The sequence below is a fragment of the Lepidochelys kempii genome, chromosome 6, assembly GCF_965140265.1.
Source record: "Lepidochelys kempii isolate rLepKem1 chromosome 6, rLepKem1.hap2, whole genome shotgun sequence".
NCBI lineage: Eukaryota > Metazoa > Chordata > Testudines > Cheloniidae > Lepidochelys > Lepidochelys kempii.
Genome location: NC_133261.1, coordinates 17,359,804 through 17,465,521, shown reverse-complemented (window position 1 = coordinate 17,465,521; position 105,718 = coordinate 17,359,804). Strand labels below are relative to the sequence as shown.

At 46.6% G+C, this 105,718-nt stretch overlaps 3 protein-coding genes and 1 long non-coding RNA gene across 8 annotated transcripts; 2 read left to right on the top strand and 2 right to left on the bottom strand.

The window, feature by feature from the left end:
* Nucleotides 1-2,519: 2,519 nt before the first annotated feature.
* LOC140913810 (uncharacterized) lies at nt 2,520-6,483 on the bottom strand. Its single transcript, XR_012159664.1, has 3 exons — nt 6,393-6,483; nt 3,272-3,459; nt 2,520-2,711 (listed from the first exon to the last, which is right to left on the bottom strand). It is a non-coding gene; the product is annotated as an uncharacterized lncRNA (long non-coding RNA).
* A 725-nt stretch (nt 6,484-7,208) lies between these two features.
* On the top strand, nt 7,209-68,686 carry LOC140912497 (inner centromere protein-like). Of its 4 annotated transcripts, XM_073346973.1 has the most exons (15): nt 7,209-7,297; nt 7,767-7,894; nt 49,689-49,958; nt 51,800-51,938; nt 52,678-52,791; nt 55,861-56,636; nt 57,660-57,711; nt 58,659-58,692; nt 60,080-60,197; nt 61,075-61,168; nt 62,317-62,455; nt 62,531-62,665; nt 65,315-65,424; nt 65,763-65,883; nt 68,400-68,686. In XM_073346973.1, exons 3-15 carry the CDS (start codon nt 49,832-49,834, stop codon nt 68,436-68,438), a joined length of 1,998 nt encoding a protein of 665 aa, XP_073203074.1. In that variant the 5' UTR covers nt 7,209-7,297; nt 7,767-7,894; nt 49,689-49,831; the 3' UTR covers nt 68,439-68,686. The 4 variants fall into 4 exon arrangements, with proteins under 4 accessions (XP_073203074.1, XP_073203076.1, XP_073203072.1 ...); XM_073346975.1 differs by lacking the exons at nt 7,209-7,297; nt 7,767-7,894 and adding an exon at nt 47,964-48,049; XM_073346971.1 differs by lacking the exons at nt 7,209-7,297; nt 7,767-7,894; nt 49,689-49,958 and adding an exon at nt 51,184-51,386.
* Nucleotides 21,573-51,351, bottom strand: INCENP (inner centromere protein). 2 transcript variants are annotated; one of them, XM_073346969.1, is made up of 18 exons: nt 50,645-51,351; nt 49,705-49,815; nt 44,484-45,244; nt 39,744-39,795; nt 37,680-37,713; nt 35,450-35,546; nt 34,705-34,756; nt 33,797-33,914; nt 33,574-33,708; nt 33,241-33,252; nt 29,462-29,571; nt 29,261-29,381; nt 28,154-28,276; nt 27,171-27,346; nt 26,751-26,862; nt 26,377-26,475; nt 24,821-24,980; nt 21,573-23,969 (listed from the first exon to the last, which is right to left on the bottom strand). In XM_073346969.1, exons 1-18 carry the CDS (start codon nt 50,779-50,781, stop codon nt 23,755-23,757), a joined length of 2,625 nt encoding a protein of 874 aa, XP_073203070.1. In that variant the 5' UTR covers nt 50,782-51,351; the 3' UTR covers nt 21,573-23,754. The 2 variants fall into 2 exon arrangements, with proteins under 2 accessions (XP_073203070.1, XP_073203071.1); XM_073346970.1 differs by lacking the exon at nt 33,241-33,252 and having other exon boundaries at nt 50,645-51,350.
* Nucleotides 68,685-73,925, top strand: LOC140912498 (inner centromere protein-like). Its single transcript, XM_073346976.1, has 6 exons — nt 68,685-68,768; nt 69,295-69,458; nt 69,666-69,753; nt 70,093-70,203; nt 72,765-72,924; nt 73,562-73,925. Exons 1-6 carry the CDS (start codon nt 68,703-68,705, stop codon nt 73,774-73,776), a joined length of 804 nt encoding a protein of 267 aa, XP_073203077.1. The 5' UTR covers nt 68,685-68,702; the 3' UTR covers nt 73,777-73,925.
* The last annotated feature ends 31,793 nt before the right edge of the window (nt 73,926-105,718 follow it).

Genomic DNA, 105,718 nt, shown 5'->3' with positions numbered 1-105,718 from the left:
CCTTGTGAGATTTTCAGAATTGCCTAATCAGGTTATATGCCTTATTCAAATAGATTTCAAAGGAAAAGTCAATGGATAAGTGCATGTGTCACCTTTGAAAATGGGACTTAGGCTCCTAGGCCACTTAAGTGCTTTTGAAAATTTTACCGTTAAGATGTAAAACCCAGTGAACTTGCTTTGGAAGTTACAAGAACAGAACAAATCATACAAAGCAGCCAGATTTGCTCCTTCCATAGGATTACATGACGGGTCCCGTGGCCTCAGCATTGAATCCAGGCCAGGTCTGTCCAGAGATAGACAGACGAAAAATGTGAATTACCTCGCTCCTTTTTCCTAATGATTTCAGTTGGAATGGTACAATGAAGCATTAAACTTCTATAGCAGTGGTGGGCAAACCACCGCTCGCGAGCTGTATGTGGCCCTTTTACAGTTAAAGTGCAGCTCGTGGAGCCCCCCAAGACACCCCCTCCCTCCATTCTCCATCTACCAGACAGGGGGAGCTCAGGGCTCCTGCCCTGCAGTGAGCTGGTGGGGCTGGGGTAGGGTTGCCAACTTTCTAATCACACACAAATGAACACCCCTGCCCTGCCCCTTCTCCAAGACCCTGCCCCCACTTGCTCCATCCCCCCCCTCCCTCCGTCACTCACTTTCCCCACCCTCACTCACTTTCACCAGGCTGGGGCAGGGGTTTGGGGTGCGGGAGGGGGGCAGGGCTCTGGGGTGGGGCTAGGGATGAGGGGTTTGGGGTATGGGAGTGGAGTCTGGGTTGGGGCTGGGGTAGTGGGCAAGGCTGGGGGGGGTTAGGGCTCCAGCGGAGGGGGTGCTGGGGATGAGGGGTTTGGGGTGTGGGAGAGGAGTCTGGGCTGGGGCAGGGAGTTGGGGTGCAGGGGGGGTGAGGCTTCGGCTGGGGGTAGGGCCAGGGGTGAGGAGTTTCATAGAATCATAGAATATCAGGGTTGGAAGGGACCCCAGAAGGTCATCTAGTCCAACCCCCTGCTCGAAGCAGGACCAATTCCCAGTTAAATCATCCCAGCCAGGGCTTTGTCAAGCCTGACCTTAAAAACCTCTAAGGAAGGAGATTCTACCACCTCCCTAGATAACGCATTCCAGTGTTTCACCACCCTCTTAGTGAAAAAGTTTTTCCTAATATCCAATCTAAACCTCCCCCACTGCAACTTGAGACCATTACTCCTCGTTCTGTCATCTGCTACCATTGAGAACAGTCTAGAGCCATCCTCTTTGGAACCCCCTTTCAGGTAGTTGAAAGCAGCTATCAAATCCCCCCTCACCCCTCAGTTTGGGGTGCAGGAGGGGGCTCGGGCAGCGACAAAAGCTTTACTGAAGTCAAGACCTGTCTTGAATGCTTCCCACCATCCACTAGGCTGGTTACCCCATCAAAGAAGGAAATTAGATTAGTTTGGTGTGATTTGTTCTTGGCAGGTCTATGTTGGCTATTAGTTATCCCCTTATTATCCTCTAGATATTTACAAACCGATTGTTTAATAATTTGTTCCAGGATCTTTCTGGGTATCAAAAGTTAGGCTACCTGGTCTATAGTTCCCCAGGTACTCATTTCCCCCCTTTTTAAAGATAGTTACTATGTTTGCCATTCTCCAGTACTCTGGGACCTCATCCATCTTCTGAGAGTTCTTGAAGATAATTGCTAATGTTCAGAGATTGCTTCACCTAGTTTCAAGATGTACAGAAACAGCAGGACAAATATGGATGCCAGCCAGTTCTAGGTTGAGTGTGTGCAGTATTCTTTTGTGAAATCTTTTGTCCCATTGCCATGATTCTCAGCTTTTCCCCCATTTTATTATGTTATGGGGACTATCCTCTGTTTAATTTGTGTGTGTGTGTGTGTGTGTGTGTGATTTGTGAAGTTTCATTTTTGAAATGGGAGAGAAGTTTGTGTGCAAAAAATCCACCAGTAGTGAGTATAGTGAGTAAATTGTGCTTGGAAACATGAAGGCCCTTTTAACCAGCCCCAGTGTTTGCTTTTATGAAAGTAATTAAACACTTTGGTGCATCTCTGCTGGAACTGTGGCTGCATCATTTCCAGGATACTGTCCGCAGGCATGTTCCAACCCTAGGGTTCAAAGTAACTATTTTGTATGATCTTTTTCAGGTTTAATGTATGTGGTTTAAAGGAAACTCTGAGGAACTTAGTAAATGTTGCCAGTTTGACATAGATTTGCCTCAGTTATTATCATAACAAAATCTGGCATTTTCCTTTCATACCTACTGTATGGTAGCGATACACGGACTTCTTCTTTGTAATATTGAATAATCAGTGTAAATGAATGATTTGTGCATTGATATAGCGGTTGTCATCCTGTGATCTCTAAGCAATTTACCATGTAACCTTAGTTATTTTTCAGTAATGTATCAATTATAAATTTCAATAGCTGATTAGATCCTTTTCCAAATCAAGCCCTCTGTCTCCTGCACTAATAAAACAGGACGTGAACAAAGACCTGAACTGCTTTTGGTTTATTGGAATAAAAAGTTTAAGTGAATCTAAAACATCATCTGTGGCTTATTTGTGCATTAGAAATTTAAAACTCTCTTGAGCAAAGAACCAGGAAGAAAAGAAAATAAGAGAGAGGGTATCAACAAGAAGCAATCAGCAGGTAGGATTATGATGAGTTCTTCATTGGTGCAGATCCCTGGAGTTATGGTTCCTCTTAACACTTTGCCAGGATATTTTTCTGAAACAGAGATTAACAACAGTGAATGGAGAGGGCTTGACTCTGCTAAGAAGATAATGCAGGTAAAGTGCCATACAACCAGCTAAATTGAATATTTTGGAGCATAAGAGCACGTTGACTGGCTGCACACTCACTTTTGTCATGGTAGTATTAAATCTGGGTGTTTTAAAACCATGAGATTTCATCTTTGTAACAGAAGGTTTTGACAAGCAAATTTGATTTTAAATATATCTAAGCAAAACTGAAAGGCATCTAAGCAATGACTTGTCATGATAAGCAAGACAGGAGCTATTTCTTACTCTAGAAAGAGCAGTAAAATCTCTTAAAGTGATTTTTTTCACCAGTGTAACCCTTTGGACCTGAATATGCTTCACAGTAGGGCCTGATACAAAACCCAGTGAAGTCAATGAGAGGCAACTGACTTCAGTTTGTTTTGGATTAGGCCCTTACATTGCTTTTACAGAGGGGTATTTATTTTGACTTCAGTGAAGTTATTCCTGATTTACACTGGTACCCTTTATTTAATTATAATAATAATAATAATTAATAAATGAAATTACCATCAATTCCCCTATGGCTTCTGAATGTTCCTGTGAAAGTTTAAGCACACTTTCCTTGAGCTCATAAGCAGCAGTCTTCATAACATCACTGGTTACAAAAGGAGCAATTGACTCCATGTATTTCGGACAAGAGCCAAAGAGGGACTTGTTAAGAATGTTAATGAGAACTGGACACGTATCAGCAGTAACTGGAATGCAAACATGAAATAGAGTTAAGCAGGATAATATCAAAATATTTTAAACTATTTATTGCTCAAATATTTAGTGCAATTTCTCTACTGTGTCTTAAAACTCATGGTGTTGATGCCATAGTGGAGGTTGTGATGGCTATTCCGTTCTAGATATCTGTGCTCTTGTGCTTATACCTCTATCACTGTGTTCGTAAGGCTAAAATTTTTCCTCGTTTTCGTTGAATGGGGAATACTTGTAGAATAAGGTACTCAATGAGAGTAAGGGTATTAGAATTTGTCCTGTTGTGGATGATTTCTTGCCTGGCAATTGTTAGAGGGCTTATTCCTTCACCCACTTACTTCCCTGGTCCTTCTCGCATGAACAGAGAGCAACAATACCCGAAGTCCAAAGGTGCAAACAATTTTGGGGGTGAACTTCCAGCAAGCATGATTCCAGTTTCCTTCCTTAGTGTCCCCCTTCCCAGCTCTGACACCACAGAGCCTTACACCTGTGTCCCTGTTCCCATTCCCCCCCGTAACAAAACATGATTCCAATTTCCCTGTTCCCATTTCCCTCCCCCTCCACTTCCTGATTGACTGCAGACTATATAATAAAACTTGAGTTCTGCTTAGCTATACCTTAACCAATCATTTTACTTAAATTTAACTAACCAATCCTAACATATTGTAACATGATTAGCCAATCAATTATATCCCACCACCTTAATTAGTTGACACCCAGCAAAATTAATTATCCAGCAGACAGAAACCATCACAGAATCAGACAGAGATTATACAGACAAACAATTGGGAAATGGGGACTATAGTGATAGAACAACACAGAAATGAGGAAAAAAGAAAAGGAGTACTAGTGGCACCTTAGAGACTAACCAATTTATTTGAGCATAAGCTTTCGTGAGCTACAGCTCACTTCATCGGATGCAACTCAGAAATGAGGATTTCACATCCCAGCTATTGATAAGTGAGTTCTTGCCAGATAGGATGCTATCAAACTAAGTTTCCTTTTATATCTTCTAGGCACTTCCCTTTCTCTGGAGGTGATAGGCATGATCAGGACAGGATTGTATTCCTAACAGCCCAATAGCACCTTCTTTCAATGTGACTAGTTTGGAATGTGAGGAGGTGACTGGTCGCTTCCCAGCTTATGGCTGCCTCTGCTGCTTCGCCAGAGGCCTTAGACTAAGCACAGGGCCTCAGACTGTCACAGTAAGAGAAGGCCGTTACACCGGCAGACAATGATTTTGATTCTTTTATACCTCTATAACTAGCTAAGTGATAAGAATACACCTAAATTCTTAAAGTACAGGCCTTTGCAGACAGGCCTGAATATCTATATCCTAACCGCGATAACTCCAAATCAGATTATATTTTGAAAATCAAACAGACCATGGAGGTATTTCTTTTCCTCAATAAGGCCAAGAGCCTTGGATATTTTTGAAGAAATTTGGTTGAGTACAGCACAGTGGGCATGTCTACTATATTACTGTTTTACGCAAGACATGGGTGTAGATGTCTCAAGGTACACAAGTGGGATATACACATTCAAATACCATAAAAATGGACATTACTTAAATGGTCAGCCTTTCCCCAGCCTCCCCACTTCTCGCGGAGGGGGAACAATGAAAAGATAGAATGACAATGAGTGAGCAGACAGACTGAAATGCAAATACAGAGAGAGAGACTGAAAAATGGAGATGAGATGGGGAATAAAAATTGTTCATAATTTCTTAGAATCAGTTAAACTATACTTAGGGCACCCACTCATCCCAACCAAACGTTTGAGAGCGTCTGCTCTCTCTAGGACCTGGGTTGGGGTCCTAGTACATAGTATAGGCTTTCTTCTACCAAATCACCCTGCCATTCAGTTTTTTAAAACTGAATCTCATTGGGAAAGTGGGGAAACCACCTTGGTTTTAGTTTGCAGAGCAAAATGTTTTGTATATTCAAACTAATTTTGTGAACCTCAAGAAACAAAACAAAGCAATGCATGAAAATCCCTTAACCTCTTAAATTCCCCCTAAGTTCACTGATCCCTATTTTAATCAAACTCTAATGAATAGCCCTTGCTAACCCAAATTCATAATATGTAAGGTAGTGTTACACGTTAGGCTACAATACCAAGTTGACACTAATGCCCATCTTTTTATCAACACTGCTTTGAATCCCATATATACTTAAGTCAGTGGACCTGATTCTGCTCCCTGTTTACCTGATGTAAATCAGGAGCAGCTCCAATGAAGTCAGTGGAGTTACATCAATCTAAAGCCAATGTTAGATCAGAATTATATCCTGCTGCTTCTTAATCAAAGGTGGTAGAACTTATGCACCGGTCAAAATGCAGGTGCATGTCAGATGGTCAGAATACAGGTGTAGGTAGATTAAATTGCACAGCTGTGTAGCTTCCACTATGTGACCTTCAGGGCCAGATTCCACCACTATCATTAGTGTTGAGTAGTAGCTTACTCCTTGAGTACCCTATTGATTTCATAGACTAAGGTGGCAGAATCTGGTCCTCAGTGAGTGCAAAATAAGTGGTTTCAGAGCAGCAGCCATGTTAGTCTGTATCCGTAAAAAGAAAAGAAGTACTTGTGGCACCTTAGAGACTAACAAATTTATTAGAGCATAAGCTTTCGTGAGCTACAGCTCTCTTCATCGGATGCAAAATAAGTGTAACTGACCTGAATTGTTTCTTTCCAGTCTAGAAACTGGAATGCATTTGCTGTGGGAACCTTATAAACTCCTTAATGTGAATTTCAAAGAGCTTGATGCTTGAGGCTTCAAGAATTTGAGGTTTCATATAAAGAGGGGCCAATTATGTAAGGCTCCATTGTGAAACCCCTACTCAAACTGGGGAGCACCTACTCATACAAATCATCCCATTGACTTCAGTCAGTAAATGTTCTACAGTCTGGCCTGTAAGTAATACTCACCAGAGTAGCAGCACAGTGTCAGGCTGATCAGCAGAAGAGCAACTGGCAGCTTCATGGTGAAGATGATGATTTATCGCGTATCACGCCTCAAACGGCAAGAGCCAATGAACTCGCTTAGGAGCTTTGCATGCAGAGATCCAATATATAAGCACAGCAGCGACACCTGTTCCTGCCAGCAGAGTCCGTGCCACACCACATGGCCTCATTAACACTGGAATCTATCCCATGTTTGCCAATGGAGTGGAAATAAGAAAAAAAATGTAAAAGTTACCCTTTTTCATTGTTCTCTTGGGAATGGAATGGTCTGAAGAGTTAAACGTCTCCAGTTCTTGTTATGTAAAGGTGCACTAGAGATCAAGAAAAGGGCAAGAAAGAGTCATATGTTACGTAAAGGACAGCATGTAAAGGACAGTTCTGATGGACGAGGTGACCCCACATAATTGGTCTCCTCCATCTGTAATTTCTACGAGTCTGCAGTATTTGTGTTTAATATTTGGTTTAATACAAATAAACATCCCCTTGAGTTACTTGTGCTGACCTCCCCTAACTTAGTCTGATGACAGAGCAAACAGCATGTGCAAACCGAATAGACTTTTACACTTTCAGAGAGACAGGTGGTCTCTTAAGATACCATCTGCCTAGATTCTCACTCTTGGATCTTAACTCCTTAGCAGGGGACCAGTGGAACTCCTACGGTTGTTAAAAAATGTTGGCCTCCTAAGCATAGCTGAAGCATGGTGAGCCGCTGCCCTCCACTCCCTAGAGGTATAAATGCTGCTCTGAACATTCCAAATAGTTCCTTCTTGTTGGTGGAGGAGTTCCCAGTTTGCTGTGCTTCTGCATTGCTCCAGCTCTTTCTACTTCTCTATCCTTTACATGATTTATGTATCCTTCCAGGCAGTTTGGTAGGTTGCATGACTTCTGATACCTTAGCCTCAGCAATCCTGTATATTTTTGTAGCACTTCAGTGCTTGTTTTGCCTGGTGCTCTGGATTCCACCCCAGAACACCCACTCCCACGCTTTCTTCTTCCTCTTAGAGCACTGCTTCCTTCTCTGCATTTTTGGTACGTGCCTCAGTCTCTCTTGGTGCTTGTACACTTTTACGATTGAGTTGCTAGTTGCCTTTCTATTTTCCTCACCAGGATTTGACTTCCAACTTGTAAAGGATACCTTTTTGTCTCTAACCACCTGTTTTACTCTGTTTAGCCACATTGGCATTTGTTTGGTCCTCTTACTGTTGGTTTTTTTTTTTTTTAATTTGGGGTATACATTTATTTTGAAACTCTATTATGGTGTTTATAGATAGTTTTCAGGCATTTAATCCTTGTGACTTGCTACAATGAGTTTTCTGTTTGTTTGGGTTTTTTTTACAGATTAGACCACTCATGTTCAGACTGGACTCACGACAGCCATGGAAGCAGATCTGTATCAGGAGAGGACAAATGCTGACAATCTCCGGTTGAAGTTCATGATGTTCTGATGGAGGTTTGAGCAGTTACTGGTAAGCTGGATCTGTGACTCTCCTGGCTGTTCAAATCGAGTGGATAGGTATTGTCAGCTGTTGACAATGCCTGCCTCAAGAAGAGTATGCTTCTAGCAACCCTCAAACAAGCCTTTGCTAGCCCCTTGCTCAAAAGGTGCATCTTGGGCTTGACACAAAGAGTGACTTGGTTGTGTTGGCAGATGGTGGTGGATAAAGACCAGGTGTCAGCCACCAGCTGCATTTGATACTCTTGATCATGAGGTGTTGGCTGTCATGTGGCCCCTGGAAGGATTAAATGGAGCTGTGTTAATGTAGCTCTGTTCTTCTTTTCTTGGAGAGTCATGTTGAGTAGTTGTTGGCAATTGCTCTGCTTTCCCAAGGGCCCTTAGATATGGGATGCTGCAGGCAGTCATTCTGTTTCCTATCTTATTTAATATGTAAATGGAGCTGTTAGGCTGGTTAATGACAAGGCATGGGCTTCAGTCTATATGGAGTATGCTGATGACACTCGGCTTTATGTGTCTCTTTAATCTGACCAGGACAGTGCAGTTAAGCTCCTTAGCAAATGTCTGGTTGAGATTTGGGCATGGAAAGGGGCAGGGTGACCAAGACTTAATCCAGATGAGTGTGAGGTGATAGTGGGAAAATGGGGGAAGCAGCTGAAGGACGAGGCAGAGGTAACACTGTCCCCATTGACTGTGGGTGTTCGTCCTCCACTGATCACCTGAGTTCACCGTTTTGAGGTGGTGTTAGATCCCCATGGGCATATTAAAGCAATGCCCAGGAATATGTATTTTCATCTACATCTGGCCAGCAGGCTGTGACCTTTTCTCTCTTCTTTCTATTGTTGTGCAAGCCTTTCTCACCCCAAGAAAAGACTAAACTTGCATGAGTTTTCAACCTGGGGGTTGCAAACCCTGAGAAGTTCGCAAACAGCTTACAGAAGACCATGACCACCTTCTCTTTCTTTATGGCATAACTCAAACTTGGGGGAAAAAAATAATGATACCCACCCATGGTCCTCCCCCAGGCCAGGCTCCACCCACTTGAGGTGCCAAAAATAGATTAAAGGCTTTATGAATCATGCAATATCACAAATATCGTATGTCACATTTCACATCACAATACTGCCCTTGCAGTGAAAAAGCTTCCATTGCCACCGGGAGAAGTGTTAATGACAGGCCCATGAGCTCTGTCTGAAAACTAAGCACCACCCTTCTCTACAGTAGCTCATGCTCACAGCTAACTCAGACAAATTCTGCTGCGCTTTCTCTCATTCAGCATGGTCTTACTCCACAAATAGTTCTATTTAAATCAGTACTCAGCATAAGGTGGCAGAATCTGGTCCTTGGTGAGGAAAAGACATGCAAGAGTGTGTTACTATGTCCACATCAAAGACAGTAAAATGTGAGATTTTCCTCTCTGCTTGTCTGAGAATGTGGTATACTTGATCGCTGAGCTTCCATACACATAAAACTTAGCTGTGGTAGAGAATTTCCTTCCTGAATGGAACTGTGTGACTCAGTAGGCCAACAAGCCTCTGGATGCCATTATCCTCCATAGTGCAGTATATGGCTGCAGGGATAGACAGGTGTTTCTGTTAATTTCCACCTCCTTGATGGTATTGGATGATGGGAGGACTATTTCCCTTCTCCTTTAAACCACATGTAAGATAAGTTGTCTTTTCCCATCTCATGATAAATCTTTCTTAGCGGTAAGGCTCTGGGTGGAGTCATGTCCATACTTGTTCCGATGCTTCATGCTAGCAACCTATTAGCAGAAGATTGCAAAGCAGGACTGGCTCCATCCTCAGTCTCCTCTTCTCTTGCAGCTCAAGCTCACCTGGGCTGCATTACAGCCATCCTGCGGGTGTAGAAGCAAGCTCAGTGTTTGGTCTGGATCACGTGGAGGGCCTTCAGCCTATGTACAATGAAAACAAACTACACAGCATGGATCTTCACCCTTGTGGTACCAGTGAGCCCACAGAGCTGAGGGCCTCCTTTGGGGAGAACTCCCTGATGCTGAGGAATACAATAGGGACACAGAACATGATTTAGTTCTTGTTCACATAGGTCAAATGGAACAAAGGTGTGCTCCTCAGTCCCCAAACACAGCATGACAGGTTTTTTGTTTGACTTGGATTCAGAACTGTTGGGACAGATCTTCTCTTGTCTACATAGTGTAAATCTGAAGTAACTTCATTAAAGACAGTGGCGTTCTCTGGTCTTGCATTGGTTTAGCAGAGCAGCATTTAGCCTACTGGAGTACTGGCTGTGTTTTTGGCCCTTTCCCTGCATGGTGCTAGCTTCTGAGTGATCTTTGCAGGTTTGGGGAGCACCATGGTGACACTGCTGAACCAAATTACTCCAGAGTTCCCAACAAAGGGGTAATATAGTCCTTCTTCAGTATGAGATTGTGCCAAAGTTACTTCAGTCCTGTGTTTTGGGGTATGATTCTTCTCTCATTTACATTGCTGTACATTCAGCTAAGTGCAATGGAGTTGATTCTGATTTACACTGGGTTACGTGAGAGGAGAATCAGGCCCTTTGCATTTTTTCTTGCTCTTTTTTTCTAGCTGGTTTATAGAGTTTACAGATGTCAGCAGCCTGTTACAGAGACAGGCCTGAGCAACTGTTTGGATCTGGATCCAGATTTGAATGTCTCCAGAGTTCCAGTGAGCTCTGGTGTTCTGGCTCAGGCTCATCTCTACCTTACAGCACTTGATAACTTACACCAATTGATAAATAAGAGGAAAGGATAGAATGTGTGACACTGACGAAGTGTGCTGCAGCAGCTGGAAAGGTACAGCGCTTGGCAGAGTTAATGTAGCTACAAAGGCCTGCCAGACCCTGCATTGAGCACAGGGTTACTGTTACAGATACAAATACCTGTGAAACACTTCATACATTATTCACTCCTGCTCTTTCTTGGCCTCCTTGGGAGCTTTAATCACACTCTATCAAGCTGCCAATGAGGTACGTGTTGGGTTGAACAATCTCAGTATAAAGTTGTTTGTTTTTCTCTGCTTGTCTCACAAAATCTGAATAACACCCTTTCCATGGGCCTGATCCAAAGCCTACTGAGTGTAAATCTTTCTATAAACTTCAGTGGGCTTTGGATCCGGTCTCAAGTCCTTGCTGCCTGGTTTAACGCTGATCAGAGTACGTAGAAAAGTCTCTCTGTCACAAATCAACTTTAGGATTCATTCATAGAATCATAGAATCATAGAATCATAGAATATCAGGGTTGGAAGGGACCTCAGGACATCATCTAGTCCAACCCCCTGCTCAAAGCAGGACCAATCCCCAATTAAATCATCCCATCCAGGGCTTTGTCAAGCCTGACCTTAGAAACTTCTAAGGAAGGAGATTCCACCACCTCCCTAGGTAACCCATTCCAGTGTTTCACCACCCTCCTAGTGAAAAAGTTTTTCCTAATATCCAACCTAAACCTCCCCCACTGCAACTTGAGACCATTACTCCTTGTCCTGTCATCTTCTACCACTGAGAATAGTCTAGAACCAACCTCTTTGGAACCACCTTTCAGGTAGTTGAAAGCAGCTATCAAATCCCCCCTCATTCTTCTCTTCTGCAGACTAAACAATCCCAGTTCCCTCAGCCTCTCCTCATAAGTCATGTGTTCCAGATCCCTAATAATTTTTGTTGCCCTCCGCTGGACTCTCTCCAATTTCATCCACATCCTGTAGTGTGGGGCCCAAAACTGGACACAGTACTCCAGATGAGGCCTCATCAATGTCGAATAGAGGGGGACAATCACGTCCCTCGATCTGCTTGCTATGCCCCTACTTATACATCCCAAAATGCCATTGGCCTTCTTGGCAACAAGGGCACACTGTTGACTCATATCCAGCTTCTCATCCACTGTCACCCCTAGGTCCTTTTCCGCAGAACTGCTGCCTAGCCATTCGGTCCCTAGTCTGTAGCGGTGCATTGGATTCTTCCGTCCTAAGTGCAGGACTCTGCACTTATCCTTGTTGAACCTCATCAGATTTCTTTTGGCCCAATCCTCCAATCTGTCTAGGTCCCTCTGTATCCTATCCCTACCTGCCACCGTATCTACCACTCCTCCTAGTTTAGTATCATCCGCAAATTTGCTGAGAGTGCAATCCACACCATCCTCCAGATCATTTACGAAGATATTGAACAAAACTGGCCCCAGGACCGACCCTTGGGGCACTCCACTTGATACCGGCTGCCAACTAGACATGGAACCATTGATCGCTACCCGTTGAGCCCGACAATCTAGCCAACTTTCTAACCACCTTATAGTGCATTCATCCAGCCCATACTTCTTTAACTTGCTGACAAGAATACTGTGGGAGATCGTGTCAAAAGCTTTGCTAAAGTCAAGAAACAATACATCCACTGCTTTCCCTTCATCCACAGAACCAGTAATCTCATCATAGAAGGCGATTAGATTAGTCAGGCATGACCTTCCCTTGGTGAATCCATGCTGACTGTTCCTGATCACTTTCCTCTCGTGTAAGTGCTTCAGGATTGATTCCTTGAGGACCTGCTCCATGATTTTTCCAGGGACTGAGGTGAGGCTGACTGGCCTGTAGTTCCCAGGATCCTCCTTCTTCCCTTTTTTAAAGATTGGCACTACATTAGCCTTTTTCCAGTCATCCGGGACTTCCCCCGTTCGCCACGAGTTTTCAGAGATAATGGCCAATGGCTGTGCAATCACATCCGCCAACTCCTTTAGCACTCTCGGATGCAACGCATCCGGCCCCATGGACTTGTGCACGTCCAGCTTTTCTAAATAGTCCCTAACCACCTCTATCTCCACAGAGGGCTGGCCTGCAAAAGAAAATCAAACATGGATTCTCCCCTCACTGAGTCCCTGTGCTGGGATGACAGAAAGGTACAATTCAGTACGTGAATGGGAATAGCCTGTGGCTGAATTTGCTTTGGATAAAACCCCAGAAGAAGTGAAAAATAAATGACACAAAACGTACAGGTTTCAGAGTAACAGCCGTGTTAGTCTGTATTCGCAAAAAGAAAAGGAGGACTTGTGGCACCTTAGAGACTAACCAATTTATTAGAGCATAAGCTTTCGTGAGCTACAGCTCACTTCATCGGATGCATATCGTGGAAACTGCAGCAGACTTTATATATACACAGAGAATATGGAACAATACCTCCTCCCACCCCACTGTCCTGCTGGTAATAGCTTATCTAAAGTGATCATCAGGTGGGCCATTTCCAGCACAAAACGTACAGCAAGGGAAATGTTTTAGAGACTGGAGGAAAACTGCTACCATAGAATGTGATAAAAATGTCTAACCCAAATCATTCAGGTTGTTTTAGGGCAAAGGGTGGAAAAGCCATTCAGAAAATACAAGAAAAGTCTGATTGAGGGCCTGATCCAAAGCCTGCTGAAGTCATTGGGAGTTTTTCCATTGACTTCAGTGGGGTTTGGATCCGGCTCTTAGCAAGTGCCTAACTCTGTCTTGCAAGAAACAGCTCAGGCACCTAGGCTGCTTCACTCCAGGAGAGGGATTCCTGGCTGTGGATTGCAACTAGAGAGCGTCGCCTCCCTGCAGCCCAACGCAGACACCTAACTCTGTAAGAAGAGCATGGCTCAGCACACCCCCCTGTCATCAGCATCTCCCATTGGCTAGCTTAGGCAGGGATCCATCTAGCCTTCTGCCGCTTATGGATCCTATTCTTAGGCACCTGTCTCTCCCCATTCATTGAACAGGGAGCCAGGTCACCTAACTCAGGCTTTGTGGAACCGTTCATTCTTCCAGTGAATTTCTAGGTGCCTAAAAGTTAGCCATTGCGATGCTCAGCATCGCAACACCTACGTTTCTTTGTGGACCCCGGCCAGAGAGACCTGCTCCTCTGTGAGGTTCTGTCGCAAGCTGTCTGGCCCTTTCAGGGCAGTCGGGCTCAGCCTTGCCTGTGATTTAGCAGTTCACCACCACCAGATCCAGGGACTGAATTATAACTGGTGATCCCTGCTGTAAAAGTGTCAGAGAGTCTGAATGGGGGAGAAAAGAAGTTGGAGGAGATGACCCAGGAAGCGAAAAGGGCCTGGTGAAGGCAGCCTAAAGAAGGCCTACAGGGAGCAGGATAGGCTGCTGTGGGGGCTCTGAAGTAGGGCCTGTTGGAAGCAGGGAGGTGCCTTGGAGAAGCTGCTGGAGTTCTCAGGGCATGGGAAGCAGTTGGGGAAACCTGCAGGGAAGAAGGGCCTCAAGTGAAAAAGCCCTGGGAGGCAGGACTCTGCTTAAAGAAGCAAAGAAGAACTCTGCAGGGCCCAGAAGGAGGGGTGAAGAGCAGATCTGAGATGACAGAATCAGGACCCAAGGATCTTTTATACAATTTCATGTCTTTTGACAAGTTGGAATTCCTCAGGGAACAAAAGGTCAATAGGATGACTTTGAAGGAGGTCCATCACCGGTACTTAGCTATACGAATTAACATAAGGCAATTTGCTTGTTCCTCCACCAGTCACAGTATATTTCAAGGAGAGATGAATACTGAGATATCCCGTGTTTACAATTAATTTAAATGCTAGGATGTTCTTTTGATCTCTGAACTATCAGAATACAGCATAGACAGGGACTGTTGATTACATTGTCGACTCTACGCATACCTATGTAAATACACACAAAACCACAAACATTATCTCCCCACACGTCTTTTGAGGGTTATTTATTTTGCAGGATTTTTTAACCCTTTCTGGCCATGCGTCACCTCTGGGAAAACCAGGGCAGGTGGCAACCCTAAGTGTTGCCTGGATCCTGCAGTTAGGCTGACCAGATAGCAAGTGTCAAACATCGGGACAGGAGGTGGGGGGTAATAGTTACCTATGTGAGAAAAAGACCCAAAAATCGGGACTGTCCCTATAAAATCGGGACATCTGGTCACCCTACCTGCAGTACTCACTCCCCAGCAACAAGAAAGAAGTCCTATGGCCACAGAGCGCTATTTCAGAAGTAGCCTCCAGGGAGCAGCTCTGCAACCACACCACAGTCTGGGTGGGAGGATTCCTTCACTTGACCTCAAGTATCTGCCCAGTGTCCGGCCCAGATCCTAGGTGGGCACAAATCTGAGAATTTGGCCCTGTGGAGCCAATTCTGTTCTTACTGAAATCAATGAGATTTGCCATTGACTTAACTGAGAAAAGGATCACTCCCTTTGAGCCTACTGGGCAGTTTATCTGTGCTGGTGATGAAGCCTGGATGAAGAATCCTGTTCTATAACTCAGATTTTGCTTATTTTTTCTGCTTTTATCTGATAAATATGTAACAATCACGTCCCTTCCATGTCCTGACGGTTTCAGTTCATCAAGGAACAGCTCAAACTGTAGGGTCTGGTCATGGAGTACAAAAAATAGTTCTCCTTCATAAAATAATTTCAGAAACATTTCCATTAAAAAACCGTCAGACTTATATTTGCGTTCCCCAGGACTGCATGCTACAAAAGTGCAATGGAATAATTAAATGCAATAGCCCCTCACTGAAGATGTCATGGCTAAAAAAAATCCCTGTCATATCCGTGAGTTACAAAGAAGAATAAGAGTTGAAAAAATTTAACCTGGAGGCAAATAGATATCTAGGGGTGGGGAAAAAAGCTCCAGAAATGCAGTGTGCTCTCTTGGCAAGAGGTACCAGGATTTGGTTTGGCAGGCTGCTTGTGGAGTTCTTCCTTTATGTGTTGTTCTAAGAGCTGGTGTTTTGTGTGACCCAAACAATCGTTTGGGTCACACAAAACAAACGTTTCCCAAACAAACAAACAAACAAACAAACGTTTCCCACACGTTTGGGAAACCCTAACTACTTCCATTGTCTGAGAAGATTTTCTGATTTCCAACAGATAATAAAGGAACACAAATCCATTAATAAAATTCAGACTAGAATTGTGTTAGTCAATCCACAACACAGAATTCAAATTGTCTTGATCTCAGTTCTCTATTCCTATACAAGCTCACAGTAGTCAGTGGGGCCAAATGCCTGAAACTGAGAAAAGAATTTGGCCTGCAGTCTAGAATTCCCTTGGATTCACTTGGTATAGAATTCAGAAATCTGGCTTGTATTCCTTGTTTAATCCAAACTCCTGTGGAAGTATGTGGTCATTACCACTGGGCAAATAAAGTAGGAATTGGCCCTCAGTCTAAAAAATTTCAGCCCCTTTGTTAAGATCCTGGGATTTGTGCCATATCTAAAGATAGCAATGATATGAAAAATCAGTGTACCCCACAGCAGATGCTTTTACATGCCTATATTCCCTGATTCATTTCTAGACCTGGCCTGACTTTCATTTAGCAGACATAACAACATTGTCCCAGCTGAGTTAAATTACTTCTGTCTTTTACCGTATTTGATGATTCACCAATTGGAATTTTGTGGATTTTGAAGCTTCCACAGCATCTTGTTCTGTGGCAATCAATCAGAACTATGCAGTACAAACATTCAAATTAACATCAAGTTGACTGAGCCCCTGTTAAAAAGAAATACTGTGTAGTTGGATTTTTTTTATTTACCTTCTTATCTTTAAGGCTTTAGGGTTCACATGGGGAGGGGGTGACACACACACCCCTATCCCCCCCATGGGGAGAGGTTACACACACACTCCAAGTGTGTTATCCAGCTGTACAGCACAGTTTTGCACTTCTCTTACCCTGCGGTCTGTGCTGTCGGTGGCCAGCAGCAGCTTGCGGGTGTTAGCTGCCTTTTGACACTGTGCGGGCAGGAAGGGACAAGCTGCTTCCATCCATGGGGGAGACGAGGAGAGATGAGCTCTGCAAAGACATGGGCCGTGTCATCCTCGCCCCCACACACTCCTCCCTGGTAGCTGGAAGCAGCTCCCGTCCCTTCCCTCCCACACAGCGCCAAAAGGCTGCTGCTGGCCACATTCTGGTGTGAACCCTGGCAGAAATTTGGGGAAGTGGGGCGTGTGACCCTGTCTCCCCCGCCCCCAACACACACGTGTTACCTGGCGCCATGTCTTCCCGAGGCACCAGGAAAGGCAGGTCCATCCCCAGGGGCCCAGCCAGGCATGGAGGGTGGAGAGCACTGGGTGGGGAGGTTCAGGTCGGTCAGACACCTCCCGCCCCCATGTGAGAGAGGGGTATGGGAGTGTGTGTGTGTAACCTCTCCCTGTGGGGGGGGATGGGGTGTGTGTGTCACCCCTCCCCATGTGAATCCTAAAGCCTTAACGGTAAGAAGATAAATAAAAAAAAATCCAACTACACAGTATTTCTTTTTAACAGGGGCTCAGTCAACTTGATGTTAATTTGAATGTTTGTACTGCATAATTCTGATTGATTGCCATTGAACTTGCTTGAATACAAGTAATTTTACCAGGTGTCCCATATTCAGCGTAGGGAAATGCTGAGAGGGGGTGAATTCACCATCCCCAGCGCCAGATAGGAAGACTGAGGGTTTGAAAGCTGCCGATCTCACTCCACATGGGAGCCGCCCAACTGGTCGTATCCCAGGGACATTGAGTGGATCACTGTAGCAGGTGAGGGACCCGACTCAGTGTCTCTGCTCAGTGTCTCAGCCCCACACCCAGCCAGACCGTCATGGTGGTCTCTGGGCAGATGAGACACTCCTTGGGGTGTCACTTAACCTGCCTGTGCCTCCATTTCCCCTTGTATAAATGGGGGATAATCATCCCTCCTGCACCTTATGTCTGGTTAGATAGTCAGGGCTTGGCTTTCGGGTGGGGGCTTTTTCTCACCATGTCTGTGCAGCACCCAGCACCTCTTATGCCCAGCCCTCTCCCAATCTAACCACTAGACCCCACCTCCTTCCCAGAGCCAGGGATAGAACCCAGAAGTCCTGGCTCCCAGGCTGTAGGGCCCCATTAAGTGGATAGACGGGTACAGGGGGGGGTGCTCTGGATTTTAGGCAGTTTTGGGCATAGCTCCCGGTAATCTCTGGGATCTCGCAGGGGCCCCATCTCTGGGACCATGTGGTGAGGACAGGGCGCAGTGACTGTGCCAGGGTCTGTCTCACAGCCTGTCTCCTTTTCACTGCGGACACCACTACCCCAAACCCTCCTCTCCCTGAGTCCCAGTTGGGGTGTTGCCCTGGGGGGAGCCATGACCATCCAGTGTTCGGGACCATACCGGAATGTGAGGTTCCTTCTGTACAAAGATGGAAACCCCAGCGTGTTGGGGACCTGGCTGAGTTTCCCATCCACAATGTGAGCCGGAGAGACACAGGGAGCAACACCTCCCCATCCCCACCATGACTCATCCCCACTTTCTATCCCTAGTCCTTCTGTGCAGTTCTGGAAAGTCAGACTTACTAATGTTTGGGAAGTGGGGTGCCTGGAAGGCTGGCATCCTCACTAGGGCTGAGCTAAAGCTGTGTGTGTGTTTTCTGTCTAGAAGGTATGTCCTGTCAAATACCTTAGCTTTTAATTTCCTTGCTTTTCTGCTAGGAATGTTGTGTATAGTGCAACCTGAACTGACCCACACAGCGCAGTGGTTGTGGATTCATGTCTCAGCGTTTCTAGGTTCAAAAAGGATCTTCGCCCAGCTGTTGTTACTTTCACAAAAAACAAGATCTTTGTGAAGCCCCCCAGATGGCAGAGGAGCTCGTCTTTCAGGGCTGGGCACTTTCACAAAGATACTGTTCTTCATGAGAGCAGACACTGTTTTGTCAAAGGCCTTCCTCTATGATGTAACACAAACGCTGCCCTTATGGAAGAACCTGTTCCCCTTCCCCAGGTGCTCCAGCAGGCACCTGTGACATTGTTCTGCTCTCATAAAGACTAGAAGACATTTGTGCACAAGGTAACTATTCTTAAGGTGTATGAACGTCCATGAAGGGGAAGAGACGCTAGGCAATCATATTCTGTCTTCTCTAGGTTGGACAGCTGCACTCTCACAGGGGCTTCTATCAGAAACTTATCACTTGCTTTTAGTATAAACCACTCCCTGGAAGAGCGGCACCTACAGTTTAACAACCTGCCCTTTCCTTTAGTTACTCATTATAAAGAGCTGAAAGGTCACAGGGGTAATCTAAAGATAAGGATGTAAAAGTCATGGTCTGATCCATTTGAGGACTGTGGGATGGCTATTCATTTAAGCAAATGCCGTTCTTAACATTTAGTGTCATGACTAACGGGCAGAGTGAATAAAATTGTTGACTTTATTTAAATCCATGTTTAGGAAAAATATATTTATAGTGAAATTTTAAACCATGCCAGCCTATGTTAAGGCCTAAACTGATTACTTAATTAAAACTGTTTGATGTACTGCTTGAATACTTCTTTGTTAGTGTTCTTCAATTAGCAGCCTGAGGGCCAGATCTATCTGGTCCATGAGAGCCTTCTGTTTGGCCCTCAGCTGTTGCATCCTGCTCCCTGGAGGGGCCTTGCTACCTGGCTCCAGGTCTGCTGGGGACCTCTGCTGCTTCCAGCTGCAGTGTCCCCATGTTGACTCTCCTCTGAACAACCCCCTTCCCTCTCTGCAGCTAGGGAGCAAAAGGGACCAGCTGGAGCCAGATACCTGGGCTGCCCTTATAATAGAGCCCCTAGCAGGGAGGGAACCAGCTGATGTCCAGCAGGCCCTCAGAGGCACCTCCAGCCTGTGTGCTCCCCTGCCAGGCAGCCCCATTCCCTCTTCGGCTGCAGAGCCTCCTGAGCCCGCTGCAGCTGGCCCTGGCAGCAGGGTGCAGCATGCAGAGATGCTGCAGCTGGGTCTGGTGGGGGGCACAGGAGTCAGAGCTGAGTAGCAGGACCATCCACATGCAAAGTCCCCAGCTGGGTGCAGGTGGGGATGGGCTCTGGAGAGAGTTGCCCCTTCTCCCCTCCCAGCTCCCCTCACTCAAGCAGTGCAAAGGCGGCTCCTGGCTCCTGTAGCGGCTCCCTCTCTCCACCCTTGGGACCAAAAATCTCAATTACCCATCTGAGCAGGGGGAGTACACTGCTCATTGGGATAATCAGGATTTTCCATTAATTGAAATTTGGATAAATAGGCTATTACCATCATGCCCTGTACAAAATGTGCCCAATTGAACTAGGAGTCTGTGTGCCATTCAGAAATCAACCAACATTGCATCTTTGATACACATTGTGACATGCCCTTGGCGTTATCTGGACCGGTGATCTGCTAGATCACTCCAATCTTACTTAACTTGACTCTAGGAGCCAGCCTTACCTTGCTTTGCTGTGAGAACCCCCACCCCTGGGCTGTTCATGCACAGCCTCTGGCATGTCAGCTACTCCTTGGATTGTGCAATCGAATGACTAGCCCATATCTCCGGTCCCAGACACAAGCCTAGGAACCTCCATCTTGCAGCATCCAGTTCTGCTCACTGGACGCCAGTCTCCTTTGTTCCTGTGAGGCTGGGCTGGGTTTGTCTCATACATGCCCTGATGAGGTGTGAACTGCCCCTCTGCTTCTGGAGAGTTTTTGCCTGGGCTTGCTTTAAGCCACAAGGACACATTTTCAGCCTCATAACTATATACATGAAATTACAACCTATAACATTACTGTAACAACGATTATTCTAACACTACCATAACAACAATGCTCAGTGCATCATGAGCCTTCCAAAGACACCCAACATGACAAACTTTGCATTAGGTACCACACAATCCTATTATAAGGATGAACATGGGGGTGCTCGGTGTTCCCCTGGGGTACAGAACGTCACAGAGTGAAAGCAGTGAAGTGATTGCAAAGTTGGAGTTTTCAGGCTGCAGGTTGCAGAAAAGGAGAGGGAGCACCAGAGATTATTGCAATTGAAAGAACTGGAGCTAAGGGAAAGAGAGAGAGAGAAGAGAGAGGCACAGCCAGGGAGGAGGCTGCCCACAGAAGGGCTATGGAGGCAGAAGCAGCACATAGAAGGGCAATAGAAGAGAAAGAGCAGGAAGAAAGAGGACACTGGACTACACAACAACAAAGGATCTGTTGGACTCTCAAGGGAGTCACCCCCATTCCTTTGGTCAGTTTGGGACTGCGATGAGGTAATGCTCACCTGACTCGGAACTGGGGGGGAGAAGGGGTAAAGTCAAGATAGAAGAAAGAAAGGGAGAGATGATTGCCATGCTCTTGCTCTCTCTTCCACCTCCATCTACAGACACCACCACCAAGCAACTGAAGCACTGATCAAAGGGGAGAGCCTGGCTGAAGAGCAACCAGGGGAACATTACATACTCATTTTCCTGGTTTCCTGTTCTTACTTCCCTTTCCTGAAATAACAAACAGAAAATAACAAAACTGTGACCTCCTCCTGACTGTTCTTAGTCATTGCACGACTCACTTAAAGTCACAAATATTAGTGCTTAAAGTGTAAACTCCACTTGGAGTAACAAGCTACACATACACCCTGCTTGCTGTGCCACTGTGACGTTCCCCTGGTGTTGTTATCTGGACCGGTGATCTGCTAGGCCACTCCAATCCTTGACTCTGGGAGCCAGCCTTACCCAGCTCTGTTGTGAGAACCCCCACTCCTGGGCTGTTCACACACAGCCTCTGGCATGTAAGCTGCTGCCAGCTACTCGCAACCGAATTACACTAGCCAATATCTCCAGTCCAGACACAATCCTAGGAACCTCAGTCTTGTAGTGTCCAGTTATGCCCGCTGGACACTGCAAGCTTATATGAGTTCATCACTTTAACAAAGTGATATGTACCAGGCTTGTTATCCTAAGGGGAGTCTCTGACACGCTTCAAACCAAACGCACTGCTTCAGGTAGAATAAACAGATTTATTAACTACGAAGATAGATTTTAAGTGATAAGTCAAAGCATAAGTCAGATTTAGTCAAATGAAATAAAAGCAAAACGCATTCTAAGCTGATCTTAACACTTTTGGTGCCCGTACAAACTTAGATGCTTCTAACAGGCTGGCTGGCTGCTCTTCAGCCAGGCTCTCCCCTTTGATCAGCGCTTCAGTTGCTTGGTGGAGATGTCTGTAGATGGAGGTAGAAGAGAGAGGAAGAGCATGGCAAACGTCTCTCCCTTTTATCATGTTCTTTCTTTCCTCTTGGCTTTGCCCCAGCCATTCATAGTCAGGTGAGCATTACCTCATTGCAGTCCCAAACTGACCAAAGGAAGGGGGGTGACTCACTTGAGAGTCCAACAGATCCTTTGTTGTTGCCTAGGTCAGTGTCCTTTGTTCCTGTGAGGCTGGGTTGGGTTTGTTCCATACATGCCCTGATGAGGTGTGAATTGCCCCTCTGCTCTTGGAGAGTTTTTGCCTGGGCTTGCTTTAAGCCATCAGGACACATTTTCAGCCTCATAACTATATACATGAAATTATAACCTATAACATTACTATAACAACGATTACTATAACATTACCATAACAACAATGCTCAGTACATCATGAGCCTTCCAAAGACACCCAACATGACAAACTTTGCATTACATACCAGACAATCATATTATGAGGATGAACATGGGGTGTTCACACGAAGTACAGAAAGTCACACATATGCCATAGGATGCCAATCCCTGCCAGTTAAGTGAAGAATTAACATACTTGCTCAAGAGAGCAAACACCTGAAGAGCCCTGCGGTGCACCAAGATTTGGACATTGCCTTATCCAGCCCCACCCCCCATATAACTGAATACCACTGCAGTACATGTTTGCAGCCAAAGTTTTAAAGTCAAACCGCTCAACTACTGGAATTCACTAGCTAATCATGTGGAACCAGTTTTAGGTGTTAAACCAGCTTTTGTCAGCAATAGCGTCTTCTGTGAGTGTAGAGAACTAAAAGTATTAATAAATCAATTTTAAAATGCAAAATGTTTTGATAAACTTTTGTGTGTTCATCCAGCATATCTAATGTAGTTTTGTTAAATGAATAAACGGTTTTAAAATTCCAGGTGCCATCTAAATGCAGTGCAAAATAAGTCATGATTAAAAAAGTAGTAAATAAATGCATAATTCATCACTTCAACATAAAATTAAGAATCTGAATATGTGTAGATATATAGTGTATCTTCCTGGTCTGTGAACATGTACTACCTAATTATACTACTCAATGTGCATCAGCCTCTCTTTACTAAAGATTAAGGCATATCAGTGCAAAACTCAAACCACCATGCCTGCAGGGTAGTCTGTCAAACTTGCTTTTCATGGGGGAAAAGTTTTTGGTAAGGAGCTATGCTTCCACTAAGAAAAGTGTCTAGCTCTTTAGGTTATTAAACTGGTGAATGTAAATTAGGTTTGTACACTACAGTATTTTTTTTTCCTGAAACACTGAAGAGGATCCTGGGATGTGGGAGTCACAGGTTAATAACTTCTGTTCTAGCCTATGACGAGGTGTGGAATTAGTTTTAGACACATTTATCGACTGCACAAAGCTGTGTTCATTTTCAGTTCCTGTCTTGTGGACCTTGTCTGTTGTCATCAGTTCATTCTGCTTAGAACTCTTTCAGGCTCTACTGTGAAATCTTGCATTTGGTTTAAAAAAAAGTGAATGTTTTATTAAAATTACAGTAGTCCTATGTTGAAGTATTTCTATAGAAGAGGGCCTGCTGGAAAGTGTGGAAGAGAATTAGCCTAACGCATATACCCGCATCTTTGCGAAATTCTATAAGGACAGAGCTAAATCAGTGGTGTTTCCTGCAGCTTAGTTAAGGATACACCTTGATCTCTCCAGTGACTGAACATCCAGTGAGTCAAAGGTGTGCAAAAGAGGCTAGTGTGCACCAGAGGGAATATCCCCTGTAGGTTTGGGTCTCTCCCCCATGTCCCCACTAGAGAAAATTCAACAAAAATCCCATGTGTGACAAACATGAAAAGCCCCAGTAACATCTGACCTTTATTAATCTACAAACATTAAGAGATTTACAGAGATTGGATATTATAAAATCCTTTTTCTTCCGTAGACAAAGACTAAAACCCCACTACTCCATAGGAGACACATTCCTCCATCCTCAGTATTTTTTCAGGCTGTAGGGCAGGCCTAGCACAGCTTTGGCACCTGGAAAAGGTGGGGAATTCCAGACAGCAGAGCTGGTGCGCTTAAAGTATCGCGGCTTGTTCTTGTAGAAAATGTTCTCCAGTTTAGGGCTTATGATGGCCCCAAAGAGTGTGGTGACATCAGGAGGGTTATAGTACTGGTGGATGACAGCTTGACTAAGCTGAGTCCCTGGAGAAGTAAGAGTGAACAGTTTATTAGACTGATTGAACTGGCCTTTAATTCCTTCAATGAAACTTAGGTGTGTTCAGACTGCTCTAGAAGCTGTACATCCCCATCCCCCTATTGCCTCCAAGGCTGTAGATCCCTGGAGAGGAGCACCTTCGCCATGGCCCACTAGGAAATCAGAACCCTGGCATGGACTTAGGGAGCACAGAGGGTGAATGTGCTAAGCATTGAACTGTGCTTATCAAAAGGATCTGCAGTAAATTGGGGAAGGTGGAGAGGAGACTTTGCCTCTCCCTCAGCAGAACCCTACCCCTTCTCCTCAGAGAAAATTAAGGTTTCTATCTATTTAGTCCTGCTCCCAAAGGGGGGTTAATAAGGTAACAGTGAGATAACAGAAGTGCAAGAACAGCACCCAGCATGGAGCTCAGCTGTAGCACTCAGCCTTAGAAAGCAGCACGCAGAGGGAACGGTGGCCTGGACACTGGTATTACCCCTACAAAGGAGCACAGGGTCTTTAACAACAGTCACCGGCAAGCAGGTTTTGGCCCAAAATGTAGGTTTCAAAAACTTACATTAAAATTCATCCTTTCGCTATGTGTTACTACCACCATAGCCAAGGCTGCTAGTTCAAAGGAAGTGATTTGTTATCTTGATGCTGTCCCAGAGAGGCTCAGTACATCTTGGTATAACATTCCATCGGCACAGCTCCAGGCTGGCATCTTTAACCGCACAATACCTCATCTCCCTATGCCATGGGCAGAGAAAGCTACCACCAAGTCTCATCAACAGTCCAAGGGACCCAGCAGGGGTTTCTGAATGGTCAGGGATAGATTTCACAGGGAGCTGGCACATACCATTGGCCCAGGCAGGGATGGGCTTGCGGGGCTGGCTCTCGTCGTCCGTAGAGTCGTCGCTGTTCAGATCCATCCCGTAATTATTGGGATTGATGGTGGGGGGTTTAGGCCCTTTTGGGCCTTGCGGGGTCATTTGATAGGAGTTACAGACAGGGGAATTCTAGAAACAGAAAGTCGATAAGCAACCTTACACTGTAAGAGCAGCACCACACTGAGCCCCAGGCACCCCTAACAGTGCATTTTGGGTGGTAGCTCAGTGATGTGTATTGAACTCATAACACCCTAAAGTGGGAGTGTTGGTACAAACAAGGTTTCATACTCCCCTCTCTAACTTAACTAAGCATCAGATTGGTCAGACAGACACACTAGCTTTCACAGATGGCTGCAGCAATTCTACACAGTAAATGGGGTTTAAATCACAGATGACTCCTCTGCTCTCAAAGTTGGGGGGGATTTTAGGGTGCAGACTATCTAAACTCAATATTCATTCTTCTCCCCCCAAAGCCTAAAGTTGAAGTCTTGTTTGATTATCTTTAACACTACACATACTTCATCACAAGCACATATGCCACATTTGTAGAACAGGATTTATATAATCCTGTAAAGACAGTTACTGGAATGTTGACCGGGACAACTTAAACTGGGGAAGGTGTCGCTAAAATGAAGGAGCCTTCATTTAACCTTGAAAAAAAAAAGGTACTAACCCAGAGACAAACATTCTTGTCAATCCTTTCCTAGGATGAGGATTAAAAGCTCCTGTTTTAGTCAAAATTCTTACCCCAAGCAACTGTGAAAAGAGCATTTATTCCTGATTTAAAGCCTCAAACTTGATTAACTTTTGTGCATTTAAAGTTTGTTTAAAAAGAGCCCCACTCCAGACAAAAATATCAAGTGTGTACATCATGTGCTCATTCTAATGTTTCAGCCACAATCATTCCCCTCCAGGATCAGCCCAGGAGGGAAGCACTTTAGGAAAGTTCAGCAACTGAAGAGAGTTTTCAGTAGCAGTTTCTGGGCCACATAGTTGCAGATGCTACACTATAGGACAGACCCCCAGCACCATCCTGTGGCTATTTCTCTTATTTAAAGCTTCACCCTCATTTGATGACATTCCTGCTCTCTGTGAGGCTCAGTCTCCTTCAAATGGAAGGATTCAGGGAAGAGTGAGAACATCAAGAGACTCCTCCCTCTCCACGTGCACTATGGGGCTGCCTGCTGAAGGTCAATGACAAACACTGATTTTTTCCTTGTAAGGCCTTTTCATTGAGAACCCCAAAGCCTTTTACAGAGGTGAGAAGGTGCTCGGGTACCATAGTCATGAGCATAGTCCACAGATCTAGCTCATCCCCATGTTAATGATGGGGAAAGAGAGATTAAATGACTTGCTCAAGGTCACATAGCAAGTCAGCGCTGGCATCAGGAACAGAAGCCAGATCCCCTGCTGTAACCACGACCAGCACCACCCCCCTAATGAAAACAAATGGAGACAGCAGGACAGCCTCATTTCTCCCTGAGTGCTGTGCTCAGGCTTGCATCTCACTGATGTTCCCCCTCACCTCCACGTCCACAGTTACATTCAGATGGTTACTGGCAGCAGCTGTGGCTTTCTTCTCTTGCTCCTGGCGTTCCAGCTCTGCTAGACGCTGCTCCTCCTGCTAAAGCAGAAATCACCAATGTGAAAGTAGTAAGATTTTAGGAGTAACCAACCCCCCACCCCCCATGGCATGGGTGGGCTGCCACCTGCTACAGGGAACAAGCACCACTGCCTGCAATGGACAGGATAGCTAGGACTCTCCCAGCGGTTAAACTCTATGACAATTTATTCCAGGAGCACCACAGCTCACCTGAGGCTGGTGGTCAAGTTGCTGCTCTTGGAGACAGCCATTGTTATAATGGCTGATGCAGCCAGATACATGTTGAGTCTCCTTACCCGTTTCTTCTCTTTTTCTTCCATCTCCTTTTGGAGCCGCTCCTTTTCTCTAGCTGCCATTAGCTCCCTCTGCAGGCGAGCCGCCTTCTCCTTCTCTTGCCGCTCACGTTCTCTGGGAACCAATGTAAGACACCAGGTCACGCTCAGAAAGAAGAAGAGTGCAGACTGCATCTCCCCCATGATGCCTATTGCACTTCCTCCTTCACCCCAGTGTCCAGGGCCTTCACCAGCTGCCCAGTGCATACCTCCCACTATGGGGCCCAGAACTTCTTCCTGGCTGCTCATCGCTCATCCCCCACTCCAGGGTTGTGCTGACAGAATATAGGGCTTTGCCAGGCCCTTTCACTGGGCCATTCAGCCCCCTGCTCTTCTCTGCAAGGTCACGGCGGAAGCTTCAGTACATGGAGGGTCATTTTTCACCTCTCTGCCTGAATCCTCTCCTGTTCCTTCTTCTTCTCAAGCTCTCTCTCTGCTGCCAGCTGCTTCTCCCTCTCTTGTTCCGCCTGTCTCTGCTCTGCAATTTTCTTCGCTCGCTCTTGCTCTTCTTCCTCCCTCTTCTTCTGCATTCGCTCCTTGTGTCGGCGCTCCTCCTCCTCCTGACAAGCAAAAGGAAGTAGTTACCTCCACCTCGCAAGGGAAGAGGGGGATATGCAGAAATGCACAAGGGTCAGCCTGCCTGATGCCTTTCCGCAGCTCATCACTACAGCATTGTCATGAAGGACTCTGAAATGCGATGGACTGAAGTTTTCAGTGTAGTTTCTGCTTCCCTTTCGGGATGCACAATCACTTGCTCAGCTCTTCCCATCCCACAGGCACCAGAGAGTGGTATCCCTACTAGGTCTCAGCTCTGTCACCCTGAATGTAGATGGCCCTCAGCCCCAGGATCACAGTGGTTCCTGAGTTCTGGTCCTCTGTTAATTGCAGTTGAGATTCTTTATAGATTACCGGATGTCTGAGATCTCCCCATCTACATCCTGCCTAGCCCCAGGAACTGGGGAAGATGGATTAACAAGCACTGACCTCCCCAAAACACTGACTTTTGAGGATGCGGAGAGGAATGAAGCAGCTCATGGATCATGTGGAAGAAATGGTTAGACACTCATGAAAAGCACAGAAACTGGTCTGTAGTGAAGGGAAGGATGGGGTGGCAACAAGGAGTCCCAAAGGGACCCAAGGGACTTTGGGGGATAGAAGACTGTACTTCTCCCTCCCGTAAGCTAATTCTCCCTCAGCTGCTCACTGTATAGTCCTGCCCTCCTCCCCATGTACAGGGACTGTGGCAGATCAGTGTTACTCTGGCTTCTCCCCTGCCGTGTGTCGGGCAGAGTGCAGCACTGTCATCACACCCATTCCCCCAGCCCAAACCCTTCCTTCCTGCAATACAGGACCCCAGCACAGCTCACCAGCTGCAGCGCTTTCTGTTTTCGAGCCTCCTCTTCTTGTCTGCGCCGGGCCTCAACATCTCCCATCTTCTTGGCAGCTACCTTCTTCTTTACCTTTTCCTCTGCCAGCCTCTCCTCCCGCACCTGAGACAGTCACACATACATCAGGTCTGGACCTTGCTGTTGCACATGGGACAACTCCCCTATATGTATTATGTCCTCTCTGATACATCAAGGTCATCAGGGAAATCTCTCCCCAAAGGGTAAAAGATGCCCTTCCCTGTACCAGAGAGTCTAGAGGCCCAGTGGGGTCTGTGCATATTTCTTGGAGCATAAGCTCTTTGGGGCAATGACCTTGTCTTCCCCTGGGTTTGCTCAATGGGATTCCGATCCCAATTGGAGCTTCTGGGTGCTACCTTATCTTAAAGGCTGGCAGCACCCAGTGCAGCGAGTCCAGCAGCACCTGGGATAGTTCACGTGAGAAGCTCTTCAGAACACACAGAGCATATCTGAAATAGAATGAGTGTCACTTAGCAGAGACTCTGGCAGCTGCAGGGCAAACCAAAGGCCAAGAGTAAGCCAATTTCCATCTGGTTCAAATTAAGCGTTTCCTAAGAGGAAACATGGCCCACGGTGGAAAAGGGGACAGAGGAGAGCGGGCTCCACAGACAAGGCTGCTCTGGCTCTTCACACCTATCTGAAAGGCCCTGCCCTATTTGTAAAAGCCCAAGACCCTCAGACACAGGAGGCTTACGGGGGAGATGGTTTATTTGGCACATTCTTTGGCTATTAACCAGACCGGGTACTAACTGACAATGGAGTCTCTGCTGACCTAAATGCACCTCCCCCCACGTTCTCCCTCATCATTCCAGCCAACAGAGACACCTATCAGAATTAGCTTTAATCCCAAAACGCAGCAGCAACTCGAACCCCCTTAGCCCCAAGGTTCAAGTCAGACCTTTAATGAAAGATTTCCCCATTGGTTCCCTGGGTCTTAGCAATGTCAGTCCCCTTTGCCACTATACAAGAGAGGTCATGACCCAAAGTGAGGGGACCCCTCCACCCTACCCACTCCCATAAGAAAACCATTGTCCCAAGAGGCTCCATGGTCAGATTGGGCCCTCTTACCTTCTCACTCTTCTCATCAAACTGTGCAAGTTTCTGCTCAATCCGCCTTTTCTTCTCCTCCTCTAGCTGCTCCACCCTCTCCCGAGCCTGCAGCACCTTGCGCAGACGCGCTTCCCGTTTCCTGTAGGATACACAGAGAGCCAGTGAGAAGCAATTCTGAGATGAGCCAGAGATGGAGCAGCTGGAGGGACAGCTACTCACAGTTTCATCTCCTCTAGGCGCTGTCTCTTTTCCTCCTCCAGTTTTTGTTTTCTCTGTTGCTCGGCCTCCTGTTTCTTCCTCAGGCTCTCCAGCCGCTGCCGCTCCTTCTCCTGCAATGGGTGGGAAGCCCAGATTATACCCAGCTGCTGGGGCTCGTTCCTGGCACAGTCTGGATGACCAGAAACGACACACGAGGGAACTTGCAGTTGCAACCACAGCTGATGCAAACCTCCCTGGAAGGGGGCACAAAGGCTCAGCGAGGTGGCCAGCCCAGCCCTAATAACCTGTAGAAGTAGCTGCAATGGGAAAAGACAAAGCAGCGGTGCTAATTCAGCCACCCCATTTTCCAGGAGCAGGAGAGGACCTGTGGGGCAGTTCTTGTGCGTCAGAAGCATTACCCCAAGATCAGTATGTTACTGCACAGGGTGCATTTGAGCAAGCAGCACTGTCCGTGATTTCTGTGCTGCATTCACTACAGAAGTTCAATTATCACTAGCCAGTGTCAGTGCTGGACTTCAGCACGAGACAAGGGCACAAATGTGATGTCCTAGGTAATCCTCTGCTCACATTACACCTCAAGATCCCCCATTGCTCCTACTTTCCACCCAAAGGTTCAAATTGTGGCCTCCATGCTTCCTGCTGAGGCAGACTAGAATAGACTCCCAATTACAGCAGTGAGCCCCCTATACCAACTGAATAAATCAACGCAGAGCACTCAGTTCCCCTTGCACACATCCCACGTGACCCATGCTGAACGTGCTGCTAGTCTGGAGGGCAAGAGAACCAGCCAACCCATCAGTCCCAGACTGCCAGGGCAGCGCACTAGGTCAGTGGGTTGGCCCCACTGCAGGGAAGAAGATGGAGGAAAGTAGAATTGAGGGTGTAGGCTTGGAAAATTGATCCTTCCCAGTACTGTAATGTTAGATTCCAAATAAGAGCCCATGAAACCAAAGCAACTGCCAGGATGAGGGAAATGGAGGCCACTAGCAAGGCCGTCCCTAGGGGGGTGTGGGGCCTGGGACAAATCAGCCTCCCCGCTAGTCTCCTCACAGCGCGCCTGCCCACCGCTCACCTCCTCACACACACCCCCCCTCCGCCTACCTGTCTCCTCGCTGTCCGTCCGGCGTGCCCCTGCCTGCCCGCTGCTCACCTCCCCACTAAGCCTCTTCACCATTCGTCCGGCGCTCTCCTCCTTGCCATCTGCCCACCCACCTGCCTCCTCATCCCCCTCCCGCCTGCTGGCCGCCCCGCTAGTCTCCTCGCCACCCGCCTCCTCCTCGCTGTCCACCCGCCCACCTGCCTCCTCGCCTCCCTGCAAGTCTCCTCACCGCCTGTCCGGCCCAACTGCCCCCGTCACTCTCCTCCTCACCGTCCGCCCACCACCTCAACCCCCTCTCACCTGCCACTCGCCTCCCCACCCCACTCACCCCCTCACCTTAATATCAGGAAAAATGGCATCCCAATCATATATCGGTTGGGATGCGGGACAAAGGGCTAAATATCGGGACAGTCCGATTTTATCAAAGCGTGGGGCCCAGGCCGGTTGCCCTGATTCGCCCTACTCAAGGGACAGCTCTGGCCACTACTTCCACAAGTCTCTTCTCATTGTATTAATGTCACAGTCCATCCCAGGATGCTTACATAACTCCTCTGGCCCCCTCCATCCCTTATCTTAACCAAACAAAAACCTATATTGTGCCAAAAGAGACCATCTGATAAAGGGAGGACTCTCTGGACAGGCAACTTGCCCTGTGGGGGCATTGTTTAGACTTGTGGAATCCTGCATCACCTTTGGCTGTGAATGGAGTGAAGCACAGAGTACCATAACCCATGCAGGGATGACAAAGCATTCACCAAGCAGGTGTGTCATAGATTCCCAAAAGGGACTATTGTGATCACAAGTCTGACTTTCTGTATAACACAGGCCAGACAATTTCCCAAAAATCATTCCTGCATCGGAAAAATGGGCAATCCACCATAACCTATGGTAAATGGTTCCAATGGTTAGTTACCCTCACTGTTAAAAGTTTACACCTTACTTCCTGTCTGAATTTGCGTATCTTCGATTTCAAGCCATTGGATCATGTTCTACCTTTCTCTGTTAGATAGGCGAACCCATTATTAAATATTAGTACCCCATAGAGGTACTTCTAGACTGTAATCAAGCCACCCTTTAACTTTCTCTTTGTTAAGTTAAATAGATTATAAATCACTGTCATGGCTTTTCTCTGAACCCTCTCCAATTTATCCTTCGCCAGAACCGGACAGTATTCCAGCAGTGGTCGCACAAGTGCCAAATACAAAGGAAAAATAATCTGTATTTTCCTACTAAAAAGTCCCTTTCATGCATCCAAGGATTGCATTAACCCTTTTGGCCAGTGTCACACTCGGAGCTCATGTTCAGCTGATTATCAGTCATAACCCCCAAATCTTTTTCAGAGCCACTGCTTTTCAGGACAGAATCCCCCAACCCTGCAAGTCTAACCTATATTCTCTGTTCCTAGATGCATATTGTTTGATAAATACTGAGTGATAAATTGTTCTCCCTAACCACTGAGGCCAGGACAAGAAACAATGGGCTTAAATTGCAGCAAGGGAGTTTCAGGATAGACATTAGGAAAAACTTCCTAACTAAAGGGTAGTTAAGCACTGAAACAAGTTACCTAGGGAGGTTGTGGAATCTAGTTAAATACTTCCAATAATGAACAAGTTAGACAAAACCCTGTCAGGGATGGTCAGAAAATACTTAATCCTGCCTCAGTGTAGGGGACTGGACTAGATAACCTATCTAAGTCCCTTCCAATCCTTTGTTTCTATGGTTCTGTTTGCCTGCCCCCAGTTTGCCAAACAATCCAGATCACTCTATATCATCGATCTGTCCTCTTCATTAGTTATCACTCCCCCAATTTTTGGGTCAGCTACAAACTTTATTAGTGATGATTTTGTGTTTTTTTTTATCAGTGTCCTGAAAGAAAATGATAACTACCATAGGGCCAAGAACAAATCTCTGCAGGATCCCACTGGACACACAACCGCTCAATGATGATTGCACATTTATAATTACATTTTGAGACCTACCAGTCAGCCAGCTTTTAATCCATTTAGTGTGCCCCATGTTAATTTTATATCATTCTAGTTTTTTAATCAAAACGTCAGGTGGCACCACCATCTGTAGAGTAAGCTTGTGTGAGTCATCAGCAGTACACCAGGGAGATTAAATCCTTCACTGCTTGTGTGGAGAAGAGAAGTCCACCTTCAGAGTACAGCAGAACCTACTAACTGGTGTAGGCCCAAAGATTCCCAGCAACGCACTAGCAGCTCTGCTATCTGTTACTGGAAACGGGCTGTAGATGACAGACAGGAGTCAGTGGTCTACATTTCTGGAAGCAAGACCTGATTTCATACAATTTAGATTTTTGTACTTTCAATTAAGTTTCAGACAATGGAACAAGAGACCATCCCAAGCAGATCTCATGTTTATTTTAAAGGCACCGTGTATTAGTGAGCATAAGCAAGAGGCATGCATCCATGGCACCCTTGCCTCTACTGGGCATTTCCGTGAACCTGATCCCTTTGTACTTTACTGATGTTCTAAACAACTGTCACTTTGGCTGGCTCCTGCTGCCCACTGAATGCTGACCTCTCTTCTCACTATTGTAAAGCAAAAATATTATGACTGTGTGCAGGTAGTGAGCAAATTAAAAAGCACCCACTGCCCGTTAGTGATGTGAGAAGTGCTCTATAAGCCCAATCTATGATTAAGGAAAGTCATTACTTACGACAAATTCACCCTGTGTAAACAGAACGTGGGGAAAAACAACAGTTACTCCCTTTGGAAATCACCACATAAACCTAGAACCAGACCTTCTTGGCTCATCTAGGTGGCTACAGGGGTCTGCCTCCCGAATGCCATTGACTTGGGAGGCGGTGGCGCAGTAAGTGGCACCACATGGATGCAACTATCCATTTGCATGGAGCAGCCTGCAGAAGGACCCTAGTCCCATCCTTGCCAGTAGCTGGTTACAGTTACACTTCATTGAGACCCACCCAGGCCTTTGCAGCCACTCTGGCTCTCTCCCTCCCATCCCACTAGCAGAGGGAAAGGGCTTTACCTTGGGATCGGTTCGGAGGGGAGTGTTGTGTTTGAGGAAGGATTTCTTTTTACTACTTTGCCCCACCGAACCTGGGGTCATCAGCAGCTGGTTCTTCTGCACAGTGTGTAAAAAGGTCTTAAATGGACGCACAACCTGTGAAGAGAGCACAGAGAGTACAGGTAGCTGAAGGAGAAGGGAAGAGTCCTAGAGGAAGTATGCTGGGGCTGGGACTCTGCCTCACTTTGCTGGCTGGACAGAGTGGTGAGGGAGTCTTTTTTCTTGGAGGGGAGAGCCCGCCTTCCTCTGCTTGCTGCCCATCATACAGCTCATCCACAGCTTTCTTGTAACTTGGCTTTCTCCTGCAAGAGTTAATACATATCTATTACACAGCGACCCAACAGAGGAAATTCTTCTCCTGATCTTAGCAGCACTCATGATTCACACTGTCACAGTTCCAGGGTTAACTGCACCTCAGTCTCCTTTGTGGTCTCAAGAGCACCCCCTTGAGGACTCAGACCTCTAGTCAGCTCCTCTCTCCAGAAGGGAACATGTATGTCTCTTCCTCCAGATCAGACTTTTAGGGCTGCAGTTCCCTTGCAATCCACTATGTTTATCCCACCAGGTCTGAATTTAATTTAGCACTTACAGTTCTCTCTCAGGAATAATGACACAGTTGATCAGCGACCAGACAGCTTTCCCAAAGCATAAAATGTTTATTAGGATAAAACAGGGGAGGGCAAACTACATTTTAAGCCAGCCTGAGAGCTCCAGCTGGGGAGTGGGGTCTGGCATTGACCTGCTCCAGCCAGGGCGCCGGGTTGGGGGCCGCACCACGCGCCTTGGACCCGCTTCAGCGCTCCAGCCTGGGTGCAGAGTTGGGGGCTGCACAACGCAGCTTGGCCCCGCTCTGGCGCTCCAGCCAGGGTGCCAGGTTGGAAGCCGCTCCACGCGGGGGGTGGGGGCAGGAATCAGTCAAGGGCCCTTCAAAGCAAATACCCAGCTAATTAAGTATTATAACACTGTGCTAGGAGGTGTGGGTTAAAACCCTTCTTCAGAGAGGCAGACAAGCTTTCATTGAAGCCATATAATGTTGAATTAAATCAGTCCAGCCATCCAGACTATTTCCCCTTCCCTCTGATGAGAATGTACCTGACACTCTGGGGTTGTTCCTGTGTCTCATCGCTCTTATCAGACTGGCTCTCTGCAGAGAAAGTGTTACAGTTAGTTCTGTCTAAAAGGTTCCCTTCAGGAGAGTCCAAAGCCAGAGTCACCAGGCCTAGCAGCTCAGCCCCCTCAGAACATTACTGGGAGCCTCTTCTGCTGTTGCCATGAACTGAATCTTCCTGCTTACGGCAGAAAGTGACTTAGCCACCTCCAAACCTCAGCACTCTGACCAATACAAAGGTGTTATCTTTATGAAACTCTGTAGGAAACAGCACATGAACGTTGTCTGTGGTACGCACTATGCTCTGGCCTTCTGCATGTAGACCCACTGAGATAGCAGCCTGCATCAGACCATAAGAGGTTTCTGATTCTCCTTCCCTACCCATGTAAGATATAACAGTCTTCCCACTGTCTAATGGGAGAGCACATTTACCACATTTTCTGAAGGAAAAACGGTAACAAAAGAGTCCAGCACAGCCATATGTCACTTGGTTTGAGACAGGGATAGTCAATTGGCAGAATGGACCACCAAACACTTTTGAACGGACCACCACATCTTTTTATTTATTTATCATCATTATTGTTATTGCAGTGTGAAAAATGTTTCTGACTACCCCCGGTTTCAGAGATCAGACCAGTTTCTTGCACAAGGAACCTGGTCAATAGAATGTGAGACAAATTAACTAACTCTTAAAGCAGTCTTGCCCTTTCCTGAAGGGAAGAGAGTTACCTGTACCACTCCCCTCCTGCTGCTCTGCCTGGACAAGGTTGCCAACGGCTGTCTTGGCATTCCTAGAACGAAGGGACATCCTGGGGCTTTGGGGACCCTGCAGAAAAGGCAACGGGATTTCAGTGTGATGCCCACAGAGAGAAATAAAAACTCAATCAGCATTTTGAAGTACTCCGTGTCCTGCTGGCACAAGGCAAAGCACTGGGAATACAACAGGTACAGACCCTTCGAGTGAAGTCCCAATCTGCAACTGTAAGAGCGAGAAAGCCCCACCTGAGTAACAAGCTGCAGCATGCTCTAGCACACAAGTAAATAGCAGCTGTTCGCATAGAACACAAGAGTGGCCACAATATGCAGGGATTTTTTTGCTCATATGGAGCTGGCTGAACACAGACCATCTGATAACCTAGACCAGGGGTTCTCAAACTGGGGGTCGGGCCCTCGGGGGTTGCAAGGTTATGACATGGGGGGTCGCGAGCTGTCAGCCTTCACTCCAAACCCTGCTTTACCTCCTGCATTTATAATGGTGTTAAATATATTTAGAAGTGTTTTTCATTTATAAGGGGGGGGGGTCGCACTCAGAGGCTTGCTACGTGGAAGGGGTCACCAGTACAAAAGTTTGAGAACCAATGACCTACACAGTCAAGGCTGGATAATTGTGCTGGTTGCAGCCTTTTCTCCCAGGCAATGGTAGATCAACATTCCACTTGGCGACTGTGTGCCTGTTACTTCAGACACCTAATTCCATGCTAAAAGGTTGGAGGAACATAGGAGATCTCTATTTTATTAATATGATGTGTGCCTCTATTTGATTAATATCTTGCTGTTGCTACATGAGTGTGTGTCACAGGGTGGACTGGGCCCTTTAAGCGGGAACTGGGTCAGTCCACCTGTGCCTCATTAACAGGCTCACAATGGAGCCTGACAGAGGGCAGCTGGTATCTATAAAGAGCCAGCAAGGAAACTGCAGAGTGTTAGCAGGCTCCTGCAGGAGAGTTTGAGACACCAGGGAACAAGACTCTAGCCAGGTAGAGCTGGGAGCAGCCTGCTAAAAGCAGGGAATTGAGTTGGCCTGGTAATTCTGTGAGCATCCAGTGGATAAGGGACTGCTTGGAGGAGTCTGGGATTATTATGTGCCTATAGCAAACCTGTACATAGAGAGTGAACCCTGGAAGATAGTCCTTATGCTGCCAGAGGCTGCTTGTTTCACGGAACTGATCCACAGCAGGCACAGATGAGACTTTCTCAGACTAAACTAAGCAGAGGTGGTGGTGGTGAGGTGACTCACAACCCTGGATAGCTCTGGGAAGTGTCCCAGGGAGGCAGGGTCTGCAGAGAAACAGACTAACCTGGTTCTCAGAAGAGCAGGGGCATGAGAGAGAAGTCAGACCTCCTTAACAGTTAGCATTTCCCTCAGGCTTTAGGTAAGACAATATGCCTGTAGGATTTTGTTGTTGTTGTTTTAACCCTTCTGATCCCTATGGCAATTGGAGAAAAATACTTTGCTTGGGAGAGGCTGTTGAGAGTCACTACATTTTCAAGCTGATCCCAGGGCCCCAAAGGAAAGTCTCTGACAGGCGCCAAACACTGTTGGTAAACAGGGATGCTGTGACCCCATGATCCAGTCTAAAAATGGGGTGAATCACAGGATTCTACCCTGAGAGAAGAGCTGGTGCTGGGCCAGGGATTTAAGGAATTGAGGACAGCTGGGGAAAGAGCAAGTGATTCTGAAACAAGTGCTCACACAATCTTGGGGCTTTTCCTCATGAGACCAACTGAAGGGAGCACAAATCAGTGAGGGGGTGGTTTCAGCCTACATGGTAGTTACAATATTCAGTAATTCTCTAATATGCAGAAATGGACAGGCCCTTCCATTAGACCTAAATATTATTTAAAGGTCAACAGGAAAGTTCTCAAAGTTGCATTCAGTTTAAGTTCCCAATTTAGTAACAGTGTATAGACTGAACAACAGTTCAGTCAAAACACTTTCCACTATCACGAAAAGTCATTTGTTTTCCCACCAAGTTTCTGATCACCATCAGCACATAAAACTGAACCAGGAAACAGGAGCCAAAAGTATATCTCCCACCCCAAATCCTTGCTGTGCTCTGGAACAGTGATGCCATCAACTTGCCCAGGACCAGTTGAACTAAGGAGGTGTTGGACAAAAAATATCTTTTCATAGCTCTCCCCCACTATTTACGCTGCATCAGCCCTACCCGGATCTTACCTCCTTACAGGGGATGGTAGATCCCAGCTCAGACCTGGAAGAAAGAGTTAGATGCTTAGTGGCAAAAACAGTATCAGCTCAGAGCTGTCTGCGGGCAATAATACATTTTATGCCAGGATAACCATTGAAGAAAGGTATCCTCCAACAGTGAAATTCAATGCATTTATTTTGCACCCTTCACCCATCACTTGCATTCTGCACAATAACTCCACCCCAAACAGACATTGCTTTTAAAAATAAATGACCACAGAAATCTTTCCTTTCCCAAACTCTGGAAGAATGAACCAGGTAAGAGCACAAATGAAGGAGTTACTCAATGCTCTGGAGCAGGGGTTCTCAACCTTTTTGTTGCTGAAGCCGCTCTCAACATGCTATAAACACACCAGGGCCCTGTAGGGGGGGCGGGGGCAGACAAACGGACGTACAACTCATGGCTGGGACCCTTGGGCATAGGCATAGTTTTACTTGGGGGTGGGGGGTCAAGAGCAGGCAGGGCTTGAGCCAGCTCTGCACAGCGAGGTCCAGGGAGGGAGCGCTACCTCCACCCCCTAACTCACTTAGGAACCTGTCTGGGCTGTGGGGGGACACAACCAAAAATATAACTCAAAGGGGGGACTCAGTTCAAAAAGTTTGAAAACCACTCAGGGTGCAGAGAGGGGGTAGCTAGGGGCTGTGTGAAGTGAAGGGGTAGCTCAGGGTGCAGGGAGGGGATACCTAGGGGCTGTGTGCAGGCAGGGGAGTAGCTTGGTACAAGCAGGGGCTAGCTAGGGGCTATGTATGGGGGGGGTGCTACGGCTCCCAGTGTGGCTCCCAACTTTGGGAAGGGGGGCACTGGGGCTCCCAGCTTCAGCCCCCCGCTGCTCCTGGCTTGGCAGGGTGGGGAGGGGAGGAGGAGGTTGGGCTTGGGGCATTGGGTTTCAGCCGCGGGACTCCGTGGCCCGCCTGAATGGGCTCGCGGACCTCAGGTTGAGAACCACTGCTCTGGAGAATCAGATATTTCTTCCTCTAGAGCAGAGATAATCAATTATTTTTGTCAAGGTCCAAATTCCTTGGTCAAGGCATAGTCAAGGTCCAGATTCCAGTGAAAATACAAAAACAATGATAATAAAATAAAATAAAAAATAATAATAATAAGTGAATAAAAAGATTTCACGGTCCATTCAAAAGCATCTGGCGGTCTGGATTTGGCCTGCCGTCCGCCTATTGACTACCCCTACTCTACAGCCTCCACAGGGTAAGGAATCCTAGCATTTTAGCCAGATGGGTCTGACAGGTGCCCTGATGCAGAGGACTGATCTGACTGGCCTGAGTCTGAAGAGGCCCCTATCCTTCTTGGGATCTTAAAATCCACAGAAGCCAAATGCAATGGGGGGATCCTTTGTCAGGGCACCTTTCTTGCCACCCACCCTCCTGTAACTGAGAGCTGCTTTTCTCGGCTGTGGTCAGACTTTGGGACTTTAGCTGGCAGAACCCATTTTATTAGTTCCTTATGGAGCACCTTTGCTAGAGAATGAACCCTTTTAGCCTGGGATTCTTCATCAGGCTTCAGCTCTAACACAGGCCTAGAGATCACCCTCCCTGTGTCGAGGCTCCCTTTCAGAACAGGATCTCCCAGAACCTCTTGGAGGAGCAGGCTCTGGAGCAGAGGGTTCTAGTTCTTTTGGGCCCTTTTAGAGAAGGCTTTACAAACATCACAGCCTTTAGCCAAATGCCTTTCTCCACTGCCTAAAAGGCACTTTTCAAGCCCACCTGAAACCGAGGAACACTGTGGAGCAAGAGGAACATCTGGTCAACCCTAATTTCTTACATGGGTTTGCAACCTTGGCCAAAACAGAAGGCAACAAAATGTGATGAAATGGTAAGAAATCCACTACATTAAAATTTAGATTTCATATCAGGTAGCTTAACTATTTACACTAGACTCTACAAGCTCAAACTTGAGAGAAAAGCCTGGTTCTGTAGTCGCTCTGGCCACTTGAGCAGCTCCTCAGGATGTGGCCTGGATAGCTGGATGGGCCTCAAGAATATTTGGGGAATGGAGAAATCTTGCATGAGTAGCCTTACCTGACTTTGACGTTTTTTTCTTCCTCCATAAGGCTCTCCACAGAGCTGTGACCTGAGGGAAAAAAGAGGGTGAAAAACAAAATGTAAATAAACAAATCCCAGCAAAGATTATTTCTGTCAATCAAGCTCAGAACCTGGGATCTGCACATCTATCAGGCAAGGGTATTTTGAGAAGGTTCCTGCTACAAGACAAATTGCTTTACAAATGGGCTGAACTAATTCTGGAAGTACAATGAGACTGGCTTCCCTTATTGCCCCAGAAATGGATACACTCCCGATATCACTCAGATTTAAATAGCAGACTCTCCTCAATCAAGACAACAACCTGATTTATACATAGGTCTATGAGTAAACTACTGAACAAAAACTTTTGTGCGCCCCAGCAACTGATGTATTTATTTTTGTTGTGATTGTGAAGCGCTGTGATGAGCATTCAATACTTGCTGACAGTTATATATCTGAATCAGATTCCCATAGTGCAGTTCTCTCTCTAGAATAGTACAAGCAATGTACATGAAGATAGATTGGCTCAGCAAAGCAAGATCTAGCTACTACCAACCTCCCATGCCCACATTGTGTATTTATATCAAAGTGTTTAGATTTGGACTCTTCCATTCATTGTGGAAGGCCCTGTCCAACCTACATGGATTTTTAAGCCATTTTACAGATGCATTAAGAGCATTAACCCCTGCAAGAGACTTACTCACGGTTTACTCTACCAAAGGCCAAATTGTCAGCAACGGATTCCAATTTATGACAACTGTTTAAGTCGGGGTGGGCAAACTACAGCCTGCGGGCCGAATCCGGCCCACAAGCCATTTTAATCCAGCCCTCAAGCACCCTCTAGGGAGCGGCGTCTGGGGCTTGCCTGGCACTCCAGCCAGGGTACAGGGTTGGAGCCCGCTTCACATGGCTCCCAGAAGCAGCAGCATGGCCCCTCTCCAGCTCCTATGCATGGGGGTAGCCAGGGGGCTCCGCTCTGCAAGCTGCTCCCACCCCAAGTGCCACCCCCGCAGCTCACATTGGCCAGGAACCGCAGCCAACGGGAGCTGCATGGGCAGTGCCTGCGGATGGGGCAGCATGCAGAGCCGCCTGGCCATGCCTCCGCATAGGAGCGGAAAAGGGACATGCTGCTGCTTCTGGGAACCGCTTGAGGTTAAGCGCTGCTCAGAGCCTGCATCTCTGAGCCTCACCTCAACACCCTGTTTCAGCCCTGATCCCCCTCCTGCCTCCAAACCCCTCGGTCCCAGCCCGGAGCCCCCTCATACACCCCAAACTTCTCATCCCCAGCCTCACCCCAGAGCCCGCACCCCCAGCCAGAGCCCTCACCCCCCTCCAGCCTGAAGCCCCCTTCCGCACCCCAAACTCCTCATTTCTGGCTCCAACCCAGAGCTCACCCCCTGAACCAGAGCCCTCACCCCCTCCCGCACCCCAATCCCAACTTTGTGAGCATTCATGGCCCGCCATACAATTTCTATTCCCAGATGTGGCCCTTGGGCCAAAAAGTTTGCCCACCCCTGGTTTAAGTGCTAGCATAAACTGGACAAAACTGTTTTCAAAACTGGCTCATGGGGATCCATGCTGAGAATATTGTCAGCACTGCTTCCATCTCCTTGTCTACAAAGTGCTTTGGGCAGAGTCTGTGCTGCAGAAATTTATACAGAATTCCCCAGATTCGGCTGAGCCGTTGTCAGGACACATGAGAACCACAGTGTAGACAAGGCCATAGCCTCTAGCATGATTCTAAAGACATGGTTTAATTGAAACAATTTAGCAGTTGTGTTAATGGTGCATGTTAAACTGTTTGTGAAAGCGCTTCTGTTTGTGCTACAGATCTATCTTTAAGAGTCATGGAAGTCCTCAGCTAGAAAACATAGATCAGTGGCTCCCAAACGGAGGGCCATCAGCTGTGACCCCTGTGCGGAGGACGCCATTTTGCTTCACACAGTGTGTTCTCGCACGCATGTTGCATGCAAGGTCATGATGCACAAGGGACACCATTTTGCACTACAAAACTGCATCCACCATGCTCTCTGGGATCCCCACAGGAAGTACTTCATTAAAATAGGGTTGTGATGGCAAAAAGTTTGGGAACCCCCTGAGGTAGAACAATAGAACTGAAAGAATGTTAGTGTAGCAACGTTCTTTCTTAGGGTTGGGTATTTGACCAGCTGAAAAATAATTGGTCAATTGACCAGTCTAATATTGTCAAATAATGTCAAAATATTCATATTTTAAAGCACTAATTTATTAGAACAGTAACTAAAGAGTAAGGACTTTAGTCTCCAACAAGCTTATAGCCTTAGATAGTTACGCCTAATTACAGTTTTTTTTTCTCCTGCTGATAATAGCCCACCTTAATCGACTGGTTACAGCTGGTATGGCAATCCCCATTTTTTCATGTTCTCTGTATATATATCTCTATATCTGTCTTCCTGCTGTATTTTCCACTACATGCATCTGATGAAGTAGGCTTTCGCCCACGAAAGCTTATGCTCAAATAAATTTGTTAATCTCTAAGCTGCCACAAGTACTCCTCGTTCTTTCTACAAAAAACAAGTTACTTAACTGAGTTGTTTTAACTCAAAAATGAAAAACACAATGAAGTGAAGTTATAAAAAGCGCAAGAATGGCACTGTGATGCAATCAAAAAAGGAGGTCAGCACCTAAATTAGAGCATTCTTGCTGGAATATCTGGCAATATTTGATCATGGTCAAATAACAGGCTGTAAACTGACAAGCCTGCCAAATCTATTCTTCCTATTTTCCACAATTAGTCTCATCACACAGCTTATTTCCAACCTTCTTTAGATGCAAGGGAAAGACTGTGGTGTTTACACTTCAAAAGTCTCTTACTCATTCATCTGGTGTTTACTTTTTGCATTTCACTCAGCTCCATAACAGAGGGAGATCTGTTTGAGCCAGAAAGTGAAACTCTTGCACTAAAACAATGTTTGCTTCTCAGCAAAACAAAAAAGGGATCTTTAAAATCCAATCATTCCCCCACAAACATCAGTTCCCATTGCAAGTTATAAATAAATAAATAAATAGAGTACATTTCTAGTCATACTAGGTCTTGAAAACCCCAGCCCCTCCTTGCCCTCCCAGAAAATGGGGGCTACAAAACCACCAGCCAGTTTCTGTTTAAGTCACTGGGTCACAAAAATTGCTACTTTGTTTCCAAGGGAAAGGCACAGGCCTTGATGAGAGCCCTCACCACCCGTTGGTCAGCTACTGGCAGCACCAGTTTAAAAAGGGGAATCATGTTCACTGGCTTTTTCTGCAACTTTACAATGGCAAGAGACTCAAGAGGAACAGATACCAGGACTATGGCTTCATAAATCACACTCTCACCATCTACACCAGGGGTGGGCAATAATTTCGCAGGGGGGGTCACTCCACGAATTCTGGTAAGTCATCATGGGCCACACATTTCTACTATATTAATGGAAGGGTGCGGGGTCTAGGAGGGAGTTTGGGTACAGGATGGGGTTCTGACCTGGTGCAGATTGTTGGGGTGCAGGAGGGGGGTGTGGGCTCTGGGAGGGAGTTTGGTGCATGACGGGGCTCCAGACTAGGGACTGGGGTGTAGGAGGGAGCGCAGGGTCTGGGAGGGAGTTTGGATACAGGAGGGGGTTCAGACCTGGGGCAGAGGGTTGGGGTGCGGGAGGGGGTGTGAGGTACAGACTCTGGCTGGGAGGTGCTTACCACAGGTGGCTCCCAGCAGCACAGCAGGTCTCAGGCAGGCTGCCTGCCTGCCGTAGCCCTACGCCGCTCCCAGAAGCGGCTGTGGCCGGCTGCTGCTGGGAGGTCTCTGCGCACCCCTTGAGGGAAGGGGGGAAGCGGGTCTCTGTGCACTGCCCTCGCCCGCAAGCACTGGTCCCGCAGCTCCCATTGGCTGGTTTCCAGCCAATGGGAGCTGTGAGGACAGTGCCTGGGGGTGGAATGGAGGGGGGTGGCACACGGAGCCGCCTCACCCCCGCCAGGGGTGTGCAGACACGTGCCAGCAGCAGCCGACCGCTTCCGGGAGAGGCTTGGGGCCATAGAAGGCAGGCAGCCTGCCTGAGTGCCCCGCTGCACTGTGGGACTTTTAGCGGCCCGGACTCAAAGATCGCGAGGAGGCAGAGGAGGCCGAACAGAAATATTAGTCATGGCAGGTTGGACAGAAATGTCAGACTGGCCGGATCCGGCCCGCAGGCCGTATTTTGCCCACCCCGATCTACACGGATACCGACTATTTAGGTGACCAGTTACTGGCTAGAAGTGCTGGCTTTTGTGAAGTGAACACTGCACTATAGGTGTCACACTCAGCTGAGTCTCTCTAGAACTTGTGCTTATTTTTAGCAAGCCAGTTTAAACACACTGACATTTAACTGAAATGTATCTAGCCCAAGGATAGTTCTTCAATGTGGATGCAGCAGGTAAGTCCATACTGGCAAAGAGTCCTGTGGCACCTTATAGACTAACAGACGTATTGGAGCATAAGCTTTCGTGGGTGAATACCCACTTTGTCGGATGCATCCGAAGAAGTGGGTATTCACCCACGAAAGCTTATGCTCCAATATGTCTGTTAGTCTATAAGGTGCCACAGGACTCTTCGCCGCTTTTACAGATCCAGACTAACACGGCTACCCCTCTGATACTTAATTCCATACTATAGCTTTCCAATGCTGAAAAAAACAGGCAGAGTGCCTGGGAATGGATCAAAGCAAAATTGCCTTGTAAACCTGAGAAACTTACGGATCACGCAGTTGGAGGCTAGAGATGATTGACGAGCTGCAATTCTCTTGGACCTCGTCCTGCTGACAGACTTCCGGATCATGCTTTCCCTTTTGCTGGCCAGTGAGTACTTCTCCGCCAATGAGGTACGGCAGCTCATGGAGGATCTGCACATTAGACTTCGACGAACAGAGTGACGGCTTGATTTGGAGCCTGTAGGGGTCCCCGTGCCATCCTTTAAATCCTGGAAAAGTTCCTTTACTGAGCCTTGGTTATCTTCCATCTCCTCAGCGGCAGGCTCCCTATTTACAGTGGCTTTCCTAGTGGCTGTATTTGCTATTTTTAATTTAGATGCACTCCGGCCTTCTCTTTCCCCTTTTGGCTTAGTAGTTTCAGGAATCAACAGCACAGAGACTGCAGACATAGGCTGCAGTTCTACCGTCCCAGCTTTCTTGGGAGAGTCATCATCTGAGCTCAGGACAATGACTTTGGAGACCTTGGCCTCTGTCTTGGGCAGACTTCTCTTCAGATGTAACTCAGCACTATTGCGATCATTGACATGGATATCTACTAAGGGGACCCTTCCTTCCACTGGCTGGATAGCTGACTTCTCAGGAAGTGCCACAGAGCGCATATCAGATACCACAGCCCGGGATCTTGTCACCCTTCGAGGCGGGGAGGCCTCTTCCACCACAGCCCTGATTATTTCCAGGTCCTCTTTGCTTCGGAGTCTTCTGGAACATCGCTTAGCAGATGCTCGCTTAATACTCCTCCTTGATAACCTAATAACAGAAACAGTGAAGCAAATTGGAGCCACATAAAAGCCAACACTTCATTTACAGGCTAGAATTGGAGATGACCGTTTTCTTTTTATCAAAAAGCACCTTTCTGTGGATGATTCCATTATTCTTTACTACCTAAGCATTTACGGAAAAGTTGATCTTGTTGTATACACATCCATGTGTTGGTGATGATGTGTGGTTTGGGGCACTTACAAGACAAAATTGAGATGATCTAGAGAAAAGCAACAAATTAACAGAAAGAGGTGGGTGTGTGTGACAGTCTGTACCCCTATGTGCACCCCTTTTACAAGACTAGGATAAAAGTTGTACAAAGTATACCTTGAGGTATCATTTGAAAACTCATGATGTGCTGATCATTGCTGTCCTGTTGCACACATTTCAACAACACTACATGTAAAATTATGAGATTTTGCTGTATGATGGTTACTAAAATAGGTTGTAATTCTGGGTAACACCCACAAGCCAATTTCTCAGACACAAAGATACCATGCCAGCAAGGTGTTAAAGAGTCATTACCTACTTACATAAGAATGGCCATACTGGGTCAGACCAAAGGTCCATCTAGCCCAGTATCCTGTCTTCCCACAGTGCTTCAGAGGAAGTGAACAGAACAGGTAATCATCAAGTGATCCATCCCCTGTTGCCCATTCCCAGCTTCTGACAAACCAAAGACTAGGGACACCATCCCTGCCCATCTTAGCTAATAGCCATTGATTAACCTATCCTCCATATATACTCCATACTTAATTGGACATTCACCAGCCCAGGGTGGGGCGTGGGGGGTGTACAAAGTATGTACAATTCACCTGAAGGATAGTTGGCAGCTCACATACCCAAAGGAACTGCCTGACCCCATGACCCAGCAAAGACTCTTCCAGTACAAAGGATTGGAGTATAAGGGTGGGGGGGAGGAGGAGGGAAGAGAAGGCCTCCTCTCCTCTCCACATTACATCTCTCTGCTGATAACATCAACGAATACCTGAAGAACACTGAACTAAGGGGACTGGTCCCAAGCTGAAAGAAAAGCCAGCCTGTGAACTGCAAACTATGAAAAGACAGTTACCTGTTCCGTAACTGATGTTTGAGATGTGTTGCTCATGTCCATTCCATATTAGGTGTGTGTTCTCACCACATGCACCGGTGCCGGAAGTTTTCCCCTCAGTGGTATCTGTAGGGGACTAGCTCTGGTGCCCCCTGGAGTGGCACACGTATGCCACAGCATAAGGGGCACCACTGGCTCCCTCCACCCTCAGGATGCTCCCAGCTGGCCTGGCATTTCTCGTTCATTAATGGCTGCAGCTACCAGAGAGCTTGGGGCCAAGTGTACAAGTATTCATGACACTTCACCAGCACATAGTATTTTCTCTCTGCCCTTCTTGAAATAGGGGGGCAGGGATGAGGGGGACTGCCAAAAGGCGTTGTTAATTTTAGATTCCCCCTCGTGTAGGGACAGCGCCACCCTAGCCGGTACGTAAAGCAGGGGACGTCGAACAAGGAGTCCTGTTTCCTCCAGCTCCTCAGCATGGATCCCCAAGCTGTAGGCGACGCATTTCAATAGTTCCTGATGTGCCTTAGCATCATCTTATGGAAGTGTGTGTGTGTGTGTGTGTGTGTGTGTAAAATCGCCTCATCAGGGGATGAGGCCGGTACTGCGGGCTCCACCACCTCTGGTGGTGGTCCTAGTGGCCGTTCCTCGGGGTTCAGGTGGACCTGAGTGGTTCCCCCTCCTGGGATGACTATCTCTGAAGGGGGGCGAGACACCGTAGCCGACGGCTTGCCCAAGGCCCCTGTCACCGATCGGGGCACTTGTGATGGGGAGCGGTGCCGCACAGATGGGGACTTGCGGAATGGTCCCAAGGCGGATTTATCCCCGGATCGTGGTACCTTGTTGCTGGTGTGGGCGGCACTGGTAGCACCACGATATCCTGTGCTGCCTGCAGGGCCTCAGGTGTTGTAAGGATATCCAGTTGTCTGAGGCCCATATCATTGTCCGGTGAGGCAGGCATGACTCGGGAAGGGCTAGTCCATTCTCTCTGAGCTGGGGCCCCACCCACAGGAGGAGGATCGGAGCCACCCACCTTGGATCTTGGCTCACCTCCCGCCTTCTCCTTGCCTTTGTGAGACATAGGAGATCTTCCTCTCCTGGTCTTCTGTCACTTGACAGGTGAGGGGTGGGGGGCGCTCCACACAGATGACACAGTGCTGGGAGCAGAACTGGACCTTAGCTGCTCCGGTGCCGGAGTTAGCGCAGACTCCATTAGGAGTGCTCTGAGACGGATGTCTCACTCCTTCGTCCAAGGTTTGAAGGCCTTACAAATTTGTCGGTTATGTGGGACTCGCCCAGGCACCTCAGACAAGTGCTATGCGGAGCACAGGTTTTCTGCAGGAATTGCGGGGTTTGTAGCCTGGGAACCGGGGCATGCCCCAACCCCCGGCGGAGTCCCGTACGGGACTAACTTTTATCTTACACTAAGGGTTTTCTAAAACTATTCGTGACTATTTACAACTTTTTTTTGTTAAAGAAAAGTTCATTAACTACTGAGCAAGCAAGAAAGCTAGCCTAAGCAGCAGATGTTCTAGCACCGTCACTGGTGGCAAGAAGGAACTGAGGGTGGAGGGAGCCAGCGGCACCCCTTATACAACAGCATGTGTGCGTCCCCTACAGATACCACGGAGGGGAAAAACTTCAGGGAACAAGGGCATATGGCAAGCACACACACCTAATATGGAATGGACATGAGCAAGCACTCGAAGGACTGAGAATTGCCTGCATTATCTGGTGTGGTAAGAACGATGTTTGTTTCCAATCTTATTTAGCTTGGTAAAGTTTAGGAATTAGCTTGCGGTTTTATCTTTCTATTTCTTTTGTAACCAGTTCTGACTTTTGTGCCTTACCACTTAAAATCTGTTTCTCTAGTTAATAAATGTGTTTTATTGTTTTATCTAAACCTGCGTGTTTGGAAAAACTCCACTTGGGGTATCAAGGCTTGTGCAGATCATTTTCTATTAATAAATGACAGACTCAATATGAGCTTGTATTGTCCAGGAGAGTGCTTGACATTGCAAGATGCATATTTTTGGGGCAAAGTCTGGGACTGGAGAGTTTGCTGGTGTTGCTCTGCAGTGTAATTCATGATTGGCTGACTATAGCACTCATGCAGTGTAACTGGGAGTAATTTACATGCTGGACACTGTGTGAGAGCAGACCAGGAGCAATTGCTCTCACAGCAAAGCAGTGTAAAAGGCACCCCAGCTTGGAGAACTGAGTGGACACAGCTTTTCAGCAAGTCAAATGTAGGCTGAACCATCAGAAAAATGGATATTTTGTAAGACAGTCTATCAGATTCATGACGTGTCTCCAACTCTGTCCTGAGGTAGTCACACCTGATTCTAGGTGGGTAGCGAGCAATGTGAGTAAGGGAATTAATGAAACAAGATCCTATTTTCACACAAGTTCTCATGCAATAGTTAAGACTGGCTGCTTGGCACGGATTCTGAGATTTTTGTAATTGAAAAAGTCACAGAATCTTAGATGCCCTTTGCGCAACTCCTTGAGCAGTCTGACAAGCACTGCTACGTCGCAGAACACTAGCAGTGCATGTATAGTTTGTTTAGGGCTGCTATAGTTAGAGAATATTAATAAGTGTGCATGCAGAACATTTACTGTGCAGTTCAATATTGTACTTTAAAGCAGCGTTTCTCAAATGTGGCCACCAGGGGTTTTTCCTGAGGCCATGACAGTCTCCTGGCCAGAGATGGAGGAGGGGGCAAAGCAGCAGCCCCTCTCTGCAGCACCAAGGGCCTCAGGGGAGGTCTTCAGCCCCACCACATCTTCAGCTGCAGGACTCTAGGGCTGGGCTTCACCCGCACGTCCCCTGATTCAGCCAGAGGCTCCGGGCGTGGGCTTCAGCTCCACTGCCTCAGCTTCAGCCAGGGGACTCCGGAAGCAGGCTTCACCCTCCCTCCCCTCACCCCCATCCTCAGCTTCAGCCGCAAGATTCCAGGAGCAGCCTTCACCCTTTCCCCTCCAGCTTCAGCCGCAGGACTCTGGGGATGGGCTTCACTCCCTCCCCCACCCCATGGCTTCAGCCTTAGGGCTCTGTCAGCGAGCTCTGGGATTCAGCCCCTCCCTCCCCACTCTTGCCATGGGGCTCCTGCTCTGGGCTTCAGCCCAGGGTGGCAGGGCTTCAGGATGACCAGCCTTACCAGATGTCATGGGCAAGGAGCAGGGTGAGCCTGGGGTGCGAGGCTGCAGAAGTGAGCTTATGGCAATGAGGGGCAGGGGAAGCAGCAGGACCCGGCGGGGGGGCGCTGGGGGCCAAGGTGATGGGTTGGTGGCTGAGGGAGGCAGAAGGAACAAATTTTTTTTTAATGCACAATCTCCAATATCCCAAATCAGGAGAGTCTACTTTAACATCTGCAGATACAGCCCTTCTCACCTTTTCCGGATTGGGTCTTTGTTCTCATCCTGAACACTCGAAAGTCGCCTCTTTGGACGATTTTTCTGTGACGGTGTTTTTGGCATCAGCTCTGGCTCATCGCTGCAGCTGCTGTTTTAACAACAAGATGGCAAGGAAGGGAAATCAGCATCCCCAGGGCAAGAAGGTACTTGTTCCCCGGGCACATCCGTCATGGCAAGACTCCAGCTGGCAAACAGACAAAGGGGATGTCCACAAAGTCTTGCCTCTACCAGGTGAGGAGCAGGGTCCATGCCCAACAGGATACTACAGGTCACGAACAGGCTTGGCTCCAGCCAGTCACAGAGCCAACCACTAGGCACCGGCTACGCAGCGGAGTCCGTTAGGGGAGTTCTCGGTCCGTCTCGGGGGGGGAGAGGGGTCTCTGTATGTCTAGATCCATGGGCGGAGGGTAGGCGGGAGAGGAGGGTCTCCGCATTTGTGTATCTGTCTCTATCTGCGGGTGTGCGCCTGTCTCTGTGGCGGGTGGGGATCCTCAGTCCGCCGGTGGGGCGTGCGCACATGTTCGTCGATCTCTACTTGGGGAGAGTAGGGGGCTGCCCCCACCCCCACCGCCTGGCTGGCGGGGTGCAGGGAAAGGCTGGGCAGCCGGGGAAAGCGGGCAGCGCTGCCAGTGTTCACCACCCCGGGGCGCTCCACTGCCCCCGGCCAGGCCCGGGCCAAACTCCTCCTTCCGTGCCCTGCCCCACCCTGCCCGGCCAGGGCTGGACCAATCCACCCACCAGCCCGCTCCAGGCCATTCCTCCCCCTGAATCGGTGATGGATCAAGCCCCCGCCCCCGGCACACTCCTACCCCCGGGTCTGGATCAACCCGCCCAGGGCTGGACCAGAACCCATCCCCCACCATTCCTGCCCCCCGCCCGGCGCTGGACCAGATCCCCCCGCCCCAGCCGGCTCCTACCCGCTGAACATCTTGGCGGCCTCCTCGCGGATCTCCCGCAGCCAGACCATGTCGATGGCGTCCACCTGCCGCAGGAACTCGGCCAGTTTGCGGTTGCAGGCCGCGGGTAGGTGCGCGGGGCCCGACGCCGCCTCCATGGCTCCGTCCGCCCGCAGCCGGCGCTCTCCCAGGCCAGGCCAGGCCAGGCCCGTGGCAGAAACCTTCCTTTTCCGGGCGCGCGCCGCGCCGCTACCCGCCTCAATTTTCAAATCTAACTGTCAGCTGACGCGCGTGTCGTCACACCCTTCCTGCCCAATCACATAGCGTCAAACGAGGTAGGGGGGGCGTACGCAGCCTGCATCATAGAGACCAAAGCAGGCCTTTCTAGCCAGTAGAGTCGACGATGCGGAGCCTCAGGGAGGAGCTCGCTGGTAAGGCTAGGGGGGTGGGATTCTAGCTGTGTCGCCTCTCTTGGCCGTGACGGACGGAGCCGGGAGCCAATGAATATGGCGCTCGGGCAGGGCGCTTTGTGATTGGCGCGGACTCGGATGACCGCGGGGGGCGTGCCAGTTAATGAAGGAATCGCTTGACGTATGTGGAGGGTTGTGTGGTGTCTGAGGCGGAATGTGTTTCCTTCAAAGCCCTACGGAGGCCGCTCTAGCCGTCCTCTCTAGCCGTCCTCTCTGTGGTCTGGAGGTCTTCTCTGCGGGGAATGCACTAGCTGCTGCTGCTGCGGAGAAGAGCCCGGGCTGGGGGACGGTTGGTACCTGGAGGGGGGGAGGGGAGCTACCTGCACGGGGCGCCCTTTCCCCGGCCTGCGCGCGCGCTGTGCTGCTGGGGCTCTGCACCCCCGCGACTGAGGGAGGCGGGGCTAGGCAGGATGCCTGGGTCCTTTTTCTTCTCTTTTTGAGCAGGGAGATGGACCCTGCTGGGTCCTGTTTCCCTCCCCCCCCCCCGCGTGAGGGCTGGGGATCCCTGACAGCCTGGGCCAAGCCCTGTGCCCCAGGGCCGGGCAGGGAGGCGGGCGCCCTCTGCCCCCGGTGTGGTCTGAGGCAATGTGTCATTGCCCCGCCCTGTGGGGAGCAGCTGGGGGGAAGTGCGAGTGGCTTTGGTGTCCCAGGTGAACGGTGCTGCAGGCAGGAGCTAATGAACACCCGCTCCCCCCTTGTGTTTCAGGCAGAGCCATGGCGGAGGGTCCCACTCACCTGCTGGAGGTTTGCTGTCAGAAACTGTCCGAGTTCTTGTGCAATGTTGAGCACAAGCACTTGGTATGGCTGCGGGAAATTGAGGAGGAGGCCATGAAGATGTTCGATAGGTAGGACCATCAGGGTGGCAGAAGGGCGGAGCTGTCTCTGATGGGCTCATCCACAGGCTCTTCCTTCTCTCTCAGCTGTCAGTACTCGGGATCCTTCTGATGTGTGCGACAGTGCGTCCCCTGAGTCCTCAGCCCCTCTGTGCAAATGTGCCCCTGTGAAAAGCAGCCTTTGCTTGACGATTTTTTCTCCGACTGTTTTATAGGATTAGCCAGTGGGAACTTCTAACCATTGCAATTGAGAGTCCTCAGGGACTGGTTTTAATGCCAGTCTCAGTGAGATTTCAAACTAAAGGCCACTGGGGAGCCTGGCTTTTCCAGTTGCTACTATAACATTTTTTTTTGCCTCTGCTTACTAGTGATTTGTCTGTATGCTGGACACTTTGTTTTAGCCTTTTGTGTTCAGTGTCTGTGGTCTTGCTAGAATGTCCCTAACCTGCTGATCAGAAAGACTTCGTAGAAGATTAGGGTTGGAAGAGACCTCCGGAGGTCATCTAGTCCAACCCCCTGCTCAAAGCAGGACCAACACCAACTGAATAATCCCACCCAGGGCTCTGTCAAGCCGGGCCTTAAAAACTTCTAAGGATGGTGTTTGCATCACCTCCCTAGGTATCTTGGACTTTTGGCATCTCTTGGCCTTGTTCCCACTGTAATGAACAACATGCTGCTGCTAAGGGTTGAACAGCATGGTGTTCAGGCAAGGAAATAAATTCCTTCTCTTGTGTGCTGTTTTTTTTAACAGCAACTTAAGCACTGAACCTGAGCTGATGCCCAAAACACCATCACAGAAGAAATATCGTAGGAAGAAGCGCTCGTTATCTCTTAAGGATGAGAACAATGAACTGACCAGAAAAAGGTAGGTGGTTGCCTTGGAGCTCCTGTGCCAACAGACTACAGAACCAAACAAGCCAGAGGCAAAAGTAAACTACCCATTAAAATAAAATATATACACACCTGTATCAATAATTAAATACATGTGCTAACCTAAACATTATTCGTATACTTAATGTGACTCTACCAGGTCAAAGTTAGTTCAAAATCTCGGTTTTGTATAAGCTTGTGGTTTACAGTAACGTAAGACAAATGGAAATATTCCTTGGTCTTTTTATCCCAATGAATGCTTTTTAAAAATACATTATTTCAACTGTTTGCAATCTAATCCTTTGTGTTAATGCATGATAACTTGAAAGTGAAATTTTTAGAAGCTATAAATTAAAAATGAAACTGACTTTTCTATTTTAATTGCCCAAGGTGAGAGAAATGCAAGAAGTATTCAAAGGGCATGGATTTAAATTTAAAGTGGATTTCTAGGATCCACTTTTATAAGCTAAGTGTCTAACGTAGGTGATTATGTTTGGCTTTTTAAATGTCATTTTTAATTAGGGTGTGATTCCAAAAAAATATAGGAAGAGGGGTTTTATACACCTGTCCTTCAAGATGAAAAATAGTTCCTAAGAATAAAACTGTGGAGAAAGCCAATGTCTCTTCTCTCCTAAATATTGTTAAACTAAGAGTACACTATCAACTTAATGTGTCAATTTCTATTAGTCTTTTTTACCCTAAGGCTTTATCAGTTTGTTTACTTTGTGTATTTGACAGCCTTTGTATATAGTCAGTTTCAGGGTTATCCTTGTATCATGTGTCAGTTTCTGTTGTTGTTTGCTCTGTGGGGGAAAAAACACACACTACAGAGGGAAGAAACACTTGAAAATAGGAAAACAAAACCACAGATTCAGGAAATCTTAGTACCTCAAATATTTGTCAAACCCTCTCTCTCTTTATGGCCCAGCAACCATTTTCATCTTGTTTTCTGATGCAAAAACTAAATTTGTGGGTTATAAGTAGGATGTTTGCTGTCTGCCTGCTCCAGCCTTGCTGTGCCCTCTAAATTCTCTATAGACTCTTTTCTCTATCACTCCTTAGGCCTGGAACCTCTCCTATACCTCATTTGCAAAGTAGCCATCATTTCCATTCAGATCTGTCCTTCCAATCCACTTCTATAAAGCTCACAAAGTTTAATCCGGGGTGGCCAACCTGAGCCTGAGAAGGAGCCAGAATTTACCAATTTACATTGCCAAAGAGCCACAGTAATATGTAAGCAGCCCCCAATGAGCTCTCCCCGCAACTGGCAGCCCTGCTGATCAGCGCCTCCCCCTCCCTCCCCGCACCTTCTGTTCAGCTGTTTCGTGGTGTGCAGGAGGCTCTGGGGGGGAGGGCGAGGAGTGAGGGCACTGCAGGCTCGGGGAGGGGGTGGAGTGGGGGCAGGGCCTATAGCAGAGCCAGGGATTGAGCAGTGAGCACCCCCTGGCACCTTGGAAAGTTGGCGCCTGTAGCTGCAGCCCCGGAATCGGTGCCTATACAAGGAGCCGCATATTAACTTCTGAAGAGCCGCATGTTGCTCTGGAGCCACAGGTTGGCCAACCCTGGTTTAATCCATCTAGGACAGGTGTGCTGTCTGATACCTGACATTTGAGGGGTACATGTTTTTAATGATCTGTGTACAGTAGGAAAAACTGCCTACACCTGACGAGCTGTCTGCATTGTATGCAGCTGAACTGCTGCAAGCATAGGGTACCTTGTGCTCAGTATTGTTTCAGTAACCATAAACCCATGGGGGGAGGAAGGGAGGAGAGATTTGAACTAAATATGAGGCTGAAACTGGATGGTAAAGAATGGGAAGGGAGGAGAACATGTCCAGAGCCTAGAGCAGGGAGGAATCATAAATGTCCAGATAGAAGCTAGCTGCTTAATTACATTGTTAGTACTCTCCCACCCTCCAAAAAAGAGTGGTGTCTTAAAGAAATTCACACTTCCCTGTGCTTAGTCACCTAGGCCAAGATTTTCAAAACTGACTTGATTTTCTTTGGTGCCCAACTTGAGACCCCTTAAATGGTTCTGTTTCTCAGAAGTGATGTAAACCCACCTTCTCAAAATTAGGCCTCTCTCTCTGGAATGGTCAATTTGTCACTCTTTTTAAACACTCCCTCCCACTTAGGGAAATCTCAAGGTACATGAGGAAGTTATCCCTGAACTCTGAGTCTTTCCATATAGAAAAAGATCTGATCACATGATGCTGGGGTTTTTTGTTTCTCTCAAGTTACACAAGGACACTGCTGTGTGCAATCAAGATCTCATTTCAGAAGTTCACTTGCTCTCACTGCTTGCTCTGTACATTGAGTCAGTTGTGATTAATTTAAGCCGTGATGCTGGAGACGGACCTCATTCTGCAGGAAAAGCTTTTTGATGATGCGGGTAAAAATTCTTTAGGCAACTTCATCCTATTTGTACTTATTCCTCCCACATACACAGCATTGCCCTTTCAGATACTGCTACATCATTTTATGTTCCCCTTTCCTGTCCAAGTGCTACACATTTAATTCTTTGGAGCCTATCTGCTTTGCTCCTTTCTAGCAGGCCGCCCCATGTTTCATGGTATCCCCAACTGGGACTCCTGAGGATCGAGATCCTATCTGCATGTTAGTATCCCTAGTAAAGAGTGAGAGAATGATCCAGGAAAAGACAATGAGGTTTTAAATGGAATGGTAGTTTTTATAACTGGGGGACTTCAGCCTATAATATCTTTCTAAACACTTTGATAGTAGTACTATTTAGCTCTTATGATAAGTAGATCTTAAAGTGCTTTACAAAAGTGATAAGTATCATTATACCAATTTTACAGATATGGGGTAGGAACTGAGCCAAAGGAAGGCAGAACAGGGAATAGAATCCAGGTCTCCTGAGTTCCGGTGCAGTGTTTTATTAACTTAATCTCATTAAAAATAGTTGTACCTGGAAAATAAGCATAGCTGCATGTAAAAAATACTGAGAGTCGTGTCTACAATCAGTGATGTCAGTTTTAGGTTCTGAAATGGCTGGAGAGAAAAATCCTGCCTCATTTGACTTAAAAATATGTCTTTGTTTTAAGGTTATCGAGAAGGAGAAGCACCTTCAAGCCAGCATCCTCTAAGCAAGTTTCCCAAAGGCTCCGAAGCAAAGAGGGACTGGAAAAACCCAGTGATGTTCAACAGGGAGTCGATGCTTCTTTTTCAACAAAAAGATTCCACTCCAAGGTTGAAACGGAGTTTCCTGCTTCATTGGAGGCAGTGGCTGAGAAACCAACGATCTTGTTAGTAGAAGGGCGGGTTCCCTTAACGGAAATCAGTGTCGACAACCGCAGTGGTGCTGACTTGTATTTGAAGGGGAATAGGCCTGAAATAATCGACCAGGCCTTGGAGGTCATCTCCCTGAGTATAGATGACCAAGCTCCCAAGGAGCCTAAGGTTACTGAACTTCAGCCTATGTCTGCAGCCTCAGCACTGGTGATCCCTGACACTCCTGTGGCCAAGGGGACAGGAGAAGACAGGGGTGATCCCAACTTTAGAATAGCAAATACGTCCACGCCAAAAGCTCCTGTAAATGGGGAGCCTGGAGATGAGAATATTGTTTCTGCTCAGGGGCCAGAAAAGGAGCTTTTCCAGGACTTGAAGGACAGCACAGGGACCTCAACAAGCTCCAAATCGAGCCGTCCCTCTACACGCAGAAGTCAGAGGGGTAAGTCCCATAAGCACCGCAGGACTTCGCTAGCAGAGAAGTATTCTCTGGCCAGCAAAAGAGAGAGCATGATCCGGAAATCTATCAGCAGGGCTATCTCTAAGAAGAAGGCAGCTCGGGAGTCCTCTTCAGCCTCCAGCCATGTGAGCTGTAAGTTTGTGAATTCTGAAAAGCAATTCACTGTGTCCTTTTATTCAAAGCCTCACTGCTCTGTCTGTCCATCAGTGTGTTGTTTGACTCAGAGGGGCTCGGAGCCACCTGCAATGCTGCTTGTGCAGGGGCGGTACAACTGAAATTTTTAAAGCTCACCTTACAGTGTCTTAAAGCTTCAAGGCCTAACAGTCCTCTTGTCTCTCCAGCTCAAACTCCAGACCACCCCTCTCCTGCACAGCCTCTGGGCTTTGAAAGTGTCTGCTGATATTCAATTCCTTAAACTCTCTTGCTTGTAGAAGCAAAGTGGCTTCCAGCTGCATCAGTTAAGTGCTGAAGCACATGGATTTTAGGCAAACAAAACTAAATGCATGGCACGCTATTGTCATACAGTAATAGTAAAAACTGTAACTAAAAAAAAAAAAAGGAAAGCTAACCTATGCATGAGACACTGTGGAGAGCCAATTGAAGTTAAAGCCGTGTGTAAATTGATGGCAAGAGAAACATAAGTCATGAAACTTCAGATAGTAGCTGCCGAGTCCTAACCTACTGAAGTTCCTTGTTAATGCTGCAGAATATTGAATTTGTGCACTTATTCTTTGGGGGTAGTTACCAGAAATACAAAACACGCTTTCTTCCCTAATGAGGAGTTAAACCCTTTTCTAACTGAAATTCTCCACAGCTTTAACTATGGAATTACTAGTGACCTCTCCATAATACAGACTTGAGTACATCTTTCTGTATTTCCAGAGTTACTCCAGCTGATACGGAAGGAAGCTTGGGAGGTACTGAAATGGTTTTTGGGCCATTATGGTGCTTCTCAAGTTCATTGCACTATGTAGCAACTTCTAGCTGTAGAAAGTCAAGCAAGGGTGCTTTGAGCTCATATGGAAATCTATGGGTGGGAATGCAATATGTCCCTTGGAGAGAGGGCCTGTATTGCACAGGAGTAGCTGCTTATAGGATGCATCCGATTAAGAGCACCAAGCTAGCTAGTGTCTTGCTTTATCCTTTTTCTTCCAGGCCATAGCTCCCTGGAGGTATTTGTGGATGAAGATGCAACCAGCAATTTCAGGTGAGGCTGCTCTGTCAAATAGGCAGAAGCTATGGAAAATCTTGCAGGAAACTGTACAGGTCGTTCCTATGCCTAGCCACTAAATGAATACTTTGTTCTGTAACCTTCACCTGTGCTTGAGGTTGGTAGTTAAACTCTTCATGCCACGTATTTCTGGCCCTTCGTCAGACTCTGACCATTTTGCAAGCCTCTCCAACAGAAAGACTGGTATGATCTGTTCTTCCTCTCCAATATCTATACTGAGCTACCTAAAAAGGCTGAATGGTTGTTTTCAGCTTGTGCAGAATGACAGTGCACTGCAAGATATTGGCCAGTTTAACTGAGAAACTGTTCCCTTAGGCTCTGTCTGAATATTTCCGGTTTGCTGTGTCCCATGTATCTTACTAACTTCCTGACCCCTGTAAACTAATTTCCCTTTCCACCCCCATCACCAGATTGGAGAGGTGTGCAGTTTGTGGTCCCCAAGACTTGCAGGGTAGGGCAGGCTCATCTGTCTGTGCCCCAGGGCTCTGGCATATCCTACCTTTTTGACCTGAGCAATGCTAAGACCTTTTACAAGGGGCATAAACTCACTAGCATATAGCTCAGCAACTTACTGTGCCATCCCCATCTGGCCCGTTCAAACAGGGTTATGTTTTTGGGTCTCATGCTAAAGTAAATTCACTCTCTGCCTGAAGATTGTGGAGTTAGAGTTCAGTGTATGAGTCTTGACTCCAGCATGTGCGAACAGTTCTTCCATTGATCAGAATGAATATCTTGTCCCCACTACACTTAGATAAAATTAATATACTGAAGCAGACAGTCAGATTGTGATCTTGGTCACCAGTAATGTGCTCTTCCGAGGTGCCTAGAAGCCTCTGACTGAGGCACCACAAGAATAAAACCCATAATTTCCTTACTTCCTCTGTGAGAGCAGATAACTTGTCAAAACACCTCTCTCTCTTCAGGCCTGAACTGGAACCAAATGCTGAATGTGACAAGGTAAGGCCCAGGTCAGGCTTTCCTAGGACAAATGCAGTCAGTTAACTGTACTGCTTCTTAGCTGCCAGCTCCTGAGTCTAGATCTCTCTGCTGAGCTGATAGAATCACTGTCACTGAAACTGGAGAATATGTCTGTGGGATTGTTCTGTCTCAACTGTCTGAGTCAAAATTTCTGAGGAAGTAAAGACCCCTCAACTTGGGTTTTGGTATATTATGGCACTAGACTATGATGTCAGAGACCTGGCTTCAAATACAAGACTTCCTGTATTACCTTGGGTGAGTCACTTAGGGACAGATCTTTAACAATATTTGTATTTAAAAATCTGTCCCTTACCCTCCATGTCTTGGTGTCCAATCTTCTGCTTTTATGTTGTATCACTTTTACTCACTCTTCTGTGTCTGTTTACAATGTCAGCTCCTTAGAGCTCTACTGTTTTGTACAGCACCTAACATAACTGGGCCCTAGTCTCTGTTGGAATCTCTATGCGGTATCATAATACAAATGAGTAAAATTAGGGTTTTGTATCAGAACATTTTATAATTTCATTTCACAAGTCAGCATTGTTTTACAACTTGCTTCCATTGAGCTTTGACAGACCCTTCTGAAGACGTATGCACCCAGATTGTGTAGGCTTCTGATTGAATCACTTGCTTTCCTCACTTCTCACACATGTCTATGCAGGGGAGCTGTGTGGCTTGAGTGTTATGGTGCAGTGCCTTGTTTATAAGGAGAGGTGCTAATGCCTATGGAGCTTGTGCCTTTTCTAATCCTTCTGGTGCAGGGAGGTTGTTGCCTCCCTCACTAGCTGCCTGGCAGCCTCAATCTAGGGCTGTTTAAAACTGACTTTTAAAGGTGCTTGGCCAAGATTTTCAAAAGTGACTAGTGATCTTGGATGCCTCAGTTTGTGGGTGTCCAACTAGAAACTCTTGAAGGGATTCTCCTCCCTTCTCCCCCCCCCCCCCCCGAAATTGCTGAGCACCAACTCTGAAAATCAGACCTCTCAAAGCTGTTTCACCCAAACTTGCTAGTCAGTCTATAAAAATCTTGACCTTAAAGTCCCAGTGGAAGAAGGACAAATCTGACACTTCTGCTTTTTGGGGGTGATATCTGTAACACTCCCACCCTGCTGTGCCTTTGCTCCATGAGCAGGCATCCTGTGTCCGTAGTAGCCAGAACAGCACTCTGTGGGTCTGCCCTCCTGCCATTACAAAGAGGAAAAGAGCAGTTCTTGGCTTGTTAGCAGCAGGGCTGCAACCAGTGAAGAGTGCATCCAGAGTCACTGGCTTTGCAATCCTCCTTTTCCCCCTTCCCAAGACACACAGTGCTTGTTGAAGCCCTGTTTCTGTGGGGGGGAGTCTTGCTAAAATCTGCTTCCTTCTCTCACAGGCTCCAAAACACCTGCAGAAAACCTTCATTATTCCAAGTGAAGGCAGCCCTGTTGCAGAACTTTCAGCTCAGGCTGAACCACCAAATGGGGCAAAGCAGCAGACAGGAAATTGTAACGGTAAATATTGCTAAAACTGTGTTGGTGGAACAGCAAGGAAGCATGGGACTGTGGAGGTCCCTTGGGGGTTTATGAAAGATCCGATAGTCTGTCTTGCATCTTTGCCACCTATTGACCAAACTTATCCTGCAAGGGCTCTTTGCTATCTCCAGAGGGGAGTAAGATTTGTCCTGTGCTAGATCATTCAGCAGAGGGTTTTCATAAATGTGCAAAATATAAATGAGCAATTGGACAGAGTCTGTAAAAACAACTTCAGTCTGCCCAACTAATGGGTGGGGAACTGTAGAGGAAAATATCTTCAAGCTTCAGTTTAGTTCAGTGTCTAGTGTTAAAGAGCAAAAGTAATTAGTGTTTGGACTAGTAACACTATCTTGTGATACATGAAACAAACTCAGGTGGAACAAGATGAGATTGAGGCAGAGTGAGATGGGAGGGGCTGCAAAATGAGGAACTATGAGATGGGATCAGCTTTTACTGTAGGAAATGTGTAATCCCATAAGAGGCATTGGTTGGAGGATCCTGTTAGAGCATTTTATTGGGGTGCGGGTGGAGTGTCCAAAATCCTTTAATGGATTAGCATGCTATCTGTCTCATCAAGGGTCTCCACACAGAGGGGCGTGTGATCATACAAGGTGCATACTCTAATACTATTCTTTGATGTTGGTTAATGCATGCATACAAAACCTGTGTTTAAAATAGCTAGTGTGCTCCTGTTTTATCTCAGTATAAGGTTTCTGATTGGCACAGCTCTTAGCAGTTGTGTTCTGCAGTATGCTTATGAGGCTTGTCTTGGGAGCCATGAAGACAAGAACCTCTGGCATCGGACCTCTGCTGTAGGAAACTTTTCATGTGGAACTAACTGTAGTATTCTTCACAGAGAGCCATTTGAAAAAGAGTAGCACTTCTCAGAGCAGAGGGAGAAGGGAGCAGCCCCAGAATGCAAAGCCACCAGAACAGCCCTCGAGTATCCGGTATGTTCCTCCTTGGCCTCAGGCTAGGGGAGAGAAAAGAAATAGACTAGTGATCTGGAATGACTAAGTTTTTATCTATCAAGTACCTTGGTTGAAAGCTTTGGTATGGTTGGCCAAAGAGGGTTTCAAATCCACATAATGTGCCAACATTTTTGGGTAATAGATTTTCATCAGTTTAATACAAAATAGGGTCCCTTGAAAGGCAGCATGGCCTAGTGAACTAGGCACAGATGGGACTGGAACCTAGGTACGACTCTGTGCAAGTCACTTATATCTACTTTCCATTTTGGGGATAGGAATAGTACCCTCTTCCCCCCAGGGACGTAGTAAGGAACTGTGTTTGTAAGTTTCTAAGTGCTGCTTGGAGGGGAGGAGTGGGGTGGCTAAGGATGGCTGCGCAGCAACTTCATAGAATAGTTTGAACAGACTCTTCTCTTAAGTGCCTAAACTATCTAAGGGCTTGGCTCTTTCCTTTACTTCCCCAGTTGCTGATTCTCCTGCATACACAAGAGAATGATAGTAAAAGATCCACTAAAGCCAATTTAAATGCAGTTATTGCTCTCAGTTCTGTCCTTTTTCAACCTCTTATCCCCCTATTCAGGCTCTGTTTGATCTTGTGAAATCTACAGCATCTCCTGTAGTTGGGGTACCTGGGAAAAGTGGCAGCAAATTCTGGCACTAAAAATAAGCTAATGTACAAAAACTCTTCAAAGCAAACTAAACCTTTCACATGGTGCTGGGTATGGACAGTACACAACACATTTTCGATTATGCCGCATGCCCTGGCCCACCTTGCATTACTGATGCTGGCTGTGACAATCTGGCATCTATCAGAAACTCACATCTATCACTTCCTGAAGCTGGGGCTGGAGAACAACATTGTGGTTGCTTAGTGAGATAGGCTATCTCAACTATTGTTTTATAAGTCTAGTAACCCTCCATCCTTTGCACCTATTCCCATCCCCTGTTTCTAGCATCTTCATGGCTGTGTGTTCTGAATATGTGGTGTGTTCACATAGGCGTCACAGATCACTTGATGGTGCTGAGTAGGCAGGAAGGGTTGTATAAAATTAATTAAAGGCTGAAGTGGAGGCCAGGAATGATGTTTCCTGTGCTGCATCACTATAACCCACCCTTTATTCTTTCAGGAGACAGAGTTATAAGCAAGCAGTGGATGAGCTGTGTAATGGGCAGCAGCTAGAAGACTGTGACCTCTCTCCTTCATATGATAAGACCACTTCTTCTCCTGCCAGCAAGACTCTAGCCTCGCCCAGCCCAGCCAGCAAGGTAAGTAGATTCCATGGCCCCACATCACTCTCCCTATTCTGGATCCCCTTCTGATGCCCTCTGCTCTCCTCATAGGTCGTGCGTCCATTCAAACACTTTTTGCAGACGGTGCAGAAGAACCAGCTGCTCGTAACCCCAGGGTCTGCGGGGCACAGTAGTGTCATGAAAAACCTTATAAAACGCAACACTCCTACCCGACCTGATTCCAAGGTAGAGACGATGCCTTTTCCCTGAGGGTGAGAAGGGAAGAGCAAATGTGTGGGGCAGGGTTGTCCACTTTGAAATACGCACTGCAAATCTGCATCACAAGCGATTCAAGATTCCAAATGAGGAACGGTACCAAGGAACAAACTTAAATCACAACTCTTCCCATTCTAATATGCTGACTGAATGTCAGATCCAGCACCCAAACTCTCTCCTCTCGGTGGTCTTGGCAGAGAGGCTAAAAACTGAATGGGCCATGGAGATTATTTTCCCCTTTGATGTCTGGAGATGCTCCCTCCAGAGTGAGATGCACTGGTGTTATGGGAGAGCAAACTCCTCTGTCCCCAGCAAGAGTACAGCATAGGCCGTGTCAGGGTAAGGGATGTACAGGAGTGCATTGCCATGCTGGTATCTTTCATCAGCATGAAATTGACTGCCTGTAGTTTTTAGCTTAACCCACTGAAATTCCTTTTGACAATCTCTTCCATGCTAAGTACTGGGTTTGGATAGTTTCCCCTGTAGCAGTTGTCTTTATGGCTGCCTGTACTCCTGGGGGAATTCTGCGCCAAAAAATTTAAAATCTGTGCACAGTATTTTAAAATTCTGCACATTTTATTTATCAAAATAACACGATATAATCATGCCAGTTTCAATTTTGGCAATTTTATTTCAAAATTACCTGTCAGCAAGTATGTCTCTAACAATACACACACATATTGCACTAGGGATAGAGCGTTAAACAACCCCTTACGACAACCCAGTTCCTGTTTCTCTGCCCCCTCCCCCACAGAGCCCAGCTGGGGGCCAGACACCCTCACTCCCTACCTCCCGCAGAGCCCAGCCATGCCCCCCCCTCCCAGCTGACGCACTCACAGACCCTGCCCTCCTAGAGCACAGGGATCCAGAGGGAGAAACAGCCTGATGCTGGGTCACAGGCTTGCACAGAGATTCCTGCGTGCTGCGACCTCCTTCCTACAGGGTGTACTAGGAACTGCAGTTACTGGGAACCCTCCAAATCACTCACTTCAGCCCCTGGCCTTGTTTTCTTTTTGCAAGCTGGTCCAGCAGCCCCTAGTGGTGGCCAACATCTCTGTAGCCGACTTCTGTGTGGAGGGGAAGGAAATTCTGCATGCCCAACATTAATTTCTGCAAAATTCTACGTTGCACAGTGGCACAGACTTCCCCCAGGAGTATAGGTTGGTCCTGGAGTAGTGGTGGCGGCATCAGCTGTTGCATTGGGGTGAGTGGAAGATCATGTAGGGAAACAAAGGTTTGGATGAATTTTTAGATGTTTGAAAATGTGCATTTTTATAACCCCTTAATGGAATAGGAGCACCTTAAAATCATAATGAATCTGGTCTTCCATTACCCTTATCAGTTAACTAATATCAAAGTCTCAACACATATTGTGACCTTGAACATCAACTCCTTAAAGCTTTCCTATGCATGTAGAGAAATCTTGGCTACCCTGTCACGTTCAGCCCAAACTCTAGGATGGTCAGTGGACACTTCTTTGAATTTGAAATTGGGTCTCTGCTGTCCAGCAGGCTGCTGGACAGTTGTAAGACAAGCAGTGCAATGAGAACAAAAGCGGTAGGATCATTGTAACTAACCACTGGGCAAGATGAGACTAGAGTCCAAAGGTTGTGGTTCTAGGTTTACTTGGCTAGTTCCAGAAGCAGTAATCCTTGTTTCTCCTCTTTTATATCTAAACAGGGGGATTTTGTTGTAAGTAATGACTCCTTAATCACAGGGTCTGTGGACTCATAGTGGGCACATTTATTACCTCTGTAATGGGCACTGGCAGCTCTTTAACCTCATCACTAACCTGCATGCAGACCTAATATTTCTTCTGAGTCTCACCTGAGAGCGAAATGATGTACTGGGCAGCATGTGGATGGTGTGTACACCTGGAAGTGAGTAGAATTGTTCAGAATGGCCCAAAGGGGATCTTACAGTACCTGGATAAAACTCAGTCATGGCAAATACAAACTGAGAATCTCTGAAGGGGATTGCTATTGGACATCTCATGGTGTGTAAAATGATCTCCAGGGGATATGGTGGAAGTGATACTACTTGTGTCACTCAAACTAGGCTGGCCAAAGCCCTGGAGAATATACTGTAGGGAACAATCATGGTTTGGCCACTGGAAATGAACTAGATGACTTAAAGGGTCTTACGTTCTATCTTCTAGACTAAAAACCATGTGTCTAAAAAGGACATAAAGGGGTCCTCTTCAGGGCTCTCAGAAGAACGGAGGAATCGTCATATTTGTAGCACTGACACTGGCTAGTAGCGTTTTGTGGTGAATACAGCAGCACAGTCACTGATGGTGTCTTTGCCTGACTGTGTCCAAGCAGAAACAGGTACTGCAGAGGATATTGGGCCTGAGGTGTCTTACTCACAGGACCCGTCCCACTCCCCCTCCGAGCTCCTTTTCTTCTTCAGGAAATGGAGTGGTTGAACTAGCACTGCTGCCAAAACGGCACTCTCTCGTTCCTACCACACGTGCCTATTCCAGAGGGAGTGTGCATGTGTCTCTGACTGAGGCGGCAGTTCCCCGGTGTGTTGTCTCTGGCTTCCTGTGCCCAAGTAGCCTGGGGCAGAAAAAAGCCCTAGCAGTTGGGTGTAATCTGAGCTTCCCGCCCACCCCAGGAAAAGGAGCGCCAGCGGCTGGAGAGCCTGAGGAAGAAGCAGGAGGCAGAGCAACAAAGAAGACAGAAAGTGGAGGAGGAGAAAAGACGGCGCCTCGAGGAGATGAAATTGTGAGTGGCTACCCCTCCAGCTGCTCCTCTTCTGGTTCAGCTCTGAGTCACTTCAAGGTCTTGTCTACACTGGTGACTTGCCCTGATTACTGCCCGTGGTATCTAGCTACAGCTACGTTAGTGCAAACAGCTAGTGGAAATGGTGTACAGCTGCCGTTGGGGCCATGGCGCTTACCCCCGTTTGAAGCAAGGGTAGGCTGAGCCAATGAAAGGCTCTTACACTCTGCATTGGGGGTGTGCACCAGTGCGCGAGCTGTTCCAGTGCTGGGGCATTGATAGCTGTAACCAGGGCAAATCCGCAGTGCAGCCAAAGCTAACTGCCCCCACTCATCCCCCAGGAAGCGTGAGGAGCGTCTGAGGAAGGCACTGCAGGCTCGGGAACGGGTGGAGCAGATGGAAGAGGAGAAGAAAAAGCGGATGGAACAGAAATTCTCTCAAACTGAGGAGAAGAGCGAGAAGGTAAGAGACCCAACCTGGAAACAGAGCCCCTGGGGACAGTTGGGTTTTCTCACGGCAATGGGCAGTGAACCCAGTAGGGCGTAGCGATGGATTGCCTCACTGTGTGATAAACATATCGGCAGTTACTAAAATCCTTGATGCTAGTGACACTGACCCCAGAGGCCATGAGTGGGTAATGAGGCCACTCGGTATTAGGCCCTAAGTGACTCTCTTTGCTCTATCTGTAGTTCTCTGTTCAACAGGGAAAGGCTCTGCTCTGTCAAGTCCGTGCAACAGTGTTAATTATGCCTATCGTGGATTTCAGTATCTATGGTACTCTAAGCTCTTTGAGGACTAGTAGCGGTGTCTTTTGTTCTGCTGATCAAGGTCTTATCAGCAGGCCCTGTGCCCTGCAACCAGAATACAAGTGTTGGGTCCAGGTTGAGTGGGGTGCTCAGGTTTGGGTTGGCTCAGCTCTCATCCTCCAGCCAGCTGTGTGCCCCACTCCTGCCAGCTGCCACCACTTCACTGTGCTGTGTGTGCACAGCGGAGTGACGGGCACTGCAGCTCCTTGGCACACTCACTCCACAGCACACAGTATGCAGCCGTGGGTGTGCTTAGTCATTGCAGGCCCTGTGGGTGCTGAGTCAGGTTCATGGGAAGTATTGCGCTTAGGTCAGAGAACAACTCGACTCTCTCAGGCTTGGATCAGGTGAGCTCGGTTCCAGTCCTGGTCAAGCCTAAATTTAGGTCCAAACAGACCTGTACTTGGAGCAGGGAGGTCACTCTGTTTGCACTGCACTAAAGCATGTGAGCCACTCCTGTAATCCACCTTCAGTGCAAAGGCCAATGTCCCTGCACCTGGATGCAATAGTTCCTAGTGGAAGAGCTGCTTTCTTTGGTTCCAGCCTACTGACAACCACGCACAGCTCTGCTGAAAGTTGCATGTGTGACAGATGTCTCTATTTATACCACTTCTGTGAGGCACGCTCTTGCAGACTGCTCATGTGGCAGAGACCAGGGAGAATATGCAGAATGCTCCAGAGCTGACCGTTTGCATCTGGGGTATTGCTGCTGCTCCAACACTTCATCAGTAGGTGCTGCTGAGTTAGAGATGTGCTGTGTGTGGTTGACCTGGTGTTCTAGGGCAGTGGTTTTCAAACCATGGTCGCGACCCAGAACTGGGTCAGGGAAGGGATTGGCTCATGGCGGCTCTGGTCAGCACCGCTGACCAGGCCCTTAAAAGTCCTGTCAGCAGTGCTGCCTGGCTAAGGCAGGCTAGTCCCTACTTGTTCCGACACCCCGGAAGCGGCCAGTAGCAGGTCCAACTCCTAGGCATGGGAGCCACAGGGCTCCACGCCTTGCCCCCACCCCAAGCACCAGCTCTGCATTCCCATTGGCCGGTTTCTGGCCAATGGTGCGGTGGGGGCAGCGCCTGCGGGCGAGAGCTGCGTGGAGCTGCTTGCGCGCCTCCGCCTAGGAGCTGGACCTGCTGCTGGCTGCTTCCAGGGCGCAGCATGGTCCGCGGTGCCAGGATAGGCAGGAAGCCCGCATCTGCACCCTTGCTGCCCCACTGACTGGGAGCCGCCTGAGGTAAGCCCGTGCCCCAATTCCCTGCCTCAGCCCCCCCGCCCCCAAACCCAGAGCCCCTCCCTGCACCCAACCCCTTGCCACAGCCCTGAGCCTCCCAGAGCCCCTCCTGCACCCCAAACCCCTTGCCACAGCCCTGAGCCTCCCAGAGCCCCTCCTGCACCCCAAACTCCTCCTCCCCAGCCCTGAGCCTCCCAGAGCCCTGACCCCCTCTTGCACCCCAACCCCCTGCCACAGTCCAGAGCCCCCTCCGACACCCTGAACCCCTCATTCCCAGCCCCACCCCGCAGCTCTCACCCCCAGCCTGAGCCCCTCCCAAACCCCTCATCCCCAGCTCCATTGGGTCACAGGCATGAACAATTTTCTTGAACTGGGTCACCAGAAAAAAAGTTTGAAAACCACTGTTCTAGGGGCAGCCCAAGAGCCTGGGGATCCAGCTTGGTTGGTTTGGCTTAAGCTCTGGGAGAAGGTTGACATTCACTGAACCCCTCTCCCCCTTTTCTTTCTTCTTCCAAATGAGGACGAAAACTCAACACACTACAGAGCTTGTTTCCATTCTGGGTGATGGGGCATAATGCAGATCTTTTCAGGATCCATCCTTCAAGGTTATTGGCAAAGACTAAAGGACTGCATCTTTCCCCTGCACTAACAACCAGAACCACATACAGTCCTCAGTATTCTTCTCTCAACCACATGTTCCTTTCCACGCATTCTTGCTTATTGCTAGGCCACTCAGCTAAAGTGAGGGAATCTTGCATTTGTGGTCTTCTCACCTCCATGTCCCCAGTTCATTTTGCACGTCAGTTTGCCTGCAAGAAAACTGTACCTTAAGCAAAAGAGAAGCCCATCTTCCTGCTGGCTTTCCCTTGTTCCGATGAAGGTCATGTAGCAATATGGCATCCTGTATTTTGGATTCTGTGTAACGCTGTTTCATGTACTCTTTCCAGGTATTCCTGGTGATGGTCTTCTCCTCCTGTGAACTGTGACTGGGGCTGAACTCGCTGCACTGGGTGCCATCTGCCTTTTAAAATATGTACACGCTTCACTGGGGCTTTGGACTTTCACTCCGCTCCAGAGAAAGGCATCGTCCCCTATGGGATGTGATGGGCCTCGCACTCCTGAAGAGCTCCTGACTCTTCTTTCTATTGTAGATAAACATGTCAAGACTGTCCCATATAAGGCTAGGTAGGGTTCAGACCTGATGTGTGTGATTCTCTCAGGTGCGAGAAGAGAAGGTGGTAGAAGAAAAGATGAAGAAAAAAATAGCTAAGACGGCTGGGGATGTGGAGACCCGAAAACAGAAAGTGCTGCAGATGGTAAGAGCAAGATTAGGTACCATCTGTAAGGAGAAGAGTTCACAGGGGAAAAACAGAATGATGGGAAATCTGCACAGTGTGCTTCATATGGGGCAGAGGGCAGAACAATAACCAGTAAATAGCTGTGGGAGAACAGGCCAATGAGTATGTCAGAATAAATTTACCTCCACACACTTACAGAGAGAGAGAGGCGTGCGCGCACACACTGTGTCTCTCTCTCTCTCTCCCTCTCCTCCCCTCCTCCTCCCCCCAATTTCCTACTCCCTTTTGTGACTGAGGTGCCTTATCACTTACTTTCCTTCCCAGTGTAAGGTCACTCTCCAAGTTTGTTCTAATGCATCTCACCATTATGAGTTGCATAGCACCATAGATGTGCATGGTGTTTTTACTGACCTCTCCCACGGGGGCAGGGCTGCACAACTAAGGTCCAAGAAACTAGTGGTGGTGATGAAGATGGGTCAGAGCAGGTAGCATTAAGGTTAGGAGAGGGCACTTGACCCGTAACTCACCCACCCTCCGCGTTTAGCATAGAAGAAGTGGACTTGCTCTGCCTTCTCAGGAGGAGGATGAACGCAAGCAGCAGGAGCTACTGCAGAAGAGGAGAGAGGGTGAACAGCAGGACAAAGGGAGAAAGATTGCGGAGCTGAAGAAACTGGCAGAGCAGCAACAGGTGGAACAGGCAAAGGAGAGGTGAGAGCTAGCCTGTTTCCACACTCCTGAGAAGAGGGAAGGGGGTGGAGCGACAAGCATGGCAAAGCAGATCTTGTCGGTACTAGGAGAAGGGTGTGAGCGATGGGCTGTAGCGGAGGGTTCTGGGTGCAGAAGGCTGGTATTGGAGCATCCTGGATGGGAAATGACTCACTTTCTGACTCACTTAGTTATGCTTTGATTTGCCAGGAGTCACAAACAGCAAGAGAAGGGGAAGGCCCTTCACCTGCAGATGGACCTGGCAGTGGTTACAGAGGAGGAGGAAAACCAAAAGAAGGTAGGGAGTTGAGACTTTGTGTCATGCAGTGGACTTTATTCTATTTATGTCTGTGGCCTTGAGCATGCCTTTAGCTTTACCAGCTGCATTCTCCTCGTGTAGGGTAGCACTGAGGCCTACCTAATGTCCAAATCAGCAAAAGGCTGCGTTGGAGTCTAACAAAGAATTGCTGCTGTTCCTCCACTGTGGAGAGAGTGTCTGTCCCCTTCATAGGGTAGTGTCCCATCCTGCTGATGGAGGTGATGATGAATGGGAGACTAGGGCCTCTCATATAGGACAAGTCAGATTCAATGGGAGTGAAAGCAGGGTGATCTGTGTATAACTTGGATTTGTTAACAGGAGGAACAGAGTCCAGAAGAGCAGGAACGGCAGCAACTGCAGGAAAATAAAACCAAGCCACCAGAATCTGTTGCTATTGTTCCCAGTAAATGGCTGAATATAACAGTGGAGGTGAGTGAGCCAAGAGCATGAGCAAAGACAGGGGTTCCAATGTCTATTGGGCTATAATTTCCTGGGTCCATGGAAACCTTTCCTCTTTGTATGGGACATTCTCCTTCAAAGAGAGCAGTGATGTCTCTTATCTGAGCAGCCATAAGAAACTTGGCTCAACATAGAAACAATGGAGATAATCCTTTTGTTTGGAATTTAAAACAAGTGATGGGAAATGGCCACATGATGGCGCAAGATCCCGAAGGATCCTGGAAGTTTGTGCTGTATTGTAGCCTCTCTAGTGACACCAGGTAGCTGAGAAACTTCAGTGTTTCTCCAGTTGCTTTGAACTCTCTAACTACCACCACTGGCGTTAAAACGTCATTGTGTTTATAGCCTAGAAGTGTTCGGTGAATCAAACTGAAAAGCTAGACTTAGGGCACAATGGGATCAGCTTCGCTTTTTCAAGCGGCCAGCTACTACCTCTTCCATAACTTCTGGTTGTCTGATGCCTGATACCATCTGAAACTTGACTTGTCTTGTATTCTGTGACTGTATTTTATAGCTCACTGGAAAAAGGAGGGAAACTTTATTGGGTTCACATAAGAAATGTCCTTGCAGCAGGTGGTGGGTCTCATTTTGACACACTGCCCCTGCTCAGCCATGCTGGAACAAAGCCATTTTTTTCCTGCTCTTAGCAAACTCTCTAGGCATTGAAATTGGCCTAAGTGACTGACTGTCTTATGGGTCCTTACGCTTATTTCTAAAAATGACTAGGTGTTGCACTTACCTGTAGTCAGGAGTAGAATGTTAAAACCTCGTGTCATCCTATGGCTTTTATTATCGCTAGGAATTCCTGTCATGGTCCCACAGTACTAGGCACTGTACAGACAAGTGACACTCCCTGCTCCAGAGAGATTACAGTCCAGGGGTCAGATGGGATGTGACAAGTGGACAAATGGAGAGGGTGAGGGGAATGAAGTTATACAATGAACAGAGAGTATCAGAAAAATTCAATTCTCTTCTTGGCACTTGCCTGCAAATCATTTCCATCTGGTACGGGAGAGGCATCACAGCAGAGTGAGACTTTAAGAAGGAATTCAAAGGTGGATAAGTGGGTGGCTCTTCAAATGTTGACTTTTGTCCCCTATGCGTAGTATCTGACAACTAATACAAGACGCCCACGTCCTCTTTGGGTGAGGAAGATATGTAACACTGAGTCAATGACTCCTTCCCTTGGTTTGAAAAAGGTCCGACTCCCGAAGCACTTTATGGTTGTATGAAGCCCCTTAGGCGTGTGTGCTTTTCAGGAGATTTTGTTGTTGTAGAACAGCAGGAGCACCAAACAGGCTGTGTTAAGTAGCTTCCTTGCCTCTGCAGCTGTGAGGAGGGAGTGAGATGGAAGGAAGAGGTCCTGTGAGCTAATGGTGCTCAGTCCCGTGTAGCGTACTGCACAGACACCAGCATCAGTGAGTTTACAATCCGAGTAATTGCTGTTGCTGCTCTTAGTTGTGCTTTCCAGCCGTACTATTCCTGATGTATGAAAGATGCCGCTGCTGAACACCTAGAGGGTGAAAAACAGGGCAACTTCCTGCTGTTCCAAGAATGATATTGTTGATGTTTGATCTTTTGATTGTATACAGTTCATTTTTAAAAAATGTTATTGGCAACACATGGCTTTAGATGAGTCTCTACACTTAGCTTGTTTTTTTTTTTTTTAGGTTAATTATAGAACAGCAAATGTCTGACATCAAATGTGACTCAGATCAACTGAGTAAACAGTGTTGTATAAACAGTCCTGTAGCATAAAATGTTATGCTTCAGCACAGCCTGGTAGCTTACTAGGCGAGAGATCCACGTTCAAGTCTTAATTCCTCCCTCCACAAACCCTCTCCGTTGGCATGGGTGGGAAGCACTGCCAAAGCAGCCTGCTCAGCCCCTACAGGGTGTGCAGGGGAAGAATGCTGTTTTTTCTACACAGGGATCTAAGGAAGTTGGGATCAATTGAAAATCCCAGCCTAAATTATTTAAGCAGTGTATTCCTTCTGCATTATCATGTGGCTGTTTTTGCCTTCCCATAAACAGACAGGCATGATCTCTGGATCTGGTGTTTTGGAGTGGGATTGAAGTTCAGGTATGAACGTGACCTTGACTGCCAGAGTCATACCATTGCCACTTCCTGTCTTCCATGGCTCACCTTTGTTCCCTCCAGGGCAGAGTATCTATTTCATTCTCCTGCCCATGGGGACTCATGGCAGAACAGTAATGTGTGATTCAAACCTAGTGTTGTATGGATAGCAGCAAAGCTGTATATATTAAACTTATTGGTGCTGATATTTGCTGTCCTACCACCTGCTGTTGGCACCAGTGATTCTTGGAGTACACAATGTAAATCTCCTGCTCCTAGAACCTGGGATATTTCTGTCATAAATAACTAATAGACTAATCAAAATCAACAGGGGTTCTTTCTGGAAACTCAAGCTGTCTCATCAGCACCACTACATAGAAGTATCATTATAAGGTAATTGGTTGCTTTGTTTTTCTTTTAAGGCTATATATCTAACTTTTCTTTATGGTTTCAGAAATCTCCTGTCTCTGACTCCTATCAAAGGCCCCCTTTAGGCTCAAAAGAACCCAGATTTCCCAAGGTAAATCCAAATAACTATGGGCTGGATCTGAACAGTGATGACTCCACAGATGATGAAAGCCAGCCCCGCAAGCCCATCCCAGTCTGGGCCACCGGTACGTGCATATTTTGTTATACCCACTGAAACGTCATCTATGAGAATTTGGAAGACCCCAGATTTCTCAGGGAGGCTTAGAAGTAGAGGAAGCCACGATTTAGGCCAGAAGTGCATGAGGCTTCAACTTATTGCAGTGCCGTGTGGTACTAGCTTGGAGTGGTAGTCTGAGCAGGTGCTATTGTTCAGCTGTTAATTCAGAATCCCTTGTGCCCATCCCTAGAGCTGAAGCGCTTTTGCACTGTTTGAAATCAGAAGGCTAGGGAGTTCACCAGTGCCAGGCAATCCTTTCTTTCAGTGGTGGGTTTTCCATAGTACTTGAGATACCTGGAATATGAAAGATGCCTTGGAAACCAATTATATTCTCTGCATGAGGGGGAATGTAAGGTTCTATATGAAGCCAGGAAAAACCTTGATCCAGTACTGAGAATTCAGTATCTGCCATGCCCACCCCAAATCTCTTCCACAGCTGGCTCTGTGAGGCCCTTCTGCAGGGCGATAGAGCCTGGAGGGTTGCTCTTAGATCTTGGCTTTCATGCACTGACTCGCAGTAATCATGGTACCAAGGGAGTGAGGTTTAACAGGAGTACCGAGGTGCTACTTAGACTGTTAGTGTAACATGGTGGTTATTTTCCCAGGGGCTCAGCTTAATCAAGCTGTTACATACCAATACTACAACCCTCCAAATATCGAGACACTCTTCGGGCTGATCATAAGCCCTAAACTGGAGGACATTTTCTACAAGAACAAGCCGCGATATTTCAAACGTACCAGCTCTGCTGTCTGGCACTCACCTCCCCTTCCCGGTACCAAGTCTACACTGGGCCTGCCCTACAAACTGAAAAAGTACTGAGGAAGGAGAGTGTCCCTCTTCTGTCCACTTGCCATTTCCACATTGTCCTGGTTTTTGTGTAAAGAAAAAAAATCTTTTCTAAGATCTGTTTTGTTTTTTTTAATATTTGCATAGAATAAAAGCTTAAATAAAAGTTCATGTTAAAATAATCAGGGCCACTTTCCTTCCTGTCTGGGGTGGGTTTTTGTTGAAACTTCAAGTTTTGCTGTGGGGAAGACGAGGCCTACTAAACTATAGCACTGCCCCCTCAGTGTCACTTTATTTCCTTCTATCCCCCTCCCTTACGTGTACCCATGCTGCTGTGTGGCACTTCTAGACCACTCCAATTCATTTAGTTGGTGTTCGTCCTACTTTGAGCAGGGGGTTGGACTAGATGACTTCCTGAGGTCTCTTCCAGCCCTAATATTCTATGATTTACTGTGAGAACCCCTGTCTGATGGTATGTCTGTAGGTGGCAGTGCAGATGTTCTCAACGGACAACTGACAGCATTACATAGCTTATCTTTTTGGGGTAAGCTAAATGCCCAAATAAAAGAGCTGCATGGAGGATTTTATCTCACATGAGTATGACTTGCTGTCTTCATGGCCTGAGCTCTTCACTTGCTCCTTAGTAGTTAAAATGTTCAGCTTTTATAGTGCCCTCTAACTTTGATCTGAAATTTTCATGCTTGGTCTAAGGCTGGAAGTGACTTTTATTTGGACTGGTTGATGTGCCTGAATGAATTTTATCACCCGTGTTTTGTTTTAAAACAAAACAAAACAAAAAACTAAAAACAAATTCCAGATGATGCTCTTGCACTCAAATTAAAAGCAGTTCTAACCATCTGTATATATCACCTGGGAGCCTTTCTTCTTGACTTCTTTCCAATCCATAAGAGCTGAAGGAGCATCTTCAGAGTTATGCTCCTTACTGCCTGCTCAAGTCAGGTATCAAAGTGAAATGTCCCAAGTGTGCCGCAGTCCATGCAGTTACTCTCATCAGTTACTCCTGTCTGACACAGCATAACTGGATGCTGTGAAAGAGTGGAACTATACTACTCTGAATGTACCACTGGGCCAGGTTCCAACGTGGTTTATGGATATTTGAGCAAAAATTATTCTGCAACATACAAACCTGTGTCCAACAGCTTGTTGCTTATACAATAGCAGTTTCTAGAAAAAGTGTTCTCCATACGTAGCCAAGCTCCTTTGGGCTGCAGAGGTTAAGTCTTATTGGAAGCTTTCCCTGCCACTGTCTGTGCTGTCCCTGGGGAGTGGCTGGAGGACAGTTTGTTCTGTGCTTCGTAGGAGGAAGATACTGAACAAAACCTGCAGCCTCCATCTCTGCACAGCTCCTCTCCCAGTCTCCTGTACTGCACAGAGGTAATTAAGAGCTGGGAACTGTCAAGCTGGATATTTAGATCTGTTTCAGAATCTCACCCTATATTGGCTCAGATTTGAACAAGGTGAATGGCAGAGCCTGAGGGCAGGGAAGGGTGGCTCAGTAATGTTACTAAGGCTGGCTTCATTGCTCAGCATAACTTTGCTCTCCCTAAATTATCTTGACATGTGGCTCAGAGGTACAAAGCTTTAATGGCCTTTTGTTTGAATGCTGGCTGAATGCTTCATTAATAAGGTAGAGACCCTATGGCAGGGAAACATTCCTGCTTATCTAACCCAGTTGCCAGCTTACACAGTTGTGAACTAGATCATTGAGAGATGTATACGGTCATCCTTCTACAGAGAGCATTGGGCAACCAAGTTAAATGAAAGAAGAACTTAAATCCATTCTGCTGGTGAAGTGGAGGGAAGACAGAAGAACAAGTTCTGCTTTGCCATACCTACTCAGAGGTGGGGATAATGTCATTTTAAACTTCAGCAAAGCAGAGGGTGTCTTTGGAAACACAGATCTTTGCTTTACAAAAGCCTTGTCTATGCTAGGGAAATACAACAATGGTGGAAAAACTTGTAAATACTACATCACCCAACCCTGTTGCTATTTCCACTGATGATGTTCTTCCAAATTCCATGTCTTTTAATCCTGCTCCAGATAAGACAAATCACCCATGGAGGAAAATGATGGCAGCTGCAGGAGCCTTGTCTACACTGGAGTTCTTAGCATTGGTGGCACTAGTGAAGCTCAACAAGTGTTAGTGATAGTAGGAAAGCATTGGTAGACAACTTCTGTAAAACTTTCCCTAGAGGAGAGAAGGTTATGATGCACTTTTGGAGGTGGGGGAGTTCTAAAGAGCCGTCATGCCTTGAGCTGTGTGATACAAGCTAAGTGCTTTCTATGTCAAATGGAAATCTCATGACATGAAGAGTTGGGCAATCCTTGTCTCTCAGATGAAGTGACTAAATGGGGGGAGAACAAGGAGAGAGTGACTGTGTAAGAATTAAGCAATCTCTCTTCTTGAAGGAGGAAGAGGAAACCAGGAGCCTTCATTGGCTTCCTGATACATGTCATAATATAACATCTGTGGACTCCCTAGACACCTTTGAGGAGCAGTGGATGCTGTCCACGGTTCTCTGCTCAGTATCCTCCTCTGGTTCCCCGCTTACAACCCTGTGACCCTCGCTTCTGTCTCTGTTTTATCATTTGTTGCCCCCCAAACTTGCTTGAGCCCTATGTTCAGTAGCTCCTCCCATTAGGCTGGTGGAGTGGCCTTCAGATGTGGATGGGGCCCCCCATAAGTAATAAGTAAACTTTAATAAGTAAACAGCTGTCATGTATTTGGCCATTTTCCCAGGCAGACTGTTTCTTGTGTTAGCCATGTTTTGGCTTCCAATAAATGCTGACGACTGCACAAAGTAACTAGCCATGCTGAGACTCTCCGCTTCTTCTGGTAGTAGATATTGCTGACAGCTCCTCTGGATTAAGAAACAGGGCTGCAATTCTGATTTGTTTTCATGTGATATAATTGCAGAAGTTTTATCTATTTGCACATTGTGTCCTCCTGAGCAACACAGCATGCACTAGGAGACTGAGTCATTCCCCGCCTCCTGTTACTTCAGCTGATGCCAGTGCTTAGTCGACTGGCACCTCATGACTGGGGGGGGGGGAATGTTGACCATTCAAACGCCAAATAGTGCTTCATAAGTGTGCCCCTTTCTCATTACAGTCGCTTCAGGGCAAAGGCAGTTAAGATCTGAAGTGAAGGTAGTTTTAAAAGATATATACAAAAAAGAAAAGGAGTACTTGTGGCACCTTAGAGACTAACCAATTTATTTGAGCATAAGCTTTCGTGAGCTACAGCTCACTTCATCAGATGCATAAAAGTGGAAAATGTAGTGATGATGTTTTTATACACACAGACCATGAAAAAATGGGTGTTTATCACTTCAAAAGGTTTTCTCCCCCCACCCCACTCTCCTGCTGGTAATAGCTTATCTAAAGTGATCACTCTCCTTACAATGTGTATGATAATCAAGGTGGGCCATTTCCAGCACAAATCCAGGGTTTAACAAGAACGTCTGAGGAAGGGAGGTAGGAAAAAACAAGGGGAAATAGGTTACCTTGCATAATGACTTAGCCATTCCCAGTCTGTATTCAAGCCTAAGTTAATTGTATCTAATTTGCAAATGAATTCCAATTCAGCAGTTTCTCTCTGGACTTTGAAGTTTTTCTGTTGTAATATCACAACTTTCATGTCTGTAATCGCGTGACCAGGGAGATTGAAGTGTTCTCTGACTGGTTTATGAATGTTATCATTCTTGACATCTGATTTGTGTCCATTTATTCTTTTACGTAGAGACTGTCCAGTTTGACCAATGTACATGGCAGAGGGGCATTGCTGGCACATGATGGCATATATCACATTGGTGGATGTGCAGGTGAACGAGCCTCTGATAGTGTGGCTGATGTGATTAGGCCCTGTGATGGTGTCCCCTAATAGATATGTGGGCACAGTTGGCAACGGGCTTTGTTGCAAGGATAGGTTCCTGGGTTAGTGATTCTGTTATGTGAGTATTTGTACTCCCCTTCTGCTGGTGAGTATTTGCTTCAGGTTGGGGGGCTGTCTGTAGGCAAGGACTGGCCTGTCTCCCAAGATTTGTGAGAGTGATGGGTCGTCCTTCAGGATAGGTTGTAGCTCCTTGATGATGCGTTGGAGAGGTTTTTAGTTGGGGCCTGAAGGTGATGGCTAGTGGCGTTCTGTTATTTTCTTTGTTGGCCCTGTCCTGTAGTAGGTGACTTCTGGGTACTCTTCTGGCTCTGTCAATCTGTTTCTTCACTTCCGCAGGTGGGTACTGTAGTTGTAAGAATGCTTGATAGAGATCTTGTAGGTGTTTGTCTCTGTCTGAGGGGTTGGAGCAAATGCGGTTGTATCGTAGAGCTTGGCAGTAGACAATGGATCATGTCATGTGGTCTGGGTGAAAGCTGGAGGCATGTAAGTAGGAATAGTGGTCAGTAGGTTTCCGGTATAGGGTGGTGTTTATGTGATATAGATATATACAGTTCTTCTTTGGGTTCTTGAAAGCTGAATGTGCAGTGTGAATGCTCTATGAAGGGAGTGGATAACTCAAGAAATTGGCTGTGGATCTTTCCACCAGCCTCAGTTAGTAGAGATCGAAATTTATCGAATGGCTGTTCAGTGGCCAATAGGGAACTGGAGCTTCAGTCCAAGACTTGATGGATAGCTGTCCACCCTAGTCACCAGATCCCTTCAGGGCAGGCGTGAGGCACGCTCGCAGGGAAGATTCCACTAGTTGAGCTGTTCCTGTTCTGGGGATAAGGACATCAGTCTCCTGGGCTAGCATTTGGCATGGACTGAGTCTGTCATGGGAGGGCTCCAGGGTGGTAGGAATGTCCTCTGCCAGGGCTGGTAGATGACAGTCAAAGGGAGACTAAACAATCTCCGTGGGTGGGGACTCAAAATTCCTGTGCAGCTTTTTCAGTTTCAAGTTTTCTCCTGCTCACTCATACTAATCTTGCACCATCCCCCCTCCAGCTTGTGCCAGCTACTACTTGTGCTGTCCTCGCTGACCAAAGAAAAATAAAGTGACCCCTCTCCTTTTGAACAGGCCTTATGTAAGCGTAGTAGAAGGGTTAAAGGTGCTAAAGGTATGTGCTGAATGTTTAGCTGCCTCAAGAGAGTGACATGAACACATCCTACTACTCAGTCCCCTGAGGCAAGGCCATTGCCGCCTCCTGCATTCTTTCTGCTTCTTCTTTGTTCCATATGCATTTTGAAAACATTGACGCAGATGAATCCTTGGGGAAGGGTAAGTGCTAGCAAAGCAGCTGAGGACAAGAGGAAGGCATCACAGACTAGCGCCACTAGCCCTGAATGCATCCGATGAAGTGAGCTGTAGCTCACAAAAGCTTATGCTCAAATAAATTTGTTAGTCTCTAAGGTGCCACAAGTACTCCTTTTCTTTTTGCGGATACAGACTAACACAGCTGCTACTCTGCAACTAGCCCTGTGGTAACTGTACTAGTTCTTTGGTAACAGCTTTCAGAGTTGTCGAGACTGATTCCCCCACTCTGGCACTTCAAGTGCAGAAGTGCTGGTAATGAGCTATTACCAGCAGGAGAGTGAGTTTGTGTGTGTATGGGGGTGGGGGGGATGTGAGAAAACCTGGATTTGTGCAGGAAATAGCCCAACTTGATTGTCATGCACATTGTGTAAAGAGTTGTCACTTTGGATGGGCTGTCACCAGCAGGAGAGTGAATTTGTGTGGGGGGGTGGAGGGTGAGAAAACCTGGATTTGTGCTGGAAATGGCCCACCTGATGATCACTTTAGATAAGCTATTACCAGCAGGACAGTGGGGTGGGAGGAGGTATTGTTTCATATTCTCTGTGTATATATAAAGTCTGCTGCAGTTTCCACGATATACATCTGATGAAGTGAGCTGTAGCTCACGAAAGCTTATGCTCAAATAAATTGGTTAGTCTCTAAGGTGCCACAAGTCCTCCTTTTCTTTTTGCGAATACAGACTAACACGGCTGTTACTCTAAAAATTAATACTGGCCACTCCAGCCTTGTATTAAACTCCCAAGGTTACAGCTTTTCTCTGACCTTGGAGGGGTAGATGCTGCCACTACCCAAGTGAAAATCGCCCCCCACCCCTTTTGAGAACCCAGGAAGGAGCACTTGGGAATTCCTTCCTGTGAGATACTCTCAAGCACTTTCACGCCCCCTCCAGGGAAAAGCTGAGAAAGAAAACCAAGGAAATCAGCCGTTGCCACCAGCTAATTAAACAACGTGCACAAATCTCTTAGGACACAAAAAAACAATCCTGTTCTTAAAAAAAGGTAAATTTTATTAAAAACAAAAGAAAGAAAATACATCTGGATCTTAGGTGTTTTGCAAGGTCTTAGAAAAACAATTACAAAAATTAAGCATCAAGCTAGCTCTCTTGAGGTTCAGCTTAAATGTTATGAGCAAAATAAAAGCATTTGGGGGTTAGCACAGAGGAGTCCACAAGCCAATAAGAAATAACCCTAATCGCATCCTCCTAGACATTCCTGATCTACTTACATATCTGGGGTTCACGTGTAGTTCTAGGTATGATTTGATGGTTTTTCATACCTGGTTTTTACAGCATAGTTTCAGCCCTGTCCCAGCTTTGTCCCTTCTCTCTAGAGAACAACAACAGTACAGACAAAAGGAAGCTTTTTCCCAATTTTAAAAAGTTCTAGCCTTCCCATTGGCTCATTTGGTCAGGTGCCCACTCCCTTCTTTTTACCCTTTACAGGTACAGCAAGTAGAGAACAGCCACTAACAGGGATTTTGTAGCTAACTGCCTGGCTGGGTGTCCATAAAAGGGAGCTCCCCCACTCCTTAATTTATCACAATAGTCTATTTCAACATAGTGACAATGAGAATAAAAGGCAAAGATGCAGACTGCAGTGACAACACCAGCCACCCGTTGTCCACTTCAGGGGGGTGTTGGATAAGTAGGGAATGCAAGGCTTTTTGCTGAGGAACTAAAATGTTACTGATTAACTGTTCTCAGACTTAATCTGACTCAGCAAGAGTCACTATCTTTTAAATTGTCATAGAATCTGTCCTTGAGCCTATACTAACCATGCATCCAATGAAGTGAGCTGTAGCTCACAAAAGCTTATGCTCAAATAAATCTTAGTCTCTAAGGTGCCACAAGTACTCCTTTTCTTTTTGCAGATACAGACTAACATGGCTGCTACTCTGAAACCTGTCAAAGGTGGGGAGGGAGTGTCAGATTTCTCAGTCCAGACAGAAAAGTTGACATTTCAGAGCTGAAGGTAGGCTGGCTACTCCGTAGGAGCCCAGAAGGATAAGAGGGCTCTGACAGTCCAGCTGTTTGACAGTTATTTTCAGCTGGGGCTGATTGTGTTTGCTGCTGATTATTTTGGAAATGTTCTTTGCTTTCAGCAGCTACTGAAAAGTTGCTATTTATGGGTCTGGTCTAATCTCCATTGCACTGGCTGGAAAGATTCCTGTTGGCTTCAGTGGGCCTTGAGGCCTGAGCTAAAGCCTGTTGGAGCTAATGGGAGTCTTTCAGTGGACTTTAGACTAGGGCAGAGGGCAAGGGTCACTTGCTTAACAGCCTTTGCGCAATAGAGTTGGTGATGCACTCATGGGTGCGCCCTCCTTTCCCTCCTCCTTTCCTCTATAGACACCTCCCCCAGAAGGAAACAACTTGCAGTGCACTCTGTACCTAGTGTTGGGGACACTGGGGCATGGCTACTAGGTAACTCGAGGGGATGGAAGACCACGAGTGTCGATGAAGCCCCCTCGCACTAGGCCCAGGTGTCCTTGGCCCCCCCACCCCCGCCTGGAGGCACACACAGCAGTTATGCTGAGAATCTGCAACAATATGTTGCAAAGTCAGACTGCCTGAAACTAAGCAAGGCCACGCAGGGCAGATACGGAAGAACAATGCTGTATAAAGCAGCTTTCTGTATAGTTTAATAAATGATACAGAGAACGAGGTAACTAGCTGGGAACTGGATTGGCTGGCTATATGGATACTTGGGGCAGCTTGCTATTGGATAAGTATGCTGGGAAAAAGGATGTATAAAAGCCTGTGTAACTTCCTGCTCTGTGTACAGGATTTGAGATTCAAATCTCCCTGTACCTTGTTGAAGCTTCAAATAAACTTTTCTGCTTCTCCACCCCGTTGTGATTATTGGGTGACGCACACCGGGTCACGAACCAACTTCAGCTGTTGTTTAGCCTCTTGGCACTGGGGGCCGGCAACACTAGCACAGTGGACACCTGCTTGTGGCCTTTCAGCACTACTGTAATAAAAATATGACTAATCTATATGACACACACTTTTCCTCCTAAGATGATGCTGAAGCCTGGTTTTGAAGAGGGTTTCAATACCACTAGGAATAGTGCGCTCAGTAAACACAGATTGTCTTCAGTCATTGTCTCCTTCCTCTACAGGGCATGTAAATTTAAGTGGCTGTTCTTTCTCTTTCCTGCTCTCAGATTACTGCCAATAAAGGAGAATTTAGCCCAAGCTCCATGCTGGGAAGTGGGAGAATGCTGATTAATTTTGGGGGGGGGGGGGGAGGTTTAATCTAAGAGCAGCCTCTGCTAAACTTCAGGGCTTTCTTGCCTCAAATTTTATGTGATCAGTGAGAGCTGGAAAAGAGACTTGTGAGAGACAATCTTTCCTAGTGCACATTATATGGATATGATCAGCTGTAATTTTATTGCTTGAAATCTGTCATTTGCTGCATTTCTCCATGACCCTTGCCACTTCTAAGGCCTTTGGCTGACATACGGTGTGGAGGAATCAGAGCAATGTCTGGAGATGTGTCAATGGTGGAAAAAAAATTCTACGGCTTTTATCAAATCTCCATAAACTGACATACAGAATATATACTGCTGGGCTAGAGATGAAAATGGGAGTAGACAGTGTGAGAGAGAGGGTTGGGGGGAATTCCTGGGAGATGCCTGGGGCTAAGACACCACCCTCTTGATGCAGCTGCTGCCAGCCTGACACCAATCAAGAGTGCTTTGTGTAATGAGTGGGATGTGATTGCTTCTGACAACAGCTGCAGGTTAAACAGTGCTGACTCAGCCTGCAGCCTTGTTGGCTGCAGCAGGTTCCAGTCCTCACCTCGCTAAGTGGCTCCTCCTAATCACAGGTATTAACTCCACTTCTAAGCATTTGTAAGGGGGGAGAGCTAGAAAATTAGGGTTTACTAGCCATCATGACCAGAACTCATGCTGGTTCCACCAAAGCAAATTGATGCTAGTCCAACAGAGGGATGAATAGCCCTCATCTGCTGATAAGAAAACTGAAGCTAGTGGATGTGTTTTAAAATATGTGCATATTAATAATCTATAACAATAGAAGTGACACCTAGGGCCCCTTGTCTTCTATCTTGTTCCTGCCCTAAGTGGAGTGAGTCTGCTGCTCTTCTTCATTTCTGATCACAGACCTGCAAATTCCTGTGTGGTGGCAGCTCTGTGCTTGGGATACACCTAGGCCCAGAATAGCAGTGTGTGCTTCCGGGGCCTGAGCTAAAGCCCATTTAAATCCATAGAAGACTCCCACCAACTTCTCAGTGGGCTTTGGATCAGACTCCAGTTCAGCAATGAGGTATGCTAGCAGAAGTGGGGTATCGGAGATGCTTCAAGTCAGGAATTAGGACGTGTACGGTTGAGAAGTGCTTACAATGGTCTGAAAAAAGTGGGGGCCTATCATAATGTGGGAGCAATAGCTTTGGTAAGACTGTGTTTAAAGTGCACCCCTTAGTGACCTGCCTTGATTTTTTTTTTTTTGTGCCAAGTTTGTGACCCATTGTGACCCCACAATCACCACTTTAAGCATGGGGCTTGGGGGTTACTGGTCAGAAGGGAGGTACCGCAACAGACCTGTGCCAGTGTCCGGGGCGGAAGAGTAGGGCTGGTGAAGGTCGGTGTTGGGGTACTTCGGCAGAGCTCCATGAGAGGAACTGAAGCAGCTCCTCCCCACCCCTGTTTGTCTGTGTCCAATCCCAGCAAATTCTTTTAGGAGCACTGCACTTCGCTGTATTTGAACAGTAAGCAGCAGCTGATATTTTATACCAAAGTTTTGTCCTACTGAAGTCAAAAGCAAAACTTCTGTTGATTTCAGCAGGGCCAGATTGGGTCCTAAGTGACCACACCAGATGATGGGGGCATAGGTCTTCTCTCATCCAGGCTAGCTCAGAAAACAACACAATCACAATTACAGAAGAGCTAGATGCAATTTAAAAAGATTCTCCCCTGTGTCATTTCATGAAACTCCCTGTCTCTTGGGGCAGGAGGGAAGCTCCCTATGAATGGGGTGAGTGGAGGGGGGAAGGGAGAGGTGGGGCAGCCAACTCCAGGCTGGGATGGGGCCTCCTGGTGGTTCCTACTGCCGCTCCTACTGTAGTTGGTTCCCTGTGTTCCCCCTCTTGATGGCTGGCATTCTATGCGCCAACGCCCCTGCCCCCAACCCAGGGGCCAGTGCCCTGCCCCGTCCTGTCATCCACCCCACCCCAGGGGCTGGCGCAATGTTCCTGCCCCTCTCCTGGGCCAGGTGCCTCCACCTGGACCCAGGGTGGCTGGAAGGTGGGGCTGGGCTGAGGAGCGCTACCTGCTCCCCAACAGCCAGCGCGGTCTCATGCACAACAGTAACCATGTCAGAGCCTTCTTTAGGTTCTGTTCTCATCAGTGTGAGATATTGTGGGGGCAGTGTGGAAACAGAGAGAGACACTCAAACCCCTTTCCACTTCCTGCCTGCACCTGTGTGGCCCCCCGCTAGGCAGACATCCTCACCATGAAGGCTTCCACCCAGGCCCTGGTCTTGGGTTGTTGAAGGAACTATGTCCTTGGACACCACCCTCCAATACAGTTATTCCTTCAGGGAGTGAGTGGAGATGATAACACAGTTCTTGGGAGAGGCCTAATTCCAGGAGTAAAGGGTCAGGGCCAAGGTTTTCAGAAATGATTAGTGACTGTGAGCCAAACCTGAGAGACGCTACAGTGGCCTGCTTTTCAGAGGGCAGGTTCTCGGCGTTTTCTGACTCGCAGGCCCTTTCAAGGCACTCGGAAATCGAATCACCCCAACTTATATCACTTTTGAAAATCTTGGCCCAGATTTGAGGTGGGGGGGAGGGCTTGATGCAAGAGAGCTGTGTGTACAGTGGCAGTCATGTAATTACCTCAGCCTCTGGAAGTACAGTGCTGTGCCCATGTTCTCACAGATCCAGCTGACAGCTGCCTCGTGGTCATTCCCCACACTGTGGAGAGGGAATTTAGCTGCTGAATTCCCTGGATGTTTTAAGCCACTGGAGTCTGAACACAGTCTAGGCCCTGCCTTAGCCTTGGGGTCTCTGGGCACACTCTTAGGGTTCAGGTCCTCAATCTAGTACTCCCCCCAGAGAGCTGCGGTCATGCAGCACACTACTTAGCCAGAGCCCTCAGACTCACCAACAGCTTAAATGCCTTCTCCCAGAACTCCAGCTGTGTGGCTGTTCTGGGCCCATACTTTACGTCTTCAAGGGGCATGTGGTAGGTGTAACACATGAAACATGCAGACACTTTGCACAGAATTCTTACTCCATTGATCTTTCTTTAATAGCATGAGAAATACACAAATCTATACAAAAATAATAAACTGTACAGGTATTTCCTTGCCTCAGTTTCCTCACCACTCCGGGGCATTCTTTGGGTTGGATCCAAGTACTGTAGGGCCACCCAGGGTATTTCTTCTGCAATGCCTGGTTTGTGTTCTGAGACATGGCGCCTTCTTGGGCCCAGTCTGCTTTCTCTGACTTTGCCTGCTCTGCCCTCTTGCTCTCTCCTGTGTGTGTTTCTGGGTCTTCCTCCTCTTGTAGGTCATCTTTAAACCCCTGCTTTATGATAGAGAGACTCTGTCTTTGGGAATTTTCCATTCTCCAAACACCAGCCCCTTGTTGAGGGAAGCTGGAGAGAAGTGATTTCCCTAAGATAGTGACTCTTTCATTCACCCCAGGAGCTGATAAGTCTTTAACTATCGGTTATTGTCTCTGATCAGGGAGGCACGCTTAAATGCTTGTCAGCAATGGTGGACACACAGTTGGAGGCATTCTGATATACATCAATTTTCATAATAACAACCAGAATCCATACATTGTACAGACATTCCTCAAATCATCACACATATCCCAAGAGGTGAATAAACAGACAACAGACTGACCTTCCCTTGGACATTTTCAGATACTCCTCTATGTCATAGCAGGAGCCCACAGTGGCCTGGAAACCCCCCCAGAACTTTTCTCCCATGCAGATTAAGGTCAGGAAAATCCCTCCATCTCTCTTAACCTCTACTTTAGGATAACCAAACGAAAGATTTAATCCCCATAGTTCCTCTAAATTAGACACGAAATGTGTGCTAAAAGAGAAAGTGCACATGGGGCAGTCATCTGGAAGTTCCCAGAAGAAACACTTCTTGCTACAGAGAAATGTTGACATGGGTTGAAGTTCTTTATTCAGTGAGCTGATATTTGTAAGGGAAGGACATTCCATCTTAATGCTGCTCTGTTGCTGTCAGTTCCTTGAATAAACTAGTTTTCTTCAACATGCTTCAAAGAGTAGATCTACATTTAAGAACACCCAGCACCTATCTCCCATAGGTTTAGTGATATATTTTATATATAACGCCTGGCCTGCCATGGGCTACACAGACCATTAAAATACAATAATGACAATAACAAATATATGTGGTATGGGAGATTGGCTGGCTCAGGAGTTTGAGAATCATGAGGTCACAGCTCAGATCTACTCCCGGGCATCAGTGACTGAGTGTTGTGAAATGAATTGGGGGTCTCAGTTCATTTCCTAATGAACAGGACTCCCACATTCACATTCGGCGCTGGCGTCTTTGGGCCCAGCCCTGCTTCTTTGTGTATACAAACTCCACAGCCTTAAGTCATGTTCAGGGTATGAACCTGGAATGCTTGAGCAAGGCCCATATTCAGTCTCAGCAGAATGACCGAGGAGTGAATGGCCATGGAGGTTTAATTCTCCCCTTCCAGCTAGAAGTGGCACCACCAGGTTAGAGGTGAGGCATATTAGGGGAAGCGATGTAAGGAAGCTTGTCCTGCTGCAGTTCATGCTTTTCCTGTTCTGTCAGTAAACCAAGGAATTGAGGCTCTGGGGCTGTCATTCAGACCGTGTCACAAACACTAGGTTTACATAGTTCAAAGATAATCATACACAGGAGAATGATTCTAGGGCCGTGTCTACACTACAAAATTAAGTCAACATAACTTACTTCGGCATACAGCCATCGCAGTAATGACGTTGCTTGTGCGTGTCTACACTTTGCTCATGTCGACCGTTCGCGTTCTCACCAGGAGCGCTAGTATCAATTGTACTGTCAGTGTGGGGCATTGTGGGATGGCTCCTGAAAGCCAATAACAGTCGATGTAAGCAACGCAATGCCTACACTGACACTGCGTCAACCTAACTACATCAACCTTGACTCTACGCCACAAGCGGACATGGAGTTAAGTCAGCGTAGTTGAGCACTTACATTGACAGGACCGAAATTTAAATGTAGACACTTTAATAGTTAGGGCGACGTAAGCTGCCTTGTGTCAATCTGACTCTAGTGTAGACCAGACCTGGAAGGTAATTTATTACACATCGGACCTGCTGCCAATTTCAATTCACACTGACGTATCTTCATTTAATGTTAGTTCAAGTTGCTCTGTTACACCTTAATAACATTTTACTTCAAATGCTGAAAAGTTAATAAATAAACATTGAAGGTCATCAGCCATGCATCTGTTTCTCATTTACACTAATATAATATTTATCAACAACCCAAAGCTTCATAAACTGCCAGGCAGCTCTGATATACATTCAATAAGGATGTGTATGTTTAACTCTTTTTCTCAGAAATCCAAAAAGAAAACCACATCTTAAGAGAAGATATAACATCTGTGTCCTTGTATGTATGTTGGAGTTAAGGCTGTACAAGAAGGAGATACATTAATTTATTCTCTCCTTTTTTCAAATAAATCCCAAAGCAAAAGCCTCTCTGAAAAGAAGGATCTTCTTGTGTGTATGTTGCAATTAAGGCTGCACTGTAATTTCTGAAGTCTTGGATGTTAACAATGTGTAGTAGAAGGAAGATAGGAATGGATAAGAGTTAATCAGCTTTATGTAGGTAGAGAAACAGAAGTGTGTTTGTTGACCTTAACTGTTTCATTCCTAGCTTTTCAGCATTTGAGGGAAATGATTTTAAAGTATAATAAAGCAACCTTAACTAACATTAAACAGAGTTTTTCTGTGTGAACTTCCCTTGTTTTTAAAGAAACTGGGTAATATGGAGATGAAAAATAAAAAGCAAATAACAGACTCACAAACAACGACGACCATATAGAAAACGCAGTGGCTGCAATGCATGTTTGACTGTGAAGAAACATCAACATTAGATTAAATGTGGCCATTGCAACCTGGCGAAGCTGCTGTTATGTGTAAAAGATGTGGGACTCTACCTAGCACAGAATGCTGTCACAGTTAAAGTGATGCTTTCAAATCAGTGATGCAGAAATCAAAGTCAACATTAGATTAAATGGGGCTGTTGAAATTAAATTAATTCACTGCCATGTATCCACATAAATCACTGCCTAGCAAACATCATATCATTAATGTTGCACTTTAAAATTGGCGTAGCTCTGATCCATTATGAAATCAAATTATTTTTTCCTCGCTAACTCCAAAATAGAAAAATTAAAAAGTGGTATTTGTGTGAACTATACAGATATAGTCACCTACACTGGAAGTTAGTATAAAATCTCCATAGGTTTCTTTGCTAAAGGGTTCAAAAGAAAAGTCAGACTCCGGGGACCCAGTTTCAAAAACGATCTGTTTTTATTTACAAAATATTTTTTGTTACATTACTCCCCTACAAATTCCAACTGCACGGAAAATGTAAAGCCCTCCTACGCTCTATTTTGCATATTTGGGATTTTTTTCTGTAATAAAATATTTAGCAGATATTCTTGTTCTATTCCCTGCATAAACGCAGTTCCCCAGTGTAACTTTAAATACCGCTCCGCCATAATAAGTTTTGCTTTTGAGCCTGAGGACTTTTTCCAGGAACTAGAAATCCTGCCTGATCCAGCCTTTCATACTCTGCATATTTAATATATATTCCATGAAATGTATTGCCTAAAACCCGGATTCCCTGAGGTGGAAATCTGCCACCTTTGAGAAATGGCTGAGGACTTGCACAATATGGCTCTGCTGGAAAAATCCACATATGCAACCAGTTTGGTGGCAGGAGGGATGTCAGAGTACAGCCGGATTTATCAACTAGCTTAAAGAACAAACCCAAACCCCAGATGTTCTACATAAATTACAGTCAAGATTGGTTTCAGATTTCCACAGTCTTTTGACCAGCCTGTGAGCTAAGCTAGGGTTTGGTTTTGTGTTTATGTAACATCTATGAACTGACTTGCACTGGTGTTTATGGAAAGGATGGCAATTCTCCAACAGGATAGTTAGCTGTTAATGTCTTTCACCTAGTTTACAATATCCTTGGTCTCATCTGTAAAAATCTCCCTGTATTTCATAGCCACAGTACCTGAGGAGCATATATCATTTTCTATTTCTGACGGGACTTGAACCAATATTATATGTGTTGCTTCAACCTCAGATCTTCCCTATCTGTTGTTATTTTATCCACTTAGCCAATGACAAACTTATTTTAAAGCAATAAAGGAAGTTCTTAATTAAAATAAGGATTTGAGGCAGCTGTTGGGGGTGACATTTCATGAAGAAGTGACTTTGATGGGGATAACTCCGTCAAAGCAGGATCTAATCCTGTCTCAACTCTCTGCCAGCAGGTATCCCCAGATGGGCACATTGTCAGAGAAGGTAACCTTTGTACAGAATGTCAGCTGAGAGAACGCACCTCTGAACTGGAGGTGAAGTGAATAATGTATTTGATCCATTTATTCTATTTCACAAATTGTCCTTTAGCAGCTTGTGAGTTTCTCACATTTATGTGTTGCTTGCAATTATTTACAGAATCATTTCTGAGGATAAGATATTGTGCATCAGCAGTTCAGAGTATTTGAAAAGGACCCCGCAGGCTGTCTTGGGTCCTGATCCTGAAATGAGTTCTGTGCTTGCACAGGGGTCTGTCTACACAGGCGTTGCTGCAGGCAGGGCCGTTCCTAGACCAAATGGTGCCCCCCCCCTTTGTTAAACTTTTGAATACCTTATCTTTTATTGACAGGTTTCAGAGTAGCAGCCATCTGTTATTGCATTTGTAGCCCATTTCACTACTTTGATGCACAATTTGCATTCATGATTTATCCCTGTCATATAAAATGATAAATTTGCACAGTAGGCTCTGTAAATCAGCATTTATTCATGCCATATTTAAGCAATTAAAAACAATTCCTCTTTTCTTATAGAAACTTTTTAATTTTAAGAATAACTGAAATGTACTAACATCAAGAAACTGAACCGTGCACCAACACTGGGTGGACCAGTATTAAACAGTGTTACAGGAGGTGACAGCTTTAGAATGTTAACCCTACTCCTTTAGTTCCAAAGCTTGCTTTTCTCGCCTTTGCCCTCAAGAACTGAAGCACAGTGTCAGAGAGATCCAAAGACTGGCCAATGGCATTTTCAAGCGATAAAATAGCAAGTGATGTCAGTCTCTCGTCGGCCATTGTCGATTGAAGATATGTTTTAATGAGCCTGATCTTCAAAAAGCTGCACTCACCACTTGTCACTGTGCCCAGCACCATGAGCAGAATCCTCAAAGCTATCCACACATTAGAAAAAGTGTCCTTCAGCTGTGATCATGAATGAATTGGAGAACTTGGAGTGGAGAGTGCTTCTCGTGTTGCAAAATCCCCTTCTACCCCCGCCTCCCCAGGTCTTTTTGTGGTGCTTCATTTGTCCAAACCTTTCTTTGCTGGACACTCAAGCAGTGTCAACGAGTGAGCAAAAAAATTCCCTCTTGAATTTTTCTTCCAAGCTTCCCATCACCTCATCTCTGCCCTTGTAACCAAACTGTCTCTTCTTCCAATGAATACAAGTTTCCTTAAAGACAGGCTAAATTCCTAACTTTTCCACCATTTCTTTGACAGCAGTGATGGCATCTTCAAATCTGTTGTCTCTGGAGGACACAACGAAATCAAGGCAGCTTCTCTTCAAAGTAGTAGCAGTCACAGTGTCCATCAACTGAGTTTGTAATGCCTTGCTTACAACATTTACTTGGAACAGAATATTGTCCCAAACCACAATTGAGACTAGAAATTTGAAGTCAGTGATCTGTTTTTCCAGGCTTTGTGCCTTGTGTTGGATTCCGGCCTCAGTTTTACTCAACTGCGCCAGGTCCATCAGGGCGTTGTAAACCTCGGTCACTTGATACCTCACTGGCCTTACGCTGTCAATGTGGCTTCCGCAGCGAGTGTCGCTTAGCGGCTTCATGGTCAGATTTGTAACATTGTCTGTGAGGATCTTCCATCTGATAGCTGATGCTGAAAACAGGACACGTATTATTTGCAGTACTCTGAAGAGAGAGACTGAATCTAAAGAAGATGATGCTGCATCTGACATAACCAGCTTGAGGGAATGGCAGCCACAAGGCATGAAGAAAGCTCTTGGATTCAGTGCAAGGATCCATGTCTGGATGCCACTGCTTCTTCTCTTCATGTTCATGCCATTGTCGTAGCCTTGGCCATGGAAGTTCTGAAACTTTATTTTATTCTCATTCAAAATATTCATAAACAATTCTGTTAGGCCTTTTCCAACAGTCGTCCACAGACTGAAAACAGATAAATTATTCCTTGACTTGGATACAGCCATCCTCATCATCAACAAATGTACTGTAAATGACGTCTTTCCACTGTGACTATTGTCAGGAGTTCAGTTCATTATTACAGCGTAGTACTTCGCTTTGCCAAGCAGCATCAATATATTATCCCATGCACCGCTACAGACTAGGGACCGAATGGCTAGGCAGCAGTTCTGCGGAAAAGGACCTAGGGGTTACAGTGGACGAGAAGCTGGATATGAGTCAACAGTGTGCCCTTGTTGCCAAGAAGGCCACTGGCATTTTGGGATGTATAGGTAGGGGCATTGCCAGCAGATCGAGGGATGTGATCGTTCCCCTCTATTCGACATTGGTGAGGCCACATCTGGAGTACTGTGTCCAGTTTTGGGCCCCACACTATAAGAAGGATGTGAAAAAATTGGAAAGAGTCCAGTGGAGGGCAACAAAAATGATTAGGGGACTGGAACACATGAGTTATGAGGAGAGGCTGATTGTTTAGTCTGCGGAAGAGAAGAATGAGGGGGGATTTGATAGCTGCTTTCAACTACCTGAAAGGGGGTTCCAAAGAGGATGGATCTAGACTGTTCTCAGTGATAACAGATGACAGAACAAGGAGTAATGGTCTCAAGTTGCAGTGGGGGAGGTTTCGGTTGGATATTAGGAAAAACTTTTTCACTAGGAGGGTGGCGAAGCACTGGAATGTGTTACCTAGGGAGGTGGTGGAATCTCCTTCCTTTGAAGTTTTAAGGTCAAGCTTGACAAAGCCCTGGCTGGGATGATTTAGTTGGGGATTGGTCCTGCTTTGAGCAGGGGGTTGGACTAGATGACCTCCTGAGGTCCCTTCCAACCCTGATATTCTATGATTCTATCAAGCACCTTCTTTGCCATAAGGTCAATCAATTCATTTTGAATTGTTTTGCTGCTGTAATGTTCCATAACTTCTTTATAAACTACCAGACGTAGGTCCTCGCGCATGACATTGTCGTATTTCCCAAGGAGCTCTACCAAACCGAGGAAATTACCGTTATGTTCAGTGAACAACTTATATGATGAGACCAGAAAGCCAAATTATTCTTTGCAAGGAAGAAGGTAATTGAGATCAGATGCTCGAGCACATTGCTCCTCCAATGCTGGGTTTCTACATTAATAATGTGCTGGTTTTCTGCATATATGCCTTTATTCAGCTTGAGCCTGGGCTCAGCCTGCAACCATTTGGAGTAGGCCGTAAAATGGCTGGGTGACTTTTCATGTTGCATCAGAGCATCAGCTAAATTATGCCAGTAATTGTACCGGGAAAATGCAAGTAATGATTTGGCATTCTTGTCAAATATTTTGCAACAAAACCAGAACACTTTGTCAGTTGATTTTGAATAAACTAGCCAACACCAAGTCAGTTTCTCATCATTCTTGAGCACTTTTGAGCCATGTGACTTTGAGAAATGTTGCTTCTGCTCATTTACTGGAAATGTCCTCTCCTTGATTTCGCCCAGCCCATTCAAAATTGTACCATCAATATCAGCAGAGTTTAGGATCGCTGGCCATAAAGCAGGATCTGGTGTATCGATCTGTGGTGTGCAATTTTTCCTCACTGCTGTTTCTGGCATCATGTGAGGCTGATTCTTCTGTATTGTTTCTCTCCTTTTCATATAAACCAGATTTTTATTTGTCGTTATTCTTCTTTTCATGTGAGCCTGTCACAGGGTGCACCACTTACTGCCCAACTGGCACCTCCTCCTGGTACTCTGGGAGTTAGCTTGAGGCTGCAACGCCCCCACCGACCCCCGTCCGTGGTTTGCACACTGTCACTCTGTCTTTGCTGTCTGCCTGCAGTCTCTCTCTCTCAGCCTCAGGAACTGCAGTGTCCTCTTCGTGACTCAGCCCTCCGGCTGTGTCACTGTCCGTGTTCCCCCTCTTCTGGGAACTTAACTCCTCAATAATCCTAGGCAGTCCTCTCACTCACTGCTTCAGTGCCACTCACCCAGTGGCTGTTGGAGGAACCTGGGCCTGCCCTCTTCTCCGGCTTCCAGCCCAGAGACCCTTAGCTCAGCAGTCTGGGCCCTTCTCTCTCTAGCCTCACTCCCTGGGTTTCTTCCTATTGCTGGTTCCCCTTCTCTTCCTGGGCCTACCAGTTTCAAAAGTCCCCTCTATTTCCCAGCAGCCCCTTCTGCTTTCAGCTTCTGGGCTTTATAGACCCTGCCTATTCCTGCTCAGCTCATCCTCCTTAATCAGCTGCCTAATGGGTTAATTGGTCCATCTGGCCAGCATTAAACCCTGCAGGGTGAGTGTGGGATAGTCACCCCATCACAGAGCCACATTCTTCTTTATCATCCCTCTTCTTTATGCCACCAGGAAAACTGGATGATTCTCAGTCACTTTCCTCACATTTCCTTTCCTTATCTTCAGGTTAATTTGCTAATTTCTTAGTAATAGGACTTCCATCATTTGCACTTCACTTCTCAATTTCTTCTGCACTGGGACGATTGCTACTGCCTAAAGCTTGGTCTATGTTGTTCTGTTTCAGATATTTTCCCATCAAATTTGCCCCTTGCTGCAAATAAGATTGCAACTGAGCTTTTCGCTTCCTATACTGAGCTCCTGAAAGCTTCTTTGGGGGCATCTTTTATTTTCTATGGGGGAAAATGGACAGTATTAGAGAGAGCAAAAGTCTATGTTCCGCAGTCTTAGAAAGTCATAAGACATTACGTGTTAAGCACAGCAAAAGAAGTAACAGTATTTCTTTTATATTGTTGCATAGATAGGGATCTCGCTAGCTATCTCTGGCGTCTTATTAAATATGTCCTTTATTAGTTGCTACTTCCTCTCTGCAAAGTCTTAAACCACACATATACTTTCACAATTACAGTAAAACAAGGTTCACAATATCTAGGGTGACCATATTTCCCTAAACTGGAAACAGGACACCAGGTAAGAGATGGTCAGTGCTCAGGGGAGTTTACTTACAGTACGCAAAAAAGATAAGGCAGTTTCATATATTTTATATATATGTGTGTGTTCATATGTTTCATGGTTACATATATTTTACTTAAAACTCAGTGGGTTACTGGCATTGTTCCTTGTCTTGCTGTTCTTCAGGATGTGAAGCTGTTCTGATGATGCTGTTTTTCTGAGGGTTTGCTTGTCTTTCAGCAACTTGTCGCAGAATGCAGTATAGTCTAGAGAAAAGTTAACTCGCACACAGAAGACAGCCTTCATTCAGACGTGATTTTTCAGGAGACCACACATCATTCATAATGGAAAAGACACGTTCAACAGTCGCTGGAGTACCAGGCAGACACAGCACAAATTCCACAGCCTTGACTAGATCTGTGTATTGTACTGCATTACGGTCCGTCTCTCCAAAAATCTTCTGCCACCTTTCAGTGACGGGCGTTCTCTGATGGTTCCAGTCTGAAAGACAACTGGAGACAATTGATTTGCATTAGACCACTCGTCAAAGAGATGATTCCCATCCAACATATTTAAAGTGGGAATTCTAGGCTTGCATTTGCTCCCACTGCAGGATATTCCTCAGCAGAGCCCACTCAAACTTTTTGGTGCACCCAAAGGCAGATCTCCAGTGCTTTCAGTAGGACAGGCATGTCGTGTAAAAATTGTCAACTACATCGTAAAACTCCTTTTCTTTCATTTGCCCGCATTCTACATTCTTCACTTCTGTTGTGACAAATCTTTCTCAAAGCCTCTCCGATAAGTTACCGTGTAGGGAACGTATTTGTAGTGCAACTTCTGTCGCTGACTAATCGTTTTTCTCTATCATCTCCATTATGTTTTGGAACGTGGCAGTTTGCCTGCTGGCAAATAGAAGCCACAGTTGAGTGGCAGGATCATCAAAGAACTTCTTTAGCAGCATCGGGCATTTATCTTGAGAGAGAAAATATGCTCTAAACCCATCGAAAATCAACAAAATCCTGTGTATTGCTAGCCCCAGTGAGAGGAATCGTGTGCTGCCATACTCTAGTAATTCGGTATACTCAATTTCAACAAATGGACAGAAATCTTTCAGCTCTTCAACATGTATCGTGTAGATATGAAAGTATTTGTAAACCTTTAAAGCAAAGCTCTCCACATCTAAAGGAAGAGAGCCAACTGCAGTTTGGAGGCAGTTTTGCACAACATGTGCACCGCACCCAATTCCAAAGAATTCTGTTCCTAAGTTGTCCTGGAGCTTTCACCACAAATTGTTTTTCCCACAATGTCTGGCACCCCCAAAGTTAGTATCGGTGTTGTCTGCACAGATTCCAACAATCTTGTCACTAAGAGAGTACTTCTCAATCACTTGCTGGATGAATGCACACTGCAAATCTGATGTTTCTCCAGGTAGAGACGAAAAGTCAATAATTTTTGTGCAAACCTCACTCAGTGGGAGAAAATACCGTCTAAGAACAGGAAATAGTTTTTGCTCCTTTTTGTTTGATGCATCAACACTAAGCATAATAAAGGAACACTTGCCAAACTCAGGCTGCACTTCTTCAATGGATAAAGGGGCTAAGACATTGCAAACGATTGCCTCAGATTTTGTGCAAGCAGATGAAAATGTAGGTTGGTACAGTTTCCTAATTAATGTTGATGTACAGTCACTAGACTGGAAACGTTGTCCGTTCCGCACTGAGGGGTAAGCAAACACTCCCTCACCGGCAAAAACTTTTTCAGCTTCTGTGTCTTGCCTCAGAAAAAATCCTGAAACACTCGGTGTTAAACACTTACTTTTATGAGCATCTCTGTGTTTCTTGCTTTGAAGATACTGGTGCTGGGTAATGTCATTTTGACCGCCGTGGGCAATGGAGAAATGTGCTCCACATGTCTCGCATATAACTTTGCTGTTGTCCAATGTTGAAGTATCTTTTTTAAAAAACTTGAATTGTTTTTGGAGGTCTTCATTAAAATTACACAGATGTTTCCTGGACATTTTTATAGCAAAAAATGACAATACACAAACTATTGATTCTTCTCAGGATATGCCCTCCCCTTCCACACACAAAAGGAACAAAAGCATCACCTGGCAACATCCTGTGATTGGTGGCAGCACTGCCTTCACAGCTGGGCAATGGAGAGCATCAGCTGCTTGCTGGGGTGCCAAGTTCTGAAGACAGCACCCGCACCAGCAGCAGCACAGAAGTAAGGGTAGCATGGTGGTACTGCCACCCTTACTTCCAACACAACCAGCCCTTGAAAAAGGAGAACATGTGTGTGAATGAACTGTCTATACTCCTTGTAGGGATTTTTTGGATACATGATGTCAGTCTGCCTCTGGCTGGGACCCTGCTCCTGATAGCACCTGTTTTGCTGAATCAATTCCTTGCTATGGGCCAGGTTAATCTTCAAGTCAAAGAGTTTATACCAGAGATCTCTATGGCCTGGTAAATCTGCTACTGAAACACCGGGGTAGAATTGATTAGCAAGTGGCCCAGCATCTGAACACAGCACTCTGCCTCTATGGCAGGCAGCCTGTTGGCCTCCAGGGACTCTTAGCTACCACATAATATGCAATTAAAACCCCTTCCTATTTCACACTGTTTCATCACTCAGGCTCCCAAGCTAGGCAAACATTGGAGCTGTGAAGAGACCATCACGCTGCTTTCAGCCTACAGCTGCAACTCAGCTAACCAACAAAAACCAGGTTTCAGAGTAGCAGCCATGTTAGTCTGTATTCGCAAAAAGAAAAGGAGTACTTGTGGCACCTTAGAGAAATAAATTGGTTAGTCTCTAAGGTGCCATCATAAGTACTCCTTTTCTTTCAACAAAAACTAGCATTTACAAATTAGAGTACGGACACTAACCCCCATCAGATGACCTGCGTGCGGCATCCGTCAACCCTGCTGATGCTGACAATCCATTTAGCCATGTTTTGTGCCCATCAGTAAATGGGGTTCCCACCTTCTCGTTGCTGACCTTGCACTGAGTTGATAGGAAAATTAATTTATTGCTTCTATACAGCCTCCTGGTCAAGTTGCTCAAAGCATTCTCTATTGAGCCTCACAGTAAGGAAGGCTCAGACTCTGAGGCAGCGCAGAAGTAAGGGTGGCAGTACTATGTCACCCTTACTTCTCTGCTCTGCCTTGCAGCCGGCAAGTGGGGCTGCTGCCCAGGGGGTCAGCTCTGAAAGCAGTGCTGCCTGTCCACAGCACATTTCTCCAATGCTGCTGGCAGGCACTGCTGCCTTCAGAGCTGATCACCCCGGGTAGCAGCTGCCACTCTTTGCTCTGCCTTGCAGGTGGAGAGCGCCTGGCGGGGACGGGGCAGGGACAACACCGATTTGAAGGTAGTGCTTCTCTGGTGCTATGCCTGCCTTCAGAGCTGACCCCGGGACAGCAGAATCTGCTCTCTGCTCTGCCTTGCAGCCAGAGAGAGGGGGCTGCTGCCTGGGGGGACAGTTCGGAAGGCAGCACTGCCTGCACAAACCAGGGACAAATGCCCAGTTTTAATGAAAAAGTAGGGACGGCCAGAACAGAACTGAAAAAGTGGACTGTCTCGGCTAAAACGGTGATATATGGTCACCCTAACAATATCGCAGCTGGGCTCTCACTTCACTTCACTTCACTTCATTCTTATATCTCACTGACTGACTGGCGATAGGAAAATTAATTATATAAGGGGCGATGCCCTGCCCCTTATATACCCGCGAGGGAATGGCTGACAACATTCTAGGAGGTTCAAAGAAAATGTAGTTCTCAGAAAGTCTGCAAGGTTCCACAAGATTCTACAAAGGTCCACAACATTCTAGGACAGTGGTTCCCAAACTTGTTAGGCCACTTGTGCAGGGAAAGCCCCTGGCGGGTCGGGCCGGTTTGTTTACCTGGCACATCCACAGGTTCTGCCGATCGCGGCTCCAGGCCAATGGGAGCTGCTGGAAGCGATGGCCAATACGTCCCTCGGCCCGCGCCGCTTCCAGCAGCTCCCATTGGCCTGGAGCAGTGAACTACGGCCCCTGGGAGCCACGATCGGCCGAACCTGTGGACGCAGCAGGTAAACAAACCGGCCCGGCCCGCCAGGGGCTTTCCCTGCACAAGCAGTGGAACAAGTTTGGGGACCACTGTTCTAGGAGGTTAGTGAAAAATGAATCCACATATGGAATACCTGAGATGTTTTACTTCAAACATTCTATTTTCCCTTTTGTTGCTAACAACAAAAACAGCACCCCGAGTCTGGTGCCCCCCAAGCCCAGCACCCCTGCCAGTCGCCTGGGTTGCCTCCCCTAAATCCAGCCCTGGCTGCAGAAGTGGGGACTTAGTATTGCTGAGATGCATGGTTACATGGTATGTTTTAGCCCCCTGACTGGATAAGACCAACTCTTTATATCTGGTTTCTATGTTTACAAGTTCAAAATTCACTTTCTGCAAATAGTCTCCAATATTTGCTTAAAATTCATAGTTCCAGCCAATATTCCTGCCCACAAACACAGTCACTGAGATATTCGCATCAAAGGGGGCACAGACACAGTCAAAATGAATTAGATCACATTAAAAACAGAATTGATTTTCATGGAAAGTTTTTATCAGTATTAGGCTAGGCCCAGTCCTATGTGCAGCTGTTTGCCCTAGGTGAGACATGCTCCTTCCCATAAAACTTGCTAAACTCTGCCCTGAACCAAATAGGTGTGGCTTCTCTTTCATAACGTTACACTCCAGCATAGCCAGTTATCTATAATCCCCACAGATGCAGGAGGACTGAGCTCTGCACAAACAGGGCCCCAGCTGCCTTATGCTGGATACTGGTAAATTCTGACCTCATCCACCCAATCCCATAACCTAACAGCACTTTGTGTTTCTGTAGCACCGTTCGTCAGAGAACCTCAAAGCATTTTGCACATATAATTAATCCCCCTCCCAAAAACCCTGTGAGGAAGCTAGGTGATATTGTCCTCAGAATTCCTGATGGCCAGTCCTGTGTTCTAACCACTAGATCACATTGCCTTCTGTGCAAAATAGCTGAACTATAAATAACAAGGGAGCTGGCTCCATTTGTCCAAAGGGACACAGGGGTTCAACAGCCTGGAGCTTGTGTAGGAAGGCCATACATGCTGGCCTCCCAGCCGCATGGGAAATGGCTCCATCTCAGGCCAACAAGGCAATGGCATCTGCCTACAGAAGCAGCCCAAAGCCAGGGTGGGCACAAATCAATGAAGCAAGGGTACTCTCATGAGACGTTAGCTCAGTCCCTGGGCTGTTGTGGGTAACGGTCAGGTTACTGACTCCTTAGAAGGAATACATTTGGACTATCAGGTTCTTTTTCCTTGTGCACTCAGTAAAACACAACAGATCTATGTGGAGGTTAACAAGGAAATGGTGGGAATTGTTTCTGATTGTGAACACCTTCATGAATACATTTATGAGAAGTAATCAGTTGTGATAGAAACAGAGTATAACCCCCCGGAAACCTTATTATAGAAGCATTGTGAAAAGTATGAAAATGACCATGAAATTGCAAAACTACTCATTAACTATGAAATAAAGGCTGGGTAAGAACCTTCTTAGACACACTTGTTTTCAAGAGCGTCCATGAACAGTGAAAAGAAAATGCTTCAGGGAGAAGAGTCTGAAATAAATATGACTCAAATACTACCCACTTCTAGAATAGTACTGGGCAAACACAAATGAGAAACACAAACCTACAACAGTTTGAAAGAGTATTTCTAGATCAGAGGTAGGCAAACTTTTTGGCCTGAGGGCCACATTGGGTTTTGGAAATTGTATGGAGGGCCAGTTAGGGGCGGCTGTGCCTCCCCAAACAGCCAGGTGTGGCTTGGACCCCACCCCGCCCTGCTTCTTGCCCCTTGATGGCCCCCCTGGGACTCCTGCCCCATCCAACACCCCCCCCCCGTTCTCTGATGCCCCCCCGGGACACCTGCCCCATTCACCCCAACCCGCTCCCTGTCCCCTGACCACCCCCCGGAACCCCCACCCCTGACTGCCCCCCGCCACCCCATCCAACCCCTCCTCTCATTCCTGACTTGCCATCCAACCACCCCTTCTCCCTGTCCCCTGACTGCCCCCGGAACCCCTGCCCTTGACTGCCCCTCGCCGCCCCATCCAACCCCCCTCCTTCCTAACTGCCCCCCCCGGGAGCTCTGCCCCCACTCAACCCCCCGTTCCCCGCCCTCTGATCGCCCCAACCACCACCCCGAACTCCCCTGCCCTCTCTCCAAACCCCCCTGCTCCCTGCCCCCTTACCGTGCTGCCTGGAGCACCGGTGGCTGGCGGCGCTACAGCCGTGCCGCCCGGCTGGAGCTGGCCACGCACCGTGCAGCACCGAGCACCGGGTCAGGTCAGGCTCTGCAGCTGTGCTGCCCCAGGAGCTCCCAGCCCCGCCGCCCAGAGCATTGCGCCGGCGGCACAGTGAGCTGAGGGGGAGGGGGCTAGCCTCCTGGGCCAGGGGTTCAGGGGCTGGGCAGGAGGGTCCCGCGGGCCAGATGTGGCCCGTGGGCTGTAGTTTTCCCACCTCTGTTCTAGATGGATGGCCTAGAGAAAAAAAGCCTACAAACCTGGAAGCATAAAATCTACTGCGATTATAAATATGAAATTGCTGAATATGAATTGATTCTGTACAAAGGGCATCATATTATAAAAAACATACCGCATGAGGGTTGGAAATGCTATGCGTACTTCATTGTATCCACCTGGATAGTGAGAAGTGTAAGAGGAGAGCCCAAGATGTCTTATTCTGGCCAGGCATAAATGTTGTAATTAAAGCTAAGGTTACAATTGTGAAATCTACAATCAATACAGAAAGCAGAATGTAAAAGAACCGATGAAACCACATGACATTCCTGATCACCTTTAGCCTAAGGCTGGCACAGAACTATCTGAGTTAAATGAGAAAGATTATCTCTTAGCGGACTACTGCTCAAGTGTTTTTAAACTGAGCTGTTGCACAATGTTTCGTGTAGCAATGTAATAACACATTGTAAATCACAGTTTGTTCACCACAAGATTGTGGAAGAATAAATAGCACTGGCCCACAATTCACAGATAATTCATTTTGGCAATTCTCTGTTATATAAGTTCAAATACACCATGTTGTGCACAGTCAAAAGAATTAGCAGGCAAGTCAAGTACAAACAGGAAAGAACTCGATTCAAGAGAACTGCCACTTTGTAGGTTCAACATTAGCATTTCTAGAATATTGCACTGTACTGCACAAGGATTTTTTTCGGGTCACCAGTTTAGAGACTCATGAGCAAAACAAGAAAAAATTTAGTGTGAACATCTGGCAAATTTCTTGAGCCAAATATAACAATAAAAAACCTGAAGTAGGTGCAAAAAGAGCAATATGGCAGGAAACTAAAACAGGAAAAATGCAGAGAAAAAAGTGTCAAAATGTTACTTCTTTTACCAGTGGAGGAAAATGTAAGATTTCAAACAGAGTGGCTGGCAACCTGCCAAAGTAATTGATATATCATCCACACTAAGGTCATATGTAACAACCACATCTGATGGTCAGTCCTTCAGGAGGGACAGAAGACATCTAAACAAAACCAAGAAGGATATTGGCTATTTCTTTAGGACATCCATAATGCCTTTGACCGTATTCCTGTACTGACAGATGTAATACACACATACATCCAGTCACTGACAATGAAAAACATAGAATCATAGAACTGGAAGGGACCTCAAGAGGTCATCTAGTCCAGTCCCCTGCACTCAAGGCAAGACTAAGTATTATCTAGACCATCCCTGACAGTTGTTTGTCCAACCTGCTCTTGAAAATCCCCAATGATGGAGATTCCACAACCTCCCTAGGCAATTTATTCCAGTGCTTAACCACTCTGACAGTTAGGAAGTTTTTCCTAATGTCCAACCTACACCGCCCTTGCTGCAATTTAAGCCCATTGCTTCTTGTCCTATCCTCAGAGGTTAAGAACAATTTTTCTCCCTCCTCCTTGTGACAACCTTTTATGTACTTGAAAACTGTTGTCATGTCCCCTCTCAGTCATCTCTTCTCCAGACTAAACAAACTCAGTTTTTTCAATCTTCCCTCATAGGTCATGTTTTCACCTTTAATCATTTTTGTTGCTCTTCTCTGGACTTTCTCCAATTTGTCCACATCTTTCCTGAAATGTGGCACCCAGAACTGGACACAATACTCCAGTTGAGGCCTAATCAGTGTGGAGTAGAGTGGAAGAATTACTTCTTGTGTCTTGCTTACAGTACTCCTGCTAATACATCCCAGAATGATATTTGCTTCTTTTGCAACAGCGCTACACTGTTGACTCCTATTTAGCTTGTGATCCACTATGACCCCCAGATCCCTTTCCGCAGTACTCTTTCCTAGGCAGTCATTTCCCATTTTGTACGTGTGCAACTGATTGTTCCTTCCTAAGTGGAATACAGTGGAGTCACATCTTATGCAGGGGTTAGGTTCTAAAGTCAGCGCGTAAGGCGAAAATCACGTATAGTCAAAAAGAGAGAGAGACGGAAGAATGAAAGAATAAAAAAGGGAGAAAGACGACTTCAACGTCGTTATGCGCAAACCGGAGTGCCGCAGGGTGGCCAGGAGCATTGTCTACGATCAGCAACACTGTAAAGTCAAGTCCTTTCTCTTCGAGGTACCGCTTGACCTCCGGAATGAAACACTTGTGGAACCAATCCAGAAATAATGCTGCCATCACCCAAGCCTTTTTATTTGATTGCCAGAACACAGGCAGGAGATTTTTGTTCTTGCCTTTTAGGGCACGGGGATTTGCAGCCCCTGTAGAGGAAGCCCGGCTTTATTAAATGCCCAGCCGTATTGCCACATAACAACACAGTCACACGGTCTTTAGCTGCTTTGAAGCCAGGGGCTTGTCTTTCTGATTTCGAAGTGTAAGTGCGGTTGGGCATTTTTTCCCAGAAGAGCCCAGTCTTGTCAGCATTAAAAACTTGTTCCGGAAGGTAGCCCTTTTCTTCTGTGATTTTCTTTAATTGTTCGGGGTAGGCTTTTTGCTGCCTCTTCATTGGCAGATGCAGCTTCACTAGTAGTCTGCACGTTTTTGAGGTTGAAGCGGTTCCTAAAACTGCCTGGCTGTTTTTGAATTCCTTTTCATCAGAAGGCTGTCCCTCTTTGGCGGGAGGTTTGAACAGCGCGTAGAGGCTAAGAGCCTTTTCTCGCAACGTGTTGCCATCGATAGGCACCCGTTTACGGTTCATGTCTTCCAGCCAGAAGTTCAATGCCTTTTCAGTTTTCACTAAAGTCTTATCACGCACCTAGCTCATCACCGTAGCAGTTATCGGAGCACTTGATGCCACAGCTTGACGAATTTCTCTCTCTCGAATCTTGATGGCACGGATGCTAGATTCGTTAAGGCCATATTTACGCACCATGGTGGAGACCGACATATCATCTCTCAATAAGTCCAACGCAGCCAGTTTTTCCTCCAGCGTTGGAACAGATCGCTGTTTCTTCAGTTGAGCACCAGATGAAGTAGTTGGCTTGCGTTTAGGGGCCATGTTGTATGAAAAATACGTATCTTTAAACACTAGAATCACACTCAGCGCGGCGAGATGCTCACCGGATCGGCGGGCAGCAATCGATCCAGCGGGGGTCAATTTATCGCATCTAGTCTAGACGCAATAAATCGACCCCCGAGCGCTCTCCCGTCGACTCCTGTACAGTACTCCACCGCTGCGAGTTATTGTTATTCTTTTTTTTTGCCGAGCGCATATAGTTGAATTCACCTAAGTTAAGTGCGCGTATGATGCGACTCCACTGTACTTAACATTTGTCTTTATTGAATTTCATCCTATTTACTTCAGATCATTTCTCCAGTTTGTCCAGATCATTTTGAGTTTTAATCCTATCCTCCAAAGCATTTGCAACCCCTCCCAGCTTGGTATCGTCCACAAACTTTATAAGTGTACTCTCTATGCCATTATCTAAACCATTGATGAAGATATTGAACAGAACTGGACCGAGGACTGATCCCTGTGGGGCCCCACTTGTTATGCACTTCCAGCATGACTGTGAACCACTGATAACTACTCTCTGGGAATGATTTTCCATCCAGTTATGCACCCACCTTATAGTAGCTCCATCTAGGTTGTATTTCCCTAGTTTGTTTATGAGAAGGTCATGTGAGACAGTATCAAAAGCCTTACTAAAGTCAAGATATACCACATCTACCTCTTCACCCCTATCCACAAGGCTTGTTACCCTGTCAAAGAAAGCTATCAGGTTGGTTTGACACAATTTGTTCTTGACAAATCCATGCTGACTGTTACTTTTAACCTGATTATCTTCTAGATGTTTGCAAGTTGATTTCTTAATCATTGTTCCATGAGCTCCATGAGTCACAGTAAGCTCTAGGTTGTGTATCCATGTCAATGACTGAACAAGGTCACTGCAACAGGAACTGTTTTGAGAACAAGAAGTGAACTTTTGATCAGAAAACTGCTGAGTTTCAGTCACGGTGATTTTATCATGAGTCTCCTGATATTTGGTGTTTTTTATAAAGTCCCAGATCCTATTATGAAGTTACCCGAGAATTTTAGCTTTCATTTTAAGAAAAAGGGAGTTTCCAGCCCTTGGCTGTGGTTGTGACCATAGTACACCTTAAAGGCTCAGAAACCAGAAAACAAAGAAAGAAAACCCAAGATTTATTATTTTTAAAAAATCTCATGATTTTGGGGCCCTGGTTCATGATATTTGAACGTGTAGGGTTGGCAGTACTCAATCAGATGCAAAAATATTCCTCCCATCTGTCAGAGAGCTTGGATTGTCTACCCTGACCTTCATCCATGACTTCTCTATTACTATTTTACTAACTGGCCATCTTAGTTTTTGGTTCTTATTTTAACTGACACTATGTTTTTCTCTGCATTTAATTTAAATAAGGAAAAGAATTATTCTATAGTACACCACTGACTCCTGTCATATGATAAAGGTGTTAAACTTTCTCACCCTGACCCAGATCAAGTGACTTGAACCAGGAAATAAAATTTAGTTTCTTACCAGGACTCGTGTACGTTATACCATTATTATATCATTTGTCAGCTTTACCAACTTGTTGTCCTCTTTTTCCTCTAAGTTGTTAACATATAAAATCATGTATCCCGATATGGATTGCTGCAAGACCCTATCAAAGAATTCCCTCCACTTTGAGGGGCAGAGATTTCTTACAACTCAGTTAATTCCCTATTGTTTGATTAGTTTGTAAGACCCACTGGGATTTTCACTTAAATTAGATGGTTATTATTTTCCTTCAGAGCCTTTTCTGGAAGACTCTTGTCA

Bases quoted from the DNA above. Each gene is read 5' to 3' on its own strand.
- INCENP (XM_073346969.1), bottom strand. From the start codon at position 50,781: ATGGAGGCGGCGTCGGGCCCCGCGCACCTACCCGCGGCCTGCAACCGC. The intron at 35,547-37,679 runs GTAAGATCCGGG...CCTTTTCTGCAG, and splicing joins CTACCATCCCCTGTAAGGAG to GGTCCCCAAAGCCCCAGGAT. The intron at 33,709-33,796 runs GTGAGGCAGAGT...CTCTCTTCACAG, and splicing joins CACTCTGTCCAGCCAGCAAA to GTTGTGCGTCCATTTAAGAC.
- LOC140912497 (XM_073346971.1), top strand. From the start codon at position 51,248: ATGTGTTTCCTTCAAAGCCCTACGGAGGCCGCTCTAGCCGTCCTCTCT. The intron at 58,693-60,079 runs GTAAGGCCCAGG...CTTCTCTCACAG, and splicing joins CAAATGCTGAATGTGACAAG to GCTCCAAAACACCTGCAGAA. The intron at 62,666-65,314 runs GTAGAGACGATG...CGCCCACCCCAG, and splicing joins CTACCCGACCTGATTCCAAG to GAAAAGGAGCGCCAGCGGCT.
- LOC140912498 (XM_073346976.1), top strand. From the start codon at position 68,703: ATGAAGAAAAAAATAGCTAAGACGGCTGGGGATGTGGAGACCCGAAAA. The intron at 69,459-69,665 runs GTGAGAGCTAGC...TTGATTTGCCAG, and splicing joins GTGGAACAGGCAAAGGAGAG to GAGTCACAAACAGCAAGAGA. The intron at 72,925-73,561 runs GTACGTGCATAT...TTATTTTCCCAG, and splicing joins CATCCCAGTCTGGGCCACCG to GGGCTCAGCTTAATCAAGCT.